Here is a 144179-nt window from a genome sequence, read left to right as displayed (position 1 = left end):
TGAGCTTTATCCAAAACCTCATTTCCTGTTACATCTTATAAAACATTCTCACTGAATCTAGCCAAAAATTTGTTTTCTTCTTGCAGAGAATTACTTGCATTCTCGTAACACTTTCCACATCATCTAAGATGCACCCACTGTCACTGTTTTTTCTTACTTATTAGAAAAGTGTTATATTTGTCTTGAAATCACAGACCAGCATTTGAAACTCATATTTTCCCTATTATTTTATAAAATTGTATAATTGCTAAATAAACAGAGAACTATCTATCTGCAAGAGACCAGAAACAAGCCAAACAAAAGATATTTTCCTTGGACCACTATATTGATGTTAAGCATGGGATCCTAGTAAGGTAGTTGAATATTATGAGATGAAAGCAATTCTTTAGGAATATGGAGGTGCTGTAGTATCTTCAGAGCAAGTAAATTCCTTGGGCAAGTGAGGCATCAACTAACACAAAATTGGTAAAATGTGCCTTCAAGCATCTGGTGGGTCATTGCTGGGATCTTTGTCACAGTAACAGAGGGAAATATAGGTAGTGATAAAAATTGGTTTTCCTCTTTTTTTTGGTCAAACCTTCCTTTACTCCATGTCTATAATTATCCAGCCTCATCTATTGTAGGAGCAGGTCATCCCTTTTTATTTACATCTGGTCTGAGTCCCAGCTGTACCAATTCAGTGAAACATACTGCCAGTGCCTGTGACTGCATCTGCTGCAGTAAACTGATGTGGGCTGCAGTCTGAGTTCCCTCGCTGGCATGTGGCCATCTGCATAGTTAAGTGAAGTGCACTCCTTGTGAGTATGCCTGCATGTGTTTCAAGGACTTAGGCTGGCAATGCATCTTTCCCAAAAAACAGTTTGGATGCAGGCATCTTATCTGTGGGAGCAGAAGAGGGGATGAAGGATTTCGGTGGTACAAACAAGAGCTGTGCAGTGTCAGCTAGCCTCCAGGCCTGTGTGATGGCCCAGGCCCATTTCATTTGCACAATGTCATGGTTTAACCCCAGCAAGCACAGCTGCTCGCTCACTCCCCTCCAAGGGGAGAGAATCGAAAGGGTGAAAGTGAGAAAACTCATGGGTTGAGATAAAGACGGTTTAATAGGTAAAGCAAAAGCTGCACATTCAAGCAAAGCAAATAATTCATTCACCACTTCATTCAGCTGTCCCCAAGAAAGTAGGTCTCCATCCTATGTAACGGTGACCTGTGAAGACAAAAGGCATCACTCTGAATGACCCCACCTTCCTTCTTCTTCCTCCAGATTTATGTGCTGAGCATGACACCATATGGTGGGGGATATCCCTTGGGTCATTTGAGATGAGCTGTCCCAGCTGTGTCCCCTCCAGACCCCTTGTGCACTCACACTCTCTTTGCTGGTGGGGTGAGGTGAGGAACAGAAAAGGCCTTGGCTGTGTGAGCACTGCTCAGCAGTAACGAAAACAGTCGTGTATTATCAGCTCTGTTTACAGCACAAATCCAAAACACAGACCCATACCAGTTGCTGTGAAAAAAATTAACTCTACCTCTGCTGAAACCATCACAACATGTAAGCATAGCCCATACAGATATAATCCTGAGCAACAGTCTGCACTGGTACAGAGGTATTATCTCAGTCTGACTATTGCACTTGTATCTTCTGTAGCCATCAGATAGCCAAGTTTTCCCTGTTAGGGCCTGCACAGAACTGGGGGACAGTTCCTCCCCTGCTATGCATTATTGTAATGCCTTTGAAGATAATTGAGCCATGGCACTTTACATTGAGTGAGAAAAGGGCACACTGCTCTGCCAATTCCCTCCCCTGTGCACCTTGACGGTGACCCTATTCACCCCCAACTCTAATACCTGTGGAGCTTTCTAGAGATATTAAAGTCCTAGCTCAAAATATTCTGACATATTTTTAAAATAAAAGCTTTACAGCCCTTCCTGCCTGGTCTCACAAACAACTTTCCTTGCATGATCTGATTCCTTTCAGTTAAGTAAGTTTTGTCAACAGGAACTTGTCTTCAACTGCATTTATTTTCCAGTCATTTCTGCAATCTTTCTGCTCTGATTTTTCTGTTACCTGTTGGTATAATTTAAGATGAAGAATACATTTCACATTTCAAACAAACCCAGTTACTGTTCCAATTAAGAAAGTGACAGGACTCCCAAGTCAGGATTTGCTTTATGCACTGACTTTTATCAAGGTGGATTATAGCTGTTTGTTGATGGTCACGCATTTTAATGATATTAGTGAACTTCATGGTCTGAATAAATGTTACACTATTCACTCCTCATAAACTCAAAAAAGAATGTAGTGTGTTCTTATTTTGCTATTTAAGATCATAGCTTTCTGTTTTCTTGACCTCTTTCTCTCTATTTTAGTGCTTAGTCTTTAAAATATTGCCTACAGTTTGCATGACCTTTTACAAACCTCTCCAACACATTTGTTATGCAATAGGAGACATGTCTGCAATAAAAATTAGGGATATGATGATATGAATGTTTCAAGCTTTTTGTGTCTTTGAAGACATCTTTTTTATTTATGGAGACAAAAGCACATTTTGTGAACAAGATCTTTCTCAAATGGATATCAAAATCTTAGTCAATTTGCACAGTATAGCAAATTATTTTTTCTTGAAATGGAGGTGTTTTGGGTGTTTGAAATATTTTTCATACTTACACAGCTGAAGTCTAACCTATTTTCCCATCAGTGTTAGATATGCAGAGAATGCTAGATAAGGTTTCAGCCATGTTAAGACAAGATAAAAGTATAAACTATCACTGTCTTACACTGTTTTCAAAGTAGCCTTTATAGTCTTAATATTTCTAAAAAGTATAAAAAATTAAAGTGTTATAAATCTCTAAACACTCTGGACCAGATTTAGTACACCTTTTTCCTGGATTGTTATTGCAACTCATACTGTTCTCACACCCTAATACTAAGTTCAAGATTCCTAAAAACTTTACTGCTGATTTGCCTGAGTTTTCATTATCAGACGTTGGCATGAAAGTAAGTATGACCATAGCTGGGGCCCTGACTTCACAAGCCTCCCTTAGAGCAAGTAGGTCAGCTCTGGAAGCTGATTTCCAGAAGTTATGCAGTAGAGAAGTACAGCCTGCAGCAGGATAGTGGATGTTGGAAGCTCTCACTTCTGAGTTTGCAGTTCTGGACATGAGCCTCTCTGCAATCTGCACCCTTGTGGGTGTGAGAAAGGGGAGGGCAGTGGCCTTCGCCTTTTGTGCCCTGCCCTCCACGCTTCCAGTTACTCAGCAATATGGGCAGCTCAGCCCACACTGAGCACCTTCTGCTCTGGGTGAGCCATGGGCCAGGTCTCAGGGGTGTGCAGGGGCATGTGTCAGATGGTCAATCAGTGCTGGGTTCACAGACTCATTAGGCACTGTGGTATAAGGCTTCCCTGTGTGTTAGTGTCCCTACATGTATGAGTCATCTTCTGAAGGGTTTGGGGTAAGAAATAGTCTACACAGGTAGTAAAGAATACTGTTAGCAACTACCTTCTAGAATTTGGTTGTCTTACTTGTTTTGCTTTGCAGTTTCACTGGTTTTTTTTCCTAAAAGATAATTTAAAGTCTTGCTAAATTGTCCTAGACAGCTATTCATCTTCTCCAGTTGGGGCAAAATTAAGTTAAAACTGACAAGATTCAGTTGCAGGAAATGCAAAGAACTGGGGATGGCAGGGACTATGGGGATTTCTTTGCAGTGTGCCACAGACCAGTGCGGGAGGTTGTGCCATCAGCTACCAAATTTGGGCCTCACAGAAAAGCTTGTTTGGAAGAGGAGACAGCAGGAAAGACCTCTGCTTCCAAGTAGTCACTAGTGTATCAGTCTCTCATGTTAGCCTAACTGTTGAGGCCAACTGTTTTTCTGTATTGGAGATACAGAAAAAGAACTTTTGAAATTATTTATTCTTTGGGTTTTACTCAAGAGGAAAAAAAATCACCAGGGTTTAATGAGACTTGCCTGGTTCATTTTGTTTTTCCTTTTAAGGAAATTCACTGTGGAATCCTTGACATGATTTATTTGTACCTTAAGTATCTGACTCTACATTTGAATTTCAGAGGGGACATTCATTCCACCTGACTCTAAGCATTTACACTCTAGATATCTCTGTTAAAGCTAGTTACCTCAGGCTCTACAGTAAATGGAGAGAAGCGAGTACTTTCCGGATAAGATTAATCTGTTCATCACCTATTTAAGATGTCTGTTTTCAGATTAGATGAATAGCAACCTAGTCACCCAATAGCACTTTATCTCCACATTGACAGTGTTTGCCAAGATTCATTTAGGCAGTTGAGTTTTGCTCCTTTTGAGCCGAATAAACACGCAAGATATGTTCAGGGTTCTAAAGTACTTTGAAGTATTGTGGTAGAATTCTAGCTGAGTAATATAAATCTCCTTTTGGGGTTTTAGCGAGTGATAAGTAAAATGTTTGTTCAATCAGCTACTCTTCATAAGAATCGATAAGGTATCAAGTACACAGGCAAGACTTAATTAATCAGGATAACTGATGGACATGATAACACACACAAAATGGGTTCCCACTTAGGCAAATGGAAATACTGAATCCAATTCCCTATGAATTGTGTTCATTGTCTGTCTGACTTTTCATCCCACATAACAGCCCATACTGTGGCAATATTGTTGCTACCCTGCAACTGTGTGAGCCTTGCTCAGCTAATACCCGTGTGCCATCTGGGCACTTGGCTTCTGCCAGCTCTAGTGTCATGGCTGGCTTCTGCCTAAGTGAAGTCACTGTTGTGCATTTCCCTACTCATTTTCTGATTTTCTCAAATTATCTCTAGTAATTCTTATTCCCTTTTAAATTGGGCCTTGAGTTCAGAGTTAGTTGCAGACTGACAAACCAATGGACAACCTGATTGCACAAGTCAGGTCTTCTTAAAATTCTATGCCAAAAGTACAAAAAAGACATATATAAAAAAGAATGTGCAGTGAAATGGCAGTTGCAGACAACTAATATTAATGATGCTGTGGGAAACGGAGATGAGACATCCCTAAATTAATATTTATTTTAGTTGCCATGGGTAGACAACTAAACATGTAAAGTCTGTACAGAACTTCCTTGGGTAGGTCTGCAGCATAACAAACCTTCAGGTGGAAAAATGTAGGATTTAGTAAGTGAGATTCCAGTGTTTGAAGTGTTGTTATGGGCACTCATTGCCAGTAAAGGAGGCTGAACTGAACACGGTGTTGATAGCAGGCATGGGGGACACAGCTGAAAGGGGACTCGTGGGGAGCAGCTGCGGTGGCTCCGAGCTGCCGACAGCCCGGTGAGCAGGAGCTGAGCGGACACAGCCCTGCCCTGCCAGCCTCCACGTGGGAGCACTCCCGATGGTGCTCCCGCCTGTCTCTGCAGTGGGATTAGTCAGTTCAGCAGGCAGCAGAACTTCTGCCCACTGAACCCAGCTTTATGCTGCTGTTCTTTGCTTTTTATATCTTTTCGCACAATAAATTTTAGTTGGTCCTTTTTAACACAACACATTTGGCAGATCCTCAGCTAGATAAACAGGCTTAATAGTATAAAGATCAAGTAAGTTAGGTCAACTTAAGGTGGCCAAGTCTGGCTACCACACTTTAATTCATGGTTCTTCTAGATGTCTCTATTTATAGCCATTTTGCTCAGGCTCTGAGCTGGTCATTTGTGAGCAAGTTTCAAGCCAAAATACCTTGCAGCCATATTTAATGTGACACAGTTTGGAGCTAAAAAAGCCCTATTGGGAACTGAGCTGAAGGCCAATGCTGTGCTAATGACAACTTACATGGTTATCATGTGGAAGTTGGCTCAGTCATAATCATCAAAGTCTGGCAAAAATCTTTACAGAAACCCTCAGTACTGATAATCTCATATTGTATTTTACCTGCAGCTTGTGAGAAGGAAGAGCTGACTGAGACATTAAGTAGCTAATAAGGCTTGCAGAAGCACATGATTCAGAAAACACCATTAAAGCAGACGATAATTGTGAACAACATCTCTTCAAATATGATCTTTAAGACTGACTAGAGTGCCACTTAAAATGCACTTTTAAAAGTGGGCTCTGTATCCCACTGCCTGAAAGAAGTCTCACAAGTACTTCTACAGCTCTAATCATGATGCTGTGCTTTTCAGGCTTTTTTTTGCTGATCCTGGCTTAAAAGGTCAGACATGTAACATTCATTACTTTGACCTAGCAGCATCAGGCCTCTGTAGCAGTTAACTCTGTAGCTGTTATTCTCTAAACACTTGGAGTGAAGGCTAGAAGCCTCAAAGTCCTGACTTTTGTGTTTTCTCATGTCTCAACAAAAAGATTTTTCTATTAAAAATGACACAAACTATCTCTTGAGTCTATCAATAAGGCTCTAATGTAGGGTGGGAATATGAAAACAGGAGCTGGCTGCCAGCAGCAATCCTTACACAACTAGAATACACAAGTATTAGAAGCACAGGATTTGGGATTTTGGGTGGTTCTCTTTTATTATTTTATGTATGTATTTATGGAATAATGTCTGTCTCTAAGGCTTAATGAAGTGCTTCTAACCTGTAAGGCATCAGGCTGAATATAAACTCACATTAGACATTTTACTTTTATTTGTCTCCGTAGAAACTAAATGTTCAAATGTGGGTTTTTTGTCTTTGGAGTATTTATATGCCTCAGAATTTGGACATGTGCTCAGAGGGAAAAGCTATGATCTCAATAAAATTGTGTTGTCTTATGGTCTATCAGCAGGTGAATGAGATGCATTTGAATGACTAATGTGGCAAAAGTAATCTCTGCAAAGAGAGAAATTCAGAACTCTGTATTGCAAGTAAACTAACCCTAATGTTCCATCAACTTGCAAAATCTGTACAGTGAAATATATCCTATTTGGAATGTCCGGACCATCACTTTCTTGCTGTTGTGCCTTTGAAATTTAATTGAAGTAATGAAGTCCATTGAAGGATGGTTATCAATACAACTGTGTGCAAGTTAATCTCAGTTGATACTTTGTTTCTCAGCAGAGACACTATAATTTCTCAGAATCAAGGAAAAGCACCACTGCAGCTGAATCGAAGTTCACATTATTTGACTTTTTAATATAGAGTTTTACTAAAGAAAAACTGTAATCCAGAGTAGGAGTGTTCAGAGAATGAAGAAGTTCAGCTCAATAGTAGAAAGCTTCAGCTGCAGCACTTCAGAGTGGCTGTTTTCAATTCTATGACTTAGAAGAAGAGTTGGTGTTTATTTTTACTGCTTTTATCTGGATACAGGTAATGCCTGAAATTCAATTGCTGGGTGGTGTTACTGTACTGAATCAGTACATACTGGTATTTTAAAGGCCATCACTTCCTAACACTCCCTCTTTTTAAAAATAAATATAATTTTATTGCAGGAGGGACAATTAGAATGAGTTCTGGTAAAACTACAGCAATATCAATAAAACCAAAGACAAGATGAAGCCACATTCTTTGTGTCATATAATAGCTTACATTCGTTTGTTGTTTTCTGTTGTAAGTCAGAAAAAGGAGGCAAAATAAAGGGAGACCACAGGAAGTGCAGGGAAGATGATACCCAGAACATAGTGACAGACAGGAGGAAGCCCATGCAGAGAGAGAAAATTTCAACATTCAGCAGAGAACAAGCTTGATATTTATACAGCTGCTGTGACACAAACACAAGCACACATTACATCTTCATAGCAAAGAACTTTACTGCCTCCAAGAAACAATACAGTAGAGTTTTTAATTTCTCTTCAAAGGCTTCAGGTTAACTAAAGCATAGCAACACATTTAGTCTGGAAGTAATAAAAATCCATGGGATAATAAAAAGGGGCTTTAAGAAAAACATGGTAAGCAGACTGTCATGGACAGGTACACTGGAGAAGAGGTCAATTAGCAGTGGAAATGAGTACAGTAAACTTCTGTGTTCCAAGTAGCTGTGTGCACTCAGGGATGTGCCCCTTAATTGCATGGTAATGTCAAAAAAGGCCATTTTATAGGCTTAGTCCAATTCTGTGAGGTTATATTTTCTTAGGGCATACAAAGTCATTTTTAAGGCAAGTAAATTGGTGTTATCAAATGAACAGAAGGCAATCTATTTATTAAACATACTGAGCAAAGAACATATGCTATGAATTGTGTGCTATGTCTATGCAGAAGGTAGTCACTAAATCATATAAAACAGATGCTAGCATTCTTTCTTTTCAGCTAGAAAATATCTGCCTTATGAGTATGCTGTACTTTCATTGTTGCAGTGTCAGACTTGCAAAATTATTTCTTGCTTTAAGGATGACAAATATGCTGTCTTAATTTATGAAGTGAAAATTGAATAGGATATGATGCTACACAAGAATACTCAAGTATGATTCTATTCACTCATAAAAGATGGAGACAGGTTGATGTAGTATGCAACAGAGCTAATACTTTTCCAATCAGTGTAAATGCATAGTATTCCATATTTTTATGAGCAGGTTGTTAAAGTCTAGAATCACAAAATAATACAAATTGTAAGGGAGCTCAGCATAACATTTAGTCCAGGTTGCACTCAAAGCAATGCCAACCTGGAGTTTCTCAGGACCTTGTAGAGTCAAGCTTGAACATCTCCAGAGATGGAGATATCTGCAGCCTTTCTAGAAAACCTGGTCCAATATTTGAAAGCCTTCAAGGGTGCCCCATTAAGTCATATTCAATTCTATCCACAAGGAATTCCAAGTCCTTTTCTGCAAATCTGCCCTCAGTTGACCAGCAGCCTCAGCTGAGGCAAGAGGCTATTACACACCAGATGCAGGACTTGGCATTTGTCTTTGCACACCTCAAGTTTATTGTCAGCCTGTTTCTCTGTCAGGTTCTTGTGAATAGCAGTAATAACAGGCATTATACTGACCTTTCCCCTAAACTGATGCTGCTGACAGGGGGCTGTCACCTCCTCCAGAAAGTAATGAAGATGTTAAATAACTGACCCCAGTTTTAAGGCGTGGAGATGCCACTAGTATCCAGCCACTGTCCAAACTTTTATCAGTGGTCACAACACTGCAAACCCGGCTGTCCAGCTGATTTTGCATTCACCATGAGAATGGGTAGTCCACCTATTGAAACCCATGCCCGTGGATTTATGAATGGACATTAATTATACTAATAATACATGTGATAATCATGAATATTAATGCATCGCATTCATGTTAATCTTGCTGCAAACAGTATGCTTCCAGTACATGATTAGTATTTTGTCAGTACATTAGGATGTTTCTGGCCATGCAGCTGTTTCCACTTCAGTTCAAAGAGTGTTTGGAATTGAATATTTCAGATACAGATACTATCTTATTCTGCACTAGAGTTCTGTTGATTCTTTCTAGAAGCAGCATTATTATATAGCTATGTTCCTACAGGTCTGATCCCAAGAAAGCTGAAATGAATGAAAACAGTCCCATCAATATTTCTAGGTTTAATATGAGACTCAGTGAACTCCCAAGTTGATGTTAAACAAAGGCACTTGTATTATGGTGGCACTGGTGAGAACACCAGTAAAGAGTGTTAAGGAAGCATCGTAAGTATGAATAACTGTAGTTTAAACCTTAACCTGTAACATTTTATTAAATTTACAAGAGACCACTACAAATGTTTATGATACTACTCATCACACAGAGAGTTCATATGGGAGTGAGGCAGTAAAGTTTTAGGCCAGGATTCCAAGCAAGATCCTCAAAAGAATTTTGGAAGCACATGGAATATTAAAAATATGCATTATAAAAAGTATCACAGTAGATTTAGGTCCTTATTCTGAAACATGCACTTTCTTAGTGCAGACAGAGTAGATGTTGTATTAGTATTGAGATATTATAGTGCAAAACACGAAAGAAATATAAATGCATGCACATGACAATGGTGTGTGGTGAAAAATATTCTACAACAATTCTCTGATTAATTAACTGTTTTGGGAAATGATTTTTCCTTTTCCCATCAAACTGGAAACTTGCTCACAGCAAATTTCAGTCTTTTGTGATGGTGTCTCATAAAGAATCTTTAAAAGTCTTGTTACCTGCATTGTAAAAAAATTGTGTTCTTGAATGCATTCACCTAGAAATTTGAAGCTTTTCAAGTAATACGGGATTAGAGATGGTTCTGGAAGTTCTGAGTCACATATTTAAAATATTTTAAAAGTCCTGGTACTAAAATGATTTAGCCACCTTTTTGTAAAACAGATGCACATTATTTAAATAAAAGCACCTGGAAGTTTTCATCAGGTCTAATATTTGCTTGGGCTTTTTTTCTTACTTTTTTACTTTTCATTGTCTTTTGTAAAGCTTTCCATTAGCAGTGAGACTCCTAGTACTCTAGTGAGATTCCTAGTACTCTTTGTACAGGAAAGTGAAGCATCCAAGTGAAAGGTCAAAAGAGTAATTTCTTAACTGCGCTGTTTGATGTTGAGGGAATTTAGGATCATGTACATGCAGCAGTGTCTAACAGTGAGGACTGTCATGAGCTGATGACGAGGGCACTCTGTGGCCATGAGAAGGAGCTGCCTCTATCTTTCCTCCTAGCTGCCAGTCAGAAAAAGCATGCTGAACCACAGTAGTGCAGAACACCCAAGGAATAGAACTGGTACCATTACCTACCCAAAGCTGCCAATTTTACTATGGGAGAGTTGTTGTCGCTATTCCTTTTTTTTTTTTTTTAACAGAAAAAGCATTTCTGTTGCTGCTGATGATATGTTTAGATTGCAGTAGCTCCACATGACAGTGGTAGAGAACCATTCCGTATTCCATGGGTGAGAAAGTAAGGGAGGGGGAAAAAAAATCACATTTTTCTTAGTCTAATGACTTCTGTATATTGAAGTAGGCCCAATTTGAAAATTTCTGCATCATGAACATGAAATAGTTCATGTCCAATGTCTTTTCTGTCATACAGAGATATATTAAAAAATTACATTGTACATGGGTCTTTTAGGATATTGATTAAACTTTTGTGTTTAAGTAATACCTCTGTAAACCTATCATCTTGAGATTAAAGCTCTTTGTATTGCTGAGGTAGTGGGAAGTGTCCTCTCACAAGCTTTTGAAGTTGTTATTCATGAGCTATCAGTGACTTTGAATACTGCAGCAGAGAAAGAAGTGTGACATATTTGTGTTTTGTAGTTCTTAATATGCTTTATACATGTATTATTAATAATGATAGAGAAAAATTAATATTTGTTTTAGGCAGTGCAATTCTTTGCTTTAGACTATAACAAATGCTTTAATCTTTTTAAATTTCCCATTTTCTTGACGTCTGAATGTAAATTGAAGATATGTTATTAAAACACTGACAGGTCATACAAGATCTGATCCTGAATTATGAACATCTCTTAAAACTGAAAAGTTGCAATTGCACAGAGTTAAATGGAGAATCATATACAAAGAGAGAGAAGTGAAAGAAATTTTGCAGAATCATCTCTTTTAGTTAGAATCTCAACAGAGTCTCATTCTTCTTTACTTAATTTCTTTCTGTTTTAAGCTGGAACAAACCCCAAGTTTGTCCTCAATTTTTGTTATTTTTTTTGTGTTGCACCTTGAATTTCAGCTGTTTCTCCGGAAGTTCCAGAGGTTCCTCAATACCTAGGCTTTAGTTTGGCATTCCTTTGAGTAGGGACCTAGAATAAGATCTGTGTGTTTTATTAGGATCAATATGTGGGTTTTCAATTGACTTCTGTGAAAGAGAGTTTATTGTTTGGCCTTCTGAGTGTTTTGTGTGGCATATACAGCATGGCCCTGATCTCAAGTCATAAAAATAATTTTAAATAACCTGGGTTTTATTTTTTGCTGACTTTTTCTATTCATTTTGTAAGGAAGTATAATGCTATTAAATTAAAATCCATGGAGAAATAAATACATATGTGGAATCTAGATATTTTCTGAATTGCGGTAGCAGTCATAAGAGGAATAAGTCCTCCTCCGCCTTCATCTATTTTATTTTATTAATTTGAAATAAATGCTAAGAAATCATACCTAAAATATAGTAAAAGAATCTCAGGATGAACCCAGATACTGGGACATGACAGTGTCATGACCTCTGCCTCTCCACCTTTTAAATAGTTGCTTAATAACTTAACATTTTAACATCCCTGGTTAGGGATGACAGACAGTTTTTAATTGATGTCAACGTAGTACTTGTTCCTGTCTTCCCATTTCCCCACCAGTTTTTGATCTGACAGTTTATCAAATGCCTGGGTGAGATACAGACAGATTGCTTTCATCACCTTTCTATCATCTATTTCCTTGGTCACCCTTTCAAAGAACTCACTTGGGTTTGTTTGGCAAATATATATTAGTTGGAGTTTGGGATTTTTTCCCTTCTGTCATGCTCTAAGAAGCAGACCCTGTTTTCCTTAGTGACTGATATGAGTGTTTTGCCCAGAGGATAGGCTGGTCTCTAAGGAGTTGCATTTTTCACTCCTGTTCATTTCTTGAATAGAATGGCTGATGTATTTAACCCTTTTCAAGTAGCTGGTCGGTAACAGCAAAGATTTCAGCAAAACTATTTCTGAAGGTCCAGGAGGATGCCACTCTGGTATCATGGATAAAATCTGTTCCAGTGTATGAAGATTTTTTAAGATGATATGTCACCTACTATGTCAACTTGTACAGAGGAAGCCTAGAAATTTCCTGTTTGCAATTTCAACCAGTTAACTGCATTTTGCAGCTGGTCACACATACTGCTGGGCTCTGTAGCCATAGCAGAGAGAAATCAAATGTTAAGATCCGCTCCTGAAAGGTTAAAATAAATAGTGAAAACTGAAGCTAGGGCTGTTTCATGGGGTGGTGTTTTTTACCATCAATATCCTGCATGCCACTAAGTGTAGGGACAGGCTCTCAAATGCCAGTCCCTGGCAGGAAATCCACAAGTCTGCTCCATGCTTGGTGGGTGCCACCTTCCCATTCTCTGTGCCTGCCTCTGGAGCTGAATGCATGTGCTGGGGAATTCAGAGTGGGAATGGGAAGAGCATGTGATGCAGCTCCCAGCTGCTGAGAGATAGGATTCTGCCCAGTGGCATGGAAGGTCTTTGCACTGCACCCCATGCTGTCAATGTGTGTTATCATGAGTGTCACTGAAAGATCAAGCCCCTGTGGAAATTCAAACAGAAATCAGCTGCCTGGCCTATGATTTTTAGATGGTGGTAGAGCTCAGGAAGGATTCAGAAGCCTAGTTTAGCAGTAATAACATTTCAAAACCTTGCCATGTTACCATAAGGGGAATTTTCTGACCAACAGAGAAGCTGCCACAGAAAAGTAGAAGAAGCTGCGTTCTCGACCTCTCTTAGCAGCTGATTTTACCAATGTCTATATTTAAGGTTGCCTGAATACCATATCTGATTTCTAAAATCTAGGTCACACCAAGTGACACACAGTATGACAAATCATTTATATGCATTAAGTGGGTTTCTTTCCCTTTGCAGTCTCAAATATCGTTACAATTGACATTTTGTTGACTAACTCTTTCAGGGACTTTTCTCTGATATATGCTTACTTCAGTCCTGTAAGACTCCCATGCAAATTTTTGGAAAGTTCAGTGTTAGCTTTTCTAGTGCTGAATTGTTGGCCTGCTCTCCCATGCAAGGACAGCAGGCCATATGACAGGTGAGAATGAAGGCTTGATTTACTTCTTTGACATAACGAATTTTCATACATTGTGCTAATGAAAGTTATTACTTTGAAATTAGTTCTGTAATACAGTTCAAGTGTGTGGACCGTTAAATAACTCTCAGTGCAGAGTCGCCCATCTATTAATTTCCATCCCTTTATAACTATAGATAATTTCATCCTTGTTTTAATCTTATTTTTTATCTATTTATCCTTATTTTATCCTTTGATTATCCCTCTATTTCATCTTGTCAAGATCAACATTTAATATTGCTCCTTAGATTTGAAGTTAAAAGTGGATATGAACTGGCTTAATTAATCATCCATGCATATGACTAACTATATAATACCTACAAAACCAATTAAAAGATAGCTAGCACTGTCAAAGCAACTGGCAGTATATAATGGGAGGTGAGTAAGAAGAAAGACATAGTGCTCATCCTGCAGAGCCTCTATGGCTGGTTGGCATGTCTGTTTTCCCAGGCAGCAGGGAATGCACAGAACACCAGATAAGGTGCAGTCCTTGAGTCTGTCAAATGACAGAAGCAGAATTTTAAGATCTCTAATTACACCCAGTATACTGTATTTCTATAAATAATGTAACTTACTTTTATGAGGGAATAGATGTAAAAAAGCTATGTTTTTTTTCTGTATAAGGTAAAAATTATACTATCCAGGCAGAACAAGTCTTGCCTCCCATGTCCATGTCCTCAGGTCACCCAAAATCAATAGAATTTTTAAAAAATTACTTCTTCTTTCTACACTTTTTGTTTAATGACAGTGGCACAAATACAGACTGGATCTTCCTGTAATTTTTAGTTCCAAGCAATGACTATTGTAAAATCTTCAAAACTTGAGGGTAGGGAGTGAATGAAAGACAAAAAGATGATTTATCCAGGGCATGATTTGCACCTAATAGCAGATTGCACCTGCTTTGGCATCATTAGATATAGTGAATCGAAAAAGAATGTCACATTTCTTCTGTGTCACTTTAGCATGGCAATATTTACTGTAATGCTGAAGGATAAATTTCAGTGGCTAATTAATTGTAAATATTACTCTGCAAATTAAGTCCTTTTTATGGAAGCAGGAAGGATTCTGCATGATTCTAGCTGCTATATAAATAAATAAAAAGGAATAAAAGACCATGTTACACTCACTCTTGAATGTCTTACTGAAATTGCATATTTTTCAGCACTGGCATGAAGTGTCTGTATCAGGTAAAAAAAAAAAAAAAAAAAAGTAATTTAATTCAGGTAGGTGTTAATTCTGCTTCAGTGGACAATTCAGACATGAGTCTCCAGGGAAATCCAATCCCAAATAAGAAATAAAATAATCTGCAAATGAGGCTCAGCTTTTTACTGTACTTTTCCAAAGACAGGTAGTATTTGGACACAGCCCTGGTTTGTGGTATCCTGTGTGCTAGCAAGGCAGGCAGATTTTGCATACTGCAGCATGCTGCCATTCAGAAATAAATAAAATAAATAAAGTGCAAACTCAAGCTTCTCTCCATGGCAACCGCTGCATCATTTGAACCTCGTGCCACTTCCTGAACAACTGCACATAGGAAAATAAGCCAGCAGCCAGCACAGGGAAAAATAATAGGGACAGGTACATAAAATCTGCCCAGGGTGTCAGGCACAGTCTTTGTATAGGCTGTTTAGGGCTGCCTTTTTAACTTTGTTTCAGTGTGTTCTGTGGTAGGTTCTGGTTTATTCTCACTCTGGCACGGGGGGCAGAAGATGGGTGCCTGATGGGAGAACTAAAGCTGGGATGATGCAAACTCCTCTTCCCAGCATGGGCCTCATGCAACAGCCTTGCCTCTCAGCAGGTCTGGTGGGCAGGAGGCAGGACAGGAGGGAGGGCAGTCTGTCCTTGGGCAGAGCCACCAGCATCGGGTCACTGCAGTGATTCTTCCCTAACAGGTACGGAACTGTGCTTGAAACCAACAGCCAGGCAGTAAAGCGGGTTGTGGCAACAAGTAGCACTAGTCCCTGAACTGTATCCAGCCCTGCAACAGCTGTCAATTTTACCTACTTAGCCTCTTTCACTGAATCCATTTTAGTACGTAAAATGGGCCACTGTAAGTGGTTAAACTATCGTCTCTCAGGGCAGTCTTCTCTCTTTCAAAATGTCCTGGAGAAAGAGCCCTAGAACATGGCCATGTGCTTGCCTGGAGGGAGCCCAGGTGGGAAGGCTTCAGCCCATCCCAACAAGTATGCTACCTGTCAAATCCTGTGGAGGAAATTGGAGCAGTATTTACATGCCTGCCCCAGTACGCTTTATGAATTTCCAGATAAAAATGTTGGAAACAGATAGACATCAGTACTGCATAAATGGACTGTCATTTTTTTTACAGTTTTGCACTTTGAGCAGAGACCTTCAAGTGGAGCTGGCAGAGTGAGCTGCTGGAAGGGCCAGACTTGCTTTACATTCAAAACACTGATTTGGCTAGGAAGAGCTTGGCAGTCCTCTAGCAAAATTTTTGTGTCACTGCAGAGATGGGATTCTTACAGTGTTTCTGATATTCTTGCTGCTTAATAAAGTTCATAATGGAATTAAATACAGTTGTGCCTAATGCAGGACCAAGGAACAAAGTTCATGACCCTCTACTATATGGAAACACTCCATATCTAATGGGTTTCTCTGCTACAGCTGTGTACACAGTCCTCAATATTACTTTTTTGGTACTTGGTACCATACGAGAGATGGAAAGTCTATATTCAGACTTTATAAGTGTACACCAAGCAAGTATATGTAAATGTATCAAATGTGCATTTTGCATCTATCTATATATGCACTCATCTTTAGCCCTTTTCCAAACCTAATAATAGCAACATTTTCAGAAGTAATTGCTTTAAATCCATTTTTTATTATATTAGTTAAGCCCATTTTATGTTATACAAACGTTTTGTTACCCTGCAAATGTGCTGCATAGAGAATGGCTCACTTACCAGCACTGTGAAAAATGGCAGCCAGTGCTGAATCAAGAGATAGGTGACTGTTGAGAGAATTAATGCAGGGATGAGTAAAAAACCCCAAATCTCTCCTTTTTAGATAGGAATAAATCGACTGTAAATGTCTTTGGAGAATAATACTTTCTTAGATCAACAGGTCAATTTGCCAAGCAGATGTCCTAGTCACTGGATTAGAGAAACACACTCTTCAGGGGTCACTGAATGCTTAATTATTTAAACAAGATGGAGCAGCTCCAACTGGAGGAAAAAAACCATTAGCCTTGTGGTTGGGGTACTTAGCTGTCATTGAGAGATGTAGGGTCAAGTCCCTGCATCAGGCAAGCAGTGTATAGGCACCACACAGGATAGCTGACCATTTGTCTTTTGACTGCTCTTCAGTAGCAGTGTTTACATCTCTAATAGTAGTGTTTACTGTCAACTTCCTCATGACAATTTTTTAATTTGAATTTTGCCCCAGTGAAGATTAAAACCCAAGCCTCATTTAAAAGATGTGATTTATGAAGAAAAAGAGGCTGGCTAGCTAGGCATCCTGATTAATTTTCAAAAACAATTTTAGGGGGTTTTTTTTCCTACTGAATATGCAAAATTTGATGGATTTAGTCAATTGAATTTATTAACAGAGTGTAAATATGTGTACCTATCATTGGGACAATGGGAGGTCAAAAGGGAAAAAAAAATGTAATGAGGAGAGTAGTGAGAAATATCACTTTACTGATGCCATTGTCCAGCAGCTGCTTTGGAATTTTTCTTTTTCCAATTTAAAGGAAGATTCTCATAGCTGAAAATTCTCTATGGCCATTTTCTATTGCCAAATATTGAACAGCATTGCTCTTTTACCATGCCTTGTGTGGGAGATGCTCTCTGCTGGATGATCTGCTGCACTTAGGGTCAGTCAAGGTCTCTTCTTCCTTTGTTGGGCTCCTGCAGACTCAGGTAAAGTGGCAGCCTGCTTCGAAAAGCAGAGAAAACAGCTGAAGGCAACATTTGTAGTCCCATTACCACTGAGAGCTATTCAAACATGTATCTTCCTTGTTTCAGGTCATAGCTGTGTGGTGCTTTTGTACATGTAATCGAGAACATATATCATCCTTAATGCAGACATTTTAGAAAGCTGTGCCATTTCAGACTTATTTAGGCTGTACATTTTACAGACTGGCTGTGACAACTCTGTGCTGTAACATAATTCTTGAAAGATTTTCTAACAGTTTCTTGGGAGGGGACAGAAATTAGATAACACAGGGTGGAGCTTTTGAGATGCATGTAATAGCAGGCTCAAGGTGTGGAAAATTTTCCTTTTATTAGTTTGAGGATGATATGAAGCTCAGTGACTTCAGAAAAAGCTGCATTTTTATGCCCAAAGGTAGATCTGAGCCTTCAAGACATAGTTTATGTGTGTTGTCCTCATATGTTTCCTGGAAATGGCTGTAATGGATGTTTTACAGAGATGTGTGCAAAAGCTCAAAATCACTTCAAAGCACAGTTACTCTTTGAAGTAGTCAGCCAAGAATGGTCACCTTGTCAAAATTTGAAATGACATGTTGAAGTAGGCATTTGGATGCTGTATCCAGGTAATAAATGCTCAGAATGAGACTTCCTTTGTACGTCTGTACCAATCTAGTATCTCTGCAAATCGCATACACATCCTAAGGCACCTTTAAAGTAGTTTTGTAAGTACTGGTTACAGACCAGGCATTGTAGACTACATCTTTGTGTAGTTTACTCAGTACACCTGTTTATTTGTACCCTGTGCTCAGTGTTTTGCAGCAGCAGCAAAACGTCTGGAAACACCAACCTGGAGAAGCTGTTGCTGACTGCAATATAACGAGAAACTTTATGTGAAGCTGAGGGAGTCAGCTGTCGGTTCTGGGTCTAAACCACTGTTTCCTAGATAGACAAGAGATTGCTCTTTCCTGCTCCAGGCCAAATGAAAGCTACTTGGATATAGCTACCAGGATGCTGACCCTAAGCTAATACATCCTCCCTCTCCAGAACTTACTGGCTCAGAGTCATCACCATGTTAATTGCTTTTCGTCTCTTACAAACATAAGCTATGCAGAATGGACAAGTGAACACATGTCTGCTTATAAATAACTATTCAGACATTGAATAAGCGAAATTGTCAGGTGGAAATAAAAGTGAGACACAGACAGTCCTTCAGCCCAACCGTTTACTCTGGTTTTCCTATAAAAGCCTGAACACGGTGTGTCTCAGATGGGATGCAAAAGGAATACCAAATTACATTAGCTGAGTTTTCCTCTGGTTCTTTTTCATCTCAATGGAAAGGATCCCAAATCACAGGTTTCCACTTGGCACAAAAGAGCAAGAGTAAATCCTTTTGTGTGATTTGTCTGTTGAAACAGAGGAATAATTAGAGACTGTTTATTTCTCTATGAAGACCAACTAACTCATTGCTTCTGTCTTCAATGGTTCTTTTGTGTTCTTTATCTGAATAGTACATTAACCAGGGATTCAGGAGATCTACTTATTAATGTAGCCTGTGACATAACTTCTAGAAACAAAACCTTGCTTCATTGTTTCCCAATTCAGAAATTATGAATAGTGACATCAACTACCAAGTATTCTATCAAAAAATCCTCTGAGATGTACTGATGAGAAGTACGTATTAGAGATATTATAATCATTGTTTACTTCTTGGTTAATTGAACAATAATTGATGGTTAATATTTAATGCATTTAAGTATTAATATAGGAAATTTTATAGATCTCTTGAGAGAGCTGCTCAGTGTAGAAAATTAAAAATAGAGTTTGAGGGAATAGATTAAATACGTGAAAAAATGCCTACCTTACATCTCCTGTAGGAATTTAGGTGCTTTCTACTACCTACCTAATACAGTATGTTTCAGATGAACAAAAGTAGTGAAAATGTTAGATTCTGAGGGAAAATTAGAGTTAGTAACACAGTGCAGATCTGAGATCTAAACCTTTGGACTCTTACTTAGGTAGATATATGATTAGATTCTGTCTTAGATAGATAGGTGGGATTTATATTATATATGTGTGTAGTCAGAGCAGATTTGAGAATCTAGATCCCTTTGTAAGTCTAGCTCTAAAAGTGAGTTCTGTAAGTTTGAAATAGGAATTCTTTGTCAAAAGGATTGCTTAAATTCTTGTGTGTCACATATGTCACATCTATACTAGTTCCAGAATGAGGATTTGAACCCTATTTCTTTTCAGAACGTGTTAAATTATGAGCAAACGTGAACTTCACGAGAGTCCTTCAAGTGTACAATTGTGCACAGAGATGTAGCAGATAGTAATTAATGGCTACAGAAAAGGAGACTATCACACAGAAATTTTATGAGACCCTTTTCATCTTAGGAGCTTTCAATCTTACATTTCTGTTAGAGAAGAAAACACAAGAAGGAAAACCAAAAGAAAGAATTGGAGGATGCATTTTTGAACAGTATGTGATGTAGTACAGATTGCCTTTACCTCCATGTTAATGGTTTTCACAAGTCAACACATTTTTTTGCTGAAAAGTAAAAAAGAAAATCTCATAAATGAAGGTTGGGAGGAGAGAGAGAAAACTGCTTCATTTCTTTAGCAATAGTTGGCAACAGCTGTAGCACAGCTGAGTTCTTATAAGTGTAGTGGGGAAAAGCTACACCATTAATGGTAATTTATCTTGTGTTGTTCTCCAGGCTCTGACTATTATCTAAGTGCTTTGTGCCAAATGTAATAAAATAGCCAGATTTCTCATTATAGAAAGCATAAATTGCCGAAGGCAAATATATTATGAGGGAAACTGTCAATATGATAATTGTGCACTCCTGTCACTAAATTGAGTAAAATATATATATTTATGAATATGCTAACCCTCTAGACCACTTAGTGGTAGAATAACTGGAAGAGTGTTCACTGAGGATGTTTTATTCTTTTTGTCATTTTTATTGCTACATAGCCTATAGAAATTACACAGTACAATATATTTGAAAAGCATTATAAATAGGTTGGGATGCCACTACTTGCCCAGTTGCAGTCACCCACTTGTAATAATATAATCTGAGAAATTAAAATATTATTTGAGCAATAAATTAAGTAGCAATTCAAGGGAAATGAAAATCAGTGCATGTAAGTTGGGCCTTTGTTAGAAATATGAAGTCAGTTAGTTTTATTGATGAAATACAAGCTTCTCATATATAAATCTTTCGAATGTTTCTGGTGATAGCCATCAAAGAAATACTGGCTAAGGTCATTTTAGCAGTTTAATAGTACAAGTAGCTACTTTTCACACACTGAATTTAAGATACTATTTATTATGAAAATAATTACATTTTGATATTTTAAAAACACTTGTATGCTATTAATAACTCCAGTTTTGGTATCTTCAACAGGAATAGTTTGTAACTATAAGAGTTAAAACATAGTAACCTGTCTAACATTTCCCCATTTTAGGGTTGTTTACAAAAGCTATGATGCAATTTTCATGTGTTAGATAAAATGATGCATCAGAAATAAAATTTTCCCAAATGGGAAGTCTTGAGATGTGGGTAGGATGGAAAGGAGGGAAGTGGAAACAGAGAAGAGGAAAGGAAAGAACTCCAAGTTCTTCTTGGCCACTGCCAGTGAATGAGTTCTGTGTTATTCAAGTTACCTCCTAGTGACCAGGAAGGAATTTGAGATGAAAGGGATGAAAAAAAGAAATCACAGTTCCCATCCTCAACAAAAGGGAGAGAGGAGAATGTGAAACATAGAATGTATCTGCTAAGAATTTTGAGTGCTTCCCAACTCTGTCTCGATGCTTCATCTATCTGCATGCTAGAAGGACCTGCCTTCCCCAGGCTCTTTTTCCTGGACATCAGTAGGAGCTGGACTATGCTCCAGTCCCAGTGTTAAATGAGAGACACAACTCAGCTGACCTATGCACCCCAAGCTTCCAGGCCTTAAAGTCAGCCAAGGTGCTAGAACAGGGAAGGAGGAATAAGATTTCATGTACAAATTAAAACCATACTTTCTTGATTTATCATTTGATTCTTTAGCTTCACTTACAATTTTGAAATCAAGAAAATTACTCTGTTTTTCTCATATCCATATGCTTAGAATGATCTTAAGTAATGCTGGCAAGCACAAATGTGTCGGACAAAACTCAGTTCAGAATTAAATATATGTATCTACATACAAATATGTCAAATATATGTATCTACAGACAAAGATGTCTATATGTCTAAGTTCCCATGACAGTCAATGAAGATCTCATCAGTGGGGCCTCAGCTCACCATATAGAGTCCACTGACTATATTGAACAAATCTTTGAGTATGTGGCAGCTCAGATGCTTAGCAGATATGTAGACACCTTCATTAATGTGTGCTATTATGGGTGAATTAAATCTCACCTATTATATCTTAATAAAAGCATAACAAATTATAGCCAGACATTTAGAATTTTTTTGGCCTTGATACAACATGGTGAGGTGGCTGTAAAAGTAGGGTAGGTGTTTTGTCTACATCTATGTAGAAGCACACCCTGGAATAGTGCCAGGCAATGAAACTATGTGGCATGATCTGAACTACCTTTTGTTACTAAATCTGTTGGCCTCCAAGACATGCCTGTGCATATGGATGTACAGAAAAGTATCTGTTGGAAATGGCAGAGACCTCTTCATCTCCCTGCAACATTCTGATCTCATACCACTGCTGAAACCCCTTCAGGACATGGGGTTTTATGCTAGGTGGCACCAGCAAAAAACATCCAGCAGACCAATCTAACAATTTATCCACATCTGACTACTCATCAGAGCCTGGGGATGTTCCTGGGCATTGTTTAATTTGTAAGTGTACTTATAGCTTGTAAGTAGTATTTCTCATCTATATAACTCGTAGGCTTTTCCTTTGAACCCAGCATGATCCAGCTGGACTGGAAGAGTGTTACAGTGCTGTGAATAAAATATAGCAGTTTGGTTACAGATGAAGAAAAATTCCACAAACACCAATCCAAGAAATCAAGAGAAAAGGTATCTATTGCTTTGTTTCCAGCTTCTTTCCACAGCTTATGATAACTCAGTTATTGGTACAGCAATGCAACATTTCTTGGGATTTTCTAGTAATGCCCACAGAAAAAGTGGCACAGGAAGGTAAATGGTGCCATGGAAACAGAATTTAGATACTGCCTTGAGCAGGATGGTAGTGTAGAATTAACAAAAGGATATATAATAATTATGTTAAATATGGTCTAAATGTGAGTGAGTCTTACATGGAAATAGAAGATAACTCAATACATTTATGTTTGGCTGTTTTCCATCCCCCCCAAAAAATCTATCTCACAGGACAGTGAAATATGAGGCTCTTATTTTATAGTACCATGCCTACTGACTTTTAGAGGTAACAGATGTATTTTTGTGCTGTACTTGAATGCATTTTCAAGTCACATTTCTGTTTATTGTTTTTACTGTAGAAATAATACAGTGAGCTCTAAGCATGTTGGAAATCTCTCTCATCATTGACTTCAGTGCAAACTTATATTGTGACAGTGAATAAAAGAAAAAATGAAACTCAAATGGTCCTATGCAGATAGCCTAGTCCAAGGAAAACCTCTAGCTTTTGTAGTAAAACATAAATTAGGTAAATAGCAACATTTTTCTTTAATACTTGTCTTAAACATTTGCTTGAAATTATTTCAACTTAAATGAAAATAAGATTGTTTCCCTTATTTCATTCTTTTTTTTGCCTTGCACATTACCTTTTTCTTCAAGTATTGCTGAAGTGTTGTACCTACCACCAGATTTGGCATCTGCGTGCTGAATCTAGTCTTCATATTGTGCAATGCCTATTATCACTTTCTGCTTGTTTGAAATTATCCATCCAGCTATTCTGATGTATAAATAGCAACATACTGGTGAAATAAAATTCTGTATCAGAAGTAATTTAACGGGATTTATGTTTCTGTCCCTACATGTTTTGAATGAGCTGTCACAGAGTGCTGGGATGCCTAGAATGTGTGCTTTAGGAGCTGGGACATGAAAATTAAGCCAGTTTGTGACTAGTAGTTGCTTGGTATTATATTTTATAACCATCATATTTTTAATCATTATATTTATGAGGCTGCAAGCTGTAGAGGGACAAACAGAGACCAGGGGAGGTGTAAAGACATGAAATGCCTCTGTTTGTGGGAGCAGCTGATGCCATGGTCCCACATAGGAAACAAGCAGCCGTAGCAAACAGGTGGACGGACACACAGCCCTTCCATGAGCACTGCCCATTCTACTCCATCTCAGCACTGCTTTCAGAGGGCCCATTGCAGCCACTTTGGCAACAAAGACCTGAATAAACTCAGAAATAGAAGCTCATGAGCTGTCTTTGAAGAGTACAGCTGTATTTCACATTATGGAGATTGAATAGCTGAGGCAGAAAGATTGCCACTTGTCCAAGGATTCAAATCAAACCAGCAGCAAAACCAATAATTAAGACTCACAAGTTCCTTATTCACAGCTTTCTCCCATTTGCCCAGATTCTGGCACCTCACCATTCTTTTATCTTTTTTATTTGTTTTTCAGAAAGTTAGCTGTAATTGTGAATTTTAGTTCATCTTTGAAAGGCCCTTTGAAAGGCCAGGACATGAGAGGCTCAACATGCACTGGAAAGCATGGCCAACTGTACTAACTTGCTCTTGAAAATTGAAAATAGAATATTGAACTCTGTTTTGTGTATTAAATGAAATATTTATCACAAGAAATTTAGGGAAAAGGATTTGAAAGGTCAAATTTTCCATTATGTTCTAGCAGCAGAAAGGACAGCACAGATCTTCAGAGAAAAGCTAAGGTAAAAATATCACTTTATTCTTAACTTTGACATGCAGACTCTTCATTTAATTCAGCAAACTGCATCCTGTTGCTACTCAACCCCTTATCCCCTTGACATTCACCTACAAGAGCAATGCTTCACAATTTCTATGTATTGTTTTTCCTTTCATTAATTCTTCTACACTTTATTTGTGCTCTTTCTGCATGCTCAAAAGCAGATCTGTGAAAGTAAAATCTTTGAAAAGGGAACTGTGTAGCTTTTTCCACTCTCTGATTAATTGTAAACCGGTGATTTCCTTTTAAAAATGTGTGAATCTCCTCCTCATTTTTACCTAGTAAAAGTTAAAACTTTTTCTGCAACTTTCAGGTGCCCAATTTGCAGCCTATGGGCTGGGAAAAAATCTGAAAAATATCTTTTGCAGCTTTCTGATTGCTCAGCTTTCTGATTGCTCATGCATAACTTGAGCATTCATGTTTTCTAAGCATTTCAGACTCAGTCTTTCCTGTTTGACTCCTGTCCTTTCCATGCATTTTGGTCATTGTCATCAACTCATATTTGTTTTTAGGAATGAAGGAACTACACATCATAAACGAAGACTTTTTTATTATGAGGTTTTTTAGTTATTATTATTTTTCCTTACTTTGTAGTTTGACTTGCTCATGATGCTGTTATCCATAGAGAACATCCCAAGTATGGCATCTGGTCCTTTTTGCACAGAACAGAGATGACAGAGATGGTATGTGCTGCAAACATGCCATGGTCAGAAAAGCAAAAAAGGAGATAGTCAAAAGAGGTCAGAAAGTAAAAGACAAAGTTCCAGGTTTTTTAGTACAGTGCAGTCTGCATGAATCATGAAGAGTTATCAATAGAAATTCCAGACTAGTAGGGGAAAGAGAAAAAGGGAAATTAATAAAAAAGGTTTGCAAACTGAGCATATTTAAGCTCATTTAGATTTTAATTTTGATGTACAGTGACAAAAAGTTGGATATAAACATTTTATTGTCGAAGAAACAGGCTCCAAGAAAGTAGTGACTCAGATTAAAGGATACTCTGAAAACTACTCTGAATTCTAAGAAAGCAACAAGAGTAACGATCTATTATTTGTCTGATGAGTAATTTCTAATGCAGAATATTATCTCCAAAACATATATTTCCATGGACTTAGTTACTTGGAAAACAATTTAAGCAAATTTTTAAATTTTGAAAAGCTGTCTTCGGGGCTTTATTTTGTTTTGTTTTTCTCACAAAGTTGGCTTTGCCTAGACAAAGCAAGACATTTGGCATATCTGAAGACAGAAGCCTCAGGACTCCCACCATGTAGTAAACTAAATTGTATTTTTATTGCTAATGATTAAAAGCAGAAAACCAAAAAGTGAGTGTTAGCACCTTGGAACCCACACAGACCACCAAAATTCACATTAATTCAACAAGCAGAAGCTGTTGCAAATTATAAAAGTGACAGGTTCATTTTAACGAAAAGCAGGGTTTTATGTACCAGGTACAATAGTGATACAAAAAATACTTGAAATTTAAAAATTATGGAGAAAAAATTATTTAGAGTAAAGAGGTAAACTGATGTCTCATGCAAGCATTGAGTTACCAGTCCTCAGAGTCTGTGGATGAAGAGCCCAGGAATTAGCTAGACTTATATTAGTTCCTTTGAAAAGACGTCCTTACTTGTATTCAACATTATTCTCTAATTTCTTTTTCTACTAACACACCTTTCTGTTTCCTTTCAGACAAAATCTGGTTTTCATTTTTTCTCACAAAGTGCTTTTTCTTCCCTTTTTCTTTTCCAACAGAATACATTTTTTAGACATGTAAAAGCTGTAACTGCACCTTAGGAATAAAAGTTTGCTTCATGAAGGATATTTTAATTCTTTTTAATTCTAGTTCAGTATGAAACCCTCTCAATTTTAAATTCTTCAGGTAGAAAAATGCTACCAGATTGAGTACTTCCTATGACAAGCCTGTCTCAGAGCTGAAAATGCTGCTTAGCTGAGTCTCTGGGCTGCAGCCACGCTCCTAGAGAACAGAGGAAGGGATACAAGGGAACATGAATTTATTTCCCTTGCTGAGCTATGGTGAAGCTTTGCTGAGATCAAAATATCTTCATAAAATGTCTTGACACCAGGGAACAGGAGGCAGAAAACGGTGGATATTTTCTGAGCAGAACTTATGTTAACAAGATTTCTTTTAGGTTTTCCCATGAAGGCTTGGCTTTTTGAAAGTGCTTGATTGGTATGAGCTATTTCTTTCTCATCTGCTCATTAACTGTCTTTTACCTCATATGCTATATTTTTTAACAACTTTTCAGACAAATGTTGACCTTCACCCACTTCAACAAATCAGAAGTATTAACATTTTTCTCACCAGTAGTATATGCATAGGCACCTGTTGTTATAAACATAGTGAATTTTAGCAGATATTGATACATCATGTTCTAGGAGACTCCAAATGATGAAATAAATAGTTGTAAAATTAATGGGAACAAAAAAAGTAGCATTGATAGCTAATGAGGAAATCTTGAACATGTTTAGATAAATGATCTCTGATATAAAAAATGTAGTTTAAATGCCAGAGAATGTTAATTACTTGCAATTTAATAAGAAAATTAATTAAGGAACAGCACAAGTACAAAGTAAGAACGCCTGTTGCTTTTCTCAGTAGATAATTGACAGCTTTGAAATACCAATAAAAGCCAAACTTAAGACATACAAGGTTATTATAGGGTCTATTATTTCATGTAGAGGTGAGTTTTGGACACATATTGAAAAAAAATCAACTTCATAAAGAAAGCACCGAGAGTAATCTGGAGCCGTAAGAAAAAAAATTGATGTTAAAAAAATTATTAAGGAAATCAGGAAGGTGGTGCATGAAGTAAAATCCCAGCAATAAAAGCAGGCTGGACATGTAGTTAGAATCCTGAAGGATTTCTGCAATTATCTTCTGCCTCTACTTTTTCACTTTGTGTCCATGGAAAATGGAGAAGATTGAACAAAATATATAATTTATAAATATGATTTACAAACAATAGAAGAAATGTAATTTTGGCTAAAAATGTTTGGACTAGTGGTGGGAAAACAAAAAAATGTTGTTAGTTGTGACAGAGGCTCTTAGGATCAAGGAGTCATCTATATCCTACAGTGTGATGTCTTAAGCATTTCAGACAGGAAGGATTCTAGTAATCCTTTATAAACTCTTGCTTAGTATGCTGGGTTAAGATTTTTCCAGTTTGCACTTGGCAAGCAGGCAGTAGGTTTCTACTACCATACCTATGAAATTTATGTCTGATTATCTGATTAATCATGATATAAGGAAGTTATATTTTTCAGCCTGATATTTTCCTTTCTACAGACATATCATATTCCTCTTAGTTATGTTCAAATGGATAGAAAAAAGGCAAGAAGAGTGGAAACAACCAAAGGAAGCATTAATGTCTACTTTTAAAACTTTCACAGAGTTTATAACACATGACATAATTGAAAGAGCAGAATAAAACCCCACAGAATTTTTATAAACTACAGACTGGAACATTGAAATTACTTTTACTCGCACTTTCATATGTTCTGTATGGTCTTAGTTGCATCTCCAGGGGAAATCTGATCCCTGTAAATGGAAATAGATATCTATGCCAATTAGTGATGGCTTTTTAATTCAATATATGCAGACGGCGCAGTCCTAAGTTGCCACTCCATTTGCATATCCATTTGTTTACTATTAGTGGTAGGTTAGAGAGTCTGTTTCTGCACATCTTATGTGTATATTGTCACAATATTTATTTGCCAGTTACATGAAACATGACCCATGCAAGAGACATCTGTATCTTTCTACTTAAGGCACCCAAATATTAGTTTCTGTGTTGCTTTTGTTAACTTTTCTAATGCCATTTTTCATCCTTGAAGCCATTACTGTTCTTAAAAAAAAATAAAAGACCAGGATGAAAAATTCTATGGCTACAGAGTTTCCAGGTGTCTTAAAATCCATTTGAGGGCCTTGCTGTCCCAGATGGGGAATTTCTTAGTGAACTGTTTTCAGTAAAACAATTCTTCTAATAAGTATTAGAAATACTAATACTATCATACTACTAGGAATAACCATAATAATCTAGTATCAGTTACTTATTTCATTAAGTATATTTTAAATCTAGCATTGTAACATTAGGAATGCATGAGCTGAGCAATGCAGCAATGAGACTTTGTAAATTTAAGAGAATGGTATTTATAATCTTCAATTTTGAGATGAAAAAATAAGAGGAGAAATTACTACAACACAGATTGAGCAGTGATTTACAGATATCATGCTAGTTCTCTGTCTGGGAGTTCTTTTAATGGAGTTTTTCTCGTTATTTACCACTTTTGATTGGAGCTTTGAGAAGAAGAAAGCTGTTGCCAACTGAGAAACAAAAGAGAACAAATGGGGATATTTTAGGGGCCCCTGGATCTAACTGGGGCTGGGTCCATGTGTCCAGAACACCAAGAGTATAACTTAATGAATTTTGAAGGAAGCCCTGTCATGCTGTCCTGGACAACATTATCCATGGGCACATTTATCCTGCCATCAAGTGTGATTTCTGTTAACTAGTTCAGCAGATTTGCTGATGTATTTAGCTCCACTACCGATGGCAACGAAGCTGCCGTTGCTCAGGCTTCAGTGAAGTTTTTACCAGGACCCAGTGTCTATTCTTGGTGGTGAAGGCCTGAGTTGCTATTGCTTAGCAACTGGTGATTTCTAGCCAGATTAAAGTTTCGTGTGCTGTAATTGTTCTTAATAAGAAGGCATATGACCTGAGCAAGTGTGTTTACGGGTGTGAGAACAGAGGGCTGAAGATGGATAAGCACACATCAGCATGTAGGAGATGGAAAACTACGGGAGTGAGCACGGGATAGCACAGGAGGCCCTGCTCTCACTGCCTCAATGATGTAGTAAATTCAGGGTGGGGGAGAGGGTATCTGAGCATAACATCATGGAGTTTTGTATCAGTGAAAGCATTTCAACAAAATATGTCATGTTCTGTATCTTTCAAAGGTGGTAAGTTTTAGTCACTGATAATTTCCCTTTTGTCCATAAATCCAAAAACTTTAGATGAAGTTCTGTGGGGGAAAAAAACCCTTTCCCGTCCCTTTTATGGAATGAGGGAAAAAATACAACCATTAAGGTTTGAAAAGGCTTCTAAGATCATCGAGTCCAACTGTCTACTAGGTTGACCATTTGAGTGGTGCAAATTATAGTAATTTCAAATTAAATGTGGAGGATATTCAAACAGGTACTGGTCTTATTTGGAGAATTAAACATTTGAACAGAAAATAGTTTTTCACTATCCCAAGACTTGTCAGGTTTGCAAGTTTTCAGAACTGCAGCAAAGCTGGCTGGTCGACTGACCCCAGCCAACAGCCAAATGCCCAAGCAACTGCTTCCACATTCCCTCTGCCACAGGATGGGGAGAAAATAGAAGGAAGGTGAAAAGTCTCATGGACCAAGATAATGACAGTTAATAAAGAAATTAAGAACTGCACATGGAGCCAAACAAAGGAATTCATTCACTATTTCCCATCAGCAGGTAAGTGTGCAGGCATTCCCTGGAAACAAGGGACTCAGCACCCATAGTGATGACTTGGAAGACAAATACCATAACCACAAACATCCTTCCTCTTCCTCCTTCCTTTGGGCTGACATGAAGAAAGCAAGCTTCATCCCAGACAGACCCAGCAGAAACTGAAACCTTTATGTTTGCTTTTTCCTTTCTCCTTTTTTTTTTTTTTATGAGTGGCTGAAGAGCTATATGACCACTAGTGGCAATATGAGAAACCCAAACATGTTTTTCTGCTTTTTCTATTGTACTTGATGTTACTTGACTTTTGGCATGATGAATCATCCTCCCTCTGTCTTAACAGACATTTAACCATTTAAATTAATTTAAATAGGTCCAGCAAAAAAAACCTAGAAAATATCAAGTCCAGAACATCAAGATACTTTGAGTGCTTGATCAAAGTGAGGGACTTGTTTTCTGACACCAAACCTGACCCAGATAAAGTAACAGCTGACAGCTGCTTCTTCTATGCTGAATCAATGTCAAAATTAGCAAGTTCTGCTAAGGCATATTTCCTTCTCCCTTTGACTGGAAGAGGAAACCTTCATCAAAATTGATACATTCCTGCAAACCACTGTAGGTCTCAAGGAGTTGATATTTTCTAAGAACAGGAATAATAAATGAAAAAAAAGAGAAAACAAGAACACCAAAGCTCCCAACAGCCCTCTCCCCCACAAATTTACTTCTCCATCAAGGAGTAAGTCAAGAAAAAATTCCTCAGGAAATCCGAAAGGAAGGGATGCATAAATAAGGCATGCTCAGAGTTATATTTTAAATAAAAGACTGCACAGACCACAGCCATCAGTGCTGCCATAGGTGATTGTCTGCACGGATGTGATGGGAGATGATTCTACATATAAGAACTGAGGATGCAACAGTGAAATTTAACCCATTAAATGCTTTCAGTGTTGGAACTGATGGCTAAAAAGTCATTGATATATGTTTCTTGTTAGGGTGGCTTATTTTTGCTTATTTATTTTTAGCCACCACTTTCACACAGTCATAGTCTTTCTGCCACCTGTAAATACCTGGTGTGCTTTCAGTGCCTTTGCCATTTTCCTTCAGACTGACTCCAAATGAAGTTTAACCAACGGAAGGTCTTGTATGAAGAGACTATATAATTTGACTCAAATTAGCTTTTTGCTCAGAGGCCGGAGAATGAATACAAAAAGTAATATTACTTTCAAAATAAAGTCATTAGTAATCATTAAAGCAGCAGCCAAATGCAGACGGCATTACAGCTGCATTAAAAAAATGGAAGTGGAAGTCAAACATTACTACTAATCACTGGCATTGTCCTGAAAGAGCAGAAATTAAGCACTGATTTAAACTCATTTTAAATCCCATTACTGAGAGACCAAATTACTAAAATTGTGGAGGCCTTACTCATGGATTTCCATAGAACAAAACCATCTTTGCATTCTTAAGCACTCGCAAGTGTCCTTAAGAGCTGCCAGAATGACAGCATAGAAGCTACATCCAGTTGTGTGGGTGAATAATGGGTACGTGGAAGCAAGATTCCTGGTACTGTCTTGCTGATGTGACTTGATTCTTATGGGGTAAGAGGCTGATGGGTTATTTTATTCCCCTTGCCCTTTCATTCTCAGACAACAGAGAAGAGCTGAAAGTTTTGTCATGATGACATGCCTCTCTTGTGGGAATTCACAGAATTTGCTAATTCATTTTCAGCCAAGGAGTTTGTCACTACCAGCCTGGGCTTGATTTGAGCATTGCATCAGAAATTAAAATCTCAATATTCCATTTGCAGCTTCTGGCCTTGAATGGCCTTGAATAAACAAAGATATGGAGAAGCAGATTGAGCCTAACAGTAATTTGGTTTCCATTTGCAATGTGAGCTTGAAGACCCGTATACAAGCCTTTCTCCTCCTTTCCTTGAAAATGCAGCCATGGCTGAAATATTGCATGACTATATGTAACATCCCAGCAAATGTTTACGGACATCCTGAACAGTTATTAAAGTAAGATTGTGGTAAAAATGGATTGCAATTGAAAGATACTGTGTTCAAGGTACTGAAACTGCCCAAATGTAGCTGTAAATGGAATGATGTGTTAGTTTCCTATATATTTTGTGTCTGTGATGGACATATCAAAGTGAGGGCCCTTCCACGCCAGTGTGTTGCAGTAATTTATTGTCATCATGTATCTGCTGAGCCTTGGTAACTGAACTTCTTTACACTGTACTATTGGCAGATATGATCTAATTCCAGGTATTTTTAACTTATGGGCTTGATTTGACTTACCTTACAGGCAGATGGATGGTTACTCAGCAGAGCTGATATTCTTTAGCACATTAAACGAACCAAATCTGATCAAATATATAAGTAGATATTATTATACCTTTTTTTAAGTTAAATTTTTCAGTGGTGTGAGTTCTTCCAAAGAACAAATTGGATGTGTTCCTGACCATGTATTGTTGCCAGAGCAGGAAAAGGCTGAGTGAACATATGTCCAAAGTACCTTTAGTGTGTTGCAGCTACAGGAGTAGAAAGAGTCCATGTGCATAATGTCAGTGACCTTGGCTCTGCTTGAGTATTTGCCCACACACAGACCTCAAAGAAAAATTCTTGTAGGGAACAAGGTCTGGAAACTATTTTACTTTGTGGCTCAAGTAGGATTAGCAGCACTTAAATGTGCAAGAAATTTAGATTCTACTTCTGCCAGCATAGCAGCTACAAACATAACTGCAGCTAGAGAAGTGACCTGAACAAATAGCACCTTTGCTGAGAGAGCAAATATTTGTGTTCAGTTTCTCAGTTCCTTTTTAAGTAATCATGACAAGTCTGGCTTAATGTCATTTTGCTTTAGGCCCTCATTTGAGGAGTGGAGGTGATGAGCCTGGCAACCCAGCACTTTCCTTAGTCCCTGGAGAAACGGGCTGGACAGGGATCCTTCTAGAGCTGCCCACTCCTCCCCACTAAGGGGAGGAAGACAAGAGTGCCCAAGCTCCGCAGGTGATTCGATGAGAAGCCTATCCTTGAGAAATAAAATGAAAAATTCAGCTCTTTTGATAAGATCAGTACAGTGAACTTTAAGATTAGGAACTGGCCAAGCACCTGTATACCTTTTGCAACATCCTAAATATTGATTCTGCCCATCTGGCAATGTACAGGTTATTATTTTGTTTTCTGTTTTCACTGTCCACACAGAGAAGTGATTCTCCTTCTACTTAATTTCTGTTTGTGTCATAGGGAAAATCCAAATAACCCAGCAGCTGCTCAGGTTGAAATTGAATGTCACTACCAACAAACAGAAAGGTTCACCTCAGCTCCATTGTAATTGGTTTTAAAATGTAATGAGTCAGTGTGTCTATGTATCCTAAGCAATCACAGAAATATCTGCTATATACACAGTTTCTTGAGCAACTATAGAGGACCCAAGGAGGGCTGCACCCACTGTGCAGAGTGTTAAACAAATGCCTTAGTGAGAAAGCTCTCTGTGGTGAAGTAGTTGGCAAACTCCTTTTCTTTGTAAAGCACAGCCTTCCTGTAACTGAACTTGTTTATGAGTCAGTTCCAAAAAAATTCCTTCTTAAAAAAAAAATTCAGAGGGAAAAAAGAGACTTTTAATTGTTGAAGCACCCTATTTTGACATTTTTAGAAGTTTCATTTTTCTTCCTTGAACATGTGCTGCCTGTGATCTCTTTTAACTTGTGAAAAAAGATAAAACTGTATAAAATTAATATGAAAACATAGATGTTTCTTTCATTTTAGAGTATCACTTAACAATTTTATTAATTTTAAGTTATTTCTAAGCTGTGATTTTATAATTTGTAGCAGAAAATTGCTATGGGAAGGGGAAAAAGTTTATTTGTTTTTTCTAAATATTTGCAATGCTTCATTAAAGACCTGGTGGTACAAATAACTCAGTAAAACACATAGTTGGGACTAATGCACAAAATCTTCAGGTGACACTCAACCTGTGCCATATTATTTGTACCTCAATAATATTAAGACTGAGGATGGAAGAAGAAGATTTAAAAAAAAAGAAAAAAAGATGAATGGGGAAGAATTAAAAGGAAAAAGAAGAAAAAATAAAGCAGATCTATGAAGGAGATGGAAAAGAGAGGGATGTGAGACAAGGGAAAGATAAGCAAGATGAAAGGAAGTAGATGAAAGAGCAAGCCTCACATTGCAATTGCATAGGGGTCGTGGGGGAGGAACTAATAACCAATTTCTGGAAAATGCATTAAATCTGAGCTGCTGAGCATAACTTCAGCAGCATCCACGGGATGATGAAAACATAGGGCAAAGAAATGAGGCATCCTGATCCATCAGTCTTTGCCTGCTACAGCTGCTCCAGACCCATGATTCTTTCTAGGAAGAAAACTTGTCCTGGTTATTTCTAATTCCGAGAGAGAAAAAGGGCTCATTTATAGGTACTGCATTTCATATCTGCTTAAATTGCCAAAAGGAAGCTGTATATTATATATTATGTAATCATATTTGCTAAATAAAAAACCCCACCAGCTGTCAATCTCACCACCCCAGCATTTAAGTGTTCACAGAAATCCTCACCAAAATTGTCTTGTGTAGGAATGAATATATTTGAGCCCTCCCTGCACTCTCTTTGCACATAGAGACAAACACACGCACATCCTGTCTCCAATTATATAGAGCTTCATCATCTAATGTCAAAGGCCTCATTGAGGGGTTTCACAACTGCAGATACTAATAGCTAATTTCAATTTTCAGTGGAACTGCTGACTTTGCTCTTACGTCCCATCAGGGTCAAAGGTTTTCTATGCTAGATGTCTCCTACCATGGTAGATCAGTGTAACAAATGCAGTTGTTCTCTAATGTTAAAATATCTTATTTATTGAACATTTGGAAGACAGGGACATTGCTCAGACCTTTTGCCCCACCATAAAATGAATCTGTAGAATCAGAATACCATGACCTGCTAGTAATAATTGTTGTATATCTAGTTGTGGTTTTTACCAAAGAGTAAAGCAAAATATACTGTGATCATATCTAGTTTTAACCTGACAGTGGAAAGGTTAAAAACCCCGTGTTCTGTCAAACATAGTTTGATGTTAGAGATATCAGTCATTTTAAGAAAAGTCTTAAAGAAATGCTTGTTTTCAAAGTGATTTTCAAATATATTGAAAAAGCTAATTTAATCTACAGTTTGTATTTTCTAAATGCCTTTTCATTTCCATGCATATGCAGAAGATAGAAAGATCACTAAATAACTACACTCATCCACTATGAGAAATATCCTGTTTCCTCTTCACAAACCAGTGCAATTCAGGGACAATTTTTATGTGTTTTTAGGAGAGGTGTAAGTCAAGTTGTCTGACTTGTATACTCCTCTCTCACTACTGGACTTTATGCTACACTGTGCTCTGGTGTTGTTCCTCACTTTGGACTCTCTTAAGTATGTTGTCATATAATTTCTGCAGGTATTTTAATAGGCTTGGTGAGCATTTTATTTCTCTGACAGGACAGTTTAGCCTTCGCAGCTGTGCAAAATCCCTCTGTTTTCTATTTCCTCTCTGCTAAGGTCCAAGATAAACTTCTTGGACCTTCTTAACTGTCTGCTGTGAGGCAGCTGCGAGTCCTTCCAAGAGCTGGCACAGTCGGTGCAAGATGAAAGTGTACCAAAGGCAATGTTGCAGTTTACCTGCATAAAGAAATAGAATGGATTCTGAAGAGCTGTAGGGAGAAATAAAGATTTTCCTGGGGTATCCAGAGCTACTGGGTTCACAGCATATGGGTTATAAATCACAGTAATGAGATGATGCATTTTTTAATAGTCCCACTTTTTATCATAGAATATTTGGGATTCCTCTCACAGATCCTGAAAAACAGTGAAGGGTAAATTGCTTGTTCAGGGGCTTGACATAGTCATTCAGCCATGAAAAATCCAGGAAGAAAGAACTTTTAGGAATTTCATAGACTGTTTGAAGCACGTCACACGGAGCTGGGTCTGGACACAATGTCTTATCACTGACTTAATCTTTTTTTGCTCACAGTCACTTGTTTATTTTGATATGAAAAGATAGAGTTATTTAACTGAATTATTCATTTAAGTTCTAGAATGACTGAAAGTGACCCTGCTTTAAGACTTCACAGCATCATCCAACATGTTTTTGCATTTATTGCTTTAATTGGGTGAGGGAAGAGGAACTTGCAGCTCTCTGGGGGAAAAGGGATAAGGCGGCTCAGAAAGACTTGGACGGAGCAAAATGACCCTGGCTGGCTCAGGAGAGGCTGCTGTGGGGAACCAAAGCCTTTCAGGGTGATCACCACAGTATTGCTAAGGCAACCTGTGTTTTGTGGATGATTTTCAGCTGCCAAAAGCTGGGAGGTAGAAGTCAGTGTGCCAAGACCAAGATGATCCCTGACAGCTTCTGTGGTCCCCTGCAATATATTTTATTTTATTCTTTTTCCAAGATAGGACCAGAGGGACACAGCCAGCTTCCTCTCCCTGATTTATTAGGCTGTGTGCCTGGCTACTCTCTCTGAAAACTGATGCCTGATTTCATAGTCCTGCTGTCTGGAACTATGCTGTATAAAAGTGGAAAGCCTGGATGAAAGCAAAAGAACAGGAATTCCTCAGTCCTGATTTTCAGGGAGTGATTTGTTTTAAGGGTGGTTTGAAGTGTTTTTTGAAGAGTAACATGAGCTAAGTAAAAGGCTGGAATTCTTCAATATTTGTTAGTGTAATATATAAGAAAAGTATGTTTGTGTTTGAAAAGCCAAACAAATTGTCTCTCTTGGGCACAACTTAATATGACTAATGAATTCTCTAACTTATGAAAAGGGCAGATGAAGATATTAAAAAATAAAATAGAAGAAAAGAAGCAGAGAACCACACCATACCACAGTAAAAAAACCCCCATACTCTAAAGCCATTTTAATTTCTGGCTGCTATGTCTGAAAATGACATAGCAGAGCAAAAAAAAAAAAAAAATGTACAGAGAAGAGTGAAAAGGATCATGAAAGTTTTGGAATAACTTTGCCATAATAAAATACTAATCAGATTGATTCCTTGGTTTGGAAAAGGGAGGACTAAGGGAGGGATGTGTTCTACACAATTATAAATGATATAGATGTAGTGAGTAGGGCTCAATGATCCATTATTTTTCACAACCAAAGAACTAGAGGCACCTAATTTAATTATCAGGCATCCTGATAAACAAACAAAAAGGAAATTCTTTTTCAAATAAAGCATAATTAAATCGTGGGGTGCACTGGCACAGGATGCAGTAGAGGCTATCAGTATAAATGGGCTCAGAGAAGATTAGATAAATCCATAGAGGATAGATCCATTGGTGGCTATTAAAAATTACAGTCTAGATTAAACTTCTATCTCAGGAAGTCCCTTAAGTGCTGGTTGCAGGAGGTTGGAAAGGTATTTTAGGCAATCTATGCATTTGCCCTGCTTCTAGCAGTATCTTTTTGGGCCACTGTGCAAGCCATCATACTGGGATGAAAAGATCTCTGCTGAATTCTTCAGGAACACTCCTATGTGTGTGTGTGTGTTTGTGAGAAAAATTAGAACAAGGAAAAAGGAGGCTGTGATGAGAAAAGCAAAAACAACTTAATTAAACAATGACTTCCTCTTACTGTTAATACTTCTCACACAGGCCTCTTGCAAAGGAAAACCTGAATAACCCTAAATCTGCTACTATCAGCTTTAATTTTTATTTCAATCAGAGTTTTCTCAGCCCTGCTGTCCTTCTGTGTATTTGTTCCTTATCAGCATGCTGTGAGAACAATGCATGAGAATATTGTATTTGACAATACTGCCACCTGGGCTACATCTGTAGTAAATTAAACAGTGCCAGGACAATGCCCAACAAATACGAATTTGATTGTTTGTAATGCTGCTCAGACAGGTTCCTGTCTTAGTTTTAAACTTGGCCAACTAATTTCCTCTGTCCCAAATAATTCCCAGGCTTTACTAGGGAATTAGCATGGGCAAGGGACCATTCCCCATCACAGTTTGGATGGATCCAACCTGTTTTTGAAGATATGGCTAGAGCATGCCAGTTGGCATCACGGCTGGAGGAGGAGCCTTTGCCATGCCTAGTTTACTTTATAGATGTAATAAAGATTGGATGTAACCTCTTGAGGATTGGGTGAGGAAAGGAGTAGGTTTGCCAGAAGTGTTTTTAGCCTCCTGGGCAAGGTCCAAACCAATCCAATTAGCTGTCTCCCAGGAGGGGTGAGGAGTCCATAACATCTCCCACGCATGCAGACATTTGGTTGTTTCCTCGAGGTCAGGACCAGTTCTCAGTTCTCTGTTCTCATGATATACACTGAGCAGTCTGGGGATGTCTTTGGCCAGGGTCAAAGGCCCCCTGCATGAAGTGCTTTGATTGCATAGCAGGATTTGAGGTACAGGAGATTTCTCTTCTAGATCTCTAAGTTTTCCTAGTCTGGGAGAGGTGATTTTGTTTTCTCAGATTATGGAGTGATGTGGTGAGTGCCCCATATTCATCATCTGGACACATTCTATGATCTGTCATTATGTGATTGAATGAAATTCCAGCTGCAGTTTAATTTGGACATTTTTAGGCCTGTGTTTTCTCTCGTTTGTTGTCACACTTATAATACCAGGCACTATATAAAAACTGAAAAACAACAGCTGCCATAGGGAGCTTGCACACAGTGAAAAAAATTGGTGTGAGGTCCAGAGCAGGCCAATAATAAATAAAGCAAAATCCTATGAACTAAGAAGTTCAGTATCAGTTCTAGTTCAGTCTTACTCTTATATTCTGATGGAGAAGGCAGTTAATTGATTATAAGTCTTGCTGATGTGAACCTTTTAAAGTATGTGAGCAACAAGTCCACTGACACTGGAGCCTATTTAGTGGATGAATAGGTTATAAAAGAAGTACAATTAGGAGATGGAAATGGCATGCCTGGTTGTTAAGGGTAGAATGACTGCATAAAAAATGAGGGCCAACAGAGAGGCAAGACTTTTCAGGTGAGGAAAGAGGATTTAAACTGATAGATCAGGTTCAAAGAGTATACTGAGAAGTTAAAGCTGAGATGAAAAAATTTGAAGGGTGGGCAAAGTTCATTCATCCCTGCCACAGCACATAGCCTTGACCAGATTTGGCCCATGCCAACCAGTGCTTCCCTAGAGAACATCTCCTTAGCAGGGTATGGAACAGAACAAGCCGGGGCACACTCCTGACAGACATCCAGCCTTTTCTTAGGACAAAAGCTGTGCCATGCCAGCTTCATCTTGGGCACTGGTCTGTGACATTTCCCACTGTACATGTAGTAGCTTCAGGGTTGAACGAGCCATCTGGATCTGTCAAGCTGATTCCAACTCAACAATATCTCCTGACATTTCCAAGCTTAAGTCTGGAGAACTTCAGCTGTGAAAGGTTCCTATCACAGTTTTGAGTGTCATCTGTGCAGTGTTGCACTGGAATGAATGACAGATACATCGCATATCTAAAAAGGAAAATGAGATACTACATGTAAATGATAGTTTGTGCTCTCCTACTTATGCAGATCACAGCATGATTTTACTATACATTGAGCTTTCACAGAAGCAAATATCTCTGCACTTTTAGAGCCTTTCATTTTTTGTCAATATTTTGAGCCCTGTTGAGAGTGGATTTTCCTGCTACATTTTAGCTTCAGCTTCAGAGCAAAAGTCTTGCTTTGTATTTAGACCTGTCTGTGGTGCAGTAGTTTATATACTGATAAGTGTCCCTTGTGTGAGAACTGTGTTCCACACATTGTTTAAAAACTTATATTGTAAATCATCCTATTTTCATAATCTCTTTGTTTGCAATTCATTGCCCATTGAAGCACTCCATGCTAACACCATTTTCTTCTATGTCCACTGGTGTAGAATGTTCTACCAGTACATAGCAAAGGGCAAGCTGAGATCCCATAGATCTATGAGATAGAGAAGGTGAATGACATGAAATGAATGCACTCATCCTCTGACACTTGCATTTCAGCATGAGTGAAAATGCTGTGATCATCTGCCTGTCTCCATTACTATGAGATATGAACACGAATGCTGTGTGTTCATGAATGAAGGCTGTGCTTTTCATTTCTGTGGTCAATAATACAAATGGTAATTTCTAGGAAAAATTTAAACTGAAGAAACAAAGGCTGTGTATGTCTGTTGCTGAAGGAATAATATGAGTTTGGAGTACAGATCAACCTCATACAAAGATTATCTGTGTAATCCTGAAAGAGCCACCAAGACTCTAGATTAATTTATGCTTCATAAGTACAGAACACAAAAATTGAATCTCTTCAAGGGCTGAAATGACAAAAGCCTTTTGAAAGACAACATAAACAGTGAAATAGTGATGTGAATAGGTATAGTGATACAATATAAAGAAATAAAAAGTCCTCATAATTAGAAAGTAAACTAATCACTAAGACCTACTCATACCCCTCATACAGATTCATAAATCTAACGGAATGACAAAGGAATTCTAATTTCCTTTGAAATATCTGCAAGACCCTATTCATAACAGAATACAGCATTTCTGTAGGAAGGACATTTAATCTCTTTGTGCTCTCTGTAGGCTCTTCTAGACAACAGGCTCACTGACACTAACAAATGTAGTATAGCTACAAGAGAGAAATTAATTCTAATCTTAATTCTAATGGGAAATTGAGACAGAAAGAGATTAAGTGGACTGTCCAAATTTGCACAGGAATGCTTACAGCAAAGTCAGAATCTGACTTATGGATCTCATTGCATGACCTTTCCCTTCAATTTTGAAAAAGAAATTTCTTTTCTTTTTTTTTTTTTCTCAAACACTTCAGACCCACAAATTTTTAGTCTTGATTAGCCTACTCCTAACATCTTAGTCTAGTTTTGGGCAGACTTGTTTTATGATGCTGATTTCTTGCAAGGGAAAATAATGTTATGCATTCATTCCATAAGTGTTTCTGAATATATGTGCAAGATAGACCTTTGGAATAAATTAATAGCTTTTTCAAAAATATAAAACTATCTTCTTTATTTTGAAGTTAGCAGTGAGATCTCCTAGTTACTTGCAAGAACGTAAAGGATCCTTCTGAATATTTTTGTTATAACTTTCATTTGATTCCTTACTCTTGTGCAGTCACATTAGAGGACAAGCATATGAGTTATACAATACAGGCAGATCATGTGAGCAAAGTCTCCATGGAAACTGCCTAATTTGTGCTTTTATTTAATTAGAGTTGTCCATTACCTCTCCAAATGAAGTTTAATTTAAATTCATATGCCAGTCATTTTTTAAATTGTGTATGACTTTTCATCCGTCACTTACTGAAATCTCTTGTAGACTGTATTTTAGCAGACTGAGTTTATTTAACAATTGAGTTTATAAACAAGATGTTTATTTGACAGCTTGGCTTATCCAACATTCTTAACATCCTTGGAACTAATTTTCTATGCAGTATCTGTGCTATACAACTTGTTGTTATCAATTAGATATTCTTAACCTCAGAAATTGTCAAAACCTCGGAACAATTGCTTGAGAGATTCACATGAGAATATTCACTCATTTTGCTTGCTGTGAGATAATTGGGAAAAAATCAGAATACAAATTGAAGTGTAACCAAGACCAAGAAATATGCAAAATGCATGTGTTTGTTAAATGGAGCATTGAAACAGGCAAAACTGTGTGTCTATTGTAAGCTGCACCACAAAAACCATCTGGTCTCATTGAGGTACTCCTAAGAAAAGTCTGAGCTGGTTCAACCTTACAGAAATGTCTGCCTGAGGGTATGATAGTATGAACTGATGTGAGTTATTTGGAAGTCATCAGTCATCGGCAGTGCATCAGAAAAACACGGTCGGCAATACCTGATTTTATCTTTCTTTTGAGAGCTGCTGGTTGAACGTACAGTGAGAGGACATGGAGTACTCCATTATTTCCCTGTTCTTCTGGGGTGTCTGTGCTTGTAACATACACAGACGGTAAGAAAGAGAACAGTGGAAGGCTGTGTATACTTGATAATTTCCACCCACCTGAGACACCAGCAAATATGGAGGATAGGGGAAAAACATAAAAAACATTTAAAAGGTAGCGCTGATAACTACATGAAACATATTAATGAGATATTTTGTATCATAATCCATGTATTCTGAAGCCAATCTTGCATCTCATGGAATTGTTACTGACCCAGTTTTCCATTTGCTGCACCATTACAGAAATATCTAGACTACTTGCCTGGACCAAAAGTAGTTTATGTGCCAGCATGACAAGAGGGCAATGCAGAGGTAACAAACTGCAACTCTGAAAGGGTTGTAAGCAGGGTAGCTCAGAGCTGCACTCAAGCCATTCAGGTGGTTTCTGCATTCATGCAGCATATACATATCACCCAAGTTTAAATACTTTTTCATAATTACACAAGTTATCTCTGGCACAAAAGTAAATGTTATTGATAAGAAAAAGTCATCATCCCAGCATTATCATAGTTCATAATGGCAGAATAGAAATGTTTGTGAATAAAAGGTAATAAAAGTGGCCTAAGAATTATGTGTGGGAAGTGCTAGAGGTGCATCTGGGGGACCAACAATAAGGATTCTTCTGGAATAATTACATGAAGGCAAAAAGGCAATACAATTCAACATCACTAAGAAAAGTTGGAAAGAACAATGTAAAAGAAGTTACAAAAATGGCGTTTATGAATATTATGACACTAATTATTTGAAAATGTCTAGCAAAATTAAAATAATAAAAACAATTAATACTGTTGCTAATAGAAGAACACTTGAGAAACTGTCAAAGGGATAGATACTGCAGATAATAGCAGCTCAGCAGCTTCACATTAACAGAGGTCCTGAATGGTAATAGGTATCACTGAGTGGATTTAAAAACTAGTGGAGAGTTATGTCTGGATATAGAAAAATATCAGCGTTATTAAATAGCTACTTTGTTTCTGTCTTTTCAGAAGAAGAGGGTGGCGATCTGCTCAAGTCGGGCTTCAGTTTTCCAGGGACGCCAGAGGAGGAGCTAGGTACAGATCCCATCTCTCAGATACCTGGTACTGCTCGTGCACCCCAAGGCTGGGCGCAGCCGCGGGGCTGGGCGCAGGAGGCTGCTCTGGGGCACAGCCTCCCCCTGCCACGGAGCCTGCAGCAGGCACGGCACCACGTGGTGTCAGTGACAGTGGCCAAAAAACTCTCAGTCAAATCCTTCTGGGCATTTTTCGCCTGCTCTATAAGGTTAGAGAATGCAAAGTAAAAAACATCAGATTTGGGTAACAGTCAGGCAACTGAGAATTCAAAAGAAGGTGTTCAAGGAATTTGCCAACCTTCCTTCTTTTGTCATTTTCTCTTTTTCTTACCCCTTAGAGGACAGCCTAAATGCACACAGTTTTGAATGTTACCTTCTCAATTTGAACAAATAACAGAAGCAAGAAGAAATCACAAACTCTTAAAGCCCATGAGTGAAATCTTGATACTTCTGTTTTACAAAGCTAGAACTAAAATGCCCCACTGGCTTCAGTTTTTTACATTTAGATTGTGAAAACATGAGTTTCTGTTCCTGGAATTTCATACTCACATTGTCACTGGTTTATGTGAAATCCAACAAAATTTTGATTTACATGCAATTACTTTATGTGGTTATTTTTAGAAAAGCAATGTGGGAAGTGGTTTCTATGTGTTTGCTACTTAAAGCTGACTTTATTCAACATGAGCTTACTTACATTTCAGAAGTCAGTGTAAAGTAATTTTTCTCTTTTTGTGAATATGCTCATGTTAATATATTGCAACAGTTTATTTTTTTATTTTAGGATATTGTTTTAGTTGACAAGAATATTATGAACTCTTTCCCTGACTGTATTATTGCACACTGCTAGGAAGATAAATCACAGTTGCTGTGTTAAGGAAAACTACTCAAGCAGTTTGAACAAGGAGCATGAATTCAGACATGTTGTGTCCTTATGTTTAGACAATCTCTTAGAAGAGGATTTTCTAAAACAAGTAGTGTTGCCACTCAGTTGCATTCAAGTCAGGGAGTTTCATAAATGTTCAATGTGAAAATATCTGTACTGGACTTGTTTATTCACTTAATATTCCAAAACAAGTGAAAAAAGCTACAGGATACCTTCCAAAGACTGGACAGAAGAATGTGTTAAGGAACAGACTGAAGAAGCCTCAGGCATTTTCTGCCGTAATCGAAGTGGTGTAAAAGGGAAGATATGGTTAAACATGAGGCTTCCTAGGAATTTCACAAGTGGATCCTATGGAGGAGCCATGAAATGAGCAAGTATCTCAGCCTTTTTGGACATTTGGAGTTTTTTCATCCTGCTGTCCCATTTCACAGCACACAGGAAGGAGTTCAGATGCCCTGGTAATGTTAGAATTCATCTCATCTGAGAGTTGGAAAGTATTTCAGATGTAGATGTCTAAACTGTAGATCTCTGGACTTCTTTTAGAGTCAATGAAGAGTGTTAGACTTTTCTATGAAGAGTGTTAGACTTTTCTAGGACATAGCAGGTTTGGTCTACTTTAGAAGGTTAATGAAGAGTGAGATAAGTCACGCTTTAGAAGGATGTCAAAATTGTTCTCCTTCCCATTTGTTTGAGAAAGAACTGCAGGATTTCTGGAGCCACAGTAAATGGTATATAAGTCAATAATATTAAATGTCAGGTATCTTTAGGAGCAAGGACCCTCTTATGAAATTGGTAATCAAAGATTAACACAAAGATATATTCTAACTGACCAATCATCCAGAACCCTAACTGGGAAGAAGATGGGGGATTAGTCAGAAACAAGAAACAGAAAAGTAAAACAGAAATAACAGCAACAAATCACAACTAGACTACAAAGGAATTAAGCTGCTTTCAAAAATTGCAACTATTTATGGCCAAATGACTGAAAAAAGATAGGCCAAAAGCAAGGAAAAATCTGTCCTTGCTCCTAGGTCATGTGTCCTTATTAGAGTCCTCTGAAAGTAAATACCAAAGGTTTCTAGATAATACATGGGAAGAGGTGGATGGCTTTAATATTTTTGGAAGAAAATCCTGTCCTTCTCAGAGGACCTAACTACCAAACGGGAGGTCATCAAAAGAAGTGGACTGGGTACTATCACGAATGTAAAAACATATGATGTCTGCTTCTCCCCTAGAGAGAATCACTGAAATTGGGAAGACTTTTATAAAAGTTGTGGGATAGTTAGATAAGTTCTGTGTAGACAAGCTCTGTAGTTACAGCTGTGCTAATGTGCTACACCTCTACAGATGGATAGGACGTATCTGTCTTTCTGTCTTTGCCCCAGGGTTGTGTTATGTCTCCTGAAGATTTGTGTTCAAATCAATTAACTGTATATATATAACATAAGTGAAAAAGCTGCAAACTATTAGATCTTTCTCAGCCTTCACTTCTTGCTGTTGCACGTGTGTAAAGGTAAATATTCGTTGGAGAGAAATATGATTCTGGGTGGATACTCTAATTACTGGACTGTGGAAATGGGCTCTCTTCTTTTCTGTATATACATAACCCAATGACTATGCAATTGTTTTGTATGAACAGCCTCGATCTGACAGACTGCTAGAGACCTTCATCCCTGAAGAAAACACAGAAAGGGCTTTCCTTGAGAAGTAAAATAACTGCCCCAAGTCAAGATAGAGTCAGGATGATGTTCTTTGAGGAAGCTCTAACTGCAGGACCATTCATTATTCTAGACTCCCATTGTCCTGAGGAGCTTCAAGTTATGATCTCTGTGGTACTGAAAGATCTCTGGCTCCAGGCCCTTGTTTGTAAAATGGGTTTAGTATTTCCTAGTGAGGTTTGGGGGTTTGGTGGGGATTAATTAATGTTTGCACAGTATCTCACCAGAGTGAAAATGCCGAATAGTCATTAAATAATATTTTTAATAAAATGATCCACTGCCTTAATTGGAAAAAGGTATCAAGGGATAGGACTGATCTCAGCTCTTTCCCACTATTGATTCTATAAAAGACCTCATTAGTTAAAACAGGCATAAATGCAATGGATTCCTTCAAAAAAAGCTTATCCAAGCATTAACAGTTAGTTTGTGAGAACCATACTTCATAGCTTTTCCACTAACATTTATTTGTTACCAGAGTTCAGGGTGATAAGTATTATTGTTACAACATTCACACTCACACCAAAAAAAATCCTATTCTTTTCACTAGAAATATCTCAAATAAGCAACCTGGTTAACCAAATAAACAAATGAAGGTAGCAGGGCATGGTGATGCGAGCAAGAGATCTGATGTGTGATCTCAAGCAGCTCACTGTAAGTCTCACGGAAACTGGAGTTCTTTCAATTCCAAACTTTCTTCTTGCTGGTGTTTATATTATCTAAACAATGAAAATAAACATTAGAAAATAAACATTTAATTAAACTACTCTTTTCTATGCTATCTGAAAATTTCCCGGTCTTGTTTACTTCAGGCGTGCAAAGGGTAAGGCAACATTTTGCTTCAGGTGTCAAAAGCAAATAGTGCAATCTTAACAAGAGACATAGAAAAATGCCATGTTTGAAAGGCATTCAAATAGTTAAAGAAATGTGAACGGGGAAGATGGGATGAACTTCTCTTTAAATATATATTTTAATAGATAGTGCATGCACACAGTGAAGAGGGAAAAATAGGTTATTGAAAAATCATTTTAATTACTTTTTATAGGTAAGGAAAACATTTAATTTACACAAGTTTTATAGTTAGCAGCACCTAATATCAAGCAAGGAAAGAGAACTTGCACTAAAGGCTTTTTGCTAAACTAAATTGCTGTTTTCTCTTCAGGAATGGATATTGAGTTGATGTTAAGGAAAAGGTTGAAACCTGTAAAACAGGTTGCAGTTACTAATAATGCTCTTAACATGCCTCAATTACAAAGTAAGCTGTAAGGGACTTTAAGGGCAGGTTACAAAAATGTATTCTTATTTCACAGCTGATGCATTTGTGCTTTTGATTAATTGGTAGAGTTCAAGTGTCAGACAGTAACTCATGGTTATTCAATCACTGTTGATTGCATGATCATGCCTTTATGACCTTATGTGTTGGAAGGAAGAAAGCACATGGCTGTTCTTGAAATGAAAACATAAAAAAAGTCCTGACTTTTCAGTCTGTCTGTCCTTCTACCGTATTATCCCTCCTTACTCAGTGCAGTCAGTGTCTGAACACTCCCTACTTTTCAAGGGTTTTAGCTTCCTGTACCAGGCATGACAGGAAATTTTCTCAAGGACAGAGATGGGGTTGTCAGTGAGCTCTTGACTCTCCTCTGTGCCACATCCACACCTTGGTGCACCTTCCCCCAGAGCATCCAGGGATAGTTAAACATCTGTAGACTGACTGGAGCTGGTGGGACTTCAGTCAGACACGTGGCTTGTCCACACAGAGTAACCACTATCGTGACACTCATCCCAGTAATCAGCAGGCACAGTAACACTCTGGTTTAAATTCTTAGATGTGCCACAGACTGAAGGTTTCCCTGGTTTCTGACATTAACACTCAGAGGTACAGAAGTTTTATTCTAGTCGTATGGGGAATAGAAGTAGGGAGTCTACAAGAGATATGCACAAAGGTTCACTGCAACCCAGTGAGGTAAGGTCAAACCTCTCCATGGCAACTGACACCCCTGCCCGTGGCCTTGTCCTGAACCATACAAATAATTCATGGCTGACAGAAAACTTGACTGGAGATTTCCCAAGTTAATCCTCTAACCGCAGGGCTATCTTTCTGCCATACAATAAAAATATGTAGCCAGGTGGTTTGGCATGACAATATACAAGTATTTTAAATTTACAAGAGATTTTAAATATGATATGCCCTGATATGATTCAGTGTGACCCTATTACTTGCTTATTGTGACTAGATGAACAGATACTGCAAAAAATGGCCTTTCTTATTAGTCTTATTCCATCATATCTTGAAATAATTCCACTTCACAGATTTAATTTTTCTGTACCCAGAAACTGTAGTGTAGAAGCTTATTGATGTGATGATCAAGACTGTAGAAAATGCTAATGAAATAAAATTATTTTCAGAAAATAAATTTTGAACTTTAAATTCCTTTTAGTTATGCTTGAGAACTTATTCTGTAAATTACTTTCAGTCATAGAAGAAAATCATATTATATGTCCTGAACATCATGTAAAAACATGCTAACTGTCCAGCATTTTAATTATAGGTTGTTGGCAACAAATGCTTATTAACAATCTGCAGATCAGAAGCTATTTCTAAAAATTAAATACCTCATAATGTCAAATAACTCTGCAAAAATCCCATTAGGCCCAAGGTCAATTCACAAACAGGAGGAGACATTTGTAAGGATGTAAGATTAATCAAATAGGATATTTGTAATGAATTATTCATCCATTTCTACTACAGAATACAAAGGGGTTTATGCATTCATAAACAAATATTTCTGTTCTAAATGATTTCACATGTGGGATGTTAGCAAAGAAGGGACATTTTTCTCTCCCTCATGCCCTTCTGACCTCTGTAACACCTGGGTGCATACCTGACATGCAACATTTACCTTCCCATAGTGTGACAGCTTCAACAGATGATGAGATAGATGAGATGAGATGAGATGAGATGAGATGAGATGAGATGAGATGAGATGAGATGAGAGACTGACTGCTTAGCCACACATGCCTTCCTCAATGAGTGTCTTCACTGGATTGTCCCTTTACAAAAGGATAAAATGCACAGCCTTTTAAATATATTCCTATGATGAGCAGCTTAAATGATGTGCTCTCCATTTCCTCAGAAAAAAAGTTACCATGCTCTACCTCCACATTCGTCATTGCCTGCTTAGGTTCTGTCAGGAGTGAGGCAAATTTTGGCACAACCAGGGTGGTGGAGATGCTTCCAGTGTGGAGGTAAATGACCGCAGTCTTCCATTGCAGTGCTGGGCACATAGGCCACTGTCTTCCCGAGAGAATTTGCACTGGCAGAAGCAGTGCAGCAGGATAAACACCAGCAAAGATTGCTAATACAATCCCAGCTTTCACTGCTGAGTTCAGTTGTCACCTTTCATTGTGCAACTTCACTTGTTTTTTCCATCTTTTTATAATGTCATTTCTCTTCATAAGAGAACAGACAGCAGCACAGTGTGATGCCTTGTCACAAACTTGCCTGCAGTGAGGGTACTCAAACCACCACCTCGTCCCAGGAACCGGAGTCACAGTTTGGCCCTTCACTGCCACATGGAAAATCTGGGTGCCAATGATGGTGGAGAAAGGCAATTAATGTTTGCAGTGTTTGTCACAGATCCAAAACAGAGCTCAGCCAGAAAGACAAGAGACAGCACCCTGATTTGAAAAATTCCCAATCTGGAGGTTATGTAAAGAGGAAGATTGTCTGCCTGTTACTATAGCAACAGGTTTAAAAGGGATCTTGTCACCAGGCTGCTATTTCTTCCTGCACCCCATAAGAAAATCAGGATGAGTCCTCCTCCATCTCAGTGGGTTGAACTGAACAGAAAAGTTCACCATACAATGGCAAAGCAGCAAGAGACAGCCAAGGGTGTACACCTGAGCACATAATGATGAACTCCAAGAAGTAAAACAGTTCTTTTGCGTCAGACCATGGCTAAGACTAAAATTTTTGGTGAATCAAAAGTCTGCAAAGAACTGATGCTGAAACAAAGAGAAAATCAAATAATTTTCTTCAGTTCTGATATTAATTAATTAATTAAACTCTGAATTAATGTTTAAAAAAAAGAAATATAAAGGTAATTTTGAAATAGACTGGTATTTTAAATTCAGCAGTCATTGTTCTGTGGCAATAATCAATGCTTTTGATAATTAATTATTACATTATTTCTTTCCCAGAAGAACACTCTAAAATACGTGAAATCTTTGAAATATATCCATGTTTTAAAGAAAAAATAAAAGGCAATTTGGAGGGAATATATGATAAATATTTTTGCATGGATACATGAGCATTTATTCTTGTAGTCCCCTTAGTATTGCATGGGGTGGAAAATTTCCTCTGTGATATATCATCACAAAAAATGGACAAATTCAGAAGAATTCCAGAAACACTAAGAAAAAAATCAGGGAAGAAGATCATAAATATCAGCATTATTTCTTTTGTTTGATTTTTATTTAAGAATCAATGATAAGTGTTTCTTAGTAGAAAATAAACCCTGGAGATTTGTTGGTTCCATTCAGTTGAGTAGTTGGTCCAAGTGATTTGGATTCTTGGGATTAAATTTTGGCAATTATGCTATCACAGGCAGTATTTCAGCTTCACCCTTCCATGCCATCAACTTTCTGACTGAGAACCCTTGCAGGTTTCTAACACGTTTATTCCAGCCCAGCACAAATTGTGCATTCTGCAAAATACAGCCCTGATAGAGACAATCTACCTCAAGTAACACAGGTGTCATAGGCAAAATGACCAAGAACTTTTCTCAGCAAATGCTTACAACTAATCCTGGCCCCATGAAGTTAATGGGAGATTTGTTACTGCTATCAATGTGACAAGGATTTCCCTTGTACTTCCAGAGCTGTGCATAGATTTCTGTGTATACCTTTGAGCTGTACCATGCAATTACTCTGGCTTTCTTTAATTGCTGAGAAAATAGTGGCAGTTTTATGACCCTGACAGAAATGGGTTTTCTCATGACCTAATAACTGCAAGTAGCAAAATTTTATCCTTTAGGAAAGAAAGTCCATAAAGCCAGGCACAATAAGGAACAAAAGAAGTTTAATGGTGTTGGGCTAGCATTTCTGCTGTGTATTTGGAAGCATTATAACCAATTGTTCAATGATATTCACATAGTGAAGCCCCAGTTGACTCCATACAGCTGTATTTCTCCAGAAAATAAGCTTATATGTTAGTTATTTTAGGTCAGCCTAGTCCTGATACATAATAATTTTTTTCAAAACCTTGCTGATCATACAGATTCTGTGAAAAAAATATTAGTCATAAATAATTTTGTGGACTTAATGTGTCATAGCACTGTTGAAAGATGAATAATGGCAATGTACTTCAAACTTGAAAAGTACTGTGAAGGTCTGTGTGCTGCATACTAGTTGGTACCAAGATATCACACACTTCAAACCAATGGAAATTAATTTTGCACTATCCTGAGGACTCCCTGCATTGTTCCACTCCATATCCTGGAGTTTTATACAAATCCCATATTGCCTCTCATGGATTTCTGTCCTGTCCTTTGTCATGGCATAGGCACAGTATTTTGACTTTCATACTCTCCATTCAGTCCAAGGGCTAATTTTTCCACCCAGAAGGTGTGGGATGTGTTCACTCCTCAAACACTGTTTCCACATTTCTCCATTTTCACATCTAGCATGCCCTGTTCTCCATGCCAGGCAGTTTGTGTTGTAATGTGGCTTTAGCTTGTCCCTGGTCACAGCTTTCCCCAGAGTTATCACAACTCTGTACTTTTCTTCCTTCCAGTATATTGTGTTTTGTGTCCCCCACCAGCCTCCCCACCACCTCCAAGATTCTGTTCTTGCTCATTGACAGTTATTCTGCACTCCTTTTATTATATACCCTTTATTCTTATCAAACTTATTTATCTCAGGAATAAATCCCTTGAGATGCTAGACTGTCAAATCTTTCAAATCTTTATTTGAAAGAGGATAGACATGGACAACTGTTGGGCTAAACAATAGGATTCAATGCTATCGAATATTTGTTCCACGTACAGACACCTGCATAACAGTGCTCAAAACTGACTGTACTGAATAAATTGCAGCACATGCTCCTTACTTCTCACTTTGGGTTTTCTGACTGCTCCAGTTTGGTATGTTCTGGACTTTGGTGCTGTTTTAATAGAATTCGAATGTCCATTTTAATCTAACATGGGAATTATAAAAACCATCTTACCCTTGGTCATTATTTGTCATGTTGTTCCACTGAATTAGCTTGGGCTGTCAAAACATTTTCCATGGTTTAGCAGAATCCATGTGCCTCAGATCACCTAAATTTATGCATTTATGATGTAGGTTTCTGCATTGGAGCTTGTCAGCCACAGTTTTTGCCATAGTCAGCAGAGGCAAATATGTACATGAGGGGTAGTATTCTTCTGGTGGTTTTTTTGACATGTAGTTCAGGCTTCAGAAGAGGCATGTCAGTTTCTCAGTCAAAAATAAAACCACATCCAGACTGCATATTTGTAACAATCTTTGGCTCGTGTTGTTCTTGAAATCCTACTTATGTATCAGTTGGAAGAGTCCTTTTACATAGTATGGAATTATGATGGCAACAGTTTAACTCTATGGGCTGGACGCGTCCTCTAGCTCTGTTTACACTGCTGGTGGGAACAGAGCCGTCCAAGCCTGCCACACAGTGCCCAGGACTCTGAATAGAGGAGTTTTTCAGGTTTATGTATCGAAACAAACTAAGCATCCACGTGCAGCCCATGTGCTGCTTGACAGCTTTGGGCATTTTGGTGTTTGGCTTTAGCTCCTCAGAACCACTTGCTTCTCCCCTTTGACTGTGCAGGGAGACTGGGTGCATAAAGTACCTTGTTGCAACAGTTCTATGAGAACCAATATAACTTATCTTTGAGGGAATGCTACTCAGTGTTGAATATTTCAAGTAATCAGCCTGAGCAGGTATGTAGGAATTCATGGAAAGGTCAATACACTGCATGAAGTGCACACACATCACAGAAAATACAAGTCATCTTCTAAAACTGTAAGGTGGTGACTCAATCTTTGTGATTTTACGTCAATTTTATACCAGGTGTTGTGCTACATAAATAAGTTGAAAATCTCATGAGACCCTAACAGAAGCATAAGGTATTTGCATTTCCAGAACTTCTTCCATGCATTTGGCCAATCAGTCACTCTTCTCATTTCCAGTAAATATTTGTTTTCAAGGCTAGACTAGAAGAGAGAAAAATACTATAACAAGTTAATGAGGAAACAGTGCTCATCTAACACTACTTAGTGCAGACCTTGGACAGACATTTTTCCAGCTAAAGCATTTTAATTATCCATTTTCATGTTTAATGTCGACTTATTTATTTATATGCCCATTTTTCCAACATTTCATTTTTTTTATTAGCTATAGGTTAAGCTGTGAGTATATATTCTTCATAATGCATTGCAATACTGATTCAACTGTTTGAAACAGCAACATGCAGCAGTCTGGTTTTGTCTACCACCTCTTTTTGAAAGCTAGATTAGGTATCTCTTTTCAGCAGTGAATTTTCCTGGTTACACTAGGCAGAAGAACAGCTCCTTCTCCAATGAAAACAGCACAGATCTCTCAGATGGGAAAGCGGATTACTAAGGGGCTTATAAGGTTAAAGCAATTCAAACTAATTTCTCAATATAAAGAAAAGTAAGAAAAAAACTTAGGCATCATTTAGTAGTTCCAGAGAGTATTATCATGCTCTGAAAGCTTGTTTCTAATATGCAACACATGAAAAGATTTGTGGAGACATGCCCCTCTTTCAAATGTCAGAGAAGTTTCAGTGTCTTTATATTGACGCTTTTTAGCCAAGAGCAGTGTTCCAGGAACTCTGGAAATGCACAGCTCTTATGTTTCATTACTTAGAGGGTTTTAGCCTTCTGACCTAGAACATTAATAGCAATTCTAATTCATTATTTCAAACATTATTCTTGGTCCTTGAACCTATCTTTCTTTCCTTGATACTGCCTAGCACAAGAAAAATGCTTGGATGATCTAAAAATTGTGGCCAGAGCCCAAACACAGGCAAAACAACCTCTGCTTGGAGCAAGAGAACAGCTCTCAGAATGTCCAGAACTGAAAACAGGTGGAAAAAAATGCAGGACAGGACATGGCATAACAGGGAAGGAGTTGAAAGAGATAGGAAGGGATGCAGAAATCCTTCCCTCTGCCAAGGTTAAAAGTTGACATATCTGTACAGTAGTCTCTGAAAAAGAAGAGCTTTAACGGATTTTCAGGGGCTTGGAATTACTGGATTCTCTGACATAACAGCCTATGTCTTGTTCTAGGTCCACCCCCAGCCACAGTCTTTAAGTATTGTCTGACTATCTATTGAAGTTAATTGGAAGATTCCATTTTGCTCTGATGAAATCTAAAAAAAACCATTCCTATGTTCTCATAGAATATATTTTTCTCTGTTCCTATTCCTTTATCTCTTTGTCTGCTTTGGGTTATGCTTATGTTTTCTTCTATCTCCTTTTAGCTCTTTAGCTCTGATGGCGGCATTTTATATTTTTAGAGTGATTGCCCAGAGCAAACATAGGACCTGCTGTAAAAAAAACCAGACTTCAAGATATAGACTAAAACTTCAGTCTAATCTGTCATTATTGGATCAATCAGATCTGAAACTATTTTATTATACCAAAATATTAAATTTCTTTTGAAAGGATTGAGAAAAAAATGCTGTAGCTTTATGAATTTTTATGAATCAGCTTAGCTGTGGTCATTGACCACAGACACACTTTTAGCCCCTTGCAAATGCTAGAAAAGCATGTTAGCTTAATTGAATTTTAAGCTAGCACATTTTTCTTGGCAGGCTAAGAGCTAGCACATGGGCAATAACACTGCTCTGGTACCACACAGTAATTCATTCAGCCACAGCTCAACTGTTTCTTCGAGCCCTTCAGTCTCTGAACAAAGTTGACTGAATAGTACAAAGCACAAATGACTTGATAAATTTATATATTGTGTTTCAAAGTACTGAAGATTTTTCAAAAGATTTGTATGAAGAAGTAGTTGTGTCTGGGATAAAGAACAGGTTTGATATCCTAGATAGACAAACCTAATTGGAGTGATAAATTTAAATGATGCACATGTAAGTAATTTGGGGGTCTATCTAGTTTTAGTTACTCTCTATGACAGAATTAAGAGGGGACAATTACTTCTGGAAAACATCTACTTCTTAACTCATGTTTTAATTATTTTGATTAATCTTAATAAGTGCCTATAGCAGTTTCTAGCTACTGTGTTTCAAACAAAAATAATTCAGACATTCCATATAGCACATAAAATGCTATATGAAAGCATGCTATGTGAAAGCAACATACAGAAAATTGTATTTTTTCTTTAGTTGCAATGAGCTAGAATCACGGGGAGCCATGAGGGACAGAAAAGCTGTTGTTAGATTATCCATTGCAGTGCAGTCAAATCATCACATCTCATATTCCTAGGGATGTAACAGGATAAAAATATTTGAAGCCTTCTGGGCTATGTTTGATGTTGCATGAGGCCTAAAGAAATCACCAGGGACTAGCAATTCTGTGCTCAGGAACTAATTTAAAATTAGTTTCTTATTCTCTTTTTTTCATTCTGGATCTCTGCCGTGCCCTTACTTTTTTGTCTAAATGCACTGGTGAGGTGTAGTACAAGTTATATTCATTTGTAGATGTGCAAGATTGTGATGAAAAGGCTTGGGGTTGACTCTCATTGTGCTGTCAGAGTGACAGAAGAGCTTCCTTCCACCTCCCTCTGGCTCTCACCTCTGTGAACATTAAAATCAGAAAATCCATAAGCACTTTGGAAAATGTTTCCTGTATTGCAGCTTCTTACTTCTGTAAAAGGAGAACAGTACCTTCCACATAGAATCATAGAATAGCTTGGATTGGAAGGGACCTTTAAAGGTCATCTAATCCAACCTCCCTGTTATAGGCAGGGACATCTTCAACTAGATCAACCTCTTTCAGAGTAAAAAAAAACTTCTTCCCTCCATCTAATCTCATGGGTTTGTAAGAACTACTGCAGTAATCTCTGTCTGGTGCTTTGGGAACCCTTTATGGGAAGTACAGATGGATTAAATCCAGCACATGGTCCATTATTATTCCCCTCATAATGTTTGGTAATATCCTGGGTAAAGTATCACTAATTACAGGACTACTTATGTGGCTGACTTCCAAAGCACTGTTATAATTTACTGCCATGTCTGTATATAATCAAAATTACGTCATTTCAGAGAAACAGTTATATTTCCTTTCTGTAACTACATTTATGCAAGGTATTTTAACCTAAATAGGACAACAGACGGAGTAATCAGCAGCAATAAGATTTTATTTTGATGTGATGATAGCCAAGAATTAAGTAAAAGAAACAGACAGGAAAACAAAATAGAAGCAGAAAAGGATATATGAACAGACCCATCAGTTTCATGCCATGATAACATATGGGGGTGACATTTGGACCCTTAAATCCATCTTTGACTTCAGTATGGCAGAATTGTGCCTAGGCTGAAGAATACTTCACTGTTTATTAGTTTAATGTTCCATTCATTTTAAAAGGTTGTGTAGAACTCTGTTGAAATTAGGGTGTAATAAAATTATCACAAAACATCTCTCACAATAGGAAATATAGAGCATTTAGGTTATGAGATAGCTGATGCTGAAGACTTGCAACCAATTGCCTTCTGTACTGAAGGTATCATGATGTAACACATATTAGTTGAATAAAACTAGAGAGATATGAGTATTGATCTGTTTCATGACCATATCCAGGCATTGAGTTTTCACCAGCAGTGGAAATATGATTTAGGGGAGCTTTGTCATTTGGTTAGAAATCCTTCAAAGTGCTGTCAATTACTGTGTTATCACTACAGCCTGGTTTCCAGTGTCCAGTTAATAGATATTCTCTGGCTTCCATTCTGGTTGAGACCTGCAACTTCCTTGTATCAAGCACCTGTGTGAGATTATTTAGATTCTTAAAGTGAATTTGCAGAAAGGCTGTACTAAGTGGGTTGTATAAACACTTACACATCTGTCTATCCTCTAAAGGATTATCTTTCATCCTATCTCTTTGTCTGCTTTTGAAATGTTTCTTAAAGAAGGTGAAATTGAAGAGGGGAAGTGAATGAGATAATCAAATAAAGTTATTTCTGGGGTTGTTTTTAATTTTCTGTTTGTAGCATTTGACAGCTGCAAGAAATTACATGTGAGAAAAAAATCAAGGGCTTAAGTATCAAAATCTTTGCTTACAAGCTACTCTTATTTAGCAATCATGCTTGCATAATAACCACAACTTGAAGCACATGATTCATAGGAACAAGTAATCTGGTATATAAAACCCCATAGTATGTACCGAAATATATTTGTTTTTTTCAGGAATAACTTAGAGTCATTGAGTAAATATTTTGTAGTTTGGTCATAAAAAGGGGAAAACTGCCTGATAGAGAATACTCTACATGTATGGTAATAGCAATAATACTTCTGGACTAAGGATAACAGATGTTCAAATAGTATGAAATGCTTATTCATAAACTGTTTAGCAATATAAAAATTGAGCTTCATTTCAGCACATTCATATTTTTTTTTCTCTTTGCTGTTTATTATTTATACTTCTGAAGAGAGAACTTAGGATCATGAGGCTGAGATTCATTGAAGAAAATGAAGTTCAATTTCTGGTACAAAAATGGCTCCATGGAGTAAGGATACATTTAATATATCCAACTGTGAAACCACCAAAACAGAAACTAGACCCATGTAACTTAAATGACTAGCCACAAAGCTTGACATATGAGCTATAAATATTAAATAATAAACTGAATACTTGAATGTATCCATTAAATTTGACTAAAATTACATAATGAATAGCTTCATAACATTTAGAACTGCTAGCAGACAATTTTGCAAACAGAAAGGAGGGTATGTTCACCCCATTATTTACTCATAGCGAACAATTTTAATCAGTTTTAAAATGGTGGAGGAAATTTCATGAATGGTGAGACTTTCCACCAAGCTCATAGAGAAAAAATGTTTGGTTTTTCAATATACTTGGAATTTTCAAGTTAATCTTTTAATCAGACACATAACACAGGTTTTATGTGTTCTCATGACAGACCAGCAGTACTCATGGTCGCCTTCTCAGCACTTCAATGAAGAAAGATACTCTCCTGCTCCGAGGAATATGAAAGGATTATCTGGTAGTCGCAATCAACCACAGTTATGTTCAGCTCATACTTGTGGCTTAGCATCCCCTGAAGATTGTGAACATACCCACGACCATATCCACCATGGGCAGGAGCCAAGGCAGTCATATCTTCTCAGCCCCACGGAGAGTTGCCCGCTGGACCACCATCGTTGCTCCCCACGCAGCTCCATTCATTCTGAGTGCATGATGATGCCCATGGTAATGGGCGATCACATGTCAAGTAGCACTTTCCCCAGAATGCACTACAGCTCACATTACGACTCAAGAGACGACTGCGCCATGTCTCACGGTAACCCTAAGATTAACCGTATTCCTGCAAATCTTTTGGACCAATTTGAGAAACAACTTCCTCTTCACCGGGATGGGTTTCATACTTTACAGTACCAGCGGACCTCAACAGCTGCGGAACAACGCAGTGAGAGCCCGGGAAGGATACGCCATCTCGTTCATTCTGTCCAGAAACTTTTTACTAAATCTCATTCTCTGGAAGGATCATCCAAGGGCAATGTTAATGGAACCAAGGGAGACGGTCGAGGGGACGATCATCATCATGGGCACCATTCCAAGCATAGCAAAAGGAGTAAAAGTAAGGAGCGAAAACCAGAAGGCAAGCATAAATCTGGAATGAGTAGCTGGTGGAGCTCTGACGATAATTTGGACAGCGATAGCACTTACCGAACCCCTAGTGTGGTAAATAGGCACCATGCAGATCATATATCCCATTGCTATCCTGAGGCACTCCAGGGGCATTTTGGGGATCTCTCATTGAAGACTTCCAAAAGTAACAATGATGTGAAGTGTTCGGCTTGTGAAGGGCTACCAATGACCCCTGATAGTAAATATATGAAAAGGAGTTCTTGGTCCACGCTTACAGTAAGTCAGGCTAAAGAAGCTTATCGCAAATCATCACTGAACTTAGATAAGCCTCTGGTTCATCAGGAAATCAAACCTTCCTTGAGGCCGTGCCATTACCTTCAGGTAAGAGGAAGATTTTCTTGAGATTTTTAATGAAAAGAGCAGCACAGTATATGCCATAGTCATCGTAAAAAATATACAAAGGTACCTCTCAAAGAATTTCTGTATGGCTCTCCCAGTGCAGATATTCCATTAAACTGAGAAATCTCTAGCTTTTGTCTTTGTTTATAGACCACAGATTGAAAACTATAAAACAGGTGTGATATAAATTAGTTTCAGGTCAGTGGATGTGTTTTCATCTTTGAAATTCACACTGAACACCTTGATGAAATACATATATCACACTAAAAAAGAGCAGTTCTTTCAGCAATCTGGGGGCTAAAAAAAGTGTTTCAAATACATTTATGAATGAGTGATTTTAAACAGGCTGTGGGGAATCCTATTTTTGTATTCTTTTATTCCTTTTCTCCATGTTTTTGTAAGTAACAGAAGAATGGATTTACTGGGATACCAAATTGCTTTGTTGTGGTGATGATCGCCCATATATTGCTTTTTAATGGTTGCATCACCCAGGATCATATTGAACTGAGCCTCCTTTGAGACCATACTATAACAACATCGGTATTAAAGATACATGGGTACCTCAGAGAGAAGAGATTTCGGGCCTGGCCTTCAGACTGGTTTTGATGGTGTTCTGCACTTTTTCTCTTTCAGCAACAAAGCTCTCACTTTCTCCTACATTTAAATTTTTATACCTTCTGCTTGATGCCGTTTGCCACCCCAAGGTCATGCTAATGTAACTATTTATCATGCTGCATAATGGTCTGGATTGTAAAGTGACGTGAGTTTAAAAAATACTTTCCAAAATACTATTTTTAGACATTTACATCATTTGCCTGGCCTACGTACAGCACAGTCCCATCACAAGTGACATTAGCACATCAGATTATACAGAGAACTGCAGTGGGTGCAGAGCAGAAAGGAGGGAGTACCTTGGAGGATAACTTCATCAGCTAGCTTTGTCACTGGAAAAAAATGTACAATACCAATATTCCTTTAGCAATTTGTACTAAGTATAGCCTGCAAAGCCCACATTGTTCTGAGTATGTTCTTTTCTATTTCTTTTTAAAGTACTCCTCTTTCTCCAGAACTTAACTGATTCTCACATTAACATGGGGAAATCTCTGGTCCAGATTTATGTATTTGGATATTTTCAGTTTCTCTGGGCCCTACAGAAACTGGCAAACACAGATTAGCAACGTGACTGCACTTCTGTGCAGAGCTCTCTCCTGTCAGAGCTATAGGTGTCCAATAGCAATGAGTCACACTTGAAGAGCCAGATCTTTTCAAATGCATATGCAGACATCCAGGATCAATCTTCCCTACTGAAACAGGGAAAGTTTCTCATTGCAGAGAAAGGAAAATAAATTGCAGCCCTCATAGCATTACCATGCAAATTGATTCCAACCTAGACTGACAGCTGTGGTATTTTATCATATCCAAGTACAATCTCATGTATGTAAAATAGACTGCACTTCCCTGGAAGTTTTTGATCTAACTCAATGAGCCAGAACTGGAAGCGCATGTGCAGAGACTTCCACTCTATGGAACTCTATGGAACATATGTCTATGTTCTAAAACCATGCATACAGCTGTGACGTTACAGAGAAGTTTAGATATGACTAGTTTTTTTCCTTCCTGTTACACACTTCTGGTTGCTCTACACCTCTTTTGGGTTTAGTGCTTTCCTTCTCAATCATGTTTCATTGTTTCTTCTTCCCCACCACTACATCTCATTTGTCTTTGCAGAAGCCATCAATTTTTACTTCTCATTGGCCTTCTCCTTACTCCCAATTTATATCAGCATCTTCAAGTGAATGTGAAAGACTGAGTTCACAAACTAACCTGGCTATCGCCAAACTTTAGATCAAGCCCAAGTGACAAGCCTAGGGGTTAGAAAAGCACACTCCTTTATGTCATTTTTTTATGCTTTTTTGTGAATTGGGAAAGGAATAGGAAATTTCTATAGAAAGGAATTTTCATTCAGCAGTTAGGAAGGTTCATCCACTAGTAGGTTTATCCAGCTTAAAATCTAGGAGATGTGAATTCAAATTTTTTGCTGCACAAAATCTTTGTTTTTAAGACCCTTTAAAAATGGCATAGTACCCATTCCCTATTCACAGAGATCCTATGATGGAAATCTGTTAAGACTCAAGTACTCAGTTACAAGGAATCTATATTTGTGTCCAAAGCAATAATACAAGGAATTCTATAACAGAAATATTCTCATTATGAAATATTAAAATAAAGCATATGTTTCATCATATCAGAACATGCCATTCAGAGCATAGATATCCTTCAGACTGAGTGGCTGGCTTATTCACTAGCCCAAGGTCAGCAAACAAATTGAAGGCACCCCATTCTGTCAGTGTCATAACTAAAGGCCTGGTTTTGAAACTTTTACTTTGAGGGATGTTGGGCTGTCACAAAGTAATCATAAAGATCAGAGATATGTCCCATTAGTAGCTCTGCCAGGAACTTTCTCTCTGACCCAGGAAATCTAATTTATTAATCACTGCACACTTCAACTGCTCTATCTGCAAAACTGAGGAGGGATATTTAACTTTTCTTATGGCAGTGTAAGCAGCATCACTGACTAATAATTGGATAAAAATAATCATTAGGTTCAGAAACTAAAAAAGTAGAGAAACATGTGGGAATCCCTACCCAGGAGAGTTTAGTGCCTTGCTCAAAAGTAGATGGCAATGAGAATTCAAGGGATTATGACACTGATGCGCAGCAGCAGACTTCCCTGAGGTGCACAAGTGAACAGATCAGTTTAAAATCCCAAAGCCCTTCACAGGGTCTCTGTATTTAAAGTGATATTAAATACATTGGTCCTGACTGATGTCAGCTATATATTTTTAATTATTTTAAAAATAAAGCTGTGAAATTATAGTCCTTCAATGAATACACTAATACATAAGCATACCTCAGAATAATAAAAATTAATTTTCTGTTTATGCATTAATATTATCAATTTTTATATATGGCTTTTGTTCTACTACCTAGCTATATGACGATTCTCAGTAGCCAACTCACTTTTCTATCTACTGGTCTTCTTCTTACTGTTTTTTTCAGTATCTGCATGAAATATTTCTACTTCTGTTTTCCACTGAGACTTTAGATATGCAGAATCTCAAACTGAAAGACCATGGCAGTGTCTTAGGCCTGTGCTTGAGACTTTGTTTTCTGTATTATGTTTCTAGGCTTCCACTTTGTCTTCCATCATAATTAATGAGGTTCTTTTCCTTCAAACTGAAACTCTGAAGCGTGAATATAGGAAGGAAGCTGTTAGCAAATTAACAAATTCCTGGAAACAGGAGATGAGATGAGATTTTGAAGGTTTCTGCTCATTATATTCTTCAGTCATGTCCTAGAGTTGAAATCAAGTATTTCTTTAACATGGTAAATCTCCAAGCTTAATCTCTGGCTCCTCTTTTAGGGTTTTACATTCCCTTCACAGAGTCCTTGCAGCTGGGGCCTCTCCTTGGACTGGGAGTGTTGTGGTGTAAGTCAGAGGTGATTCAGTCAACATGCCCTTTTCAAGCATGGGTGGTCATCTAGTCCTAAAGTGGATGGTTTAAGAGAACTAAATTAGTTGAAATAAGGCTGTATAAAATAGTGATTATTCTTCTCATTTAAAACCCAGATTAGATTTGCATCACTCCTTCTACATTGGAGGTGGTGGGAATGCCCAGAGACTAGGGAGAGGGGAAGAGTGAGAAGCCCATTTGAGAGGGCTGTAATGTCAACCAGATGGTCAACTATCATCTCAAGAGCAGAGGGCAACCATTTATACCCATATACTAACAGCATTTATCTATCTATATATCATATATCTATATCACTATATATTCTGAATGATTGGCTGCCATTATTATGTATGGGCCTTTAATTTCTATTTCGAATGAAGACAAATTGAGTATTTCAGTACATTTCTGGGCAACAAACACTTTGCCACCTCATTCAGCAGGCAAAACAGCCGAAGTAGATCACACATGCAATAATGCACACTTTTGTATAGTTCTAGCCATAGTGGCTGCTACTGTTTTCCAAGTCATTTTCATTTTAAGATAAAATATGTAAAGAAAAAGATAAATGAGCTGTGAGATCTCCTCTGTCTTCATCAGCTGTTTTGGCTAATTAGGTTTCACATGTGTACAGTGCAATGACTTTGATTAATTCCACTCTGATATGAGTACTAGCAAGGAGCAAAGATTTTTAACAGGGAAAAAAAAAGGATATGAACTAGATAACTGTGCTGAAAGGATGTGCACAGAAGAGTTGCTTACAGTTTCCAGAACTGAAATAACTTTTAATGCTAGTTAAAGAAAAATAATTCCCACAATTAAGCCAAAAGATAGGCAAGAGCATCACATTCACCATGACTGTATTTCCGGAGCACAGTGCGATGTGTCACTGATTAATATTCCTTCCTCACCCATTCAACAGCCTCCAAAGCAGCAAGCAATTGGGGTAAACATACCACAAGGTACAGTGAATGAGTCAGCACTAAAAAAGGAAATAGCATGTTGTTCTAAAAATGGCTTCAACCCACTCCTGTCTTCCTAGTGCATTTAAGTACGAGCGTCATCAGTTACAGCAGAGGCACTGCAAAGCATGTGGGTAGTATTGTTAGCTCTGTACTCTGCAGAATGAAAGAAGAGCACAGAGTTCGTCTCTTTAAAAGAGAAAAAGAAAAAAGCAGCAGTTTCAACAAGGCTCTTTGCTGGTTTAAGTAAAGCCTACGTGGAGAAAATCTTTGAGGACAAGCTCATGGATAAATAGGCCTTAAGCCCTCAGCTACATTTTCCCAGGAACTCTACCGGGGATAGGACAAATTCCCACAAATGAAACCACTGCCCATGTGGGGCACACAACTGCTTTGCACTCTCCCTCTGGTTTGCAAGGATGGGTGGATTTGAACTCAATACACTTTTCTCAGCACTTCATCTTTGTGAAACTAGATTGTGTCTGTTTGCTTGACATAAAACCCTTGCATGAACTACAGAAATTACATCCAGTCCTCTCCCAGTGAGTACACACTGTGGAGCTAGCCAGAGCTAGCCATAGCTAGCAGACTTTTGATACTCACATCCAAATTACTATCATCCACACTGCCTTCACAATGATTTATGATCAGCCACCACTCAAGAATTAACTGGGTTGTTTCCACAGCAGGAAAAGCTAGTATAGACAGTAGGGTAGCAGGGCAGTCTGCATCCTAAATCAACATGGACAAATGCTATACCATTTGGTTTTCTACAGCTCATTACAGTCCCACAAGGATGTCTCAGCTACCCCTATGCCCTTCCAGTCAGCAGTGGAGATGTGCAGAACAGACAGGTAGTGCCCAGACAATCAGGGAAATGATGGGACAGTTTTTGCCCCACGGTCCATTCACAGTGTTAAAGTCAGCCTGCAACATCTTGTGGAGCATTACATAAAAAGGAGTAATAATGCTTACTCTTCCCTGTATTTACAGAATGCTGATGGTTTTGTGTATCACAAATCCCAGAATACTTAAATCCCCTTCCAAAGGAAAAGAAAAAGAAAAAAGAAAGCTTCCATGCCCATATACTAGAATCCTCACATTGGCTGGAATGAATTGCTGAAACTTTTTTCCAAACAAGAGTAGAAAGATTTCAGAGCTAGCATTTTCTGAAAGCTGCCAGAACATGTCCCTATTACAGTGGAAATTTCAAAGCTATGAGTAGAAAAGGGAGGCCGTGATCCCACTACCTTTTAATCAGGGGGAATTGTCCTCCTTTATAATGTTAGAAGTGTGTTCCCAAATTTTTTTTCAATGTTCACTTCACTGAAGCCGAAGGCTGACCTTTGCAGTTGTTACTCAAAGGTGTCACTGGTTCTGAAGAAGTTTTCATACAGGAGTAGCTTACTATTATATACTCTCAGGCCACCAGCCGAAGGAGACTGCCAGGAACATGGACTTGGGGCTGTAGTGCCTACACACTCTCCTAGGCCACAGGCGTGCTGTCTAAGGCAGACCCAGCTCCTCTCTTGAGTAGTCCATGCCATTTTTCCTGCAAAGGGGTGACTGTAAAAATGGTGAAGTATTCACAAATGTTGCTTTGGTTTTGTTTTTGTTTTTTCTGGGTTTGGCCATCTTACAATTCTGTGCTTAAAGGCTGTTTTTTAAAGTGGCATTGCAAATGTGTTTAAATAGCTCATCATCCATATGGACAAGTTTCCTGGTACTTCGGTAGGGAAACACTTTTTGAAAAGTATGCAGATAGTTAAGCATTACGTAGTAGATAGACAGGAAAAATAATACTCATTTTGCCCTGGAAGCTAATTAATTGCAGTCATCTGGACTTAACTGCTCAAAACATTTTATCAATCATTAGTTAAAATCAGAAAAAATTGATGAGAGGCAAATATATCTATTAAATAGCCTTTAAAATCATTTGTGTTTTAAAGACATACTGTTTTTTCAGTAGTAGACCTACAACAAACTGGAAAAAAGCAAAAAACGTGATATAATTTCCTGCTTCAATTAAATAAGACGCTGTTTTCTACAGGCCACTTTCTGGGTCAGCCCTGCATATGCTGCCTTTTAGGTTCATCCCTCTCTAGCCTTATAATAGCTCTGCAACACTGGAGTCCTTGCTCCTTAGTCTCTGTGGTTTCAGAGGTGCTGTGCATTGTAAGTATGTTGGGAGCACCTCTCCTTTTCTTCCATTTATGGACATTTTTTTCTCTTACTTTATACTTCTGTAACTTTGAATGGTCTGTGGAGTGTTTCCCGACTCAGAAAAACCTGTGGTCAGCTTCAGTTGCTGATGCTGTGGTTCCCTGGGCCTTGTCAGCTGCCCATCCATCAGGCAGCCCAGCTGGCAGGTGTACTCCTGGCTCCCCTTCACCTGTAGTAAGAGACAGGCTGCAGTCCTGTTTAGGTCTTTAGCCTTTTGATGCTTGGTTTCAGCAGAATTTGCATTTAATTCAATTTATGGAGAAAGGTTTAAAGGAAAATGCATCTATGAGCTGGCCTAAAAAGGCAAAGACATAAGAAAACAAACTCTGGGTGCAAACTTTCTTTCTTGGCAGAAAAGCTGCTTGTTGTGGCATGCATGCAGAGCTCCAAGTTTTGATCTTTGATGTTTCTGTAAACTTCCATTAGTAAAATAATTGCTACCTTATCATCTATTCTATCAAACTGCATAGTGTCAGGATGGTTTCCCTGGCACTGCATCATGATCCTCAGTACTGTTATGTGGTTCAGCCGGTCTCGGCATTGTTTTCATCCAAGCTAGCCAATATTTTCCTAAACTCCTTCTGGCACACTGTTGGTTCTGTACTTAGCACAGGCTAGGGAGCGTTCCTGGTAGCCACACTCTTGCAGAGGTAAAGGTTGCTCCACAGCACGGGAGTGAAGTGCTGCAGGGCAGCAACCTCCAGGCAAGGCAGTGGCTCTTTTCTGACCTGTTTGCCCAGCCCTAAGGTAGTCACCACAGCATTTGCATCCTTCTCTCTCCCGAGTTCTTATGGCTGTGCAGTAGCACAGTGAGTTGGAGCAACTCACCAGCTCAGCTGAACACTTATCTTTACTTATCCTTACTGCTGTTAGGGTAATTTTTCAGGTAGCACTCTAGGTCACTTGACCATTACTAGCGTTGCTTGAAAAGCTGAGTATTGCTTAAGGAAAACCTGCCCCACTGAAATTAATGGCAATATGATTTTAAAGTGGCTTGAGCTGACCACAAAGCAGTGTCCTTGATCACATCCCAAAGGAAATATGCAGCCAAATGAAACACAGGTTTCTTGGGTTTGTGGTCTTTTTTCCTGCTGATTTTGCGTCTTAGGTTGAGAAACTATAAAAGCTCTGACACAAGATCTCAGTATGCCAGACTTAGCAGGCTAAAATCACCTACAGTGTGGACAAGCCCATGACTGCTGTCTGACTGCACCTTGCTCTACCATGTACAAGCAGCACAGAGTCCTGAGGGTCCCAGAGAGACCCAACAACACAGCAGAGAATTTGCAGGTGGCTGAACTGCAAGGATCTGTGCCATCAGTATGAGCACAGATGGTAATGGGGTGGGAATTTGGCCCACTTTCATCCAAACAGCATAAACAAAGCCACAAAGTCCTCACAACACCAATTACAGTATTTAGCCATAGCTGAATTATAATTCACGTTGTTGCTGGAGAACCAGTTAGGAAACATAGTGCTGGTTCTTTCTCTTTTTTTCTTTTTAATTCATCTTTTGTGAGATATGAGTTATAAAACATTATTTAAATGAAAAGAGCACAGTTCTTTAGAAAACAGGAGTTGACTAAGCAATTTTAGTACATTGGACAGAAGTCTTCTTTCCTTCAAGGGTTGCTTAGTGCAGTTTGCTTGGAACTCCACGTGAGAGAATAGAATCAGACAATAAATAATGCTGGCAATGATCTGCCTTTTTGAACATCTCCCAGCTGGAATAGTCGGCTTGTATTCTATCATCTGCATGGGTGTACAGATTATTACCAAATCCCAAATTGCTGAAGTTGTTTTCAGCCTAATGTAAAGTACATATTGTTTGGGATCTCTGTGATTTCCTTCCTCTTTCTGTAATACTATGGCTGTTCATAGCAAAGCCTGGAGAGAATGGCTGGCAAGGTAAAGATGACTCTTGTTTTCTCAAATTAGCTCCTGCCTTGATGGACAATGACAACACACCTTCAGGAATGCTGTAAGAACTCTCTGTGCTTCTGAGCTGTCAAGGAGTTCAAGGAGTAGAGGGTGGCATGTGAAAATTAAAGCTAATTATGAAGAATGACATTGTTAGTGGTGAGGAAGAGTCCCTGGCATGTTTTGTAGAGATTTTTCAATGACTTCATTGCATAATTCATGTTCTTTACACAATGAATCAGCACATTAAAAAAAAAAAAATAAAAAAGCCACGCAGAAGAAACTAGTCAAAAATGTGCACCAAGAATTGTGGTGAGTTGTAGACACAAGATTAGCTACAGAGGAAACAAACTTCTATTTTCATATACTGCACTCTTCCCTCCCGCAAAAATCCTGAGCCACAGGGTTGAGTCCACAGCCAGTAAGCAGGGAAATGTCTTAGTGCCATTAACTTCAGAAATATAATATTGTAATTGCTTGGTGTTCTTTCTTCAGTGAAAGTTTTGAAAACACAGGAGGTCCAGCTCCCATCTCCCACTAGTTTCAAGGAAACTTTCTACCATTGCAAAAAAACATCTCCCCGCCTGCGTTCCAAGATTGTCATTTACTTTCATCTACTTGCAGCTGTGCACAAAGGCTGTTTTTCTGAGGCTCCTTGAAGAAAACATGATTTAAGAGAAAACCTCTTACCTGCATTTCAGATTGTGGCATCTTCTTGAGCAGGCTGAGAAAGCATAAACTTACAAAAATTATGTGTCTCCAACACACTGTTTCGTATCTTATCCTTCTTCACATCATCTATAGTCTAATTCCATGCGCAGATAGCTTCTGCTTCTAGGAAAATGTGAAATTTTTATTACTAAAATAAGATTTAGGTCAAAATTAATATTTCAGTGCATTTTATATCTGCATGCTAATTAGATTTCACAGAACTCCTATGAGGTAGGTAATCCTCCCTTTAACCTTTGAGAATGAGAAATATGAAGAAGTGATAGCCATCTCCCTCAACTGAAGCCATTTATTTAGAAGAGTTTCATTTTAGATAGTAAACTGATATGCAGGTTTTAAGCAGATCAGCAGTTTAGTCATGGAACATCTCTAAAATTCTGGGACCTGTGAGCCAATGCCATAGAAGTGGGTGGAACAACAAGAACAGATCTGTTTTGAAATGTTGATGGCTGTTGCCATTTTGACTGTTTTAGCTAAATCTTAAACTGAAATTTAAAAAATCAAATTAACAGTGGTCAAAGTCCAGAAGAATGAATATTTCATTGTTTCTTCCAGTTTTGTTGTCAGTATTGCTGTAGTGGTTTGGTCCAAAATACTCATTACTGTTTACCTTCTGTGAGATAAGAATTAGGAGAAATGCAAAGCAGGCACCAAACTTGAAAGAATATAAAAAAGTTTATTAACAGACCTAAAAGAAGAAAAAAAATTATACCACACCTTCAGAACACTTCTCCTCCCCCTACCTTTCTCCCTTCTCCCAGAGACAATGTAAAAAGACAACCCTTAAGATGTTCAGTCTGTTTACCACTTCCATAATAACCTTGTTCAGTCTGTTTAGGAAGAGGAGTCTCTCTTGCTCATGCTATGGAGGAATTATCACAAAGAGACAGCCGCCCGGGTTGGTTCTCTGTTCGCCTTATGTGAGAGTCCCCTCCCACGACTTGCAGCTTTTCCCACAACTGCTTTCGAGGATCCACTCTTGAAGTTTTTTGGGGTACAATTTTAAGGTTGAGCCGTTCAGAAACAAAAATTCTCTTCGCCCATCTCTGGGAGCATTTCATCTCTAAGAACAGAGGCCCTTCTCCTTCCCTGGGAGCAAAGGGTCTTCCTCATCTTCATCATTAGGACTATCTCTGGGAGCATCTCTAGGGACTGAGGTTTTCTCCTTTCCCATTTGGAGCAAAAGTCCTCATTGCTTCCATCTCTTCCTGTTCAAATTTCTCATGAAATTACAGCTGCGTCAGCATCTGCCTATCTCAGCACAGGTGCTTTTGCTAACAAGCACGAGTTGAGCACTCCACCCCCCATGCCTTCATGAAATTACAATGGGTACTCTGAGGTATCATAGCTTTACAACAGAATTTCAGCTTTAAGCATCTCCTCTTTCTCTTTCCTCAGGTTTTCAGCTCTTCATAGCATTAAAAGGGTTAATCTCACCTAGGCCTTGCAGCTGGAATGTGGCTTATCGCTGTTGGTCACATGATCTCTGCCAGACATTGGTGGGCAGCTTCAGCTGAATCTTGGCCGAAGTGGAGATGGGGAGCCGAGCTGCTCCGGCTGCCCACAGCAGGACTGTGGGAGGGTTCCGCGGGTGGAACAGGGGCCATCGGCTCCAGGATGGCTGGGCTGGGCCACGGCGGCCCCCGCACGGGGCCCGCAGCCACCTGTCCCAACACCGGAAATGAGACAGAGCTGGGGGGGGGGGGGTTGTCTATTCTTAAGTGTGGATCACAGAGGAGGTCACAATTTTAAGTGGCTCAAAGAATTGTCCATATTTAAACTGGCCAGCTGATAGATTCTGTCAGGTCAGGTCACAGAGGAAGCTGTAAGCACCCCTTTGAAAGAACATCACTTCCAGGACTATGCTTTGCTAACTCATGACAATTGCTTAGATACAAGATTAGATATCCACACTCCTAGAATTAGCTTTAGGGAGCCTAGGTTACCTAATTCTCATCAGATATAAGGAAAATCTTTTTCCCCCTGAGTGTAGTCAAACATTGGAACAGGTTGCCTAGAGAGGTCGTGGCATCTTCATCTTTGGAAGCCAGTTGGACACAGTCAAATTATCACTGAATATCCTGAGCTGGAAAGGACCCACAGGGATCACCGTGTCCAACTCCTGGCCCTGCACAGGGCCATCCCCAAGAGTCACACCATGTGCCTGAGAGCATTGTCCAAACTCTTCTTCAGCTCTGTCAGTCTTGGTGCTGTGGCCACTTCCCTGGGGAGCCCATTCCAGTGCCCAACCACCCTCCGGGTGAAAAACCTTTTCATGATATCTGACCTAAACTTCCCCTGACACAACTTCAGGCCATTCCCTCAGGTCCTGTCACTGGTCACCACAGAGAAGAGATCAGTGTCTGCCCCTCCTTCTCTCCTCACAAGGAAGTTGTAAGTGCAATGAGGTTTCCCCTCAGTCTCCTCCAGGCTGAACAGCCCAAGTGACCTCAGCCACTCCTCATACAGCTTCCCCTCAAGGCCCTTCACCATCTTTGTAGCAGTCCTGGGCAATCTGCTGGGCCTGACCATACTATGAGCAGAAGGCTGGACTAGAGACCTCCAGAGTCCCTTCCAACCGCAGGAATTCCATGATTTCTAGTTTGTTCTGTAGTTTTGTTAAATCTATCTCTATTTTCCCTGACAACATGCTGTTGTTTACACACAGAATCTATGAATTAAATTTTCTTTTTTGGGAATCAGGGGACAGACTTGCTGCTGCAGTCCAGTTAGGGATTCAAAATCCTTCTCCTGTCAGGTCTGGTCTGAGCACAGTCAGTACAACAACAGGAAGAATAGAAACAGAATCATTTGGATTGGAAATTACCTTTAAGGTCATTGAGTACAACTGTTAACCCAGCACTGCCAAGTCTACCACTAAACCATGTCTCTAAGCGCCACATCTTTTAAATACCTCCAGGGATGGTGATTCAACCACTTACCTGGGCGGTCTGGCCCATTTTAATAAAATTAAAACACAGTGTAAAATGTATGATATATTAAAGAAGAAAATTAAGAACTATAGTCACACAAATATGTACTGTTTCTATAAGAGGGAGATAGAAATAAGATTTCGATTAAAATTCAGAAATAATCACCTTCGTGACCATTTACTGGTCATGTGACACTCTAGGTATTTAGCCAAAAAAATTAGTAGCAAGGGGTATTTTAAGATATGAACTTCTAACAAAGACCAAGAATAGTGACATTTAATCTAAAGCAAGGAAATTTGTTTTTATAGTAACAAAGTTTCTAGAATACCCACTGTGAAGATGACAGTTCAGTTTCTCCCTTAGTCTACAGAAGGTCAAACTTCATCTTCTAAGTTCCCTGAATTGCATTCTGAGCAGCAGGGTGTACATCAGTTTGGATCAAAGGTACTTCTTTCTTTGTTTAGAGGCTCCACAAGTTTTATCCAAACGCTCTTTTACATAAAATTCATGTGAGTGCTTGGCCTAGGGGCTATAACTAAGCTCCCTCCTTTCAGATAAATGCCTGATCACAAAGCTGCATCACACCTTTTTATGTACATGGAGTCCCTCTCTCCTAACCAGCCCTCCCCCAGCAATCTGTGAGTGCTTCATGAAAAGGCTGTGAGTGACAAAAAGAGGAGGAGAACATAACAGCTTATTTATGAGCCCTAGGTCATCTTCTTCCTGAGCTCTCCAAACATTATGGATTAGAAGATGAGCAAGAAAGTCTTCGACTTCCACAGCTATTTCATAACAGAAGGAAAGAATAAGGCTACTGTTCTTTTGAAAAAAAAGGAAAAAAAAAAAGAAAAGGAAATAAGAACATTTTTCTTCAGAAGATGATTTTAGGATCTGACTGGAAAATAACAGAAAGCCTTTCTGCTGCATGTAATCAGATACAGTAAGTCCAAGAAAGGAGAACTATTTGAGATTTTTCTTCACACTTTACATTTTGATTGCTAACTAGATGGACTTTTTGGATACTGCTTTGAAGGAACTAACTCTCTGAAATGCCTTTATGGGGAATTTAGCATCGCTCCTAAGGTTCTGGGGTTCACTATCACTTCAGCTTCGTAACATGTAGTAAGTGTTAGGTACCAAGTGTTTTATTATAATTGACCCTAGGTGATTAATGTAAGATATCAAAATGAATCTGTGGCTGGACAATTGAGAGATGTCAAATTTTCTGATCCTGGTGCTCCTTACAGAAACACTGAATGATGCTTATGAAGGACACTCATCCTCTTCTGTAATAGCTGTAACCATATCAGTAGCCAGACCTTGTCAGCCAGTTGTTCTTGCAGAAGGAAATTCATACAGTAATATGCAGTCTAACTCCTCTGTGGATAGAAACTACTAGGGATTCATGTTAACATCTAGAACAGAAGGAAGGCCTTTTTAGACATTATAAATATCAGCACTCATCACTATATGCAAGTAGATAAGTAGGGTAATTTTTCCAAATTAGCAGCTGCAAGACCTGCAGATGGGAATTTCAGGAGCTGGAAGCTATTGTAAGATAGAATTTCTGCAAGTTGTAAAGCCCTTTCCATATTTTGGAAGATGTATATTTAATGACCCTCATATATGATGTTAAATATTTTTGTTAATATCTCTAAATAAAAATCCTTCCTGCACTCGTATAATGCTTTTGCTTTTCTTTAAAGCTGTGTTGGGGTCTGAGATGGCCTGGATTTGGAAAGATTTTTCCAAGTATTTAACCTATCAGCTCAAGTAAATGAAGAACCAAGCTGAACTGGGACTCAAATTTTGCTTCTATTCTCAGTCCATGAGGACAAACAATGTCAAGGGCACTTTTTTTTTTTTAATTTTGAAGGTGGCAAAAAGACTCCAGCAGTTCTCCAAAGTTCTGGATGAAACCTTCTGAGAGAACACGTGGTCAAACTTCCTCACCAGGTTCCAGAAGAATTTTCACTGTGTTCATTGCACTGTGCTCCTTTGAATGGCTTAAGGGAAAAAATAACCCAACCAAACCCTGATATTTTAATTGTGAATAATGTTGTAACAACCATAAATGCTTCTGTGACAGCCAGTGAGTTGGTCTGATTAGAAAGGGATTCTTGTTGCCTTGGTGTGTACCATGAGCACATCACAAGCACAAATGGAGCAGCCCTTCTTTGGTTTTTAGCTTTGGTCTTTAGCTGTTATGTGAATTCATATAGCTTATGAATACAGAAAGCAAAAGAAATGCAATCAACAGAAAAAGTAAAGCACATAACTGTAAGATTTGTCCTTATCACAGTGAAGAAGCTTAATTTTTTAGATATTTTAATGTACAAAATCAGTCATTCCTGTCTTTTAAAATAAGATTGCAACTTCAATCAACAAATAAGCCTGTGCATACCCATTTAAATCCAGTCCTCATCTAGCTATTTGAACATGGAATTTCAGACAAAATAAAGTTGAGAAAGTAATAATTTTCTGCATTTGAGCAAGTAAAAGGTTAGTGATCAATGTCTTTTTAAACTTTCTATTTAATTATCTTTGAACTAAAATGAAGGAAAGATGTTTCAAGCCAAAATAATTATTCTATGAAAAAGTTATGAGGTTTATTTTAAGAAAATAATATTAAGACATGATAATTCAGCTTTAGTACTGAGAATTGAATGGTATCTCTTTTAGTGGGCCTATGTAGATGCCAGTAACTTCTTTTTCAGCATTTGGATTTTGGTTTTAGCCATGCTGACATACATTTCATAAAGGATATTTAAAAGTAAGAGTATGTTTGTATGATATCAACTAATAAAATAACTCTCTAATTCAGATTTTTGCAGCTGTTACTGTTGTCAGCTGTAGATTAAAAAATGCTTAATTAAATATATTCATTTTTAGTATTTTAGGAGACTGGCTATGACTACTATGACTGCATATAAATACCTTTTAGGTTGCATAGAATCATAAAAAACATTCCTGCAACATTAATCTTATACATACTGTGTCTTAGAAAAGAAACGAGGATCACATTTACAGGCTTCAAATTTGGGAAGATTTTCAATGCTTCCTTTCCAATCACTATCCAAAGGTGAATAATGTGAAAAGTTTGTTTCTTTGTATGATCTTACCCATATTTCACTCAGATTCATGCTCTGTCCTATTACTTTGTATAAGAATATTACTCTTTTTTATTCTCTGATAGTTATTTCTAACATTTTTCTGATATGTGCAATTATTTCATCTCTTCTTATCTGACTTCATTTTTCAGTCTTTTTTTTTTCTGTCTTAAGCTTGGGTTTTTTAGTTTAATATCTCTATTTTCACTTGTTCACCCCCTTTTAAAACTTCATTTCTCCCTTAATCCTCTTTTAGGACTCAAAGCACCAGGTCAGTTCACCTAATGGTGGCTAATTCATCTATCTTGAAAGGGCCATAAAGATGGCAAGCAGATCATGTTAGTTATTTAAACCCAATCTCCAAGACTGCTGAAACCAGTGGGAGCATTTGCTTCAGCTCCACAGTGAACTAACTCTGTCTATAGAAGGTCTCAAATAAGTTCGACTTGAAAATCTTTATTAGACATCCTGCTTTGCAGAAACTACATGTTTAACTGCAACTTCAGACTTATAGTATATTAGTAAATAAAGGCATTAAACTGCTTAATATAGATGGAATCATTATGTTGATAAAGGGTTTGATGCTGCCCAGGGCATCAGCCTTGGTCCACTGAAGAACTCTGTCGCATCCTTCTTTTTAACCATGAGTCCTTATAATGCATTTCAGAGAGTTGCCTATATCCTTTAAACTAAGTAAATACATAAGTGTGATTCTGGATTAGAGCCAGAGGACTCAGCACCTTGTAAGATTAAATAAAAGAAAAAAAAAGAAGAAAAAGCAATACTGGCAGAGACAAGCTTGCTGATTTTAATCATAGGCCTTAAAACAAGGCTGATTTCACTTTGGATTGAAGAATCCACTCCTGCTCAATTCTTTGGCAGTTTGTAATGGAGAGAGATGTCCATCCACCAGCTGTTGATTATCTGACTAATGATCTTACTATTTGGAAAACCACCTCAACTGCATAAAAGCAACTGCAACCCTGCAACCACACATATTATTTAAATGGTTGCATTCCTGATATATTACAGTCTCTATCAACTATTTTGCAGTTTCTAAATAGAAAAAAGACAAATTACCACTTTTTCTTTTTTCCCCACAGAAATTTGCCCTAAATCATAATCCTATCCATTTATGCGAAGATCATGGCTTTGTTTATCTTAAATATGTCATTCATACATCATTGGTAATAAACCCTGAAGTCCTCAGCTTTCATTGAGTTTTAGGTCTGAGATACCTGATTAACCTACTGTTACCAGTAAAATCTATGTGCAAACTTTAAGACGCTTCCTGCAATTTAGAGCTTGTCTACAAATAGATATTGCAGCTCAGCTCACAATCCATGATCATCGTTCCTTGGGTTCTAACATTTATAAACTGAAAATTTCCAGCTCTGTAGTTGAAGTTAAATGGCCAAATCATTTAGGGTTCTTAGAAATCTTATCATAAACTATCTGTTTCTGAAGAAAAAATAATTCATTTTTTGTCTTTGTAAAAGGAAAAATGTAAGGAAGTATTTAAATATATGAAAAGAATAAAGCACATTCTGTGTGTGTGTTTTATGGTCTCTGTTAGGTACCTCAGGATGAATGGGGAGGATACCCAGCTGGTGGGAAAGATGAAGAGATCCCGTGCAGAAGAATGAGAAGTGGGAGCTATATTAAGGCCATGGGAGATGAAGAAAGTGGAGATTCTGATACTAGCCCCAAGACATCGCCAAAATTAACAGTTCGACCAGAGTCATTATTAAAATCCATTGGGCAAAGACCACTCGGAGATCATCAAAAGTAAGCTTCACTACACTATGTTATACACCTTTCTGGAAGTTGTTGTGACTTGGATAACTTTTCTTTGTGTCTTATGGACAACGGTCAGCATCCATAGGAAAAAAAATTATCTGTGTTTAAAAGGCAATTTTGTGGCTTCATTTTAAATTAGGTACAGTTTCTTGTGATTAGTGGATGAAAACCTGACATCATCTTCCATCCCTGAAATAAACCTTCTACTTCAGAATGAGTTTGTTATGTTTACTAAAGGAAATATATGGGGTTTTTTTTGTCAAGAGTTCAAAGTTCCGGCTTTTTTCTCTAGAAGGGCTGGTTTATATTATCTTTTTTTATTTCATTGCTTTCTCTGAAATAGAAAATATACTCTATTCTACACTAGATATAATAGTAAATATATCATCGTACCATATATTGGGCATTTTACACCTTTTTTTTCAGTATAATGCTTTCTGTATCTTATCTGCTATACTCTATCATACACATTTAAACACGTTGTGGAAGATTTTGTTTTGACTGGGTTATTTTTCATTCAAACTACCTACAATATGGCCTATTAAATAACTAAAGCAAATCTTAAAACTATAGGGAAATATGTAGCTATATATCTTTTCCAATAGATCTTTATTTACCTTCCTTTTTATCTTTTCAATATATCATTTTATAAGTAAACTGTAAATATACCTGGGAGGAGAGGTTCAAAGTGATAGCCTGATTTAAAATCTGCAGATTCTGTTAATGTGACTGGGTGTTTCTCATGGCTTAGCAAATTCATCTTTTCACCTGGGACATAAACTAAAGAAATTGAGAGTGAAACCTTTGACCAAGTGTTGTTTATCGTTCTGTAGGTAATGCTGTATGGTTTACCATAGTGACTCACCTTTTCATAAAATAAAACAAAAACCTTAGGCAAAAATCCTTTTGACTTACTTAAATTGAATTATTTACCTTGCAATCTGCAAGAAAACCATCAACTTTGGCTATTATCAAAGAGAAGAGTTTCCAGCTTTACTGTTTCATATTGTACTGTCCCAGCCACTGTCTGGCTGTGTTCGGGGCACTGTTGTATACCAGGGATCATTCTCAGAGACAGTTTGGTTGCAGTAATCCCAGTTTTGGAGGGTATGTCTAAACTTATTCGTACCACAAACTAAAATCTTTTCTTAGACACTATTCTAACTTTCCAAGCACTTACACCAAATAAAATATATTCTATGTTGTTCTTTGTTTCCAGCTAAGACTGGGCCTCCCAAAAGGGAATCTGGGTAGCAGCACAAATTTTCCAGTGGGTGGCAGGTCTTCGTGCCTGCCCTAGACCACTACAACTTATAAACAGATTCAGACAGCAACTAAACATACATATTCAAATAAGGAATATATTTCAAGAAAGAAAGTACTCCTGATTTGTTAAATCCTGAAGGAAGGTGCTTACTAGTAGGTCAATCCCAAATGTTGTATCTTCTGTAATTTCTCCATGTATTGCAAATACACCACTCAAAATGTAATTGATTAAAGCAAGGGTGCACGGCTGATGCATGTACTGGGGTTGACAGCTGTGCTTGTTCATGGCCCCAGAGGATTTCATGGCATAGTTACCACTAACCAGTCAGAAAAGGAGGAAGCTTTTTGTAAGACTGTAAGATATTATTAGGGGCTCTGTTGAGAATTTGTCACTAACACTGGACTAGGAATAACTAAGCAGCCAGGCTGCTGATGACAGATATCTTTTAAGTCCTCAGCTTTTCCTTAAACTGAAGGGCAACACTTTGAATCTGCCAGCCTAACATACATGGGTTTTCCCAGGGAACTTCAAGCAGAAACGTGACAACTATTCTGGTTCTTGTAAGTCTTTCTAGCAAAAATCTACAGATTACAGCAATCCTAAAGCAGACAGAAAATTTCTTGTTGGACAGAAATACAAGGTGCTGATCCTAAACTTGGATTTTCACCACAAACCACCTCCTCCCAATATATCTGTCTCCCGGTCACTGTGGTTGCCTTTTCTGTCTGGAGGATTTCTTTGAAGGATATAGCAATGGATAATGATTATGGAGTCTTCCTGCCTCCTCCAGCATGGCTCAGTAATCCTTACTGCATGCCGAGCACCATTTGTACCACTGATCATGCTGCTGAACCAGAAGCCAGGGCTTTGAACAGCATTCCTGCATGTATAGCAGGGCTGAATAGCATTTCTGGCACATGTCATGAGAAATTACATAATTCAAGATGTCAGCTGCATTAGCTGGCTTTTTAGCTTGTTTACCCAGATGGAGGGAGCTAGTGCACAGAAATAAAATGGGGGTTTAATTCTCTTAGTCCTCTGCTTGGGTGACAGCATAGCTCAGAACTGAGGTCTGCAGAGCACCAGTAGACTTGTAATAAAAGCTGAATATTGATAGTTTTGGCAGTATAAAAACATTTATTGGCTGTAAAACAAAGGTAGATGGATTTCATAAGAAAAAGCCTAGTTTTCTATCACTATCCTGAATATGTTAAAATGAAAATTAGAACAGCCTTCACTTAACCTTCAACAGATGTTTGACATGTGTGCATGTTGCTCCTCTGAGTACTATTAGGCATCTTTGCAAGGATTTTTTTTCCCATTTAAATTCCGTTTATGCTTTGACAAAAGTAATCCCTATTTTACTGGTTTGCGTTGATCAAAGATTCAGCAAACTGAACATTAAAAGTTTCTAAACAATAAAAATGCATATTTGCATCTGAATAAATAAATACAAATAGGTAAATGTAAATGATATAATAGAAGCATCAAAATTCTGAAATAATCTCTTTTAAGTTGCTTTTGGAAAGGAGTATATTTTACTCCGAGCTGGAAAAAAAAATAAAAGGAAGTGCATAGTCTGCCACTGCTGGTTTATGCAGCTGTCAGAAGCAGGTCGTACACCAAACCACAGCCGTCTGATCACCACCTCTGTCACAGAGATAGCACAGCCAGCAGCATCCCCAGCACACCTGTAGCCTAGGCCACCTGTCACCTCTGGATAGTGCCAAGACATGGTTCAGACACCAGCTCTGTTAGATGTAGCCACTCTCACTGTAGGATAAGAAATCTTGGCCAAAGGGTCAGGTAATGGACCTGGCTTATTTGTGTGTATAGCTGTATAGCTCAATTTTTTCAGACTTTTCAAAAATGAAATGCACCTAAATATTGAGATTACTCACTGAAGAAAAATGAATTTCAATTCTTTCTTTATGAATGCTGTTTCAAAAAACTAAATAGTAGGTTGCACTACTTAGTCCTACAACATCAAGTTGAAGGCCAGTGTAATTTATTAGTATTATTAGGAAATTGCATTTGAGCAAAATATAATGCAATCAGACTTGCTGTTGTTCAGACAGGACACATACCTGAATCTGCTTCCTTTCAACTTTTTGTTTTCTTGGAATGGTGCCAGAAGTCCTATTTAATGTGAAAATTACATTGACTCTCAGTAACCCCGGAAGAAAAAAATGTTACTTTTTAAATTTTTTTTCTTTATTTTGCACTATTGATTATACAAAACTGTTCAGATGTCAGTTTTGGTATACTAGAAGTGAAATGCAAGCCCTTCTATTCAGTCCATTGTTTTCTGCTGTGCTGTGATGCTACTGAAGATGAAGTTAAACTGTGTTGGAAGGCAGTAGTTTGTAGAAGGTATGCCGTATACTGCTAGGAATTTTCATTTACAGTAAAGGTCAAAACAGCCAAACAATTTATAGAATGGATAGCTGAAACAAAGGGAGTGTCTGTCCCTGTCCTAAATAAGCTTTGTGCAATCCTGGAAGAGAGACTGTCCCACATGATTTGTAAGGGTATCCATCCAACCTACTAAATGTCATTTTTCTGTATTTATGACAAAACCAAGCAAAGCTTAGATGGAAGCATCAGAGACACTGGGATCCAGAAAGCAAAGCTGAAAATAAAATAAGAACTTGGTACTCTGGAATAGGAAAGCTATTCTGAAAAACTAAAGATAATATGGTTATTTGATGCATTTCATTTTCAGGGGAAAAGTACTTAATATACTGATTATGCAAATGAACAGAAAAACACTGTAGAAGTAGCAAATTCCATTTTCAGTATCTCCTTTTTGAAGTGTTGTGAAAGACTCTGAAAACCATCTCACCATTGAGTCAAAAGGAATAACAATAGCATTTAGTCCAAAGTAAATACACTCTATTTGGAAATCATACTGGTATCACTCACACAAATGAATAGTCATGCTGTGCTGAAGTTTTCCATTATGCTCTGAAGTGACTCACAGGAAGCTATGAAGATGAAATAGGTTAAGCTACAATAAAATAAATTCAGTGACAGCAATGTGTACTTTTGTTTTGTGAACCTCTAATGGGAGACTTTTCTGTTTCTGGTAGTCCAGAACACCTTAAGCTGATGGGCGGGCAGACAGAAAGATGTGTGAGCACAGAGGCAGTACAAAAATGTAGTGTTTTAATGAGGAAGGAAATCTGCCACAGTACAAATTATTTGGTGGACCGGGACAGTACCAGTGATACTTTGAGTTGTCTTGACAACCCAAGATTAAGTTTTTCACTTAATCCTCTACCAGATTTTTGCCACTGTATGGAATGAGTATCTTAAGTTATGAATCACACTCATAGAGAGAGCATCTTTGTGCTGTAGGTTGTTTACACCCATAGCACACCTGAAGAGCATGATGCATGTCCATATTTCAGCCACTCTTATTCACGGTCTGGTATCTCAACACAAAACACTTTATTAAGTATTTTAAGCTAATATGTCTAAAACCTGAAATGGTTGACATGTTTTCTGGGTTTATAGTAAACCAGAGAAAAAGAATGACCTTTTCACTGCTCTCCCTCTTTTCAGAGTGAGAGATTGCATCTATCCATTGCCATGCTAACTTAATGCTTATCTGGACTCTTATCCAAGGCATGCCCACATGTTCTGTTCTGTTCTGCAGAATTTGTTATGGCAACAAAAATGTTGCCAAAGCACACAGCAAGGGGATTAAACCACAACCAGATCTGACAGACCCCTTGGCTCAGCAGGAATCATGGAACAGCACAGGCTCCTCTAAGCCATATGGGAAACCTCCATTAATTTTTTTTTTCTGTTTGCAACCATTTGTGCTAACCATAACATGCTTGAACATGAGACATTGAAAGCAAAGAGGGAAGTTTGGAAGAAAGGCATGAGACCAGCCCTGTGGGTTTTCATCCATTTTTGCCCATGACAGTGCAGACTCCATTTTTGTTTAGTGCCAAACAAATTTGTGGGTATTTCTCCTAAGGCACACCCCTTGGCAAGTGCATACAGAAAAGGCTGTGGGTAACTGTGCACATGTGGGGGAGTGGGTGTGCTGCAAAAATGTCACATATTGAGAGTTAAAGCACACCTTCCTTGCTAGAGAAATTAATGTCCTCTTCCAACATTATTCATTGCTGTGCACCAGTGATGCAAGCCTTTTTCAATTTTTAAGGTAAACTTCAATTTTCCATTAACGCTTCTACATTTTAAATTAGGAATGGTTTTGAAGCCACTCCTGAGAAATATTTTTTAATAGAAGAGATGAGGGAAATCACTAGAAAAGGAACCCTCATCTTTTGTATGCTTTTTATTTATCTTTGGGTTTTTTTGCCCTCAATCTTCTGACTCTAAAAAGCCTCATTACACACTTCATTAGTAGCTTTCTGAGGCCCTGTAGTGTAGTAGCATCTACTCAGAGTCTCTGAGGGGTGAAATTGGAGATTTACTGAGGAGAGTTTGAGGGCTAATTACAAAGCCTTATCAACTAATAACGCAATCAGAGGGCCACGGGCATGGTGGTAGTGTTGTCTGCTGCAGTCAGTAAGATCTGGGTTAGATTAGTCTGCAGGGTTAAGAGAGAATGCTGATGAAGGGCAGACAGTCATCTGGCTACCTAGGAAACATCTTTTGTGGGGTCAGAAGACATCCCCATCTTCCTTTCCAGAATAATAGCAAATGCTCTTAAGCAGTGTTAGGCATCTTGGTCTCTGAGAAGTAGCACAGTGTTAAACACAGGGAGTCATTGAGCCCAGATCTCCTGCCTCATTTTAGTAAATACCAGCTTTTTGTTGTAGGGATGAAATGTATTACCCTGGGTTAGGGATGGAAGGGGGATCCTAAGGCTCTAAACAAAGTCCAGAGTCTTTTCAGGAATAAAGCAGGCTTTTCTCAGAAAAATGCAATTACATGATGGATTGGGGTGAAAATGCAGTAAGACTCAGGTCAATATCACAAGCACAAATTGTGACATCCAAGGGATACAGATATGCTTCTAGTTTTTGGTGCCTATTTGTTTCTGCTTCCAACAAATACGTTAGTTTTACTTTTCATTTGAAAAGGATCAAAAGCCGATTTTCTTATTTCTTTAGTTTTTAGCAAAAACTAAATAAGACTATAAAAGATGTGTACAGAAACTTCTTCAGGCAAGGATTTTAAAATTAAGATGCTTTTGGTTAAAAAGGCAGAAATTTTACATATATATATATATATTCACTTTTTCCAATTCTACTCAATTGCTTCTCAAGAAATTACATAGTCTCATTAATACCTTCAACTTCAGCATGAAGATCACTTATTTTCTTTAGATCTACTGGTTTTAATGGACTTACATGTGTGTTTAAATTAAGCTTATGCTCAGATGCTTTAATGAGCCCTGATAGTCTGTAGTGTACACTTGTTCTACCCAATTAGGGCTTTTTGCATGGTACATGTCTATGCACCAAAAGGGGGGAAAAAAAAAAAAAGTGAGATAGCTTCCTGAAGAAATTAATGAATATTTCAATTCCATAAATGGATTTAGGAGCATGCATCCAATATTTGAGTTCTGCTTAGATTCCCAGACCCATTTGCTGAACTGCTACATGATTCTTTAAATGCCCTTTAAGTTTTGGCCATAGCATCCACCTGAATTTTGTTGATGCTGACCAGCTTGTTGCCTGCTTGCAAGAATAAGCTCAAAATGTGATATTGGAACAAGACTTTTAGGATTAGCTACAGATTAGCTATATGTGTAAATCTGTCACCTTCTGGAAAGTTTAGTTTAGATTTCTCATATCCTACTTTTTTTATTACATTCACATTTTGAGTGACTAGCAATACAGGCTTGGTTTAGCCTACATCCTCTCTATCTTTGCAAGGAGTGATCAAACCACCAGACTGTTTAACGATTCTGATGATTTCCTCTCATTCTCTTCTGGTTCATGTTGTACCAAATCCCTAAACACTTACTGATGGTAAGAGTTCTCTCCTACCAGTGATTAGTAGGCATTTCATAAGGTTGAAAAGAGAAGTCTCCACCTCTTTCCTAGCATACTCCTGTAATAAATCAAATGTTCAATATCTTTCATGCATATTTTTTAAAAAGGTATGGGTCAGTGATGAAGTATCTAGGCATCTAAATAATTTCATTTGGCCCAAATTCTTATATTTGCCTAGTGATCAAAGAGAAGCTTCAGACTGGCAAATATTAGAAAAGAAATTCTTTACTACAGATAAATTTATGAGATTTATGTGCACTTTCAGTTTTCCAAAGAGCCAGAATAAATGTGCTATTTGAAAGGGAGAATCAGACTTAATGTCTACACTCTGAGTTCTCCAATGGGCTGCGTGCAGGCACATCTGGGCCCCTTTGCAGAGCTCTATTGACTGCAGCAGGGCTCCATGGAGATACAGTGTGACTCGCAGCTGCTATACAATGGCACTAGCTAAGGTTAATCATTAGATTCTGGTCGATGAGTTATTTCACGTACCTAAAAAGACATAGTTAAGATAGATCCAGATGGAGAAATGAATATCCATTGAAATGCAAATCTCTCAATAAAATAGGTTTTGATAACCACAGATACTTTGATAATCCTAATGCACCTCCCTTTTAGGCACCCAAGATGAATTATTTTACAAATTATATTTTTTTGTCCCAGAAAGAAACTTCTGAATTGCATATACTGATTTGAACGGGAGTGATTGTACTTTCTTTAATGTTCCCATTCATTCTCAGATTTTTGCACAAATGCAGGCATGATCATGAAAATAAAAAGGCACGATTTTAGAATATGGCAATTCTGAAAATTAATTTGATGGAACATGGACTTACTTTATATTGGATGCTCCCTGAATAAACCTGATAAACCCTTTCAGAGTCAGAAGGTGACCTTCTTGCTGCAACTTTTAGAGGCCTGAGAAGATGTTAATTCACTTTCAGTACCTTCTTGACCCAGGGTGCACTGGTGGCTGAACATTTGACAGAGAAGAGGTGCTCTGGGGAGTGATCACTATTTTGAATGTGAGTAGATCAAGGAATGACCTTGGGAAGTGTATGACATTTGCAGCATTTTTGGCATCACAATCACACTTTTTTAAGCAATGGTATTAGGTTTATGACAAAGTCTGTGATGTCAATCACTTATTAGAAAATAAAATGCAGACCATAAAGAAAAAAAACAACCCCAAACCAGTGTGATTGAGAGATCCCTTCTCAGGAGTTATATATTCCATGCTTCCCCTGGAATAGTCTTGGATGTCAAGTATTGCTGCCCAGGAATTAAATTTGCGGGAAGAAGTTAGGGTGCTTCTAGCTTCTACCTTGTACTCGGCACTAGTGATGCCACACTTCAATTCCTGTGTCCAGTTTTGGGCGCATCTGTCTTGGTTTGAAAGACAGGTGTCTGCTAAGGAAGGCAGGAGCCTCCCTTGGAATGGAAAATGCAACCCCCTTCCTTCCAAATTATTATAATTTTGAAATTAAGGGGCTTTCAGGCAAAGATATGAGGAATAGGAATAACAATTGTTTACTTATATACATATATACACATACATATATATATATATATATATATATATATATATATGTATAACAAGTCAAACAAACAACAATAACTATGGCAGTAACAGCAAACAATCACAAACCCAGTCCCAGCCTTCTCGGCTGTCGGGCCCTTTCCCCTCGGGTGCAGTTCCGCTCGCAGCCGGCAGGGGCGCTGGCGGCTCCCGGTGAGCAGGGCAGGTGCGATGGTTCCCCCGCGGCTGCAGGGGGCGCTCCGGAGCGAGCTCGGGAAACACGCGGCAATAAAGCTTCTTCACAAACCCCCTGGGGCAGCTAATCCCGGTGCCCCAAGCAGGACCGTCGGGAGCAGGAGGGATGAACACAAAGTCCCAGGTGATAGATGAGGTGTATCAAACTCCGGAGCTGCAGCGGAAACCCTGGGACTTCTCGGCAGTCAAGGGCTGCGGGGCTACAGCGAAACTAAGAGCTGTGGCAAAGGAATAGCGGGGGGAGGGCAGCCGTGGACCAGCTCCCAGCGAGGCAGGGAAAGGTAGGCTTGGGATCCCGGGGTTTTCCCTGAGGCACCCCAGCAGATGGTGAAAAGGTCCCTCATTTAGTAAGGTGGGGTGTTAGGGTCCCTGTGCAACAGCCGCTCCAGCGAGCAAGCTCCACTCACAGTAGGAGAAAGGCAGCAGAGAGCAGAAACCCACAGTGGCGATGAATTCTCTCCACAACCACAGCAGTGTTGCTGCCTGTTCTGAGCTTCCCCTCCAGCCTTTCTCCGCCTCCGAATGCCGAGAGAGCAAGAGCCCTAGGGGCTGTACCCGACCCCTTTTTCCCAGTTCAAATCTCGCGGCATCTCTGACCTACACAAGAGGACCCCAGGTGAGAGAGAGTAGCCAGCTGGACCCCTCCCCCTATGGCCAGGTCTTTTTGTCTCTCTTAAGTATGCAGTAATTTGTCCCCCTGCCAACATGTATGGGGAAAATTCTTTTAAGAGAAAAAAACCAAAAGGAGAACTCCTAAAACCCCAACACCCTCACTTCAAGAAGGAAACTGAGATGCTGGAGTGTGTCCAGACAAGCGCAGCAAAGCTGGTGAAGAATCTGGAGCACAAGTCCTGTGAAGAGTAGCTGGGGGAGCTGGGGTTGTTTAGCCTGGAGAAGAGGAGGCTCAGGGGAGACCTTTGCATTCTCTACAGCTGCCTGAAAGGAGGTTGTAGCCGGGGGGGGTCAGTGTCTTCTCCTATGCAAACAGTGACAGGACAAGAGGAAACGGTCTTAATCTGCACCAGGGGAGGTTTAGGCTGGGCATTAGGAAGAAGTTCTTCACAGAAAGGGTGATTGGGCATTGGAATGGGCTACCCAGAGAGATGATGGAGTCACTGTCCCTGGAGATGTTTAACGAAAGACTGGACATGGCACTCAGTGCCATGGTCTAGTTGACAAGGTCTACTTAGGTCATAGGTTTAACTTGATGATCTCAGAGGTCTTTTCCAACCTACTTGATTCTGTGATTTTGTGATATTTTTGTTGTTGTTTTGACCCTGGATTAGCTATAAGATGTAAAACCATGCCATTTTCTAATTCTTGCATTTCAAGCTGTCCTAAAAGTGAAACAATATTGTTTACCATACATACCTTTTCACCAAATAACTAAAAGATTTGCCTTCTGCAAAACATGCAATGGTTGCATAAGTCCTGGTGCAGTACTGTGTGTTGTAAATCTAGCTCACAGCAATACTTGTCATGCAGCAATGACAAGAGACTTCAGGAAACATGCCACAAACCATACTGGGTGTTCATCAGGGTCTGATCGTGGTGACAACAAAGGGTGGGCTCAGTGCTACACAAAGTGATAGATTTTGACTGAGTGGTGCAAGGTGCTGTGGTACACATCACAGTGGGGTTGCCTCAAATCCCGCAGCACCATATGTGAAGTCACCAAGCTACTTCAGATGCTATCCATGGTGCCATAAACTATCCAAAAGTTATATAAAACAATGGAATGCAGCAAAAAACCCCAATCAATGTTATCTATCTTTTATTTACAGAGTATCTTACTCCTTTTACAAATACACCATTGATATAAAAGGAAATAGATGGTTAAATATTATATTGCTGAAGATGAGGAAATAAGGGTCTTTCCGTTATCATTAGTTAATGGCCTTCCTTTATCATTAGTTAATGTGTTATTGCAGCCATTGAATTAGCTTGCATTTTTGTTCCTTTCATTAAAATGTGTTCTAAATAGCTCTCTGCTTTTCCAAGTCTTCTGGCCTAAGTTGCGAAAAGAATTAAGTTTCTTCCTATATTTTTGATGTATGGAATCCTATTAAGTATGACTAAAAGATAAGGAATAACAGAAATTTAAATTGGGGGTTTGGAGTCAAAAGAATTGTAAAAAATCATCCTTTTTTTTCTTTGTGTTTAGGGTTTTTTTAGCACATTTCGTTGCGTGTTGTAGAGTTAAAATAGCAGGAGTTTTCCTGCAATTATTTTCCCCCATTCTGCTCTTAAATTTTACTCTGGATGAGGTGTGGGCAAGAACAGCTAGTTTGCACGAGAACTTGAAGAGGTTTTGGGTTTGTGGTAGCCTCCCAAATGAGGGGGTAGGATTAGGTGGCTGTTGCTGGTTGAGCAGGGCTGTGATGACAAATAGAGGTGTTAGGGGTACTTTTGAAATCTGGAGAGGACAGAAGCATAAGTGGCCAAATGCTGACTTCTGGTGGGTGTTTTAGATCATGAACAGGAAACTGTGAGCTGGTACTTAAAGAAAGGGCAGTAAGGATCTGGGTGGTCAAGAATGAAAAAGAGCTGTCCTTGGGGATTCCGGTAAATATGAGTTCTGGAGCTGGAGGAAATGGTAGCTTTCACGTAGGAGCATCAGGACACATGAGATTTGGATACAGAAGCCTGAGTTTTTGCAGTTTAGAGAAATGCAAGAAAAAGGAGACTGTAATGCTCAGGACTGCTTTTGGACTACTGTCTCTTCCCTTGTTCTTGATCTGGTTTTTTGTGGGAATATGCAACCTAACCTCACTGCCGTTCACTCTGTACCAGGATATACCAGCTATGCTAACAGACATGCTATCAGTTATACTGTCCCAGAGAAGCACGTCATGCTATAGCTCACTTTATGTGGTTATAACACAGTATTTTGTCCTCCCTGAACACACTCAGGCAATCTGCTGAGTGCTGAAAGTGCTGTTGCAAATTTAGCTACCTTCACTGGGAGTCCTTCACTTTTAAAGTAGAGATTCTCAACAGCGGCAAGATCATTACATGGAAGTTCTTTTTTCCCGAAAATTTCTTTAGGCTTTGAGGCTTTCTTTCAGCTAAAATATTTCTCATTAAATTTAAGACCTCTGCCTGGCTGCCATGAACTTCCTCTGAAGCCAATGGAAAATGGAAGGCAACCCTTGGGGGCAGAAATGCTTTTAAAGGACATCTGTTCCTAGAATCTTGTCTATTCAGAAAAGCAAGTGGGAAGAGAGCAGACTAATTTAATTTCTCCTGTTAGTCTCACTCTATTCTTCCTTTTCCATAGCACTGATTTTTAGAGCCACCTCTTTGATGTTACTATGTATATTTGTTTAGTAGTCCTGGAGATGATCTGTTAAAACATCTCGTTTGCACATACTTGTCTTGTCCTTCCGCAGTGATCAGCTGAGATATAAGATCATCTATGCTGCTAGAGAATATAAAAGAAAATTATTTTCTCTTTTCAAAGTGAAAGAGCCTTGATGTTTTGGAAATGAAGGTCAAGAATTTTGTTCCTAAGCTTATAGATAGAGTGGATGTCATTAAAAAGTCAGCATTTACCAAGGCCAGATGTTGATTGTGTTTTCTAGTATTGTTGACAAGCATGAGACTTCCTTGAGCAACAGATCATGACATTTGAGAGCAACTTCCGCATGTAACTCTGGTATTTTGCTTCTGGATCATATTTATAGCAAGGTCATAATTTTCACCATGCATCGACACGTTTATCCTAGAGGATAACCTTGAGATTATATCTTAGAAATAAAAACTAATAATTTATATCAGGAAGATTACAAAGGGTTAATCAAATGAGTGTAAAATTGCTTTTATAGCCTAATATATGCAACATTTCTTTTACTTTACTACAGTTCCATGAATCAATTAATCTCCTCTGATAAATGAAAAATTATTTAACTATCAGGTAATATCCAAACTCATTCATCAAAACTCAGCTGCTTAGAAGTCCTATGGAATTCTAGGCTTCTTTCCATAAGAAATTTTTGCTGTAAAAATTGTTGATGGCATTTAATGATAGCAATACCTAACAAGGAACCAGAATGTGATTAGTTAAATAGTAGATTGTTAAGCATTACTTAGCAAAGGGGACAGTTATTAGGATCAAGTTTAAATTAATTAATTTTAAGTAGTTCATACAGTAATTTATAATTTAATTCTTTTCCTTCTATCTTTTCTTAATGTGGCCCATGTTTTAATGAAATCTCAAACATCTCATTCACAAACTGTTTATGAACTCAGAATCTAGATTTTGCCACCTGATGATGACAAGCAGAAGGTCCAGCAGGGACTTACTTGTTTTGAAAAATACTAACATAACAACATCAAAGAGATTATTGACAATACCAGGCAGATTAAAGTCTCTCTGTCCTCTTGAGACCCCACCTGGAGTAGTATGTCCAGGTCAGAAGTCGTCAGCACAAGATGTGGACCCCTTAGATCAGGTCTGCAGGAGGCCACAAGGTGATCAGAGGGCTGGAGCTCATCTCCTGTGAAGACAGGCTGAGAGACCTGGGGTTGTTCAGCCTGGAGAAGAGAAGGCACCCTTGCAACCTTTCCATACCTAAAGTGGGCTTTTAAAGAAGAGGGAGAGTGACTTTTTACCTGGACAGGTAGTGATAGGACAAGGGGTGATCAGTTTTCAACTTAGAGATTTAGGTTAAATCTTAGGATTAATTTTTTATTAAATTAAATTAATTTAATTTAATTCTTGACTGTGAGAGTGGTGAGGCACTGGCACAGGTTGCCCAGAGAAGCTGCGGATGCCCCATCCCTGGATGTGTTCAGGGCCAGGTTGGATGGGGCTTTGAGCAACCTGGTCTAGTGGGAGATGTCCTTGCCCTTGGCAGGGGGTTGGAACTACGTGATCTTTAAGGTCCCTTCCAATACAAGCCATTCTCTGATTCCATGATGAAGTAAAGCATATGCAAAAATCAGAATAACACAGAGCAGGTGTCAGTCATCAGCCTTCCTATAGAGGAAAGGAAGTTTAGTTACATCCAGCAACTAAATGTAGATAGAGAGGCTTTACACCACTTCACCTAATCTATTATATTTGTCTTCATACCTACGGGAACAAAAAAATGCTGCTACAGCTCTTGTTTTTATCATCTAGAACCAAATTAGACCCACTATCAGACTGTTATCTTAATCATAGAATCACTTTGATTCTAATGACTTAATTAACCTCTGAGCACATACCTGCAATAATCTCATACATTTTCATTTTGGTTTTAGCAGTTATAGCATAGTTTCTACATAGTTTACCTCTGGCATGAGGTTACAGAGACATTCCATAGAAGGAACTGAATAGACAGGAAGAAATGAATTGTTTTCTTCTCCAGGGAAATTTCTTAGGATTTTGAAAGAATGCCTGCCTTGAACAAAGATGAAAACAAAACCCATCCTTTTTTTTTTTGCTTCACCAGCTCTGTTGCTCTTCTTTGGACATGCTCCAGCAAATTTATTAGGAAAAATTTCTTCACTGAAAGAATTATCAGACATTGGAGCAGGCTGCCCAGGGAAATGGCTGAGTCACCATCCTTGGGGTATTTAAAGGACATGTAGATGTGGTACTTAGGGACATGGTTTAGCGGTGGACTTGGCAGCATCTGGTTACCAACTGGATTCAATGATCTCAGAGGCTTTTTCCAAAGTAGATGATTCTGTGACTCCAAGGCAGATGCATCGAGGAAGCAAGGCTATGTCTGTGTTGACCCTGAGATGTGAGAACACATGGAAATGCTTGAGAACAGATCTCCCAAGTATAAGGGTCTCTAAATCCCATCTGCTCTTGCAGCTGGTGGTGTGAGGGAATACTAGATCATCACGTCAGACATCAAAGGACATGGCCACACAGGGAGATGGATCTCAGTACTCTTAGCTTTTCTAGGCAAAGCCATGATAAAATGTTGGAGATTCCTCCCTGAATGCTTCTCAGGGGCTGCATCCAAACTCAGGTTGTGTCCACTCCGTGAGGAAGGCTGAGTTCCCTCAAGCACCAGCCTATGGTCATGCTCAGTGTTTGATAAATATGGTCTGAGAAACAAGATCCTGGTTTATGCTTCATCTTGCAGCAGGAGTTGAACCTGTGGCTTTCTCACTCACTGAGTGGTCTGGTTCTTCCAGAGAGGAAACTTCACCATTCACAGGGAAATGTCCAACAGCCCAGGCACATGTCACAGACACTGCTGGACTGACCAGGTCTGCCAGCTCAGCGTGAAGTAACCGTATGGCCAATATTAGGTATTCAACTGGCACAAATCTACTTTCCCATAAACGGTTTTTGTTAAAGCTACCTTTAAGGAATAAATATAAAAACTACAGATTTACCACATGAAACCAAATATTGTCTGGGGTATTAATTAATTTCTGCACTGATCTGCAAGGGAAAGTTCTAAAATATGATTTACAGAGGTTCTGTGAACTCTGGTGTACGATGTTTGAGATTTTAATTTTTTGTATTCAAGGCAAAGTACTGAGCTTTTCTTAGGTTTATTTATTTTCCTGTAATGTTAATCAATACATTTAAAACAAAACATGAAGACTAGCATGCCCTTGGTGTGAAAGCATACTGAAGAGGGCTCAGTGTGGTGTTACAGTCCCAGTCCTCCAAAATGGGAAATGTGTTGTAATAAAACAATTTTTAGAGCTTCATGTAGTTGCTCTGAGCACCTTATTAATTTATTTTTCTTTAGCTGAACATGGGATATTTCAATCTTTTGTAAAACTATATCAATCCTTTGAAGATAAAAGGTCTCTTGATGCCTAACACCCTGATGAAAACCAGATTACAAGTAGCAGATTTTATCTATAAAGAAAGATTTTTAGTTACTTTGGTTTGTGCTTTAGCTCTGTTTTTTGTTCCTGTTGACCTAGACACTGTCTTTTAGTAAAGTTCAATGTTAATAGCCAGGAGGATTGATGATGTTTAAATATAGCAAAGATTTAAAATTTCATACCATCTAGGTAGCAGAGCCACAGATTCTCTGCTTGTGCTAAGACATTTGATTACAACAGATCTATGATGCTTTATATGGAGGAAGATTTGGACCCGGGTGAGTGGGTTTGTGAGTCTCATACAAATTATTGTCTTCAGTGTCCTAATTTATTCCATCTGTAGTTTTACACCCTTTCCTTTTTTCTTCCTCTTTCCTTTGTAGTCAGAGCTACCTTCAAACTGCAAGTGACGTGCCTGGGGGTCACAACCTGGATCCCTCTGCAAACTACAATTCCCCAAAGTTTCGCTCAAGGAATCAGAGCTATATGAGAGCAGTGAGCACGCTCAGTCAGGCCAGCTGTGTTAGTCAGGTGGGAAATTCTTGTTATCACTTTTCTTATAGATTAACTGCAGATATGAGAGTTGTTACTAGTGGATGGTTTTAGTTTTTGGGGTTTTTTAAAATTAATATCAATCTGAGGATATGAATTGTCGAAGTAATTCAGTTCTAAGGAATATTACTCAGAACTTCAAGAAAAATACTGAATGCTAGAGGTGAAGAGATATTACTACATATAATATTTTCCATTTATTTTCATTAAAAATATAAATACAAGTGGGTTTTTTTTCAGTCCATATTAAATATTTAAATGTTAAGAAGATTCAGACTGAACATGAGGAGTACACTCCTACAATACTCATCCTCTGAAAATACCTGCTCTGATTTCAGTAAATGTGGATTGGCAGATTAAGATAGAGATTGAAAAAAATTATGCTCCAAAGGAGCAGTGTTTCATCCTAAACCAAATCACTCACTCTTCTTGGGTGAAAGAATAAGTCCCATAAAAATTTCTATGTGTGGCGTCTTCTGAAAAGGTACAGGTTTCCTTCCTACTGGTTTTATGTCTATTAGTTAGAGCTAACTTGTGGTAAAGTGAGGTTTGAATCAGACCTGAAGTGCAAGCAGCCATAAGAAGTATGTTCATGTTCTGTTTAGCAGAGGACTTTACATAAAATTCCCAATGTTTCTGATGTTTATAGGTCCTGAATTTTCTTTCTGGTGTTGTTTAATGACAGATGGGCCCTGCCCTCGCCTCAGACATGTTACTTAATATTTCTTTGACCATTTAGTGAGCCACCTAAGGGTATACTTACACAATGGTTATGTTAAAAGGGAAATCTTTTTAAAGCAATTTTATATTCATTCATATTAGATTTGTACTGCATGGCTATTCAGGCCTGGATTCAAATCATCTAATTTGAGGCTTTTAACTGAGGCAACAACTAAAGCTCCCTCTGTAGTTAATGGAGTGAGTTTCTTCCAGGACAGTGCACATCCCTAGTGGGCTAAGAGCCCTCCGGAAATGCTTGTCAGTCTCCACTGACTGAAGAGAGCTGGGAGGAGCAAGTCACTTGACTAATGCCCTTCAGTGAAATTCCTTAATTTACGTGAAGTAATCCTAAATATAATCTTATGTAACACGCATTGGCATTAGAAACAGTCAGTCATTTTCCAAACCTTTCACTATTTTTTTTTTTTCACAGCTCCCTTGTGAAAACTGTTCCCATCATTATCATGCCTTGGTTTTTATTATGCTGGTTTGGTTATTTTCTGTTTTTATTATATTCTGCTTTTGAGAATGTTTCACATGGATTAGATCCTGCATTCAAAGCAAATGCTGTTGGCCACCACTTAACAGTGTTATAGAACTATTCCAATGTCTTCTGCCTCTATGACCATGTCTGTGCACAGAGATGTTCACTGAGCTGTCCATAAGGACTAATTGGTTTCAGTAGTGGTTAAAATTCTTCATTCCAGTGTGCATTACCTGGAAGGCTTCCACAATAGATTTCATTTGCAGGTAGATTGCTCAATTGGCCAGATTAACTAAACCTGCTGAATATAGTTCCTTACTTTTTCAGTGTTCACTAACCTATGGAACTTTGTGTTAGCCACACACTTCCTACCTCACAGTCCACCTGTTTCCAGACCATTAATAAATGCATTTAATAGATATTACCCAAAGCAAATGTATAAAAATATCAAGTTCTGAACATTTGCTGTTTCCTGCTCTTTTGCCATGACACCATCCTCTTCTTGTACCATCTACATAATAGAAGTTTGTATAATTTGTGGCATTTTTTGTGCCTTTTTGTTGTGAGATCCTTCCTTTTTCACACCTGATGAAGGGTAGGCTCAAGAAGAATGCTGACTTCCATGTTTTATATTTTTAATTTAAGTTTAAAAACTTTTAATTTTCTATTGTCAATAACCTTAGTTTGAAAGAAGTGGTTAAGACTTACAGAGTTTATGGACTAAATTACCATATATTTCCTGATCAACAATATTGCAAAATAGTTCAGAGTAAGATTTTTTTAATTTCTTTGAGATTGCATTAGCCTACTTAACTTTATTAAAAGCAAATTTTATGAAGGGTAATGTAATTCCTTTCAGAAGAGTTTTAGTAGTCAAAATGTCTTAACACAAAATTAAAATACTAGTTATTCATAATCATCAGAACTTCTGTATATAATTTCCATTTACTTAACCAAAATCCTAAAACATTTGAAATATTTTCAGGGACTCTCTTTCCATAAGAATAAAGCACTAAGAGCACTTAGCAGCTGTAGAGGAAAATTAATATCAACTGGATGTGACATTTAGTGATGCTATAAATTTAATCTGTAAAATTATTCATACTGATTCTGACTTCTAGCACTCATTTTTTAGAAAAAAGTTATTTTCAGAAAGACGTGCAATTATCTGTTCAGAGTTAATTTCCTATCTGATTTTGGATAAACACAATATTAAATTATTCAGGTTAAATACAGGTTGTTAAGGCTGACTTCAGTGAAGGATTAAAAAATGCTGTAGGTAGAATTAAGGCACTAATCTTCAAGACAGCAACATAGGGCTACCTACTGAGAGATTGCCCAAGCCTGGCCACTCTGCCTACGCCCTGTTTATCATGGAAATTGCCTCTGAAAAAGGCACAGTGTTGCATCATGTCCAGCCTGCAAAGGGTTAGCAGGTAAATGCTGGGTACTGCCCAAGCCCTGCAGGGAGCTGCAGGGTGCTGCTGAAATACCCCAAGGGGACACCCTGGTAGAGGGTACAGGAGGCACAGCTCTGCCAGACAGAGTTCTACAGGCTGGGAGAAGTATCAGATTTTATATAGTGCTGCTGAAGAAAAGGTTCTTCCATGGTAGTGAATGGCTAAGCCAGTTAACCAGGGAGTGAGGTTGGCTTGGGTCCCTTCTCAGCTATGCCAAAAGATATTAAATGTAACATTAATGTATGGCATGTGTGTTGCACTTAATATATACATGTAAACAGCTGATGTCAGTTAAACAATGTGAATGTGATCAGAAGGGATTACTACATTTTAACTATTTGCTAAAACAGTTCTTCATCAATGTACAGGTGTCCATTTGAGATGTTGAGGCCGTGATGATCACAAAAAAGCAAGTCAAAAATCAAATGCATTGTTGTTGTTTATTCAGATGAGTGAAGCAGAGGTTAATGGGCAATTTGAATCGGTGTGTGAATCAGTGTTTAGTGAAGTTGAAGCTCAGGCAATGGATGCCCTTGACCTCCCTGGATGTTTCCGAACAAGAAGCCACAGTTACTTGCGTGCCATTCAGGCAGGCTATTCCCAAGATGATGAATGTATACCTGCGCTGACATCTTCCAACATCACCTCAACCATCAGGTCAACCACAGGTAAGCAAAGGTCCACTGACCCTTCCGCTGCGCTGCATGTAAAAATATACCAGCTTGTTTTCTGAAAGGATGTTTGACACTGGAAACATTTTCCCTGTGTAGAGATAATGTTTGATACCAATATTCTTAAGTCTGTAATACTGTACCATTGTGGCTGCATCTTGGAATAAGCGCCTTCTGAGAAGAATCGTGCATGCATAATATAATGGACCTGGATTTTTGACCTCCATTTCACATACATAGAATTATCTAGGTGCAAATATAAAAATGCAAGTGCAAATGGTATAATTTCAATATTATTAGACATGAATGAGGTTTATCTATCAAGTAATTGATCTTCTAAATGAGATTACTTGTGCTAATTTTAATTTAGGTAGTTAAAGCACAAAAAAAAAAAAAAAAAAGAGAAGCAAGATTAAAAATATTTGGTCTAAATACTCGAAGGCAGTTAATTTAAAAGGTAATTAATTACTTTTAGGGCGGGTGTAACCAATTGTATCAATGCACTGAATTGTAAACGTTTTGGCAAGTTTCACACATCTGATATTTCTCATCAGTAGCCATTAGCATTCATTGTTATAACACTCACTGTTAAGGTCTTTTAACATTCTTCTGGCAACTTTCTTTTCTCTTATTAGTTGCTTAGCAAAGACAATAGCTTTATTCATTTTAGAATATTAGCATGTATGTGTAGAGAAAAGATTACACAGAGAGCAGTTAAATAATTAAAATGAAATCTATAGGAAATATGTATTCTTTGTAAACTGATTCCAATTCACTTCTATGTTTCCAGTTATGTTAATGTCAGTTCCTAATTATAATATTGTCCTTGCCAGATACTATTAAGTTGTAACACAGGCTACCCATCTGCAAAAGGTAAAAGTGAGCTCAAAGCATATAGTATAGAAATACTTTTTAAATTATTTGCTTGACATATGTGTTGTATAACAGAACAGTGGGAGCTTAGAAAGGAAGCTGCAGTTGAATAATATACATTTGCATTCCAGAAGTAGCATCAAATGTTATTTTATCTTAAGCATAGTATTTTAATTGTTATATAAAATTTTGTGTAAAATTAGAAATTGTTGCTCACAGTGCCCCCTCTAGGAATGTTTCTGTCCTTTGATTAATAGAGATGCTATCATGATATAAAATCAGATCTTATTGCTACCCCAAAGACTAATTTTCATCTTTATCATATATTACTGTGTGGTCATTATGAAGACACCTTCCATGGCAAAAGACAAAAATAGATACTTATTTTGGAGTCTGACTCCAAGTACTGAATTGGAATATTTTCAGGATTACCTTGGTTACCAAGTGAACTGATTTTAACTTAAGCTGTTTTGAGTTTATATGCTAGATAAGCCCAAAATTCTCACTGAAAAGAATTTATTTTCCCTAGAGTGACAAAGCTGAATAATAGAATATTTTTGGGAAAATAAAAGATTAGGTAACAAATATGTTTTCATCACAGTGTTTTCATACTTACGAAAAATGTTTTGCATTGATTAGTAGCCTGCTGGTTAAATACTGTGGTTCTGAAAACTTTAACCTTCATTTCACACATAATTTCTTCCTCATCTCAGAAATTACTTATGAGATAGATTTTCTTGCCCACAAATGTAATTCTTCTTCTTTGTTGTGGTGAGGTGATATTGACAATCTGAAGAAATAAGATTATTTGAGGTGTTTTCCCGATCCAAAATTTCCAAGCCTATGGACTGTATACAGTTCTGAGTGTGGTCTTATATTTAAAATATCGTCTCTGTGCCCCCGAGCAAGTTTGTCCTCAGCTTCTTCATAAGGTAAATATACAAATCAGAAATAATTGTCTGATATACAAGAAGAGTAAGGATTATGTGATTCACTTTTCATGGGAAATTTCAGTTGCCAAATAAGTTCTTGTTTTTAAAACCCTAGGGGTGACTCTTCTATTTTTCTCTCTTTAGCCTCTGTCACTTTGAAGGGAGATGCTTCATTTCTTATCATTAGTATAATTCAAAAAAATCTTACTTTTCCATCCCTCTCTGAAAATTGTAAAAGAAGCAGTTGCCTGAAATGTGAAAATGGTGTTGGAAGATATTTGACATTTATACGGTGTTCATTCTAATAAATGTCAAAAAGGCCAGTGTTTCACATCAGCTTTTAGTTCCAATTCAGTCTTTTGAATTCTTATGAAAATTACATTAATTTCTTTTTTGGTTCTGATGTAACAAATTCTTCTTGGCAAAGAAACTAAAGGAATTCTTTAGAAAATTAACACTAATTTCAATTTAATTATCCCATTCAATTTTAGTGATATAGGTCATGATTACCTCTTATCATTATTGTAAGGCAATTAATTCATAACACATAGGCTTAGCTAAAAATTAATTCTTGCAACTAAAAATGTAAACCTAAAATAAAGTAGTAGTATTTGATCTATGAATTCAATTACAAAGGTATAGAATATATATTTAGAGCATGCAGTTTGCTAAACCATTCCAAGATGCATTAACAGCTTTCAGAAGGTAGAAATGTTGCACCTATAACAAATATTATGAGGGACATTATTAATGGACTCTGCTAATGGGGCTTTCTAATAGATGGAAAAAGAACTAGTGGTGTTGGGCTCTTCTTAACTGGATACAACTTTACAGAGAAAGCCCAATGAAACATTGGTGCTAAAGAACACAACTTCTGCACAGATCCATGTAGTTTAATTATTTGTGGAACCAGTCTTCTCCGCCTCTGAAGGAGACTGGGACAAGGCATAGGGCACTCCCTGTTAGCCGAGGTGTAAATCAATGAGACAAGTGACAGTGCGAAGGAGGCAGCCAGCATTGCTGGCCTACAGTAAGCTAAACCTGAGCTCTGTGTGATCCCTGCTGAGACTCGTTTCATTGAGGTTAGGGCACTTCTAGCCATCATGTTTCATTTTTTGAAGAGATAATGAACTCAGTAAAAGACACTTGATGTTAAAAGCCCTGAATGACAGCATATGCTTTCTGTCTCTGAACCGTATCCAGTCACAGCTGTCAGATGCACAGCTGAGAAAATACAGCTCCAGCTGCTGCTTCCTCCCACCTCGTTCCTCCATCACAGACAACATGTAATTTCCTGAATGGGAAGTCACTGAGTGCAGTAGTCATCCTAAATGCTACTGACTTACAGCTCTGCTACTCCTGCAAGCAATGCTTCACTTTTCAGGAAGAGTTCATAAAAACTGGGTTACTTTCCCAGGCAGTACCAGCCCGCTTCCCTGTTGTCTAAGCAATCATCATGCTGTCAGCTCAGCAGGCTCCTTCCCAGTGACGCTTGGGGAGTGTGGCACAGTGCTGCGGGAAGCAAAGGCTGCCGGAGGTGTTGGGGCTGTGTCACCACCAGCTGAGCCCGCAGGGAGCCCTGACTGTGGAGTCCTGCTGGGAAATGGAGTGCAAGGTCGGGAGCAGTGCGGCAGTAACACGTTATCCCACCTGCAGCACCTGGCTTCTCTTACTGAAAAGTAGTTCAGATATCGTGGTACAACACTTGACTGTACTATGAAAACGTAACCAACAGGGACATCTGGAAGATATTAATCATTCCCTCCCTTGTTTCCCCTTTGTCTGAGGTCAACTTATTTTTGTTACAAGTTCTGTATGTAGAGGGAGTCCTTTATATTACTCTATATGTTACAGACTATTTCAAGGTGTTTCCTCACAGGTTTTTTAGTTTGGTTTTGTTGTGAATGCAGAAATACTGAATTGCAATGGTAATGGAGGTAGCAGTTAGGATGGTCTCTTGTGAAGCAGAAGAACAAGCTAAAATCCCTTCCCTGAGAGAGAGTACCTTCCTATTTGTACTTCTGGCCAGCTTATCATCTGTTCAGATGTGCAGGCACACGTATTTTCTTCTGATGACATTATTATACATTGTATAAAACACTTCCATTTTTATTGAGAGAAACACTGCCTCTCTGGGCCACTGCTCAGGATGTTCACCCATCAGGTGAAATATCTTCTCGGTGTATATTGCTTTTATAGTCAAATTGAAACAGCTAAGCCAGAAATACTAAATATGTGACTCAATCAGTTGTATGAAATCCTTCTCTACCAACAAGCACAGACTAAGTGGCCTCGGTTAAGTTCTTTGGTTTTTAGTCTGATGAATAAAAGAGAGGATCATTTTCAGTTTCTTAAAACAATTTCATGTTTTCCTCTAACCCAAGTTTTTGGTTACAACAGTATTTTTTGACTCGATTAATGATAAAAAAAATCCACCTAGCTATGCACCTCAGCACAATGGAGACTTGGTCAGGGTACATAGAGGCATCCTGGATTTCTGTCCTATGTTAAATGTCAGTCTAAAGTAATTTCTTCCACTTCAGGGATTGCCTGCTAATCTTGAGAGAAACTTAACATGGAAGCATTGCTGGATTTAGGGATTGTAGTTACTAGCCTTAAGTTGCCAGTATACTGCATAATTTTTTAAAATTCTTCTAGAAAATGTAGCATAATGCAAATCTGTCAGATTTTTCCAACCTCAATGATTCTCTCAGTTGTACATGCACCTCCTTTTATCTGATTCATAGTAGGTAGGTCAACTAAGCTCATGCTTGCTAAAGACTTCGCTGAAGAAGATGAAAAGTAGAGAACTGTCTTTTGGCCATATTAGTTTTCTCAGTCAGCTGGATTCTGCTTGGCAATGAGTAAATTCAGATAATTCCGCATTTACTGAACTATTGAGCACTAATTCCAAACCAATTAATTCAAACAAGGTCACATTGGATGAGGGAGGTTTCAATTAGAGCTCCTACAATTACTCAGGATGCCTGAGGAACTGCAGGTTTCCCTTGTCCTGACTTCAAGCTATTTTCAGCTTTTCATTTTCAAGGAAAGGCCTAGTAAGGTGAATTTTTACAGCCCATGTTTGATATTTAGCTACAAAAAAATCTCATGGTCAGTGAACTGATTGCACAGTCATATACTTACAAAAATAAATGGATGATAATATGATGTTTCACAGAGAAATTGTACTGTTCCATAGCATAGCTACCCATTCAGACCCTGAAAGGACTGATTTACTGGTTGCTATCTGAACACTAATAACATTAGTTATTTTTTTTAGGTTTTGCTGATTTGTTGGGTTTTTTCAATATATGAGGATACCAAAGGTGGGCAAAAGCCATGGTGCTACTACATATGACACCCCTCCCATGAGAAAAACATAAGAGAGTCAGGACTGCTCAGAGTGGGGAGGAGAAAGCTCAGAGGGAATTTTATAAATGTGTATAAATACAAAAATTGAGAAAATAATGCTCTCAGTTCTTAAAGAATAATGTTTTATGAGCAACAGATGTGTGATTTTCTTTTATTTCCTCAAGTATGAGATACTTCATCCAGGTGGCTGTTTGGATCTTCTTAATCTGATGCACTATGGCTAGGAAAACCCAGCCAAATGGGGGAAAACATATGCATGAAGTTACATCTCCACAATTTCTGTTCTGTCTATAGAAATAAATGCTCAGTCTGAGAGGATTTTATTGGTATCCATTGCTAAGTAATAGCTAGCAGTGGAATCCACAACAGGTACGTTTAAAAACACAAAACATTGAGTCCAAATAAGATATAGAATGCTGTGTTCTCAATCATAATTTATTATGTTGACTTTCTTTAATTACTGTTGGGGCTCCATGGAATTATCTGACACTCCAGCTCTCTGCAGGAAACACACTAGCTATCTGTGGGAGCACTTGGGCATCCTAAGTTAATCCTTTGATGCTGTGCCAACTTGTGTTCCTGTGCTGTGAGAATAAATCTTATCCTAACAAATTATGAGCCCAGTTCTACACTTGGATATGCACACATAATTTTCATTGCTCTGGGCGTATCTGGAGGGCATAATTAGTCTTTAATTTTTTTAAACATATTGAAGTTCTGCTGCTATGCTGACACCACTGTTCACTAGCAGCTCTACATGGTGGAAATGGCCCAGGGAGTCACTGGAATGAAGGTGACACAAACACTTTGGTTCAAGGAGTTTGACAGAGGATGGCCAAGGGGCTGTCACAACTGTTCACAACTCTGGGATTCCTGGAGATGGAGTAAGGCTGTGCTAATCAGGGCTGCCTGGCCTCTTCAGGCTGATGAGGCATGAAAGCAGTTGGAGCAGTAGCCAGGAGCTTTTTATAATTTTCATTCTCCCTGGTACAGATTGTCTTCAGAGTCAAAGATAAAAATGAAGTCACCGTCTTCCATCTATGGTTAGTTTAAAAAATGTATAATGCGTGTTTCTCTCTTGCTCCTGCTGTTCTGTGCTTGACAAAATTCCTCTGTAACCCACTGGATTTGCCAGACAGCTGGTCCTTTTTTTATTAAAAAGGATACCTATGCTCCCTCCCCTGGCAGAATTTGGTTTCAAAGCTAGTCTGTTCACAGAGTTTTCTCAGCTATGTTTTCTTTATGGTATTATATGGTAAAAAAAAATGATAAGAATTTATCAGAAAAATATAGCATGCAGAGAAGGAGATTCACTGCTAAGTGTTTGAACCCTTCCTGACATGGTAGAAACTGACAGTGGCAGATGTAAATCTCAGCCCAGATATTTACCCTGAGGTTGCCAGAGGGCTTTGTCCTCTGGTGGGTCTGTGCAGCTAGGGGAAGTACACAGGGTGGGTGATCATGGAAGCACCTGTTTATTGTGCTTCTTTGCAGTGAAAAAGAAGGAAGGACCCTGCCCGTGCTTCTCCTTCTGGGTTCCTCTGTGAAAGAAAATAACCTCTAAGAGTCTTCTCAGAAGCTCTGCATGTATTCAGGTTTTTGTTGGAGGTATATATGTCAGAGCCGTAATGATGATATGTGCACTAGAACTACATTCCTTGCTGTGCTAGGTATACAAACATCATTTGATTCATTTCTGCTTCAGGAAACTTACTCAGACTCACATCTACCCTAGAAAGACAATTGATAAACCTGGTACTTAAAATGTACTTGAAAGATTTTTTCCAGAGCATCAGAGAAAATAAAGATACTAAAATTGGTGACATTCTTAGGGCATAACCTGACAGAATTAGCCTATGACTAGACAGGTTAGTTGAACTGTGTTGGGTTAGCCTCCAGGTCAAGTCAACTAAACAGATGCTTTTGTGCAATCTAGTAGTCTAAGGTCCCATGACAATAAACTCTGATTAGTTCAAAGACAATTGGTTGGTACCAGTTGAGACATTTGAGACGTCTGCACAGGACCTAGAAGAGAATCGCTTCATTCTGGAAAAGAAACTGTTGTCTAGGCAGTCTTTGCCTCAGACTGAATATGATGTATGGATCCTGTTGTGCACCAATAGAGGTCGAGAAACCTCAGCCTACACTGAGGTGTTTATTGTCACCAAATAGCACTTTGATAGTTCCCAACAAAGTCTTACTTGCTGTAAGGTCAAGGTTCAGTCTCAGTATACAGTCCATTAAAATATACCCACTGGAAACCACAACACCAGAGCAATGCCAGCAGCACGTTACTCCTCCTCAAGGGCAACTAGAGGACATCCAGGGTTCGGGGAGATACTGAGTTTGAAGTGAGTAACCTATCACTTGGCCTTCTGAGAATGAAAACAGCATATCAAGGACACATCAACAAGTCATGATTTTTATGTACATTTCTTTACCTTTTGGGACACTCCTGTGTCCAGAACAATACATATCTTTCCATTCTCTGTCTCCTTCCCCCAGTCAAAGAAATTATACAAATTTCAGTCATAAAAGTTCATCTCACATGATACATATATCTAAAACGTAGGTGTCAAAGGCAATCACATTAATATGCAATTATAGACAATAGATATATATGTCCTTTTTGACTTGTACCCATTATTAAAGTGGTCCCCTGGACATCCCTGTTTCTCTCTGTTGTCTATTAAAATAGTCTACAATGACAGCATTGTATAGCTAGCTAACTTTCATAAATCTAGGGCAAGAGTTAAACCTATTCAAATTGCATGATAGGATTAAAACAAAGCTTAAATTCTGGTCGCACTGAAAACAAGGATAACTGAGATAGCCATGCTCCAGCTTACAAAGCTGAGATATCAAAACACAGTAGCATCACTTTCTACACCTAAATACAGGGCTGGCAGCCTGCAAGTATCTTTCTTAGAACTGGTTTTGACACTCATACTGACTCCATCTGCTTCTCAGGTAAAATGATTATTTGATTTGACAAAAAAGAGCACACTGACTTTGTGTCCAGACTTGTAGCTCTCTGTGGATTAAATTATTTGTTTAAAGGTATTAAATTATATTTGTTTAAAGTATTTAGTAATCACTTAATTTCTTTAATGTCAGATTATTATCATAATGTAGTGATAAAATTATGCAACATTTTCTTAAGGGTAAGTAAGCAAATTGTTTTTCTCATCCTATTCATCTTAGAATTCCTTACTGTAAGTCAAATAAAATTACAAGCTACATATAGTTACTGTAAGAAAGAGAATAGAAAATCGAAAAACAAAACCATTATAAGCCTACATAATATATTCATGAAGGGGTTTAGGAGGCTGATGGAAATTAATTTAACTGAAAGAGAAGGGTATGTGGGAGTTCAAGAAGTAATTCTACTGAAAAACATTTTCAATTTTTTGTTTTCTTTCAATGTGAGAAGAGTAGCACAAGAAGAGCAATTCTTAGTGTTTGGAACTCTTTTTCTCTTTGTCTCTTACTGTGTTGATGATGTGACAAATACAATCTGTATTCCTGAAAAGCCGCACATACATCTTGAAAATGAAATATAGTTAAAGGAACATTTTTCCTTCCTGTAACTGAAAAACTGAGATGGTGTTTTTTAATGCAGTTTCAGTATTTTAGAGGCACATAGGAACTCTTTAGAAGAGCAGTACAGCTGTCAGCACTTTGCTGTGCCATCTATAGGACACTGGTTAGGCTATAATTTCTTGCTCATTAACTGATCTAAAATAGAACCCTTTGTAACCAGTCCATCAGCAATCTAAGAGGTTTGTGTTGCCCACATCTCTTTTAATTTTAGCAAAGGCCTAGAGTTTCTGATCTTGATGTCTTGTTTGATTTGCATTTCTGTTTTGAGACTAATATTAATTACACTGTCAAAACAGATTTTATCGTTTATGTAACATGGAGCTGCCTACAGACCTAAGTTTGCTCAATATGGAGGTAACATCTTGCACAGTGAATTGGTTATAGTAATTCCTTTTATAGTTTTCTTCTCCAGGGAAACTGTAGTGGCTCCAGCTTTTTCCAAATTTAGTGGTCACATTTCCACTTAATTGTTAATTTCCTGTGCAAAATCAGATAGATGTACATAACTGAAGGCTAAAAGGATCTACTCTGAATATTGAGACTAACCTGTTGCACACACAAATTCTTTTTTTTTTTTTTGAAAAAAACCCATCATCCAGTAATTTTGCCTTACCCCAGCAAATTTTAGTTGAGGTTATGTGTCATACTAATGATTTCAGTAGGGTTTAAAAGTGCTATATAGATTCTGCTTTGCAGAGAGATGTCAAAGACAGATGCTGCTTAAAAAACCAGGGGTTTCATATGTAATTTCTTTGGAAACTGTGTGTCTCAGTGATGTGCTATTTCGAAAAACTCTTAAAAAGCTGTATATAGGAAGGGCAATTCTTGTCTATGTCAATAATATGTTAATACAATAGTCCAGATCCTGAGCTGGTATGAATTGGTCAGATTCCACTGACTTCAGTATCAACATTTTCAATGGGATTAACAACATGGTGTGGTGCCTCCAATTGTGCATTAAATTTAAAAAGTTTCAGAAATACAGAAGGTCTGCTTTTCATACCTGTCTGGAGTTACAAAGATACCTTGGGCAAAGCTGGTACTAAAGCTATGTAGTAGCTTTAGCAGAAGGGATCAAGGTGCAGGAAATTAGGTTTCAGTCATTACTGCAGGCAAATTCCATTCAGATTTGCTTTACCATCCAGCTCACAGGGGATGTGGAGCAGGGGAGATGAAGCTCCCACCTTTCCCATGAACACTGGTAACAAAAGACAGGAGAGGTTGGACTTTATCTCATCCCTTTAGGAATTTCATAGCACCATAGAATCACTAAGGCTGGATAAAACCTCCAAGGTCATCGAGTCTAACCTTTGACTGAGCACCACCATGTCAACTAAATCAAGTGCAAGGCCCACTTGTTTCTTGAACACTTCCAGTGATGTTAACTGTCAAAATTAGGTGTCCTGATTTGAGCTGGTTGTCCTTGATTGTCTTTATGGTTGACAGAGAAAAGCACAGGATGATTCATTTCCTGGTATAATAAGCATCTACAATGGTGTGAATTGCCCCCAGAATTGCTTCTTTTTCTCACAGTAATTCTAAAAGAGACTGGACAACCAGCTCAGACCTGGATGATTGGGTTTTATTCAGTGACTGATGTGAGATGAGATGGATTCCCATGTATAGTTCTCAAAAACTGTCTTGAAGGTATGATGTAATTCACTATTACTAAAAGACCCTACTTAAAACATTGGCACAGGATAAATGCAACATTTTGCCCCCACGGACTGTGTTGACATGAGACTACCAGTTAACATCTGACTTTAGGGTATAACAAATATCCAGGTTTACTTAATCGTAAGACGTAAAATGATCCAACAGGAAAAAGGTTACAAAGTTATAGATGCATACTAGCCAGACAATGCTTTCGGTTATGTAGTTTAAATAAAATGCAACCCATCATATAAACTGTGCTGATAAAAATCATCTGGATGTAAGCAGTCTTTCAAAAAAACACTCATTAAAATATCACTGTGATGTTTTTATATCATATGTATACATCACAGTGATATATATATATCACCATTTCTTACTGTTTAATCTCAAAAGGAAGAAACAGGGTCTTTTCACAGATATCCAAACTCAAGACTCTCTCTCTACTGAAAAACCTTCTGGTCCCTTTACTGGCTAGGATTCATCATGGAGGGCTGACTGAGAAAAGGGAAGACGCAGGAAGATAAATTCATAACCAAAGTTTCTCTCTGATTATGTTGGAGAGAAATTTATTCAAGATTTAATTAAAAGAATTAACCTAATTAAAACCTAAATTATCTCTTGAATTTCAATTACAGTATGACATTGATAAGTTTTAATGACTACTTTTGCAAGGTTTGAATATCCTTACATTTAAAAAAAACCACTCTCAACTACCTTAAAAATGGAGAAACTCTTGAACATGGAAAGCCCTCAGAAATTACAGGATCTTTCACTACCAGAGCAGCAAACAAAGGTGTGGACTTTTCCAAGGAGCAGCAAAGGAACGGGCTGGAGAACCCTGGACTGTATGTGGCTTGCTTCCCTCACCTGCCCTATGCTCACATACAGACAATGCTTCAATTTAAGTGCTAGTGGGTGTGCTAGAGAAGCACTCTGAAGGACTTGCATTTACATTCGAGTAGCTGTCTAGGCACTAATTTGTTCTAATGGAGCAAACCACTCTTTTTTCTGTGCAGCCTGAGCACATGCTGCCCCAGTATTGAAAGGAGAAAGTAGAGACCCCAATCATTAGTGAGGTTTTGAGGTAGCCACTGAGGGCACACATTGAAAATGGCAGGCTTGGATCCAAACAGACTGATTTAACCTTTTCCTCTTCATTCTAACAGATCCATTTTTCTTAATTAAATACCAGAGGCTACACATGTCAAAATTAAGCATTTTAAAATCTTTTTGTAATGACTGAACTTTAAAGGTGTTACTGATTCAAGAAGGAAACCCCTTACTAACATTTCAGAATTTGACTAAGAACAGCAGATTATTTTGTACAATTAAACTGGCCTGTTTGAGACTGCAGTCTCTTTTTAATGATGTTTGGCATCAGAGACCAATGTAGATGGAAGTTGAAAAGAGGCATATATAAAAAGATGTGTCCCAACAACCTCTCTTTTAAACAGGGACTTGTATTCTTATCTTTGACATCCATGGCTTGTTAGGAAAATCAACGAGTTAATTCTTTTTGTGAGAAATAAATTCTTTTAGCATCTGGGATTTTTCTTCTCAAAAGTCCCTTTTGATTTCTTAATGTTCTTTTAATGATCATCATTCTGTGTTTTGAGAAGTAACTGGTTAGGCATCCATATGTACATTTTTATTTTAGGAGTTCTAATGACCATGATGGAGAACAGAGAAGAGATTTCAGGGCATTTCAGGGACAGTCATGTTAGCTGGGACTTTCAAAGCCTTTGGCTAGAACAGCATACACCATGGTCAAAAGATTATTCTAAAAACTGAGTAATCTGATACAGGATTAGATTTGATCTGGGCCTTCCATTATGAGAAGGTCTCTTTTTCCTCTTCTAAAGTAATTTCAAGGTTGATGTACACCTTCCCTGTGCAAAGCAGAAGACCTGACACCAGCCTGGGCATCTGCATTATGTTTCTCCTGGTGCTGTGGTTCCTCAGAGCCCTGTGTGCCTTCAGCAACATGCCCCTGGGACCTCTGCCTCCAGGGCAGCTCCAAGCTCCCTGCAGAGTAATTATCCTCCTTCTGAATAAACCTCCTTACAAAACAGAAAATCCAGTTTACTCCTGCCGTGTGTCATAAGGGACAACCATTTCCTTTAATTGATGGTGCTTTCATGTAAATTCATCATCCAGCTAACTTTGTGATCTCAGCCTAAATAATGTTATTTTTACTAAGTGCTTAATGGTTATATTGATTTGTAAGAACCCCTCAGGTGATTCTGTTTTCCAAATGGACAAAAAGTGGTGATTTATTAAAAGGCTGCCTTTTGAACGGTTTTCTGAGTATCCCCCTGGCCATTGCTATTTCATCAAATAGATCACATCTCTCCTTCTGCCTTGTGTCTGTGAAGGTCTATGGATAACCTGAAGTTATATCTCAATTGACTTGTTTTAGTAATTTTATTTCTAGTATAAACTGTTGGCACTGAAGTATGGGCAGAATAACTGACTTCTATGGCTGTATCTACAGTAACTTTTAGCAAGTTTAGACAAATGCAATGTTGCTAAGGGGGATATTCTGCTTCCAGCTATATCAGTTAAATTTTCAAGTATCCTGTTGCTTATGAATTATAAGGAAATCTTCCTTGTGTTTCTACTGTGTGTACCCAAACCACCAAATTTCCAGTTCCCCAGTGCTGGAATTGTCTTCCTGGCCACTCTACAGTATTGCCATAGTGCCTGATATCCTGGTTGTTACCAGGCTGGCATCACACAGCACATAAAAAAAAATTAATATGTTTTACATAACAGGTAATTTGTAGCCACCTCTGTCCCAAATTCGGCACTGATAGGCAATCTTGTGTATGTGAGGGTCTGGCAGTTAAGGTATCAATCCTTACAAAACTAATTTGACATTTTCACTTTTTCCTGACTGGGTGACAAATTAGTGCATGTTATGCTGCATTGCTGCCTGCTCATTTCTTCTGAATGATTTATACCTGGCTTGCATCATTGTTTAATCTGGCCCACTATGAACCAGCACAGAACAATTTTGTTTTCTCTCCATTTCTCTAACAATGTCCTTCCTTAAAGGAATTTATTTAATTGCACATGTTTATATTTAAGTGGGGCAAGCACCTAAGCAGTTAATACTTTGATTCAAATGAAGTCTGAAATACCCATATGGTTTAGAATTAGAACAGTTTTTTACAATTTTTATAATTTTTAATTGATTATTATAAGCTAATAGATGGAGACAGAATGTGTGTTAGGAACTTTAAAAATTATTTTTCCCCCTTTATTTAATTAGGCAAAAAATAAGTTCTGCTTTCTATATCAAGATAGCCTTTGAATACAACTGGAAAGAAAATTTTAGTTTCTTTTTCTAGTTTATCCATGAAAAAGACACATTCACGTCTTGTGCCATCTACTTTCTTTTTCTTTGCATTTCAGAGCAGCTTTAGATATTACAAACTGGTTAACACCATGGCAGAGGGCTGTTGCTTTTACTTTGCTTGAGCTTCATTGTTCAGCAGCAGGACTGGTGAGAGAAATATCAGGGAATGTTCAGGATATGCACACTAAAACCACTAAAAAACTAAAGAAAGAAATCAGAAATCTTTGGTCAGCACCAGAAACAGCAGGAGGTTATCCTGGATTGAAGTTTTATGTGCCCAAACATGGAGCAGATCTCTGGCATCTGCTCAAGTCCACAGTTTAAATCCATCAGAAGCCATCCTGCGACAGCTCTGCCCTCCTGGTGCTGTGCTCTTTCACACCCCAGCCTCATGTTGGGTCTCATCCCCTGCTGCTGTGCTGCCTCTGACACACAGCTTGTCCTCACTGAAGACAAGAATTCTCCATCCCAGTCTTCTTGTTCCCAGTTTAATTTTCATTGCAAGTGCCCTGTGGAGCTATGGGGCACTGTCCTCAGCCAGTGCTCAGCACCCCAGGACTGCATTACCCAGCACCAGCCCTCTCTGTGGGGCCAGCAAAATCCTCCATAGCTCTGCAGTTTGCAGAATGATGGATTAAAAAGTGGAGAAGACATAAAGCAGTGCTGAGGAGGTTTTATATGCTTGCTTTGGACTAATAACTACTAAGGCAAATTAAATTTACAGGGTAGAGAATGATGCAAAGCTGACAGGAGCCCCTGTCCGTCAGCATAAGGGGATGATAAATAAAAAGTTCATTTTATATTAGGAGAAAGAAATGTTTCTTCCCATGTATAATGTGTTGTATTTATGACTGCCAGGACCAAGAATTGGACGTGATAGAAAAACGTGTTATTGTTGATAACAGGAATATTTCCAGATGCCATTATTAATGGAAACTATTTGCAAGTGACATAAAATTTCATGCTTCAGACCTTAAGGCAATACTTATTTATTAGAGATCAAACCCCAAGCATGAACAGTAAACTATGGATTACTGTGTTACTTTCTCATTTAACAAGACCCTAATCTGTTATATAGTCATCTCTTAAGCCAGCAACACGTGTCAAGTTGTCCCATTAACTTCACTAGAACCTCTTGCGTGATTAAAGCAAATAGAATTTGGTAGCAAGATTTGACTCTCAAATGCACGTCCCTATCCTCTTACTTGATTTTGTTAGTCTCCAATCAGTCCTAGATTTCTGTCTCTGAAACTGTTATTCCAGATATTAACTCCTTAACAGTGTAGAGATGGGTTTTTTTTATTCCCTGCTCAATATTTGATCTCTGTGGCTGCATAGGAATTAATTGGATTTCTTCCTGCCATATTTCACTGTAAATATGTAGCCAGTTTCTCACAAACTTCCAGTCTTTCTTCGGGTTTCTTCTACTTGTTGAACATCTGTGGGATTTTTAATTCCTATTTAGTGTTCACGATCAAATGCTTGCCAGAATACTGCAGTTACTCTAATACTTGGTGGCTTTAAAACATGTCACTTCACTGAAATAATCAGACTTTTTAAAATAAAATATTCAATCCTAGGGGGAGAAAAAGGGGGGAGGGAAAGAAAAAAAGGCAAGAAATTATTTTGGTTTTGCCACAGGGAGAATTTTTCAGAAATGTAAATGAAGATTAAGTCAGCTATGAAGGGTTGCAACAGCAATTTAACATTTATATTCATTAGACAGAGAAGCGATCTGCTGCTCAAGTAGTAGGGATATACCTGCTTGTGATGTCTCATTATCACATTAACCATATGTTTCATCATTCACTGCTATTCTTTTACATGAAGACAGATGTAAAAAACAGTAAAGTAGTTATCACAGTGATAACCTGTCTAATGTTACAGGTAAAATTGGCTTCCTGTGCTGGATATCATTCACCCTATTTCACCCCATTGTCTCTATTTCTAATGTTTCCCAGCACTTTGATCACTTGCATCTACATTTGCAGGGGGAAGTTGGGGAGCAGTATTATGGCAACTCTCTTAGTGGAAACATCCTCAGACCCACTGCTTAAGTTCATTAGACACTGTCTTAATTTCCAAGCTTTATAGCCTCCCCCTTCTGTGAACTTTCTGTACTCCCTAAAGCATCTGAAAAATACTGAGTTTTTCTTTCTTCTTAACTGCTGGTTACAAAACGGACAGGAGATAAGATTGGTGATAGGACAACAAAACGGCACTTCAAAAAAAGCACAGTCTCAGATTCTGAAGAGCACGCTTCATGTGTTTCACATGTTTTACGTGTTTCACTCTGTTAGAACAATTTAGCTCAAAGCAAGGCTTTAAATGTTCTTTAAATGAAGGTTTTAACTTCCTAGATCTGCCTTGCTCTCTTTCATGTATAATAACACTTTTATTTATGATTATCAAGAGTGAACATTTAAGAGTCATTTTCTCTAGACTCACTGTTCACATAGGCTAGCCTGGTGATACAGACTCAGCAGTCCAAGGTGTTAATTCCTAAGCTGATCTCTTCACTCCAGACAGCTGCAACTTAGCCTCATATCAAAAAACACAGCTGGGGAGGCTGTCTTCATTGCTCATCAGCCCATATGGGTGTAATGGGAAGAGGAGCTCTTGTAGAATCCTTTTTGGATGCAAGTAACCCCAATTCCACGGTTACCTGAGTCACTGTTGCAATGTCAATCCATTTAGTAACACTAGACAAAGGCAAACTTACTCCTGTAACTATACAAAAAGTGAATTGGACCCAGTTTCCCCATACAGGAATAAAGAAATACATATCACAATGCATTTTTTTGATCAGCTGATAATTTTTAAAATTATGATTATGTGTGCTTTAGGGAAAATACCCTTCCACAACAGAAATACTCATTAGTATAAAAAAAAAAGTGTTTAGTGGGCTTAGACAAGTAGAAAATTCAGCTGTGTGATATTAATGACTAAATATTAACCTCTATGAAATTTTTAAAATTTTGTAAGGAAGCAGTATTGGCACAGTTCTGCATCTGTAGAGTTTTCTTGGATGTTTTATTGAGCCATATGCTGGCAGACAGAATCTATGTTAAACCAGCCTCAGAACTGCTCTGTTCATCAAAGTCTTAATAGCTTTGCATATATTATAATATTTTTAACATGCCTTGAATTTCCTCCTGTTAACTGTATTGTGGATATTTTTTAAATATATGCTTCCTACACAAGTAAGTAGCCTACCTTCCCTAATTCCAACCAGTGCACCTGGAAGGATTTTAAAAGGTTAAAGTGTGGCGTACCGTAAAGTAGAAGTTGCTGAATAATATTTTGTTCCAGTATATTGATGCTATTTTCTTAATATACTGTATCCATACAAAACTCACAGTTCAGATGCTAAGAACAGGGAAAAATAAATCTTCCTTTATTTCTCTTATGAGCTTTATCCAGTAATCTCAGAAGTCCCAATGTGTACCTACCCAGCACAAGTCTTAACATTCATAGCCTCACTAACTCTTTTTCATCTTCACTGTAATTTGGGACTCCCACTTCCACCCCTTCCTGTTTCCTTGTTGAAATAAAATGATTCTGTGGATACCCATCTGACTCTGAGACACACTTTCAAATAATAGTGAGGTTCATGAAGAGCACAACGTTACCCCATGGTAATTTTTAAGAAGCACAATCTTAAGGTGATTTCTGTTGTCAAGTTTCCATCAGATTAATCTTAATTCCTCTCTTTCTCTTTTCTTTTTTCTTTTTGCTTGTTTTTTTTTTTCTTTTAATTCTTTCCATAGCTGTAACTTACACAAGTTACAAAAAAACACCACCACCAGTACCCCCTCGTACCACTTCCAAGCCACTGATCTCCGTCACGGCACAGAGCAGCACAGAATCCACCCAGGATGCCTATCATGACAGCCGGACTCAGAGGATATCCCCATGGCCACAGGACGGGCGAGGGATGTACAACTCCACCGACAGCTTGGACAGTAACAAGGCCATGAACCTCGCCCTGGAGACGGCGGCTGCCCAGCGCCACGTGGCCGAGAGCCAGAGCACCTCCATACGCACCAGTGACAAGGCCATTCTGGTGACAAAAGCAGAGGAGTTTCTTAAGAGTCGACGTTCCTCTATAGGGATCCAGGTAGTCTATCATTAACATCTGTCTGTGAAGAATTGCTTGCCTTCTTTCTGTAAATAGCATAGAATGAGTCATTCAGCTTCACTTGCTCTAATAATCTAACAAACAACCCCTGGCTGCTTAGCGTTAATTGCAATTCACATCATGGCTGTGCAGAAAATTCTTTGGCTAATACACTGTACCTGGGAGAAAATGAATGAATAAATCTCTAGGGAGGTTACCTGTCATTAACACTTGATATGAAAATTATACTGCAGAGCTACAGGTGAACAGCATGTTCATCTCCTTCCCTCCATGAATTCACGGTCCTTTTTATAGAATTTCACCACCTTTAAAATGCTTTACCATACTTTTTTCCATTATATTTCTCTTTTGACCTTGAAAAATGTGCAAAGCCACTCAATCTTCAAGAATTCTACCTAAAAGAGACCCTTCCCCTTTTAGTTGTGCTGGGAAGAAGGTACCAAAAAAGAGAAAGAAATGTTCTGGTGTAGATACAGCATAATTAGAGATGGCAAGTAATGAAATAACATTAATGAATGCAGCCTTTGAGCATTCTTCCATTTGTCCATGAAAACCCACAATATTTGTTTCACCTGAAAAAATCTGTGTCAAACTGTGGAAAGCTCACTCAAGTTCTGTTGTTTCAGGCAAATGAGATAAGACAGTTCCAAACACAAATTTTGATTGCTATTCCTTCTACTAAATGGAAAGCACTAGATAGCTAGAAATGGTCATTTGTTCAAATCTTTAGGAAATACCAAGTAATAATAAAAATAGGAAAGTTGAACTTGAAAAGAATGTGAAGTCCTTTGAGACAGAAGCAGAGGAAAATTTAGGCTTCTGTTCTGCTGAATATTCCCTTTTACATCACTGGGTCCACTTCTGTGCTTACTTTTGCTAGATCAGGTATAGAGAAACTGACATTTATTTTGACATAGGTGTTGTGGAGACAGCACAGTCTCATAGATCTTGAGAAGGAACATAGATCAACAAAGATCTTGAGAAGGTAATTGTCCATGTAAAAAGCCCAGTGAGTGACTGTACATTAGAAATATACAAGAATATAAAAGAAAGTATATTATTTTCTTTAAAAAGTAGTAATTCCATTTCCATTTATTTCATAATATAGTCATAGAAAAGTGTTTGGGTTAAGCATGTCACAGCTGCCAATTGAACTTAACAGGTTAACATTTTAGTGTACTGTAATTTTGCTGTTCCATAATGCATTAGACTAATGGGAAGGAATCAGCTTTGCCAGAAAGCTGTTTGTCCATTTCTTGTCATAAAAGTATTTGCTTCTGATTCTTCAGATGCAGAAGAGTAGAATTAAATTTGATAACCATGGCAAGATATTAAGATGGCTACTTTTCAAATGTTTTACAAAGTAATTAGTGCATTCTAAATTGTTCAGAGAACGGGCTTGGCAGATAACACTGAAAAGTCCAAAGAAGCAGCAAAGAAATCTTTGGTACCTTTTAGCCCCTAACCTGAAACTTACTCTTCAGGAAGGAATAGTATCTAGTGTTGTTCTTATCTCTCCTTTACAGCAACTGTGCACAGTCATATTTATCAATGTTGGTGTCTTGATTTGGTCAGTCCTGATATTCCAGCAATTAATTCTGGAACTTTGATTACATTGCTTGATCCTGTTTATTACTACAGGTGATGACCAGTACTTTTCACTGGGCTCTGACCCTTCTGTATGTGTGCTGTGTTTAATAATATGTGCTTATAATCCAAAAAAACACCTGTGCAATTATTTCCATGGAGGCAGCGGATCTTCCATAGCAACTTGTCATCTGACACTTGGCCTGCAGCATTGGTCCTCAGATGCACACATGGAGAAAGGCAAATGTTGTTTGCAACAGCAGGTCTTAGAAGGATGAGCTGTTTGTCATCTTTCAAGAAATACAAACTGCTTGTTTGTACTATTTTGCATTAGAGAAGGTTGAATTTTCAACAGTATCCTGAGCACATTTAGTTGTTTGGGATTTTTTTCAGCACTAAGCTTCAAACGTCACATTAATGAGAAAAATACATTTCTGCAGTATTTTAAATAGAAAATGCATTTTGTTATGTTGCTGTTGCCAAGCTGTACAGAATAAAAACACAAGGTAGAATGTTCTTATTGCAAACTACACAAATAGTAATTTATGCACACAAAGTACAGTTGCAGTATTTAATTTCTTTTAGACTTCTGTGTCAAAGTACACTTTGGAAAAGGATGTTTTTTATTTGCATATTTCCTTGATTGACTAAATGACTTGTTTTCTCATTAGCATTCCATGCCTGGCTAATGCATTGAATTTGCATTTATTTGCATTAGTTAATTTGCTATCAGGATGGTTAATTTGTGCATTTTTTAATGTTCCACTCCTTTAACACATTGATGGGAGAATGCTTGCCAAGAGAGCTTCATACAGGAGCAGAGAGGAACAAAGGTGCAGAGGGTGCCACTGCAAGTGGAAATGCAATGGACCCACTCCAGAGCTCCCTTGTCTTTCACACATATGATTTGTGTAGTGTATATGAAGTGAATAGAAGTCCTTTTAAAAAGCCCTGGCATGCTAGCCATGTGCCCATAGGGTTGGTATTCCCATTCACAGAGAAGCCAAACTCCTAGGGAAGCACTGGAGTTACTATGAACATCAGTAGCACCCATCTGCAGAGACAGAGAACAGCACAGATACACTAACATCTCATGGTGTGTTAGTCCTAACCCAGATGGGAATTTTGAACAAAAAAAAAATAAAAGCTTTGGAAATGAAGCTTTTCCAGAAAATATCTGGGGGCCTTTGGGATTTTTTTGGTTTTATTTTTTCCACTGACATACTTAAATCAAGACAAATATCATCAGGCATAGTCAACAGGCACTGGGAAAAAACATGTTGATTTATAAATTCAAATGAATTTCAAAATACTGATTTTGAGATTAAAAATTTAGTCAGCAATTGTAACAATATATGGATATAAAAAGAACAAAACTCTTGTAATACTAGTAGCTATAAACTTCATATCTGTCTTCTATCATGACAGCAAAAGACTAATCAAAGTATTTGAATTAAAATGGAGAGTAGAAATTGTCAAGAGTAAAATAAGCACTAAATCAGAACAAGGTTGTTGCTAAGATATTTTCTGGGATGTTCCTCACTCTTTTGCTGGTATGTATGCTAATAATTAACATTCAAAATCTGCTCTAGTTATAAACCATTTCATAGTAAAGCATTGGGAATGTGAAATATATGAGAAAACATGTCAAGAAATTCCTCCTTATTAATCTCAAGTACTTCAAAACATGCAGTTCTTTGTTTCTTCTCCATTTAAAAGGCATTGAGGCTTCTCAAAATGAACAGAAACCCCGGAAATGAATGAGATGGAAACAAATGTTTAAGTGTGAAGGCTGATTCATGGTGGTATTTTTGGAGACAAGCACTAATTGTAGCATAGAGAATGGACTCAGTCATCTTCATTTATCATCAGAAGATCACGCTTCAAAATACCTAGTGGGTTTTTTTAATCTCCAGAATCTACATTAAACAAATCCTGCTTATAAATTAAAGGTTGTATCCAGGGAGATTAGTGCAATAGCTGACCTGCCTAATTTTTGTGACAAAAGGGGATCTGCTGCATAACTTCATTATATATTTATATAATTTTTTAAATGACATTATTCATCTCACATGGTAAAAACGTTGTTCATGATATTCTGTGCTCTCAAATTAGAATTCCCCTTTAACACAAAGCATTTTGTACCCATATTGCAAAAGTGCTCAGATAGGCACCTACATTTTCTTTGTAAAGTTTAGGTTATACCACCTTTGTCAGTGCTCTACTTCAGTGTATACACAGCAATCAAAAGAAATATTTGCATTGATTACACTGGATCATAAATGGTCCAAAGTTATAGAAGTAAGTATTGTTTATTCTCCTCCTTAAAATGACTGTTAGACTGTGCTTTTGTGAGAGGAGTGTATGAAGTCCTTTGCCTGGAAAAGTCAGTGAATATTCAGAGCAATTTGCCACTTAGCATTAAATGCACCAAAAAAGTTACCAGTACCCTCAACTGTGTACATTATTTTCTTGCTACATTCTCATACTAACTTGACATAAATCCTATTTCTAAACTCTGGCTTGTCTTTTTAGCAAGAAGTCCTTTCTTAAAAGATCAGAGGAAGTTTTCAAGCTGCTCCTCTTTAGTAATTAGCACTTACTGTACCATGCCACGTATTTGAGTAGTCCAGATGTTCGGCTGGGAAGTAGCAGAGTGGCAAAATGGAGCTCAGTGGTGAGACACAAAAAAATCTCACAAGCGGGAAAGTATAGGTTTATTTTGCTGTGTTTCTAAAAATTATTTTGAAAGAGTGTATGGTTTTGGCTGGTTAAACTATTCCATCAGTTAAGGAAAGCAATAGTAGCTAGTACTGTAGTTTTATTTGAAGTGTTTTTCCTACTTTGAAGTCACTGCATGCAAATAAGATCTCCCCATACCTAAGACTGGTTCTCTGAATTCACAATCACATGTACTTGATCTAGTGTCAAAAGTAGTGTTTTCTACTCTTTTAGTCTTGTTATCACTGAGAAGCCTATGCAAGAGAGGAAGGGTGAATTATTCCCCTTCCTGTACATCATCAGAGAGATTGTTTATGAAATTCTAATTATAGAATGAATTGGTTACAGCAGTGAAAACCCATTGAGGGCAGTTAAGTCACATGGGGAGAGATAATGTGGCCTGAAGGACTCTTACTACTAATGTTTATGAGAGAGAAGCGAAAGTCAACAGGTTAAAATCTGTTTTCTTATGCATTGAATATATTGACTTCAAGTCTACCTTTGAGACGGTATGTATAGAAGCTTAGACTGGAATTTTTAGGATGATGCAATGTTATGTTGCAGTGCTCATGTTTAACTGCAGAATAGGGCTTTAATACAAAAATAAAAATTGGTTTTAAGTAGTTTAAATTATTATATAAAAAAGTATAGTAAATACTTTGAAGGAATAATTTAGTTCATACAGTCTTTGCTAGAATGAGTGCCTATAAGCATTCTAAGATTGATTATAACAAGCGAGTTACTTGCAGTAGTGATTTGCATTTATTCAAATAATTTTTTGCTCATATAATTTACTTGTGGATCCTTTATTACCGAGGCAGTGTTAGTATCTGATAATTAGATTTCAAATTTAGAGCTGTATCAATCAGCAATGGCTGATCTCAGTCAGCAGTGACTGATCTCTGGGAATTAATAGTATTGTCTGCTCCCTGTATAGACAGCAAAGAATGTGAAGGGATGAGTAACTTCATTAAAGGAATGTGAAGGGGGTGGTTATGTCTTTGTGAAAGGTAAGACATAGAATCATAGAATCATAGAATATCCTGAGTTGGAAGGGACTCACAAGGATCCTTGATATGATAGAAATAATCTCAAAGTGCTCCATTACATTTGCTATAAATATTAGAAGCCTAGTGGACATAAGCACATAAGACATTTTTCATGGCATAAAATGCCAATTTTTAAGGAACTTTTAGCTCTTTTTTTGCAATGAGAGAGGATGATGATGTACTATATTAAATCTACTCCTCTGTTCTGCTTTTGGTATGACTGGCTATTTTTTCTTTCCTCTTTTGTGTGACACTCCATCCTAAATATATAAAGATAAAATTTTTTGCATTATTTTGCTTTACTGAGACTGTAGGCCAATTTGAAAATATTAAGGCTTTTAGAACACATGTAAATATTTAAACAATAATGAATCAAGGAGAATAACAACAGATTTAGTAAGACTTATTTGAGTTTCAAGAGTCACACAATCAAACAAAATGTATTACTTTTTATCCTCTGCTCATTTGAGTTTAGTCTGGGCAATCTGATTAAAGAGTTTCCTGCTGTTTTTAGCAGGAGTCTTTATAATATCTGTCATAGAACAATGTAATTTATTTGTTCATTTTTTTCTTTATGATTGCAAATTATTGTCTTATTTTCCACTTTTACTTGTGTTGTTATTTGCCTCCATTTTACATTTTGTTGGTTGATACAATATTTGCAATCCTAGATTTTGCCTGCACACACAGACACACAAAATTGGCATTCTCCTGCTGTTACAAGGCATAGTGAGAAAATGAAAGCATTAAAATATCAAGGCAATCATCAGGTCATTTAGTTAGTGTCATTCTTGGCAAGCTGGAGGAAGGATAATTTGGCAGGATCTTATATTTAGAGATAAGTAATATCATTTTCTTTTGATACCCTGATCATAATTTTTCTGATAATTTTTTTTGAATAAAATTTTAGAGCATATTACTTCATTTGTGCCTGTGAATTCTAGGTGTCAATTGCATACTGGGTAAATTACTCAGGATTATATCTCCAGGTGAAATGCCAGTAAGAAAACACTTGAAAACAGATAGATGAAAAAGACTTTTTCTCGATGTGTTGCATCAACAGAAAGATACCGACCCATTCCAAATATAAAAGGTAAATCTGCCTCCACACATCAGAAGCAGAGTTCAAAAGAAGACCTGCTATTTCTCACTAAACCAAACAATGTTGCTGGCAAAAACAGGTATGTTTTTGATATGCAATAAGGAAGAAGTATTGCAAGTCTGCCTGCTTTGTTCCAGAAAAAATTGATGGACCAATTGATGTTCTCTGTAGGGGCCTTTCCTTGTTTATTGGACCACCATGTTTCCAACAACACTATGTCTGAGCTGCTGAGACATCTTTGTGGAAAGCAAAAGTCTATTCTCTGTCCACTGGCCACTGCTCACCTCCGGGGTGTTACTAGCCATGTTACCCCATGAGCATAATATCATTGACCCTCCTTACCCTATTTCTGTGTTCAGGAACCTGGCCTATACCTCATACCCCGGGACTCACTCCCTAGGTACCAAGGAGCACATTACATAAAAATGGTTATCCTAAGGATATCACTCTATGAAGGAAGTGCAGTGCTTTGGAAAGGGCTGAAGGCAAAAACTGACATGTGTGGAGATGTCAACGTGGCTTCATCTCTCTGGCTTTGTCTCAGGTCTGAACTGGCACACAATGTCCTGTCCTTCCATACTGAGCCTTATGAGTGAGCAGAAGGCCCTGATAAATCCTTTGTTCCCATCTGTTCAACTTCTTCAGTCTGGCCACCCACAAACCTCTTTTCCCTTGTCAAACCTTAAGGTTTGTAATCCTGTGGAGCCTGTGCCCACATCACTGACACCATCATCTGGAGTTGCAGTTCAGTTGAACAAGTTCAAGAAACTTGATCAACAAGTGGAAGTAATAAGAAATTATGTTGGTCTTTTCCTTTGGACCCAGTCCAATAGAATAATAAAATACATTAGATTTATGGAATAGTTTCGGTTGGAAGGCACTTTAAAGATCATCTAGTTACAATCCCCTTCCATGGGCAAGAACACCTTTCACTAGGTCAGGGCCCCATCCAATTTGGCCTCAAAAACACTTCCAGGGATGAGGTATCCACAGCTTCTCTGGGCAATTTGTTTCTAAGTTATGTGACTTAACTCAGACTGACTGGTTGGTTTGGGAAGAACCCCAGTACCATAGCTCTTGGCAACAGTTTAGACTTCCTGATTACTCCAGATGTTCATCAACCAACCTCCTCCAGGAAATGTTTACCCACCTCAGATATCATCTTCCTGCTAGCACTCCTACAGGTGACACCAGGAGCCACAGTCTAAGCATTTTGTGTTATCTGCTCTTACTCCCTACACAGTCACAGAATGGGTCAGGTTGGAAGAGACCACAATGGGTCATCTGGTCCAGCCTTCCTGGTAAAGCAGGGTCATTCCAGAACACATTGCACAGGACTGCATCCAGGCGGTTCTTGAATACCTCCAGTGAGGGAGACTCCACAACCTCTCTGGGCAAAGTGTCCCAGTGCTTAGGCACTCATTCAGTAAAGGAGCTCTTCTTTGTATTCAATTTCTGCCTGTTGCCTCTTGTCTTATTGCTTGGCACCACTGAAAAGAGCCTGAAAATATCCTCTTGATATCCCTTCAGATGCTTGTGGACATTTATAAGCTCCATAAGGTCTCCTCTCAGTCATCTTCTCTACCTCAGAGAATAAGTTGAGTTCACTCTTCAAAACATGTCCATGCATATTTGACTGAGGTCTCATTGCACTAGTCAAAGCTGCAAGTGTAACTCCTCTCTGCTCCCCCCCAATAGCCTACGTGAGTATCTCATTCTTTGCCCAGTTAATTCAGGAAATGAATATGTTTTATATGCAACTTTCCTCAAATCGCTGAAAGGACCAGGTGAATTCCTAGTCTGTCACTTAGACTAGAATTTGTTATTTAAGGCTCTTTTGGACTCTTCTGTGCTATAAATAACTCCGTCTTTCCTGATAGATATCTCTTTGTGTTAAAAACTGGACCTCATAGCTGCTTTGCTTAGAGCAATGTTCTTTCAGAGACTGTGGCCCCCCCAAGCAGCTGAATCTTCTCACTCATGTTGCAGCCAAGACCCACCTTAACTAGGAAACCAATTTGCCTGTCATTTCAGTTGGTTGTTCCGGCTTTTTTTCCTCCAAGCTGCTACCTCTGTGGTTGAGGCTTTTTTTTACTACTAACGTCAAGAGGAATCTTTCTTTTTATACTGACAACGCCACATTCTGGAGACTGTTACCGAGTCTGATACTTCAGTTCTCTCAGTGCACTGCCCATATGGGTGAATATCGCCAGCTTCTATGCAGCTGCCAGGGTGGAGACAGATGGCAGCAAGCACTGTCCCCTAGCCCTTATGCAGAATAAAGGGAATTGCTGAGAAATGTGTCTTTCCCAGACTGTTGTCACACTCATAGACACAGGTTTTAGAACACCTGTGCCTGGTGCTACACTGTACAGTTCAAGCATGCTATTAACATTTACTAAAGGGTTTCTGCACTAGCTGTTCTCGTGAACATCTCCAAGACTCACACACAGGTAAATATGAACATGTGCTAATTGCTAGCTGGAATTCCCTTCCATGTGAATGTACACTGAGCTATTGCTTAAAGATGGGAGGAGAAGTTACCACCAACTTCCTTCTTCAAGAAGTGTAGTCCAAATATGCAGTCATTTTCCACCCTCCTCCCACCTCGTCTCTGCGTCCTTTCAGAAACCAGGTGGGGTTGGGACTGTGCAGCTGAGACACAGCTGCAAAGACCATCAGGCTCTTTCCAGAGATGCCTGTGACTGCTGCAAGGGTAAAACTTTTCTTGTCTTTATGATCAGATATATTCTTTGAATTCACAAATGGAGTGTGCATATTGAAAAACTGGTTGCTAATATTTTTTTTTTCATTGAACAGTTAAAATATCATTCAGAAGGAATAGTCAGTTCTCTTTTTCTTTTTTTCCTGCCTCTCCCTTGATTCAGTATAATTTGCATACTGCAGCACTTGCTCTCTCAGTGTCAGAGACTTGGGGGCGGTGTGGTGGTGGGGAGTGCTATATAAAATCCCACAGAAACTTGCAAACACAAGTCTCAGTCATGAAGGAATCTACTGCGAATATATTTTGGTAAGTGTATTTCAGATGGGAATACTATGAAAAGCACATAAATTGCCTGCTTGAGATAGCATTTTCAGGACTGTTATTAAAAAAGGTGAGATAGGGCATTCTGCTGTATCCCTTACATCATTTAATGGTTTTATATTTGTCAACACAGTTGTCGATAAAATTTCATTGCTCCATTTTTTTTTATCACTCACAAGCTTATGGGGCTACTTGAGATTTTATTTTATTTTGTAAATCAAGGACTATAATGAGACTGGTTTATAATAGTATAAAAAGGGGTTACCCTGTGGATTGCTCATTCTAAGAACAGCCCTTCCAGACCAAGATTACTCCCTGTTTCCACCAAACTGAGTAATTACTTCTGGGCTTGAGATAGGGAATTACATAGCAGAAGTAATTGTGCAAAACTTTAATAAGACACAGCACCAAAACAGTGATACTAGGGTGAATACCTGTTGTATTTATTTTACTGTGCTAAGTGTTTCTTAGCAAGTAAGAGATAAAATATATAATTAATTTTGAATGAGGGTGTGTAGAAATAGTGCTGAGTTGTCGATGCTCACTCTGCAGATGTATCTTTTGTGTTGAATTAGGTGGAAACAGCAACTGATTCAGACACTGAAAGCAGAGGCCTGCGGGAATACCACTCTGTTGGAATACAAGTGGAAGATGAAAAACGGTAATTTAAGCATATTCAAAAATCTGTAGTCTTTCATAACACAACACACATTTGTAAACAGAGTTAATAACAAACACCTGGCAAGTGCTGCCACTAAATAATTCACAAAGCCAGATTTACTATATGCATGCCTGTCATTTGGTAAAATTTGTAGAGATTACTTAGCAGTTGCTTCACATTTACTTAACTTTCCAGTTTTTAATTGGAGGGAAGTGAAAGTGTTAAATTGAAGTAGTGGCTTAATAAAATTTCATTACTGACAGAACAAATACTAAGAGCTGTGTATTGGAACAGTCTTCCTTTGATAGGACTCCTCATGCTGATCCAGGCTTTTCCTGTCCCCACAAGGAGACACAATCTTAGGATGGTACCTTTATTCTAAAGTAGAATCAGCTTTTTGATTTGTTCAGTCCTTCTCTAGTTTTGTAAAGCTGCTGGCCCATGTACTGACCCACAGGTTATCCCTGCCAGGTACTGTTTGTCACATACTGGACCAGGACCATTATATCATTTCACAGCAGCTGTCTGAGAGTATCTGGCTGCTAAGTGCCTTTTGCCATCATTGACTAGAAGTAATTTGAGACAATAGGCACCAATGGGAAAAGATTTCACAAATAATCTTTTCTTCTCTATCTAACATTTTAACACAAAGCTTTTCTAAAATGTCATTATTTGGTTTCATATAACAGGGGAAAATCAACCTTTAATGGGCATCCTGTAAAACAAAAAAGACCTTCAACCCAGAATCTTAAACCTGCTGATACTATCTTTCTTTTATTCCAGGATTCCCAAAAGTCCTAACTCAGCAGATTTTCAGATTTTTCTGCTTACAATTCTGAACATTTGAAAAATTTATATATAGGTACTTTATAGATTTCTATCAGGAAGTTCTAGTTCTGCTAGTTATTTCCAGTTGATTTAGTAACGATACATGTTATTTTGTAATACGAGAATAAATCAATATTTGCTTCCAGAGATAATTTAAATTATTTTCTTTCGTGCCCTTGCTTAGATCAATGATTCCACTATGCATTTTGGTTTTTCTCTCTGTTGTTAGTCATCATCTAATTTTAGTGAGATATACACAAAGAAAATATGTGTAACATACAGTCCAACGCGAAGAACAGAATCCACTCACTGAAACATTATTCTGTGCCTCTGTACAATCACATATGTTATTTTTATGTCTTAATATCTTTTCTTTCTTCCCTCTTCACCAAGGCATGGACGATTCAAGCGTTCAAACAGCGTAACAGCAGCTGTCCAGGCTGACCTGGAACTGGAGGGTTTTCCAGGACACATCACCATGGAGGATAAGGGACTTCAATTTGGCTCATCATTCCAGCAGCACTCAGAGCCCAGCACACCCACCCAATATAGTGCAGTGAGAACTGTACGGACACAGGGACTGTTCAGCTACAGAGAAGATTATAGGACCCCAGTTGACACCTCAAACCTTCCACCACCAGAACCCTGGCTAGAGCCAGCCATTGAGACAGTAGAGACTGGTCGAATGTCTCCTTGTCGACGGGATGGATCTTGGTTTATGAAGTTACTACACACTGAAACTAAGAGAATGGAAGGATGGTGCAAAGAAATGGAAAGAGAAGCAGAAGAAAATGATCTTTCCGAAGAAAGTAAGAACATTTCAGTATCTTTTCCTATAGACAATTGCTAAAATAAGAAATCTGTTAGGATATAGCTGTGAGCTGTGGTTTCTCCTCACTCATTCTGTAGGAGCAAAGAACCATAAGATATAAGAACACTGTCCTGCAACTGACTGCACAAGATGGTGTTTCTCAGAGTAAGGTTCTGTGGAAGTAGTTAAAAACCCAACTCTAGAGTCCAGTCCAGGATCAAAGTCTGGTATTACATAGAGCTCAGATGATGCAATAGCTCCAACCACAGCTCCAACTCTGACACATCCTTCCCACTCACTTGTATGGCTCCAATGCTTGGCCCTTTGCCAGGGCACACAGGGTGGTCCTACATGAACACTCTTTTGCCCTTTTCCTGACCTCTGATTTTGCCTCTTATTTGTGAGCAGCCATTTTAAAAATGCTTCCATTCCTTTACAAGCACTTCAGCCTGTTGAAAGAACAGAAAGCAGTAGTAGGCAAGAACAATAGTTAAAGCACTTCTGCAGTTAGACAGGCATATGCATTATTAGAAAATTCAGCTGCATTTTCTTATTACAATTTTGTCAAGAATCATTATTATTCTCTCATGTCCTGTGGACACCTTGAAAGGAGTGATGGGATAAAGTGAAAAATAATGTAGACTATTTTGGAACAAGATCCAAGACAGCGCTAATGATAGTAATATATCAAAGTGGTCCTAGGACTCAGTAGCCAGCTCCCTGTGATTCCCTTTGAGGTCAATTATCCTTGTTCTTCAGGCTCAGTTTTATAAATATTTCAATCCCTGACAATCTGAATTATTGTCTCAGCTGAGATTTTCTCAGATCACAAATGAATTCATATTAAGTTTTCTTACTAGCATCTTTCCCTGCTCTTTTACAAATTTCACCATCACCTCTGAGTGCTGTTTCCTGATCATTTTCTTTCCCCCTCAATGAGTTCTTGCTATGCTGTACCCTCAGGTCTTGAGTCAGGCCAGCATGGTGACTAAAAGGCCAATTTCTATTTCTTGCACTGACCTTTTCAAAACAAAGAATGTCTGTTTTTACGTCATCATTTTTTTTATTTTACAGTCATATTTCTCTGCTGTATTGTGCACAAGTCTGCCAAATAACAACAGAAGATTTGAGGTGGGGCAGTGTGTAAGGCTGGTTTTCCTTCCTTCAGCCTCTGGTGCTTTTTGGACCATAGGTTTTGTCCTTATTTTCATCATGGCAGAGCAGACCTCAGAATTTTCCCCTTCCAATAAAGTCTGTGAAGACTTTAATACCCTCCTAGGAACTGTAAAATAATAGCACATTTTGCTTTGATTAGCCTGTGGAAGAATTTCCAAGCCTTCTTTCATAATGGTTATTCCTCAGTACTTCTTTTTATCACATATGTCTTACTTTTCAATTCTTCACATCTTTGCACTGCTGAATACTGACGTTTCAATGCCATCATTAAGATTCCCAAAGCACCTGCTTCCCAGATTACCTGTTCCTGATGTAGGGACATCAGTTTTTTCAGTCTGAAGCAGAAGTTCAAAGAGCAAGACTTTGATCTGCCTTGAAAGAGTAAGACTACTAGGGAGCAAAGGGGAGAAACACACAGGCCGTTAGTCCCTCTCTTTCCTAGCGAGGAGTCTGCAGGCAAAGGCTGGACTTCTCCTACCTCCTCTCTCTGCAAGCTCTTCCTTTTGCACAGCCCTAGTCAAATCTGCAGCCATGGGGAATGAGCAATGGAAACATGCTCACATCAGCACTTCCTCACTCGGAGACATGGAGAGGCACTTAGAGCTGATATTTGGAATATGAAACTGGGTACTACATGAGGAAAACTTTGATGACCTGACTTTAGCTGGCCACCTGTTCCCAGGTGCAGAACCATTCTCGTTCCCATCATGTGAACCTATACTCTTGCACTCCAGAAATACTCTGGAACACCTTGCTGCATGGTGAAATGGCAATCAAGAAGGTAGTTTTCTGTAAAGTGTACACAGGACATGAAGACAATATGGACTTCAGTAATTTTTATTAATATTTGAAGTTAGTGACACCCTTTTGATGTCATGAAGATTTTTTGCCTTTTCTTTCATACCCCTGTTATACCTTTTTTACAGCTTCTGTATTCGTAGTGCTTTTTGCCTACATTCTTGGACTTATTTCTCAAGCTAAGAGACTAAACATTTTAGAAGCTTCATAGCCAGGGATCAGTGTGCCCCAGACACCAAGGTCCTCTCCAGACCACATTCTGTAAACTAAGATAGAACCATCCAGGGGAAGGTTCCTTGGGGAGCGGGGCTCACTTGAGCCTCTCATTGGGGAATCTTTGATAGATATGCTAATTAGTAAAACCTATAATGATATACCAGATCTTTTGGGTGTGTGCATTGTGGTGTGCATTTTGGTGCATTTGACCTGGACATAGTGCACCTAAGGATCCTTAAAATAAATCCCAAGGTAAAATCTCTTTTCCCCTTCTATCTGTGTTTGACTCTTGATTTTAAGACCAGGAAAAGGCATCACTTTCAACTTGGAATATTTCAATCAAAAAACAAAACAGGGTATTGGGATTTTGCTTCCCTGTTTGTAGAGGGAGTCTAATTTGGAAGAGAAAAAGAAAGAACAATTCCCTGATAAGAGAATTGATAAAAGACAACTGAAACCCTTGAAATCTCTTTTTTTAAACTAACAAAAAGGGGTTAATTATTTGTGCTTGGGGGAACATTTTGACCTCCCTAATAGGTTAAAGAAGTTATAGAATAGGTCTACATAGTATTTCCAAAGTCAGAAGCTTGTGTTCAGCTGACTGTCAAAAGTGAACCCCAAAGTTCCAATCTTCCATTGAATGTGACTCATTTCAAGAGATCTTCCTGAAATTATTCCCAAATTGCATTATTTTTTAAATGGTATCCCTTCATCTAATAACACATCAAGTAAAAGGAAGTTCTCAAAGAATTAATTTCACCAGGGGAATGAGCTTCACAGCATTCTAAAAATTCTGTGTGAATATTTTTTTTTCCTGTTGAGTCTTTAGAACATTTTGTATCCCCAGTCTGAGCTACGGAGGTTGTAAGGTGTGTATCCTCAAGAACTTAAGTTTAATGATATCCCGGCATGAAATGTATCTTGATGTGTTTAAGCATTTGGCAGTTCCTTGAAGAAAATACACATAAATGGCAGAGCCAAGAGCAAATTAATATGGTTTTCCAACTTCAGCAAGACTACTATTCCCAAAACAGAGCAAAGTTTGCACATTCAAACTGTCATCCTTAATGCTGAATCATTTCTTTTTGGGCTGGGTATATTAATTGTACCTGAAGACCAAATATAGTTTTTCATCTCATAGGAGAAGGCTGTCCCTATGATACAACTTCTATTTTGTTTTAAACATGGGAACAGTTAAAATAGAACTGCATTTTAGAAAACAATTTAATTTTTGGCATTAACACAACAGCCCTGAGATCCACCAAAAGCTGTCTGATTGCTATATTGATTTTTTCTTCCACTGTAGCTTTTCTCTCATAATGTTATTTTAAGAACTTCACTCATCAGGTCTTAGAAAAAGAGAAGATAATCATTGCAGCAAAAATAACCTCTCCTTTTCAAAGAATTTGTTTATTTGGTCAGTTGTCATGAATTTTATTTTGAAGTCTCTGCAAAGTTCTTATACTGTTTGTGTGGGCAGTTATTTGTGTTCTAACTGTTTATTATCTATATATGTGTGTGTGTGTGTGTGTGTATATGTGTGTTCATATATATGTAAAAAATATAGATATGTGGCTGTAACAGTTCCCAGGGTTAGACATCTGATCACTTGCACTCACAGGCTGTCTCCAGGCAAAGATATGCGTTTCTCATGGGTGCTGACTGGAGTTTCAGTTTTACGCGCTGAAAATGTGTTTGGCTATTACTGGTGTGTAGGTGATGACAAGAAAAACAATTTCAAGTGTCACAAAGCTATTGAAGACCAAGAGGGTCAGGACTCTGCCTCCCATGAGTGCGGTGAAGGGAGCAGGGAGAGTGGAGCAGGGAGAGGGAGCTGCAGTCCTTGTCCACAGCTTGCAGGCAGGGTCTGGCAGAGGAAAGACGACAATACCCTGGGCTTCTGAGTGCCACATGCTTGGCCACTAGCATACTTCATTATGGAGAACAGCTCCACAGAGTTTACTCTCACATAAAAATCTTTAGATAGGTGCAAAAATTAACTATAGGATGAACTATGCCAGCAGAAACGTTGTTCTGCTGGTATCTTCTGCATTGTGGTTAGGAGCTCTGCTGGCATAGCAGTAAAGTGATCTCTAGTGGGAGTTAAAAATAAAGGTTTTAGAGTAGGTCACCTTTCTCTTCCATTCTCTTTAATTTCATGGATACTGGACCATTCCTTGCTAATCCTCTAGCTGATATTTTCACAGTTCTTAGTAAAGCAAAGGTTTTACTAATAGGGCTGAATATCAATAGAAAACACAGAGTAAAATCTCCCATAATTTTAGGGGAATAAAAATCAACACAAAACCCTCACAACCAATTGATTTTAGTATATTCATGAATTAATTATCCATAAAAGCTTTCTTAGCTGTTTGACCAAATACAGGTTATCCTTTAACCAAAGAGAAATTACTGACATAATTTTCTAATGCTTTTCACAAACCCATCCTTCAGGAACTATTGAAATTTCCAGTTGGAGTGTTGCGAATGACTAAAGAATGTCATAACTGTAGCGAAACAGTCTGTAAAGTCCTAGAGTGTGGCATCCAAGAATTTCTCCTTGCATTTGTATTGTTCTGCTGAAATTTTCTCCTTTTTGAACTTAGCTTTGTTGAGGTAAAAAGCAAATTTGCAGCAAGTCCCAGTTGGTGAACAAGGGTCCCATTACCCTCCAGAGCATTTCCAGCTGGGGGCCGTGTTGTCCTAAAATGCCATCTGAACATTATATATTTATTTTTGTGTCATCATGTCAACATGCTCTGTTGATAGTGAAAAAGATATTTCTAAAGAGTAGTAATTTAGGTATAGAGATGAGACAAATATGATGCCCTACTTTGAGTTAGGAGGGTGAACTAAATGCCAGTTTCAATATTTTTTCCAGGCATATTTTCTCAGATTGTTTGTGGAGTAATTTATTTACAAGTATAAGGGGAAAATGGAATGATGAAATGGAATGAAAATTTAAATTAAAACATGTCATTTAAATAAACTGTAATGAATGCCAGAAGCAGATTGATTGTTAGTAGTTTCTCACTGCTGGTGCAGCAGTAGCACAATTGAGCAAAGATTTTAACCTGTCAAGATCAGAATTACAGCACCAGATTATAATCAATTTCATCAATATAGACCTAACTTTTCCCTCTCTACCTTTGTGATATGAAATAGTTTTTGATTACAAGGTTTTGTAGAATTTCTCAAGCCATTCCATGCCTACAGGGGAAAAGATACCATTGTGTTAATTGTGCAATTTACACAATCTCTAACCAGGGTGTAAATCCTTAGTCTGCTTTTATTGAAGTCAAGGTCAGGGTTTTATATATCTTCACAGCTGAAGTCATACAGGACCACAAAACAAAAATGTTCATATGCTTCAGGGAGCAGAATTAATGTTGTGTGACCCTTTCCTGACATTTGGGCAAATACAACATTATCTTAATGAAAGGAGGTATATGGATTATATGAAGATTATGTCTATTTATGTGTATTGGTAGATTTTATCATCATTTATTTACAAGAAAAATCTTCTAGTCATCACCAAACATCTCAATCTCTCCAGTCTCTAACATTCATCATTCTTTCATGGAGATAATCAATCTGCACTCATCAGAATAATTCCCCAATGCATGAAATTAATAACAAGGCTTTGGATGTCTATTAATATTGTGCTAAAGATTATGAGTTGAAGTGTTTTAATACTTTAATTTAATTACAGCAAGGCAGAATAGCATGAATATGAGGGATTCTAACCTCTGTGTTTTATTACGTCTGATTTACTTATTAAAATGGAAATAGAGTTAGATCTTTAGTAAATGCTAGGGCTGTAATTATACATGTGTATTCAGCACTGTGACTCAGTGGCACATCCAACCATCACAGTCTTATATCCCTGACAAATGTGTATCCCACCAAAATGCTACGTTGCCAATGCCTAAGTCTTGACCAGTCTGACTGGGCTTTAAATCACTAATGCCTGTTGACATGATGCTTTGTGATAATGAAGATTAAATTAATGTTTATTTAATATGTGGGTTTGGGTAACTGAGATTCACTAGAAAATGTCAGACATTTATAGATTCTGTCAGGATCTACATTTCTGCAGAAGAGCTAAAACCAATGTCCCTTACTCAGACTATGTATTTGAGTTATGAACTGTAAAATTTAGCAGAGGAAACTAAAACTGAACTTTACTCACTAGAGACGAGCAATACAACCACCAGCCCATGGAACCATCCTCACTCTTTTTTTGCCCAATGAATTGTTGAACATAGCATGGAATAGGTGATGTGAGGGACCTGCTGCAGCACAATTCCTCATCCTAGAAGAGGAGGACCTCTGACCCCACACTGGGAGTCTGTCTAATGTCCTGTGCTACAAATCACCAAGAGAAAAAAGGAGGATACAAGGCTGTTTGTCACTAAAGTCATTGCCTTTATTAAAAATGCTGAAAACCAAATTAAAGCAATTTGTGTCAGATCAAATGAAACATTTCTTTTTTATTTATGTTTTGGTATGTTTGTTCAGGTTTTAACACTCAAAATATTCCTTTCTGCATGCCAGTAACACTGTAGAGGAAAGTGAGGTGTTTGGTGATCAAAAACCCCTAACCAATTAAAATGCTTTATTTCATTTGGCCAACAGAACAAAAACAAACCCCAGTGAATTACTCATGCAGCCCTGAACCACTTAACCCTTTCACAATGGATGTTACACAGGACTGATGAATTATGTATATTGCTGTTTAATTTAGTTTTGTGGCACAGCTGTACTGTTTTTCCAACAGAAAAAGGAATGGAGTTTGAGAACCACAGCTCTATATATTAACACATGCCTTGAAAGTTACTGAGATTTTAACTGGAGCCCAAAACTTTCAAATTATCTCTTGCTGCTACTTGTAGGTGAACAGATGTTTCACTGGTCTAGAGAAAGCAGAATTAAAATGTAAAAACTGCTACCAAAGTACTGTTTTCACATGACCTCCTGTACTTATCTAACAAGATGTTTAGCCCTGCTATAGTTTAATGTTTCCTATATCATGGGCTGCAGATCAGTTGTGCTGTACTACTGTAGCTTTATTCCACACTCACCATCCTGCTTGAATTATCAAACTTGTTTTCTCCAAACTGAAGTAAAATATATCAGAGTAATTCCTGTCTACCTTTACCCCACCTCTATATATCTTTAACATTATTTAAAGATCTGGAAATTCTCCAGGTAAAATAAAGCTTTTATTGAGACCACAGCTTATAATGCTTTTTAAAATGTTGTTTTTTCATCATAGAGATGGGTGTGGAGGAAAGGAAGTGTAGGAAAAGATATGTAGGAAGGTATAGAAAAGTATGGTGCTACCTAGCAAAGTGTGGTATTTATCCCAGCAAATGTGGGAGTCAGGATTAGTTAGTTTCCTAGGGGTAAGCCAATCCCCTTAGGCACTACTGTCAATAGAAAGACAGAGGCATCTCCAGGAGGAAATTCAGTTCACCTAAAAATAAGTGCCTAATGTGGCTGAGCTGCTGAGCTCAGATCACTGATTATAAAGCATTCAAAAATTTTAATTTTGACAGATGACTCTTGGAAACAAAGTTAAGTAAAATGAGTTTGGTCCCTTCCCCCAGTGCATCCTGTAAGGGCATGTACATACCAACACATCCATGGGGCTGATCCTGCAAAGTCCTGGAGCACCTGCTTGTGTCCCACTTTGTCCTGTACTGAGGACTTTGGATATTTTCCTGGGCAGATAACCTGTAATTCCTAGGTCTCAGAGATGTAATTCCTGTGAGGATCTAATCCTTATGGTAGGAATATGTTATATTACAGTTGAATGTAATAACTTTACCCTCAGAGCAGATAAAGAGAGCTCACCCAGGGATCCTCCACAAAATAGTGAGGGAAGTAATTTGCAATTGCAGAACCAGAGGATATAATCTAAGGTACATGTGCCTTTGACATCAGAAGGAACAGGCATCCAGCTGGTTCTGGAGGCAAGACAATTTCAACAGCTATCAATTTACATGAGCAAATGTGAATGGGAGAGGTGTCATTTACTTTGAAATTTAAGAGTGTTTTGAAAAACATGAATGGATTGATGCCCACTTCAGGAAGCTGAATATAGTCCCATAGTTTTTGCTACTTCCTTAAGCAAGTAAAGTCCAAGCTGTTTTGACTTATTAATACACCATTTATTATTCACTCATTATTGCCAAATGATAAGGCACCACTGAACTTTCCTATACCTCAGTCTTTTTAAAAATATATTTTATGTGTATAATCACAAGCAACAAAACCAAATATTTACCTCCCTTTTAAAATAAACAGGATTTTCAGCTGCATATTTTTGAGCTGGATATTGTATTTACTGCCAAAAAACACTTATTGATAATAATCTGTCCGTATGTTTAGTCCTAGGTAAGATCCGAAGTGCTGTTGGAAGTGCTCAGCTCCTCATGTCTCAGAAATTCCAGCAATTTTATTGGCTTTGTCAACAAAATCTGGTAAGTCACTTTGCATGGCTGTTCTTGAAGAGCTTAAGGTTAGTCATCCATAATAGTCCACAAATTGTCACTTTAAATTCTAGAATTTAATATTTTAATTTAAAAACAACAAAAACAAGTGTAGTGTACCCAAGCAGTAGCATTCTGAAATGTTATTTTCATGTCCCATATTTACTTCTCCCTTTTTTTTAACTTAGTCCTTAAGTATGATGTTAGTGGATTTTTTTTAAGCAAATATCTAATTTCAGTAATCTCAGTCTGATTATGTTTTGCTTTTCTCTTTTTGGTGTCCTTATTAAAGAAAAGAAAATTAGAAGGGAACAAATGCGAGTTTTCGGAGGCATAATATTATGGCTTATTTTTGCAATACCCTAATATAGTAACTATATTTCAGGTAAGAAAGGGGAAAATTTTCACATTACAATCAGTGGAAAATAGTAAAATAGAATAGTGGAGAATACATGATCCAGCTTTCTACCTACCTGAAAATAGGACTGATCATGGAAATGAGACATCTATAATGTTCATAAAATTGGGTTGGATAATTTGCACTGCCAATTATATATAAGATGTCCTGGGGCTAAAGGAACAGATACATTATATTACTTATGAGAGTTACTGCTATTGTTCTGGAAGTTATTAGAGGCTAATTCAATTCTAAATGTTATCTTCATTAATATGACAGCAGCCATCAGTGATACAAACGTTGTGGCAAGATGATACTAATCAATAGGAGAACGTAATTCTTCTAGCTACAGCTGGTGGTACACCTTTGTCTCTCTCAAATATCAAGTGTACCTTTTCCTTCTGACTGTCCCTACACCTCACATATTGAAAGTACTGAATTCTGTTGTGTGCATGACAGCAGACGTAACCTATACATCTGCTTAGATACTTTTCTTTGCTCACTGGCATTTGTCACATAACTTCCAAGGCAGAGCATCCATTCTGCAAAGACCCACTTGCTACTTTCCATCCATAAAGTTAAACATTCAGAATACCTGAAATTGCAATGAAATAATACTGAGAAAATAATGCTGAAAATGTCATACCTTCTGATAGACAATAATAAGATATATGGTCCTCATTAGGAAAGAATCCGATTATCCACTTCAAAAGTCCTGTCAGAACAAGAACTTTAATAGCTGTTACAGAATAACAGAGGAAATATATAAAGTTAGACAAGCAAGAATTGACCACATCTGTATTATCAATTACATCATGTGTGCTTCCTATCTAGTAATTTGTTTCATATCAAAAGGAGAAAATTTTCATCATTGTCTGAAAGTTTCTCACCGTAAATTTAAAAATGCCCTCCACTACCTGATTGATTAAGCTATGCAAACTAAGATTTGGAGAGCATAACCTCCACTCCACTTCATTTATCTTCAAGTGGGCCTAACACTTGCACTTGAGAGCATTACTGTAATAGCAAGTGCAGCTCCTGCTCAGGACAGCCATCAGCTGTTTGGGAGTGAGAACAATTCATTACTGCAAAAGCAATAGGAGCACAAGGAGAAATCTACAGCTTTCAGACAACACAACCAAAAAGCTGGCAAGATTTTACTTCTCTTTTTCCCTTTTGGAAAATAAACCTCTGAACTCCATAACAGCAGCTTTATCCCACTCTCAAGATTTAGGCTCTGAATATCCTTCACTTCCATTAAATCAGTAATGGGCTCTGAAGAAAGCAGCAACTGCAAAACTGTCTTTAGGTCATTCATGTTTGGAGGCTTTTCTTCCTATACATAATGATAGAATTTGTTGCTGAATAGTCACTTAGTGCATACCTACAGCAGGCTTTCCATAGGCTCCTAAGGCAGCATCTCAGTGCCCCACAGGAGTGCTCCTAGCTGTGCATTCCCTCTCTCGAAAACATCCAGCACGTAAAGGGCTGCCACATGGCAGTTTCTCTGACAGTGCTCAGCATCTGTAAGCATAGATGTAGGACACAGGAAAACAGCATCTACTTTTGCCAGTTCAAAATGCAACAAAGGTTTAAGAGGAATATACTTAGTCAAACTGAAATTTAACCAGGAAGCTCACCTATGGACTTTTCTAAAGGGTCATGGGAACTTCAAACAGCACATTTGATTACGCTCTGTGTTAGGAGGTCTTATCAAAGAGTCTCACTTAGGGTAAATTCACAGAAATGTAAGCTTCAATGAAGTTTTTTTTATGAATCTGGCTGGCTATCTCTTACAAGTATACTGTTCCCACTGACTACTTAGAAAAAACATTACTGATTAATAACTAGTCCCTTCTGCATTATTCACATTTGGTTTTGTAACACCCTTTTTTTGTCTTTGAAGTGTCCTACTCCATGCTCTCTAGTCAGTAGAGATCCTGCTCAGCTTGTGTGTCATGGTTGCAGGCTAAAACAGAGCAGCTTGCGCACCAGCTAGGAACTTTTTGCCTACTTTAGGCCTCCGTCAGAAGGAAGGCTGCAAATTCCAAGTAAGATACAAATACATGAGCCGTTTCCAAGAAGAAGCAGGTTTAAGCCAGTCTTTTCAAAACTTAGTTAGCTGTAATAGTTCTCACTTGTGCCAGCATTTATTCATGAACTGTGGATGTGTAAGAAGCAGCAGGCAGCCCTCTTGTGTCCAGACCACACACGGCACAGCCCTCTGCAAGAGTTGTGCTGGAGGCCATGGTCTTCACAAACACCATGAGCAGAGTGGGGCACACAAAAGTACAGAACAGCAATTAGCCGTGATTCAGAACGCAATGGCCTTGCAATCAGTGGCATCATTTTCTGGCTGGTTAGAGGAAACTGGGGAGAGTGACTGAGGAGATCAGGCAGGAGACAACAAATTACAAGATAAGACAGACTGCTGTGGGACTGTCCTCATGAATTTCACACAGGGACTCAGTTCCTAAAGCCTGAAATGTTGACCTCTGCAGAGTAAGTAACACAACTGACATAAATTTTAAATTGTTTTGTTAAAAATTGGGATCTACCCAATGAAGTAGTTTTCAGTAAACACTAATCTGGAGTTGTAATGTTTCCCAGAAGTCTCTCATAGTCTATATGGCCAATTATCTTAAATCCCTGAAGCTCCCTATTAAAAGGAGACTTTCTTCAAGTGAAGAAGACTTCTAAATTGTTCTTGGCCCAGATTCCAACAAGGGTCTAGGTATGGGTGACACTACATGTTGTCATGCCCAGTTCCAGGCACTCATCTCCCACAGTGGCATCTGTAAACCCAAGTTTGAGAAGCAATTACTAGTTTAAAAGCCTTAGAAATGTGTGATTCAAGGGAGGAATTCAATAGCAATGCTGACTTATCTCCCAGTTTCTAGACAACTGAGGGGTTGTGTTTAAATATAAAATGCCTTCAACCACTAGATTTGTAAAAGGTGGGGAACAGAGCCTGCCATAACAGCAGTGTTACTAACATAGCAAACTAGCTTTTGCCCAGGAAGGGAGAGATCCAGAGTCTGTTTGACATGGTTTTGATTTCCTCTCTCCCAGCTCCATTCTTTAGACCATCATAATGGCTTCCTCCTGTCCTGGAAGGAAAAGGCATTTCTTCATTACCTTCACAGACATGTTTACCAATTAAGCCCTATTTCAATAAAGTGACAAAGCTCTCTTCTTGAACTAGTACCAGTGCTTAGAGAGCATAAGGTTAAGAGTCTGCATACCACCTTATAATACAATTTTTATCCAGCACTGGCATCAGGTTAATTATCAGATAGAGGGTCATCTTGCTAATTGTTACCACCAATGTTTGCTCCATTAAGTCTTATGAACATAGAGCCTCTTAATTGCAGCACCTGGTGGTAGTGCCTTCCCAACTCCTGAGTGTGATTCAACTCTCTGGAGAACAAAATCCAAGCATCCTATCAAAATTTCATACTTCATGTATACATTTGAAAATGCAAGACAATGTAAACATCAAATTCAGCATAAGCTGACAATGTCTTTGTGGCATTGTTTTGTCTTAATCAGCTATCGTGAATGTAACTTTTAACCAGAAAGACTTCAGGCTGGCTGCAATACAAACCACGTTCCCCTTGCCTTTAATAATCAGCAGACAGAGGCTGTCAGCTTGTTCCTTTTTAGAAATGCAGGTCAGCACAGCATATGGTGCTAAGGAACTTCCCATGCCGCAAATTCAAGAAAGCTCGCGTGTGACATCCAACTCATTCATGTTTGGGTTGTGTAGGAGGCACAGCTTTCCAGTCACAGCTCCCAGCTGCAGAGCACACAGAGCCTCAGCACTGAGCAGTGCTGCAGCAATGAAATCTGGCTCGATGCCCTTCCTGCCTCAGTGCACACCACTGAAAGCCTCCTGGAGTACTCACGTTCTCTCCTTTGTGCACTACAGGACCCGAGTGCCATGCCGAGACCAACTTCCCAGGACCTTGCAGGTTTCTGGGACTTATTGCAGCTCTCAATTGAAGATGTCAGCATGAAGTTTGATGAACTGCACCAGTTGAAACTCAATGAATGGAAAATAATAGAATCACCTGAAAGGAAGGTAAGAAGACCATGGACAATACCATTTACTCCCCATTTGTAGTTCTGCAGTCTCCTTGTGTTAAATACAATAGTGAAACACGATAGGTTTCTAACCCTGCAAAGTATTTAATTGGCATGGCCCAATTTTTACATGGAAACTTTCATCAGATATGAGGAGGTTTTTCTTTTTTAACTATGTTGAGCTGAATTATATAATAAATAAAATGGATTTTGCTAGTTTACTCCATGATGCTTTTGTTCAAATTATTTGACTCACATTCTAGAGGCTAGAACAGAAATATGTTCTTATTAATTCAGACTGAAGACAATAGCCCAAGAATTTAAACAAGGTAAATTCAGATCTCTGCTAAATTTGGGGCAGCTCAAACCTGAACACTGCAGTGTTTAACTGTGCCTGCATGACACAAATGATAATAGACCAGGAATGAGGTAAAAGCATGTGAAAAAACATAGTGCAGGTCATACTAAAGCTCAGCCCACAAACTTTTGGGGTACAAAGTGCTACTGGCAAACTGCCCACACCTCTGCCCTGCAACTCCACCATTTGGGAGATGCCCCACACTATGCTTACAAACCAAAGGTGGAAAGCTGCCCATAAAAGCAGTGTAATTCTGAAACTGCCTTTCCCCTCTCTAGAACTTCATGCCTTACCTTGATTATCCCACTATCCTTGCTGATTATTGTATCAGTCAGATGAAAACAGCATTTGGTTTGAGTCAGTACTGTTGGCCTCAGGTGAATACTTGTTTGGTTTGGGAGGAATTAGGAGGCATTTTGACAACTTTTTCATTTCTTCATGCTCCTCTTGGATTTTAATTTTCAGCCAACGGGTTGGTGGATGGTGAGTTTGCAACTCTTGCTTACTAGTGACAACTGGAAGTAAGAAATTATTATAGTGACAGCAACAGTGATATTCCTAAGAGGGAAAAAACTAAAAGTGGAAAAAAAAAATAAGATCGGATGATAGGAATGGAGCCTTTATGTTCATGTTTGAAAACAGGAAATAGAGAAAATAAAGACAGGCAGAACTGGTTATCACAGGGAATAGCATCTTGGGCTGGTGCACTGTTCCTGTTTAATGTAGAACTATGTTTTTAAATAACCATAGTTATTTAGTCTTGGCTATTGCATTTTGGTAGTAGACTCAGAATTAGCTTAAAAAAACCCAAAAAACAACAACAAAAAAAGAAGAATCTGTAAACCATAGGTGTATCAGTTCAATTTTTGTATTATTTGAATCCTGCTGTGCATCAAATTAACTGTGTTCTCCATAAGGAACAGCCCATATTCTGCACTATTACCATTACCTTAAGAAATCGTATAGCAAAAAGATCTATCATAATAACCAGATCTATCATAATAACCATAGGTATACAAATGAAGCTGTGGAGTCTTCATCTTCAGGGCTATGCAGTCCAGTATTAAACATGAAATTTTAAAAATCTGATTTAACTTCAAAGTTGCATCTAATCTCAAGAGCACTTTGAATGGGGATTGTATGAAATCACCTCCAGAGGTCCATCTCTTCTAAGCTAAAGTGGTGTACAATGCCTTGATTATAGGCCCTCATACGATACTTCACGGTCTCTAAATGGAGTAAAATATCCATTTCATACTTCAAAACAATTCTTGATTTAACACCTGCAGAGAAATTTACAGCTACTTTGGTAACAAAATCTACTGACTTTCACTTTATAATTTGATAATTCTTCAGAATAATTTTCTTTAAAATGGCCCAGGCTTGCAAGCAGAACAATTAGCCCTATGTTCTCTCTCTGGTTGGCGCTTGAATGTTTCCATATAGGAATTCCTGGAGGAGACTAAACTAATAGACATGTATACACAGCTGCTATCTCATATCCAGCTGAGGCTAAACTCAGTATGATTAATTTAATCAAAAATCCTGTCCTGGTAATCTTAGAGAGTCTTTTCACTTGATCAGACCACACAGATGCGCTGAATTCCTATTGGAGAGACAGTGTGTGTTTCTGTTTATAATGAGTGTAATAATGTGTCAGCTAAAATTAAACAAATCCATATGAAAGTGAGGTGTGCAGATTGCATGTGCCGATACCTGCGAGGACAGTGGAAGGAAGCCCAGTCTTTTTTTAGGCACAGGACTGCAGAATGCATAATGGTTGTCAAATAAAAGGGTTTTGTCAGTGTTCCTAGTGTGGATAGCTGTTCATGTAATCCATTAGTCAGCTGATGGGCAAGCACAAATTGAGCATGCTTGATGTATGTAATCAGTATTTTGCATTTCATGTCTTTGATGTGCATGCTCTGCTGACAAGTACCTTTTCCATGCAGCTCACACTTAGTTTTAATGCCCTTTTGCAGGAAGAAAGAAAGATTCCTCCTCCTGTACCAAAGAAGCCCCCAAAAGGAAAATTCCCTATCACAAGAGAAAAATCTCTGGACCTACCTGACAGACAACGACAAGAAGCTAGAAGACGGCTGATGGCTGCCAAGCGAGCAGCCTCCTTCCGGCAGAATTCAGCCACAGAGCGTGCAGACAGCATTGAGATCTATATCCCAGAGGCTCAAACCCGGCTTTAAAGACAGAATGCTGCAGAGTTCCTTTTTTAAACAAAATGCTTGTACAGTTTGTCACTTACCTGGTAATTTTTGTCTCATTCTCTCCACTGAATATGCCCTTGCTGTTGTGTTCTTTGTGCCATAAGCACAGTGGAATGCTTTTGATTTCCTCAGAATTTGCTGAGCTCACCGCAAGAATGACTTCTTTTTGTATTTATTGTCTGACTTACAATCAGCTACAATGGATAGGGCTTGTCAAGACCTGACTTATCCAATATATTCTCAGAGGACAACAAGAAACACCTCTTGAGATGGAACCCAGCTTACTTTTTGTTATTTATATTTTTATAAAAAGTGTGATAATTAGGGATAAGAATAACAAACTATAAATGGGTGCATCTCACCATTCACTAGAGGCATTAGCTAATCCAAGTAGAAGGTGCTACAAATGTAAAGAGCAGGAAAGAAAGAACCCATTTATCTCCTTGACCTCCAGTTTCTTTTCCTAGAATCCAGCTAACATATTTACCCATGCGCTCTGCCACTCTTCTCATCTTTGCTACTGCAAAATAACACTAGGCCTCTCATCTCATTCGAGTTTCTGGAGATGAACAGGGATATCCAGCCACTAGAACTCCAAAGTTCATCAGAAACCAAGAAGCATACAAGTCTGGTGATGGTGGGAATGTCCACTAAGAAACGTTTGCTGTTAGCAGTATAATGACACTCTGAAACCTAAGCAAAATTGTAATGCAAGAGGACTTGAGTGATGGGTGAAAGGAAAACGGAAGCCTTAAAAAGTTAGATCTTCTGTAGTAAGACGAGTAAAGAAAAAGTTATACTTGCTCCTTTGGACCACTCATTGCATTTTTAACACTTCTTTTACATGTTAATATTTATTTTATAAACCTTCTCTCTTTCATTTCAAGAGCTGTGCTACATGTACTATTTCAAACTCTCAAATTGTTAGAACAATTGAGTTTCCAGGGTATCCTTGAGAACAAAAAAATCTTGCTTGTTTAAAATGCCAGTTGTGATGTTGTAAACAGTTTAAGAAATATGAATGTGAGTGGTAAGTATATATAAGTTTAAATGGTTATGTTAAGGTAAAGGTGAACTGTGGTTTACAGTTGTATTTTTTTTTAGAACTATTTTTCTATGCAGTATCATTTATGGCAAGAATAAGGTTCTTGCTTGCTTCAGACAGAAAAAACCATGACTCAAGAGATAAGTGATTTCCAGCCATGGAATATAAGGAAAATAATATATTTTCAAGCCTCACATTGTCAGAAGAGAGAAGTGGTAGCTACCACAGTTAAGAGGCTTTCACTTAAAACAAATTAACACAGAATTATTCCACTTCACCTACCTTCCAGGGCCAACCAAGCAATCCAGCCCTTAGAAGTCTTCAGGTGAAGACGCAATAAAATGAGTAACCTGCAGCCCCCAATTCCAAGGTTTGAATCCTACTGAACACAAGTTTAGGTCAAAACAGTGAGAACCACATGAGGAAGACAGCCCCAGTTATCGCATTCCCTGTTTACCTGCTTTAACAAATGCAATGTATTTAGCCATAGGCAGAACAACTATTTAATTATACTCGAGCACTTTGGTTCTTCACCTGTTGAGCACTTTAAATCCAAATCCCACACACCCTGCGGCCTGATGGATGACTGAAAACATGAAGTACCGTAGGTTATGCAGATCTGACATTGCTTCAAATCTGTTTTCTTTTGTTTGTTTGTTTGTTTCCTTCTCTTTTTCCTACAGCGTGTGGGATTAAGCATGAGTTCTGTCTTTGGACAGCTGATAAAGCATGCTTGGCTTCAAGGTACATATCTTTAGAGATGAAGTTTTGAGAAGTTTCTGTGAGAAGACACCCCTGTAAATTGAGCCTGGTATCTGGTATATACTTTACCAAATAGCCTTAAACTATATTTGAAGCAAAAACCAAGACGAATGTATATCCTTGAAGAATGCAAAAAAAAAAAAAAAAAAAAAAAAAAGAAAAAAAAGGAATAAAAAAGAATAAATCCCTGAAATATTCTTCTATAGATGAAAACATATTTCCCATCCCTTGTGTTTTCAAGGCATTTTCTATTAAGGAAAGAGTTAATCCTAGGTAGTGTACAATATTGATGCTACTTCCTATATTTGTTGTACTATTTTAAATACAAAAGTACATGCAAACATTGGCATCTTTAGTCTTGAAATCTGATATCTTAAAATGAAGCTGCTAATTAGAATTTCCACACAAAACCAAAGCCAGTATTTTTCCTAGATTGAAGAAATTTGAAATACAGACACACACACCTGTACACATATATACGTATGGCAGCTGATACATTTTATCTGATTTCCTGTACACTTCCAGGAGGAATCACACTTGCCTTACTCGCTTGAACCCTCCCGCCTGCAGCAACAGGTCATGCGATTAAGACAAGCTGTACCTGATCCTGCCAGGAATCAGACTTTATGAAGAGAAATTATAAACCCAACAGATTACAGATAAACTGAGATCCCAGCTGGCCTAATAATGCTGACTTGGAGGAGTCTGTGTTCTACATTTCCTATGCCATTATAAGAAAATGCTCAATAGAAGATTTATAAATCTATTATTTCTGCTCATTCCATCTTGTTCAAACAAACAAAAAAGCCAAAAAAAACCCCTACTAAAAAAAAATCATAAAAAATCAAAAGTAAACTAGATGCCTACAAACAAATCTGACAATATATTATCGGTGCACATTACATTTTGCAGTGCAATATATTAAATTATTGTACCGGTAACATTATATCTTTTAAGGCAAGTAAGCCATTTAAATTTACATATTGTACATCTGGTTAGTTTAGAAAGATAACATTATGCTTACCATATTTGTGTCGCAAATAAATCAGTCAGACTGCCTCAGTCTCTGACATGAGAAACACTGTATCTTAATAAACATAAAACCAGATCAATTGTAATCTGACCCCACATCACAAAAATAAAAGTCAGTTACAAAACCAACATAGGAGGAACATAAATAAACGTAAAGATAGGAACTAGAATGCTTTCTCCTTTGAGAGTTCATGGTATAGACCCACCCAGAACACCTGAATATAGCAAAATGGTCTAGTGTTTAATTAAA

The 144179-nt window shown here is 38.2% G+C and overlaps 1 protein-coding gene across 1 annotated transcript; it reads left to right on the top strand.

The window, feature by feature from the left end:
* Positions 1–57669: 57669 nt before the first annotated feature.
* Positions 57670–141069, top strand: DLGAP2 (DLG associated protein 2; the record flags this gene model as incomplete). The annotated part of the gene is made up of 10 exons (XM_082301708.1): positions 57670–58686; positions 75670–75881; positions 92091–92238; positions 95372–95591; positions 113165–113514; positions 123616–123701; positions 124923–125338; positions 133927–134018; positions 138356–138508; positions 140851–141069. The coding sequence occupies exons 1-10, from the start codon at positions 57685–57687 to the stop codon at positions 141067–141069; spliced, it is 2898 nt and encodes a 965-aa protein (XP_082157834.1). The 5' UTR covers positions 57670–57684.
* Positions 141070–144179: the final 3110 nt, after the last annotated feature.

This window comes from Coloeus monedula, assembly GCF_965178545.1.
Source record: "Coloeus monedula genome assembly, chromosome: 2".
NCBI lineage: Eukaryota > Metazoa > Chordata > Aves > Passeriformes > Corvidae > Coloeus > Coloeus monedula.
This window is presented reverse-complemented; position numbering and strand designations above follow the sequence as displayed.